The 144179-nt window shown below is 45.4% G+C and overlaps 2 protein-coding genes across 4 annotated transcripts; both read left to right on the top strand.

Moving 5' to 3' along the window:
- Nucleotides 1-48090: 48090 nt before the first annotated feature.
- Nucleotides 48091-51506, top strand: DNAJC22 (DnaJ heat shock protein family (Hsp40) member C22). Its single transcript, XM_066594057.1, has 2 exons — nucleotides 48091-48972; nucleotides 50988-51506. The coding sequence occupies exons 1-2, from the start codon at nucleotides 48133-48135 to the stop codon at nucleotides 51168-51170; spliced, it is 1023 nt and encodes a 340-aa protein (XP_066450154.1). The 5' UTR covers nucleotides 48091-48132; the 3' UTR covers nucleotides 51171-51506.
- Nucleotides 51507-64139: 12633 nt separating this feature from the next.
- SPATS2 (spermatogenesis associated serine rich 2) lies at nucleotides 64140-138809 on the top strand. 3 transcript variants are annotated; one of them, XM_066585571.1, is made up of 13 exons: nucleotides 64140-64246; nucleotides 84154-84351; nucleotides 111958-112037; nucleotides 114577-114685; nucleotides 115913-115962; nucleotides 117322-117583; nucleotides 118453-118650; nucleotides 119207-119342; nucleotides 124554-124612; nucleotides 125301-125410; nucleotides 127477-127579; nucleotides 133304-133497; nucleotides 136714-138809. In XM_066585571.1, the coding sequence occupies exons 2-13, from the start codon at nucleotides 84327-84329 to the stop codon at nucleotides 137023-137025; spliced, it is 1638 nt and encodes a 545-aa protein (XP_066441668.1). In that variant the 5' UTR covers nucleotides 64140-64246; nucleotides 84154-84326; the 3' UTR covers nucleotides 137026-138809. The 3 variants fall into 3 exon arrangements, with proteins under 3 accessions (XP_066441668.1, XP_066441677.1, XP_066441658.1); XM_066585580.1 differs by lacking the exons at nucleotides 64140-64246; nucleotides 84154-84351 and adding an exon at nucleotides 106934-107060; XM_066585561.1 differs by lacking the exons at nucleotides 64140-64246; nucleotides 84154-84351 and adding an exon at nucleotides 111662-111749.
- The last annotated feature ends 5370 nt before the right edge of the window (nucleotides 138810-144179 follow it).

The raw sequence follows: 144179 nt of genomic DNA, 5'->3' as shown, positions 1-144179 counted from the left end.
GCAAATATGCTTTCTGATTGATGGAAAGAGTGATAACATGACCATAGATTCATGTCTTTCCTCCGCTGGGACACAGAGAGTGACAGGAGAATCACAAAGCTTCTCTACTACTGATTGTCCCCTCTCCCCTTGCAGCTGTAAATTCAGTATTCCCAACCCCACCCCACTTCAAATGGCTGTAACTCCAGTTCTGTAAGAGCTACTAAAATACTTCTGATTTCAAGAATCTTGGCTTTAAAATGACACCAAGAGCATGTCAATAGCTTTGATAGAGCTGGAGCTACAGCCATTTGAAGTAGAAAGAGCGCAGTTCCTCCACAACTGTAATGTCCTTTTCAGGCAGAATAAACTGAGCTGATCGTAAACTGTTCGGGGTTTAAGTGAATGGATTATGTATGTACAATAAAATGTCAGTATGAATAGAGATTTTCTACTCAGGTAAACCAAATTTAAAGCCCTGTATTCTATCATCGCTTCACACTAGAACTGCCAGACATTCTAACATAATAGAAAATAACAAAGAATAGAGATAGCACCCTGGACTGGTGGCTCTTTTCAAATGGAAGTAGTCAAATTTAATCAATAGTGGTAAAGACCGCTGTAGTGAAGAGAGCCGCCTAGTTGACTTGAGACACTTTTTTATCAGTACCTAAAGTATCCAGATATAACAGACATCTGGAGAACTCCAAAAACTATTATATACTGTAGGTGTTCTAAAGGCTGATTTACACGCAATGATTATCACTCAATATTCATCCAAACGACGGCTTTGAGCGATAGCCGTTGCAGGTAAATGTGCGGCCATCGTGCACTTATTGTGCACTCTTCGTTCATCTTTGTCTTCAGGTCAGCATAAATTCTATGCCATGTTCTTCGCGGGCAGCGCTAATAGCATCATATGCAGCCCGCGGCAGAACAAAGCAGATTATTTAGAGAACAGACCTTCCGCTGTTCTCTAAATACATGCAAATTAAGCTAGCTAGCTACTCGTAAGCTAATTAGCCCATTAGTAGCTAATGCAAATGATCGTTCAAAACTGTTAGTTTCTGACGAATTTTGAGCGATCATCTTTGCATGTAAATGGAGCTTAAAGGGGTTGTCCCGCGGCAGCAAGTGGGTCTATACACTTCTGTATGGCCATATTAATGCACTTTGTAATATACATTGTGCATTAATTATGAGCCATACAGAAGTTATAAAAAGTTTTTTACTTACCTGCTCCGTTGCTGGCGTCCTCGTCTCCATGGTGCCGACTAATTTCCGCCCTCCGATGGCCAAATTAGCCGCGCTTGCGCAGTCCAGGTCTTCTCCTGTTCTCTATGGGGCTCCGTGTAGCTCCGTGTAGCTCCGCCCCGTCACGTGCCGATTCCAGCCAATCAGGAGGCTGGAATCGGCAATGGACCGCACAGAAGAGCTGCGGTCCACGGAGGCAGAGGATCCCGGCGGCCATCTTCACAGGTAAGTATAGAAGTCACCGGAGCGCGGGGATTAAGGTAAGCGCTCCGGTAAGCTTTCTGTACGTCCCTGCATCGGGGTTGTCTCGCGCCGAACGGGGGGGGGTTGAAAAAAAAAAAAACCCGTTTCGGCGCGGGACAACCCCTTTAACTCCTCATAAATTGGCAAGAAATGATGCAGCCTTTTCAGATTTATGTAGGCTCTGCCAAAAAGAAAGCCGTACTTTTGGTGGCATTGAAACACAGTGTTCTGATTATGGTTGGTAATCAACTCCCCTCTTCCAGGATATGCAGCTGTATGATTAATCTCCTTGCCTTTAGTCAAGCTCTACTACTCCTCCCTACATGATTGCTGCTACCTACCGTTACCGACTTCTGACTTAATCCTACAAATGTCTGGAAGGTTTTCTCAAAGAAGATGGAATAATGTTCATATTTCCTAATTCGACATTGCAGTTTGACCCAAAGATGTTCAGTAGGGTTCAAATAAGGCAAGGCAGTCCAATTGTGGGACATCCATGTCTTCAAATTAATGTAAAACAGCATTGGATTTGTGACAAGACACGTTGTCTTGTTAAAAGTATGGCTGACCATTCTAAGGGTGAAGTCACACGAACGTATATCGGCTCGGTTTTTACGCCGAGCCGATATACGTTGTTCTCGTGTGCAGGGGGGGGGGGAGGATGGAAGAGCCAGGAGCAGGAACTGAGCTCCCGCCCCCCTCTCTGCCTCCTCTCCGCCCCTCTGCACTATTTGCAATGGGGAGAGGTGGGACGGGGGTGTGGCTTATTCGCGGAACTTAGCCCCGCCCCCCGCCCCACCTCTTCCCATTGCAAATAGTGCAGAGAGGCGGAGAGGGGGACGGGAGCTCAGTTCCTTCTCCTGGCTCTTCCATCCTCCCCCCCCCTGCACACGAGGACAACGTATATCGGCTCAGCGTAAAAACCGAGCCGATATACGTTCATGTGACTTCACCCTAAGAGTATTGCCACATTGTCGGCAGCACATTATTGTCCAGTGTGAAGGTATACCTCCATGTTCATGGGTCTTGTCACTACAACCAACGGACCAAGACCATCCCATGTATATATCCACATACCATAAAAGAACCTCTGCTGTACTTAACTGTTGACACAACACACTCGGGCAAAAGGCGTTCTCCAGACATACTCAACTCCTGGGTACATCTATCTGATTTGAAGATGTAGTAACGTGATTCATCACTCCATAGAACGTTCTTCCATTGCTCAACTGTCCATTGATGACACTCCTTGCACCACTGTAAATGGGCTAATATGACTTCTTGGAGAGAACTCTCCAGACATTTGAAGAATGAATGTAGGAAAATACCAGCTGGTGTATCAGACGTCAGTAGAAAGTATGCCACAGAGAGTATCTAATGTCATTCGGGCCAAAGGAGGTCTCTCTAAATATTAACATATGTAAATAAATACTACTTTTGATTATTGCTCAGCTGTCCAGTTTTTTGGGGTAGGATGATGTATGTATGAAAGCAATGTTCCAAAAAGATGCTACTATAAAATCCCATGCTCATCAATTTGGGTTTATGATTGCTGAGTTCAAAGGGAATCTGCATATCTGCAAATTTGTGAATAATGTAAAGAGTTATGGTTTTCCTCAGATTTTTGTGTTTAGAAAATGTTTTTCTTTAAATGTTTTTATTGAATGTTTTATAGATACCAATTAGAAAGTAATGCTGTGCATGCCAGGGGAATATAATATAGCAACAATTGAGATACAAGTTGGAGCTCCAAAAGAAGCTGGAATGGGCAAAACTTAATTTGGGCAGCAGTATAGGTGGTTCTGGTGATTTTAGTTAGGCTGGCTTCACACAAGTGTAAGTAAGCATATTTGCGGAATTAACTATGTTTTTTTGCACGCACATCGGCGTATATTTTGCTGTTTTTTCCGCATGAAAGACATGTGCATTTGCATTTACCCAAAAATAAGCATCGATACTCCCAGCCATTGAAAATGGCTAATTAGTCTAATAAGTTCCAGATGGGTTCTTTATCCAGCATAATTCCCAATTGTTTCACACATCTCCTAGCGTATTTCCCGTGCATTTATGCATCCCGATAGAATATTAAAGGGGTTGTCCCGCGGCAGCAAGTGGGTCTATACACTTCTGTATGGCCATAATAATGCACTTTGTAATATACATTGTGCATTAATTATGAGCCATACAGAAGTTATAAAAAGTTTTTTACTTACCTGCTCCGTTGCTAGCGTCCTCGTTCCCATGGAGCCGACTAATTTTCGCCCTCCGATGGCCAAATTAGCCGCGCTTGCGCAGTCCTGGTCTTCTGCTCTCTTCAATGGAGCCGCTCGTGCAGAATGCCGGCTCCGTGTAGCTCCGCCCCGTCACGTGCCGATTCCAGCCAATCAGGAGGCTGGAATCGGCAATGGACCGCACAGAAGAGCTGCGGTCCACGGAGGAAGAGGATTCCGGCGGCCATCTTCACCGGTAAGTATAGAAGTCACCGGAGCGCGAGGATTAAGGTAAGCGCTCCGGTAAGCTTTCTTTAGGTCCCTGCATCGGGGTTGTCTCGCGCCGAACGGGGGGGGGGGGTTGAAAAAAAAAAACCCCGTTTCGGCGCGGGACAACCCCTTTAAGTGAAAACCTTATGATGTTTATATTCCGCCAATGAACGCAATTTGAGCACAGGATCTTATACTAATATTTTTGTCATTGTTGTGTTATTGGACCTTACTTACCACTTAAGGGCTCTTTCACAAGGGGAAATTCATGCAGCTAACTTACATGCGCAAAAAAAACGCAACTATTAGAACCAATGGTTTCCTAGACAAAAGAATTTTAGCCACGCAAAAAAAATTCACAAGATAGGACATCAGCGACTGAAATTCCCTGCTGCGTGAAAAGATAGGACCTGATCTGTCTTTGGTGCGCAAAGCGCAGAAGCCTCCATGGACTCCTATGGGAGACTATGCAAGTCGGCCAGCAAAGGGAGAATAGGGGATTTCCTCACAGAAGGGAGAGAGAGTGAGAAGGAAAGCTCGGGGGCACCCCCTTCTCCGAGGGCTTCCCTTCATCTCAGCAGGGCTGGCGGGATCGCACTGCAGTGGGGAGAGGGAGAGAGAGCTATTAAGGGAAGCCCCAGAGGAACCCCCTTCTTCTCCACGGGGCTGGAGGAATTCCCTCATAGCAGGGAGAGATAGGTTCCTCTGCAGGGAAAAATAAAGGATTCCCCAGCAGCAAGATGCCGGGGTTCCCTTCGGCAGGGGAAATATAAGGAAATCCCCAGCAGCGGAGGAATTCCTTATTCTCCCCTGCAGGGGAACCCTGGCATCATGCTGCTGTGGATTTCCTTCTTTTTCCCTGCAGGGGAACCCTGGTCTCGTCACTGCTGGGAATTTCCTTCTTCTCCCCTGCAAGGCAATCCCTGTTTCACTGATGCTGGGAATTTCCTTCTTCTTCCCTGCAGGGGAACCCTGGTCTCTCCGCAGCTGGAGGGTTCCTACTTCTCCCCTGCAGGGGGAACCCCTGTCTCTCCCCACAGTGGGGATATCCCTCCAACCCCGCTGAGATGAAGAGGAGCCCCGTGGAGAAGGGGGTTCCCTCAGGCACTTTACTTCATCTCTATCTCCACCCGGAGCAGCAGCACTTTTTTAAAGCAACACACAGCTCCCAATTGTGTGAATGAGCAACTTCACCACTAATTAAGCTCGGGACTTGATAGAGGAAAATCGTCCATTCACGCGATTTTCCTAAGAGTTAGGGCGCCCACCCACTGGCGTTTGCGATTTTCCTGCGTGAAGAACACAGCGTTTTCGCGGCGTTTTTCCTGCGTTTTCCGCGCGTTTTTCGCGGCGTTTTTTGCTGCGTTTTCGCGGCTTTTCCATTAATTTCCATTGACTTTCATGGGTGCATTAGGAGAAAAATAAGGACACATATGCAACTGACAGTTCCTATGTTAAAAAACGCAACGCAACGCAAAAAAAAATGCCAGTGGACAGGAGTACATTCAATTCTAATTGCTCTTGAGAAAAAACGCAAAACGCAAAGAAAAAAAAATCGCCAGTGGGTGGGCGCCCTTAGACATGATTTTTTTTGTAAGGCTAACTTCTGCGCAATTTTGATGCCCATGTGAAAGAACCCTAAATGGGGTTTCCAGGAGTTTTAATTGGTGACTTGTCCTCAGGATTAATCATTATTAGACCAGCTGATATCCAACACGGCTTAGCCACACTGCTCAGCTGTTTGCTGGAACCACTAGTAAAGCATTGCACACTGTGCAGTGACGCAGAATGGCACTGCAAGCGGAATCCCACTCAAGAACTTGATTATATCAATAGGCACTGAAATGTCTCTAGATATTAAAAGTATGTCAAAACAAGACTTGATAAGTTAACCAATATCTAATCATTTAATTTGCAATGAATGAGTTAATGTTGTCATTAAATACTATATTAAGTGCTTTACTGCTAGAAACACCTAAGGACAAATGCCTCATTAAACCAATTAGTTTCATTAGTTATTCTACACCAGTTCAGCCTCCTTAGAACAGCTCTCAGCCACATATAGATGGGGATATTGTAATTGAATGTTTGACTGGAAGAACTCAAGCTGTATAAATCAAATTTTGCAAGGATTAATATATTAAATTAACAGATAAGTCCATTTAAAGTGACTTTCCAAAAATCCTAGACTCTGTTCATATTAGCTTAGATACAATTCATTCGGAAAGTCTTTACACCCTTTCATTTTTTTAACATTTTGTCATGTTGTGACCTTGCGCAAATTTAATTTAAAAATTTCAGTTTTTCCCATCATTCTGCACTCATTACCCCATAATAACAAACAAAATCTTTGTAATTTAAAAATAAAAAAACTAGCATTTTACATTGAAATAAGTTTTCAGACACTTTGGTGTGACACTTAAAATTTTGCTCTGGGGGCCTCCCATTTCTCTTGAGATGTTTCTACACCTTCATTGTGTGACCTGTGAAAAATTCAGTTGATTGGACATCATTTTAAATGATACACCCAACTGTCTATACAAGGTCTCACAGCTCACAATGCATATCAGAGACAAAATTAAGCCATGAGGAAGAAAGAACTGTCTGTAGAGCCTTAGAGAAAGCATTGTGTGGAGGCACAAATCTGTAGAAGGCTACAAAAAATGTGTGCTTCACCAAAAGTTCCCAAGAGCCCAGCGGCCTCCATAATTCTTAAACAGAAGAAATCTGGAAAAACCAGGACTTGTTACGATCGTGTGGCCAAACTAAGCACAGGGCCCACACGATCATGACCAAAGAATGCACAGGGGTTTCAGAAAACTGGCCCTGAACTACAAGGAGGGAAGACATGGCCCTACCTGAGCAGGGACATCGCCCTGATAAAGGGCGGCCCAGCAGTCTTTGGATCTGGGCCTTAGTTGATCCTAGGAACTGTGCACCAGAACAGGATACATACACATGCCACATGACAGGGACGAGTGGACAGAACAAGAAAACACACAGAGCCAGAAAACACAGCATACAGCAGCCAAAATGCAAACACTAATAGCAGATAGTAAAGCTGAATATAAATGCCAGGTATTAGTTGACATTTTGATCAAAATGTGGAAGCTAGCGGGCCACTTCACGGCTCCTGGCTATACCGCTAGTCCCTACACTAACCAGGAGTCCAGCGGCACCGGACACAGTTCACGGCGCAAGCTGCAATAGCACAGACAACAGAACATAAGTCACACAGCAAGCTGTACAGGACAGACAACAGAACACAAGTCACACAGCAAGCTGCACAAGACAGACAACAGGGCACTGACTTTACAGGCACTGACTTTACAGCAGACTACAACATATAGTGCAAACCACACAGACTCCACCCAGAGCTCACATGCACACAGATGAAACTGCACAGCAAGTCTAATAGTGTCCTCATACGAGGGGGATAGACAGTAAGCCACCGTGCTGACATAGGGAACTGTGTCAGGGATCCACCAACTGAAACACAGACGAGACATAAGACGTTTAGAGGCCGCACCTGTCAGGGGAAGGGAAAAGGGGCACTGCATGTGCTGTAGACTAGGACTACAGGTGTCCAAACTGGCTTTGGGAAGCAGAGAGACACAACAGACCTACATGCAAACACAGATCTGAGTGGGAACAAAACAGAGATATCCAAACAATGCAAACACCAGCATCAACTACTGACAGGAGCTGGGTTTATATGTGCAGCAGACTAAAGGAGATTGGCTGCTGGGGAATACCACACCCAGCCAGCTTAATTATTCACCACCTGAGAAACTGTGCTGCTAGAAACCTTAGTACTACATATCCCAGCAGCACAACGTAACAGGACTCTTCTTAGAGCTGCTGACTCCCCAAACTAAATAATTGGGCGTGGAGGGTCTTGGTAAGAGAGGTGACCAAGAACCCAATGGTCACTCTGACTGAGCTCGAAAGATCTGGTATGCAGAAAGGAAAAACTTCCGGAAGGTGAACCATCCCTGTCGCACTGCACCAACCTGGGCATTATGAGTGACCAAAAAGAAGACTCTCCTTAGTAAAAGACACATAAAAGCTGCCTGGAGTTTGCCAAAAAGCACCTGAAGGAATCTCAGACTAAGGCCTCATGTCCACGGGGAAAATCAGGCCCGCTACGGATTCTACATGTAGAATCCGTAGCGGGTCCCTCCTGCCCCGCGGACACGAGGCATAAAAATAAGAATTAACTCACCTCTCGCCCGCTCCGGATCTTCCCTTCACCGCGGCTTCATCTTCTCTCCGTCGCGGCCGGATCTTCTTTCTTCGGCTCGGCGGATGCGCAGGGCACGTCGGCTGCGTGCCCCACGCATGCGCCGGCCCGAAGAAAAAAGATCCGGCCGCGACGGAGAGAAGATGAAGCCGCGGCGAAGGGAAGATCCGGAGCAGGTGAGTAAATTCCGATTTTGGTCTCCCACGGATCCGGACGGCTTCCATAGGCTTCAATAGAAGCCCGCGGGAGCCGTCCCCGCGGGAGACCTGCACGAAAATGGAGCATGGTCCAGATTTTTTCATGCTCCATTTTTAAAAAAATCACTTTTATTGACCATCCGCGGGTATTTATCTACCCGCGGGTGGTCAATGCATCCCTATGGGATGCGGATCCGCGGACAGGAGAAGAGTTAAAATCCGCTGCGGATTTTAATTCTTCTTTTGCCCATGGACATGAGGCCTAAGGGTTTATTCACACAAGCATATATTGTCTGCGTTTTCACGGCCAGTCGATACACGTGACCATATGATGCATTGGATTCTAATGCATCAGTTCAGATGACTGATTTTCCGGTGCTTAAAAACGGCCATCAAAAAAAGATAGCGCATACGGTGTGCCTTCCGGTCAGCCATTTTTACCCAGCTGGAAAACATAGGTCTGGACCTATCTTTTTTGGCTGGAATATGACAGCAGGTCCCAGAGACTCCTATTGGAGTTTATGTGAGCTGCCGGCAAAGGGAGGTGGGAGGAAGTTTAGCTCTGTTCAATTCTGCTTAACTCCCTTCCATTCTCTGCCCCTTTCCAGGTGTTGACAAAAAGAGAGGGCAGGACAGGGCGGGAAATTAGCACACTAGCTCCCACCCCATCCTGTCCCATCCCATTGCCGACAGCCAGCATGGGGCGGAGAGGGAGTTTAGCAGAGCTAAGCTCTCCCTCCCTACCCAACGGTATTCCTGGGGCGGTATTGAGCAGGCGCATAAATGACTGCCTATCGTTCAGGCAATTTTTGGCCGTGCTGCTCCGTGACGTAACCGTCTGAAAAATTGCAGCACCTGTGTGAAGGAGCCCTGAGAAACAAGATTCTCTGGTCTGATGAAACCAAGATTGAACATTTTGGCCTTAATTCTAAGCATTATGTCTGGAGAAAACCAGACACTGCTCTTCGCCTGACAAAACCATCCCTACAGTCCAGAAGAGAAGCAAAAGCTCAAGCTATACAGCATAAGTGCATGTTCAAACTCCGATGGGCTTGGTCCCTTCTGTGGCTATGAATTATCATCATTGCATGGCCCAAGGCCACCGAAAGATCCTCCTGTTCTCTGGTAGGGAGCGGCATAATTAGCACAGTCAGACATTTTGGAAAAGCTTGGGAGCTATCAGCTCCACACCCCACTGTGCATCCTCATAGGCCACACTGCACTTTAGGTCTGCAGCCTGTGAGAGGATAGATCTCCAGTCTAGGAAGGTGTGATGATGTCACTGCACCCTGTGTTGTCCCATAGACTGCTCAGACTAGAGACCTGTAACCTGTGCTACTGGGTGCAATGTTGAATGGGGTAAGTGAGGTTTTCTATTGCACAGGGTTAGGCACTTTGCATGGTTGCACTGTTACTTTCGAAGGCACTTTTTGAGAATACTATTAATGTTTTGTGGCACTAAAGGGCTTAGGTAGGCTGCTGTGCAGTACGTTGGCAGTATGACTGACACATTTGCTTTATGGTCATTATGTAGGCACTACTAATGTGTCATGCACCATTGGGAGCATTATGCTTTGCATGGTTATTTTGGGGGACACTATGAGCACTACTACTGAGGGATTCTGCTTTGCACTATGGCATTATAGTAACACTCAGAATGGCACAATTATCTTGGGAGACACTATGTGGGCACTTAGTGTTCGGGGCATGCTTCTAGCCAATATGAGGGTACTCAGGTAAAGAATGTGGACAATCAGATCTGTTATTTTATCACAATTTGTTTCTGGTGTGTTATGTGAGACGCTAATTTTTAGCAAGAGCACTGCCTGTTGACAATTATTTGGGGGTGTGAACTATGCATGTGTACTATTATTGTCGGGGAGCTATTTGTATGGTGATATTTGGGGGCACTATTATGGCACTACCTCTGTTGTACTGCATTTGGTTACACTGGACAGCCAAGGACCAGTAAGAGGTGTAGCAGCAAGATGACTCTGTTAGGGCACCTTTATGTTGAGATGGTGAGGAGGATGCTGAAAAGGATTGAAACCCAAGAGGTCTAGGCAACAAGCTCTGCAGAGACAAGTTGTGCCTGGAAGACATGTTCATGATGATCTGGGCTGAATGGAGAAGAAGAGGAAAGAAAAGACTATAATCAGAAAAGACATCACCTGTGAGTCATTGCCTTTAATTGTACTTTTTTTGCCTGCATCAGTATTGTGTTCACTTGTGTGATCATCGGTGCTGAATTTAAAGTACTATGCATCCAGGGACAGTGTGCTGCTGATACAGTGTATCTAGGCCTGTCACGTACAATTTGTCTTTGATGTGTGGAGAGGGGTTATTCGACACATACTGTAGGTCTTAGGGCAGGTGGCCCTAATTTTTTAAAACCCTAGCAATACTGGTCTGACGCTTCCCTACTGCAAGCCCTCTGAATAAGATGAGCACCGGTGGACAGATGCAGTTTGAGCTAAATCATACATACACAGCTATATGATAGATATTCAAAATGTGATGATAATATCCCAAAGATATTTTTTTCAATATAGGTGAATGGCTGTACAAGTTAACCCTTTCAAATCCAATTTGTATCCTGGTTTTCCTAGGGGGCTTACTCTTTTTCTGCCATTATACAACAGCGCTATATGCTGGCTAAAGCCAGTACTGCATGAGGTGATACATTGGATAGGCTCCGACAGTAGAGAGGCTGGCAATATACAGTAAGAGAACCCCGACGGACGTCTTCCAACATCGGAGCTGTACAGCCTTAAATCATAATGTCTTCAGAGGTCAGACAGCGGATTGGAAAGGGTTAATATCCGATTTATTTACTGTATATATTTCTACTAGCCCAGAAAGCCGATACAGACAGTGTGCAATACAAAATGTGACATTTTAAGTAAGAAAAGATGATATCAGAACGCACGCATTAAATCTGTCGTTTTTTGTTGCCATTAGCAACCAATAATAGCTCACCGTTCATTTGTTATTCTGCTGAGGTAGCGTGAAAGCTGCGCCGTCATTGGTTGCTATATATTATACTGCTGAGGTAAAATAAAAGCTGCGCTATGATTGGTTACTAGAGATGAGCGAACGTACTCGTTCGAGTATTAGCGTGTTCGAGATGCTCGTTACTCGTAACGAGTACCACGCGATGTTCGAGTTACTTTCACTTTCATCTCTGAGACATTAGCGCGCTTTTCTGGCCAATAGAAAGACAGGGAAGGCATTACAACTTCCCCCTGCGACGTTCAAGCCCTATACCACCCCCCTGCAGTGAGTGGCTGGCTAAATCAGGTGTCACCCGAGTATATAAATCGGCCCCGGATGCGGATCACCACAGATGCGTTCTGACAGAGATCAGGGACAGTGCTGCTGGTGCCGGAGCTGCTATAGGGAGAGTGTTAGGAGTATTTTTTTTAGGCTTCAAGAACCCCAATGGTCCTTCTTAGGGCCACATCTAACCGTGTGCTGTCGTGTGGAGGCTGCTTTTTGCAGTGTTGCACATTTTTTTTTTTTTGTATATCGGCCGTGCAGAGCATTGCGCCCTGCAGTAATTATACATAGTCCAGGGCCAGTAGTGGTGACGCAGAGAGAGAAGACATATACAGTGTATATAGGCAGTGGGCCCTTCCAAAGACATTTGGGAAAAAAAATCTATTTGGGCTGCCTGTGACCGTCCTCAGTGTGCTGGGGGTAGTGGTCCTAATTCATACGCAGCCAGCTAAGTGTTACAGCAGGCTTGCGCAAAATTATTTCCTGGCTCTGTGTTGGCTGTTACATCACCGCTGTATTCCAGTCCACAGTGCAACAGTTTGCAGTTATTTTACATACTCCAGGGCCAGTAGTGGTGACGCAGAGAGAGAAGACATATACAGTGTATATAGGCAGTGGGCCTTTCCAAAAACATTTGGGAAAAAAAATCTATTTGGGCTGCCTGTGACCGTCCTCAGTGTACTGGGTCTGTGCTGGGGGTAGTTGTCCTAATTCATAAGCAGCCAGCTAAGTGTTACAGCAGGCTTGCGCAAAATTATTTCCTGGCTCTGCTGTGCGTTCCGTAAGCGAAGTCAGCCTCCAACCACAGGCCAATAAGTGGCACATTTAATTACCACGTTCTGTTTCTGCACTACTGGTAATACAGCATGCTGAGGGGTAAGGGTAGGCCTAGAGGACGTGGACGCCGGCGAGGGCGCGGAGGCCCAAGTCAGGGTGTGGGCACAGGCCGAGCCAGTGCGGTGGCCAGGGGTAGAGGCAGGGCCAGACCGAATAATCCACCAACTGTTTCTCAAAGCGCCCCCTCGCGCCATGCCACCCTGCAGAGGTCAAGGTGCTCTACGGTGTGGCAGTTTTTCACAGAGACGCCTGACGACCGACGAACAGTGGTGTGCAACCTTTGTCATGCCAAGATCAGCTGGGGAGCCACCACCACCAGCATGCGCAGGCATATGTTGGCCAAGCACCCCACAAGGTGGGACGAAGGCCGTTCACCGCCTCCGGTTTGCACCACTGCCTCTCCCCCTGTGCCCCAACCTGCCATTGAGATCCAACCCCCCTCTGAGGACACAGGCACTACCGTCTCCTGGCCTGCACCCACACCCTCACCTCCGCTGTCCTCGGCCCCATTCAGCAATGTCTCTCAGCGCAGCGTCCAGACGTCGCTAGCGCCACTGTTTGAGCGCAAGCGCAAGTACGCCGCCACGCACCCGCACACTCAAGCGTTAAACGTGCACATTGCCAAGTTGATCAGCCTGGAGATGCTGCCATATAGGCTTGTGGAAATGGAGGCTTTCAAAAGCATGATGGCGGCGGCGGCTCCGTGCTACTCGGTTCCCAGTTGCCACTACTTTTCCCGATGTGCCGTCCCAGCCCTGCACGACCACGTCTCCCGTAACATTGTACACGCCCTCACCAACGCGGTTACTGCCAAGGTCCACTTAACAACGGACACGTGGACAAGCACAGGCGGGCAGGGCCACTATATCTCCATGACGGCACATTGGGTGAATTTAGTGGAGGCTGGGACCGAGTCAGAGCCTGGGACCGCTCACGTCCTACCCACCCCCAGAATTGCGGGCCCCAGCTCGGTGCTGGTATCTGCGGCGGTGTATGCTTCCTCCACTAAACCACCCTCCTCCTCCTCCTCCAACGCAACCTCTGTCTCGCAATCAAGATGTGTCAGCAGCAGCACTTCGCCAGCAGTCGCTGTCGCGCGGCGTGGCAGCACAGCGGTGGGCAAGCGTCAGCAGGCCGTGCTGAAACTACTCAGCTTAGGAGAGAAGAGACACACGGCCCACGAACTGCTGCAGGGTCTGACAGAGCAGACTGACCGGGCATGGTCGTGTGTGACAACGGCCGTAACCTGGTGGCGGCTCTGCAGCTCGGCAGCCTCACGCACGTGCCATGCCTGACCCATGTCTTTAATTTGGTGGTTCAGCGCTTTCTGAAAAGCTACCCACACTTGTCATACCTGCTCGGAAAGGTGCGCCGGGTCAGCACACATTTCCGCAAGTCCAAGACGGACGCTGCCACCCTGCGGACCCTGCAACATCGGTTTAATCTGCCAGTGCACCGACTGCTGTGCGACGTGCCCACACGGTGGAACTCTACGCTCCACATGTTGGCCAGACTCTATGAGCAGCGTAGAGCTATAGTGGAATACCAACTCCAACATGGGCGGCGTAGTGGGAGTCAGCCTCCTCAATTCTTTACAGAAGAGTGGGCCTGGTCGGCAGCCATCTGCCAGGTCCTTGGAAACTTTGAGGAGTCTACCCAGATGGTGAGCGGGGATGCTGCAATCATTAGCGTCACCATTCCTCTGCTATGCCTCTTGAGAAGTTCCCTGCAAAGCATAAAGGCAGACGCTTTGCTCTCGGAAACGGAGGCGAGGGAAGACAGTATGTCGCTGGATAGTCAGAGCACCCTCATGTCTATATCTCAGCGCGTTGAGGAGGAGGAGGAGGGGGAGGAGCATGAGGAGGAGGGGGAAGAGACAGCTTGGCCCACTGCTGAGGGTACCCATGCTGCTTGCCTGTCATCCTTTCAGCGTGTATGGCCGGAGGAGGAGGATCCTGAAAGTGATCTTCCTAGTGAGGACAGCCATGTGGTGTGTACAGGTACCCTGGCACACATGGCTGACTTCATGTTAAGATGCCTTTCTCGTGACCCTCGCGTTACACGCATTCTGGCCACTACGGATTACTGGGTGTACACACTGCTCGACCCACGGTATAAGGAGAACCTTTCCACTCTCATACCCGAAGAGGAAAGGGGTTCGAGAGTGATGCTATACCACAGGACCCTGGCGGACAAACTGATGGTAACATTCCCATCCGACAGCGCTAGTGGCAGAAGGCGCAGTTCCGAGGGCCAAGTAGCAGGGGAGGCGCAGAGATCAGGCAGCATGTACAGCGCAGGCAGGGGAACATTCTCCAAGGCCTTTGCCAGCTTTATGGCTCCCCAGCAAAACTGTGTAACCGCTCCCCAGTCAAGGCTGAGTCGGCGGGAGCACTGTATAAGGATGGTGAGGGAGTACGTAGCCGATCGCACGACCGTCCTCGGTGACGCGTCCGCCCCCTACAACTACTGGGTGTCGAAGCTGGACACGTGGCCTGAACTCGCGCTGTATGCCCTGGAGGTGCTTGCTTGTCCTGCGGCTAGCATCTTGTCAGAGAGGGTGTTTAGTGCGGCTGGGGGAATCATCACGGATAAGCGTACCCGCCTGTCAACCGACAGTGCCGACAGGCTTACACTCATCAAGATGAACAAAGCCTGGATTTCCCCAGACTTCTCTTCTTCACCAGCGGACAGCAGCGATACCTAAGCAATACGTAGGCTGCACCCGCGGATGGAAGCATCGTTCTCTATCACCATCAAAAACGGGGACATTTTTGCTTCATCAATCTGTGTATAATATTCCTCCTCCTGCTCCTCCTCCTGAAACCTCACGTAATCACGCCGAACGGGCAATTTTTCTTAGGCCCACAAGGCTCAGTCATATAATTTTTCTAAACAATTTTTATACGTTTCAATGCTCATTAAAGCGTTGAAACTTGCACCTGAACCAATTTTTATTTTAACTGGGGGCTGCCTCCAGGCCTAGTTACCAATGAAGCCACATTAACCAAAGCTATTAATGGGTTTCACCTGCCCTCTTGGTTGGGCATGGGCAATTTTTCTGAGGTACATTACTACTGTTGGTACACCAATTTTTTGGGGCCCTCGCCTACAGTGTAATCCAATTAATTTTTTGCCCACCTGCATTACAGCTGATGTTACATCAGCTGTGCTGGGCACTGCAATGGGATATATTTATGTACCGCCGGTGGGTTCCAGGGAGCCACCCATGCTGTCGGTCCACACGGAGTTGTAACTACATGCGTCCACTTCTAAAGAACCCCAGTCTGACTGGGGCATGCAGTGTGGGCCGAAGCCCACCTGCATTAAACATGACATTACCTCAGCTGTGATGGGCAATGCAATGGGATATATTTATGTACCGCCGGTGGCTTCCTGGCACCCACCCATGCTGTCGGTCCACACGGAGTTGTAACTACATGTGTCCACTTCTAAAGAACCCCAGTCTGACTGGGGCATGCAGTGTGGGCCAAAGCCCACCTGCATTAAACATGACATTACCTCAGCTGTGATGGGCAATGCAATGGGATATATTTATGTACCGCCGGTGGGTTCCAGGGAGCCCCCATGCTGTCGGTCCACACGGAGTTGTAACTACATGTGTCCACTTCTAAAGAACCCCAGTCTGACTGGGGCATGCAGTGTGGGCCGAAGCCCACCTGCATTAAACATGACATTACCTCAGCTGTGATGGGCAATGCTATGGGATATATTTATGTACCGCCGGTGGCTTCCTGGCACCCACCCATGCTGTCGGTCCACAGGGACTTCACAATAGGGAGTTGTACCTGCCTGTGTCTATGAATTAAAAAGCCCGGTCTGGTTGGGGCATGCAGTGTGGGCCGAAGCCCACCTGCATTTAATCTGACGTTAGCTCTGCTGTCCAGGGCACTGCAATGGGATACATTTATGTACAGCCGGTGGGTTCCAGGGAGCCACCCATGCTGTGGGTGCATACGGAATTCCCATTGCGGAGTTGTACCTGCCTGTGACTATTTATAAAAAAAAACGCGGTCTGACTGGGGCATGCAGACACCTTGACAGAATGAATAGTGTGTGGCACATAGGTTCCCCATTGCTATGCCCACGTGTGCAGCTCCTGATGGCAGTGGCACAGGATTATATTTCTCATTGCTTCTGTACAGCATTGTGGGCTATCGCCCCGCCCCTTTTAAAGAGGGTCGCTGCCTAGCCGTGCCAACCCTCTGCAGTGTGTGTCTGCGGTTCCTCCTCATGGCAGACGCACTTATAAATAGACATGAGTGTGGCGTGGCATGAGGGCAGCTGAAGGCTGCGCAGGGACACTTTGGTGTGCGCTGTGGACACTGGGTCGTGCAGGGGGGGTTGGGCAGCATGTAACCCAGGAGAAGTGGCAGCGGAGTGTCATGCAGGCAGTGATTGTGCTTTGTTGGAGGTAGTGTGGTGCTTAGCTAAGGTATGCATTGCTAATGAGGGCTTTTCAGAAGTAAAAGTTGTTGGGGGGAGGGGGGGGCACTCTTGCCGCTATTGTGGCTTAATAGTGGGACCTGGGAACTTGAGATGCAGCCCAACATGTAGCCCCTCGCCTGCCCTATCTGTTGCTGTGTCGTTCCCATCACTTTCTTGAATTGCCCAGATTTTCACAAATGGAAACCTTAGCGAGCATCGGTGATATACAAAAATGCTTGGGTCGCTTATTGACTTCAATGGGGTTCGTTATTCGAAACGAACCCTCGAGCATCGCGAAATTTTCGTCCCGAGTAACGAGCACCCGAGCATTTTGGTGCTCGCTCATCTCTATTGGTTACTATTGGCAACAGTATTTAAGTGCTGAGATAAAATGAAAGCTGCTCTGTGATTGGTTACTATTGGCAACAGTATTTAAATGCTGAGATAAAATGAAAGCTGCTCTGTGATTGGTTGCGATGGGCACCAAAAACTGTTTTTTACTGTTTGATGATTTCTTGTTAGACAGTTTTGATAAATGAGGGCCGGTGTTCATAAATTTGCTCCATGTACTCCTGTCTGGGAATCATTTGTGCAAATTGTTATCCGCATGGACATCCAAGGCAGAATTAGGAAGGACAAAATGGGCAAATGATTGGTGGCTCCACCAGGGTCAAACTGGGGCTGAAAAGCGGTCCTAAAACACAAATTGTCAACGCTCAGTGGGAATTACTTGTTGGAAATGACCAGTAATATTAAATCGAGGACGTAAAATCTATTGGTAAAAGCTAGAGATGAGCGAGCACCCAAATGCTCGGGTCCGTGTTATTCGAGTCGAGCTTTTCGTAAAATTCGAGAGCTCTACTCGAGTAACGAACCCCACTGACAACAATGGGAGAGTCGAGCATTTTTGTATGTGGGACACCGGCTTCCGAGCTTTTTTTTCTTGGTCTGTGTGTGTTCTCTCTCTCACTCTCTCTCTCTCCCCCTGCCTGCCAGCCAAAAAAAATTTGCCATTGATGTGTGCGCTGCGTTGCGGCGGGGAGGGGCCAAAACAGGCACGTCACAGTGGGGAGGAGCCAGAAACTGGAGCGGGGTCGAACACAACTAACACCATCGAGTACGCTAATACTTGAACGAGTATCAAGCTCGCAGAGTACGTTCGCTCAACTCTAGTAAAAGCAAATTTGGGGGTTGCTGCATTAAAATTCAAGGCAAAAAAATGCAAATAAGGTTGCCAAGACAACAAAATTTCAGAATTTTTTTTAGCCTATAACTTTCTCCGGGTCGAAATTATACTATGTGCAAAATGTCATGTGAATCGGTCGTACAGTTTGTGCGTGATGCTCCAACAAACAAACAGACAATGACAAATATATAGAAGATTGTAGCAAAATTGTGAAGCAGCTTATGGTAGACTTAGGCTGACCTAACTTCAGGATTGGAACCTCCGTTCGGAGATTTTTCTATCCCAGATTCGGCACAAAATACCGGAAGAAAAAGAGCTGCATGCAGTACTTTTTCTTTCCGTAAAATGCCGGGCAGCTGAGTAGAAACCAAATGGATCCCATTATAGTCAATGCGGTCCGTTCGGCACTGTTCGGTTCCATCATAAGACAGACGCGTTCCTCGAACTGGGCAGGAAAACGGAACCCTGAGCGGAAATGTGAAGGCAGTCTTATATGTTGAATTTAATGTCCTACATAAGTGACCTTGCTTAGTACAACCATATATAAATAGGAAACTTCACTTAGGTGGGCTCTATAAAATTAAAAACTGTATCCTGCAGTAGAGGGTTGGTAGGTGAAACAGAAGACTACTAGATGGGGAGGAACTTGAATGGTACAAAGCTATTTGGAAATATTATTGAGATACCTTCAAACTGCTAAATATATCTGTACCATCAGCATTACAAGACCGGTATGATAGCTTAGATTTCATTAGTTTTAATCAAATATTAGACAACATTTAATATATAATATCAATATAGAGTATAATATCTTACAGAGGTTGTCTCATGAGCCACAGCAGAGAGGCGCTCCGACAGACTCAACATGTCCATGCATTCATTCATTTGTTCAGAGCCAGACGTAGCGTCTCCCGCCGATAATAGCTAGTCACTTGGAAGAGTTTGGTAAGTCAACCTACCTAAAGGTTTGTCTGAGTGTTTTTTATTTCATGGTAAAACCCTGTTCTGCATGCTGTAAAATAAATAACCACCTCTCCTGGTTCCCTGCATCTCCACTGCTCGGTCATCTGCTTCGGGAAGACCCGGAGAGGCGGCGCAGGAGGGAGGGGGGAGAGTATGTGCTGTTTAGTTATTTTACTGCATGGAGAACGGGGTTTTACAAAAAATAAGTATTGGACAACCTCTTTAAGGAGTTTTGTGGTTTGAAAAACACTTTATTAATAATAATAATAATAAACTTTATTTGTATAGCGCCAACATATTCCGCAGCGCTTACATAGACAGGGGGAATACAGAAGTACAAAAATTACAGAACCACGGTTACATAGTAATCAGTTGATGGAAACAGTAGGGGTGCGAGTCCTGCTCCAATGAGCTTACATACTACAAATAGTGGGCTGATACAGAAGGTAAAGGGCTGGAGATGTGCGCGGTATGGCGAGGTGGAGAGTGAGGGATGTTATACACATAGACAATGGTCAGACATTTAGCCGTGTGACTTTACACACACTATGTGAATTAAACAGTCTTTAAAGAGACTATGTTCTCAGTGCTGTATAGGGCAAGGAGAGAGAGGTGTAAAGCTACCTCATCCAGTATTTTAGAGTCTCCCGCAGTCATCAGAATAACTTTAAATACCCAAGTGCTACAAGTGCTCAGGAAGCAGAGCGTCTCGATGAAGTGCTCTCCACTGTCTTTTGGGCCGCTTCACAGCTCTGATTGACAGCTGTTGCGGTCTCCTCGTTGGACATTGTCATTAATTCCATTGTGATGTACATGTGCAAAAGGGTTTACCTACAAAACAAGACAAAGACGAGTACAGAAAACATAAACTCATTGACTGATAGACTGGCACAAGGGGAGACATTCAGGCTGTAATTGCTGAAGTTCAAGCCTTTAATAGGGACAGCAGACTGCATGAGGTTTTATAAACCTCCCATTGAAGTTAGTGGAGCTGTATAAATATATATTCAGCCAGCCCCATATAGTGGCGGTTGTCCGAGGACATGCTGGAAAAGAGTTCAGCAAAGTCGGAGGTGTGAGAGTGGTTTTACATCCTACTCTAACAATAAAGTTGTGTTCGCACGGTGTGATTCCGGTGTGGTTTTTGGTCCCACGTTTTTTGACCATAAAGGCTTAAAATGATGGGCGCATGGGCAAATACGCTCGCCCCTATAGAGTGTATTAGCGCGGGAAGCAGGATTTCTTTTGACTATGCAAACTTTGCGCTACTGTGCATGAGTTTGCCAAAAAAAGCAGGAAGACAGGTCCTGCGTTATCTTTCTCTACGTGCGAGAAAGATAGGGCAAGTTCTATCTTTTCACCTGCGTTGCATTGATGTGCAAGAATCCCGAAAGTGAAAATGGAACCATTGAAATCAATGGTTTTGTTTTGGTCTGTTTTCCTGATTTTCATGGCTGTAAAACGGGACAAAAATCACAAAAATCTGTTTAAGCCCTGAGGCAAAAACCATGGCACAACCGCACCTTGAACATTAAGGGCTTATTCACACATCAGCTTTTTTCATTATTATCGTGTGAGCCAAAACCAAACATTCAGAGAGAAAGTATAATGGAAAGATTTGCATTTCTTCCGTATTTTAGACCTATTCCTGGTTTTAGCTCACAAAACATTGATATTTGACTAAGCTCTAAACGTTGCTGGAAGCATAGTTCTCTCACTCAGGCCTCATTTTTGCGTATTAGAGGCACGTGAAAAAAGCGCTTCTATTAGAACCAACGGTTTCCTATAGAAACATTCACATGAAGGAATTTTAGACCCGCTAAATCCTTGCACCAATCAAAGATAGGACATGTGTGGCTACAATGCCTGGATCTAAGGTCCATGCTGCGAGAAAAGATAGGACTGGACCTATCTTTGGTGAGCTGCGCAGCAGTTTCTACAGACTCCTATGGGAGCAGGAGACTATGGAAACTCCTGTGCAGAAAAAGAAGAATTCTGCGGACGGAAGGCATACCGCACTGCTTACAGCGGGACTTTTAAAACCTGCTACCCAGAAGCACATTTTAAATTTCCCGCTGTAGTCTCCTGTTAGTCCTCATGGGGATGAGGGGACTCCCCGAGGGTTCCCTTAATCCCTGCAGGGACTAACAGGAATTTACAACGGAACATTTAAAATGTGCTTCTGGGTAGCAAGTTTTAAAAGTCCCGCTGTAATCAGCTGGGAATTCCTCTAGCCTCACTGATGGGTAATTTACCAGCAGCAGGGGGCAGTAGGGGATTCCCTCCACCTCTCTCCCCAAGGGATTTCCCCATAAAGGGGAGAGAGAGGGGGCGTGGTTACAGAGCTTTCCACTAGAGCTTGGGGATGGGGGGACTAGAGGGATCCGCCTTCTAGCCTTGACCCCCTCTCTTTGCTATGGGGAATCCCTGTGAGAAAGCCCTATAGCCCTGCTCTCTAGCCCCAGCCATTCTCTCTGCGATATGGAGATATATCCCTAAGGAATACCCAGAGCAGGGAGGAACAGAAGGAAAAGAGAGAAAAGAAAAAAAAGAAAGGAGGAAGGAAAACACTTTGGTCAAATTGATAGATAAAAAAGGGAGCAGGGAAAGGGAGTGGAGCTATGGGGGATTAACACATAGCAGGGAGAGACAGAGCGAGGCTATTGGGAAATCGCGAAGCCCTGCAGGGCTCCTCCTCTCTCTCCTCCTGGAGCAGCAGCCATCTCACACAATTTTTTGAGCACCTGTACTGCGCTAAAACAGCGCTCATGTGAACGAGGCCTTAAAGTAATAGTACTTCTTACCACTTGGGTTCTCTCCCCAACATATACGTCTCTCATCTATTCCTCTTTAGTTCCTCCTGGAAGCAGTAATACACATGGACTTCCTTATATTTTAACAACATAATTTTACATCTCACTAATTACGGTATAACAGCTACATACATAATCATCATTGTGGCCATAGGCCTCGACTTCAAATGCTCCATAGGAACAGCATCATAACTTATATAATGCATCACATGTCTTAGACGTAATTTACTTCTCCAGTGGTTGTCACATCACCCTCACACTAGCAATTACATTTTACTCTTAAGTCAATTAAGCATGTGCCTTGCTGCGCCATTACACTTCACCCCAGGACTGCGGTTGGTCTTCTATCTTGTGGTCTCCAGGGACGTCAGGACCCTTTGCTAGTCACTGTTACTCTCTTTCCTGGTGGGCAGCTCCCCAGTATGGAGAAACTACTCACAGCGCGGTCCCTTAACAATGACCACGACCACGTATACCACTCCGCTGCCTCAGGGACTGGAGCTATGATGCAGCTCCAACCTTTATATATCACGTGCTTATGGCGCCAAAAATGCCTACTCTTAGCTCAGGGGTGAGGGGCTTGGCTTAAGCCCTCTCTATTCCCCTATCATGGCGCTGATCTTCATAGTGGTGATGTGCTAGCCACGTCACTGCTACTTCACCTAAGGGGCAAAACCCACTCTCTCTTCAGCGTCTATGAGGCTCAGCCATAAAGGCGCAACCAGGCAGCTTCGACATGGCACACACAGTGCCTGTTCTATGGCTCCCCTCCCTGACAGTGATCAGCAGCAGCATTCCGCTCCGTTAATAAAGGGGAAAGCAGTAGCATTACCCCTTTACACTCTATTCACCCTGCAGCTACCTCCAATACCCATTTCAATGCTTCCCCCATATTACTAGTGCCCTCCTTTATGACCCCCTCCTCAAAAATAGTGATTCCTCTGTGGTCCCACAAAGTAATAATGCACCTTCTGTAGCCCATTTGTAGCCTCAGGTATAGTGCCCCCACTTATAGTGCTCCATCAATGGCAACACTTAGTGATAGTGTCCTCTCTGTGGTCCCACATAGTTATAGTGCTCCATCTATGGCCACACTTAGTTATAGTGCCTTCTCTGTGGCTCCATTTAGTTATTGTGTCCTCTCTGTGGCTCCATTTAGTTATAGTGTCCTCTCTGTGGCTCCATTTAGTTATAGTGTCCTCTCTGTGGCATAGCCTGACTTCTTTTCCTGGTTTCTGCTAGCCAGGAAGCCGGTGAATGGAGTCAGGCTATGCCGGGTATGGGGTGTGCTGTCCTGCAGTCCTGTCTAAGTGATGAGAATTTACTCCCAGGGCCATAACTAGAAAGGCTGGGCTCTATAGCAAAATTTTGAATGGGCCTCCTTTTTTGTGAGTTCTTCAATAGAATGCTGTAGAACAAAAGGAGAATGTAGGATTTCTAACCTAATATAAACTATAATATCCATCAAGTACATTTACTTTGTAGAAAGTTTAATGTCAAATATCTATGTTAATTATGTTTCTTTGTGACTGCATTAGATTATATATATATATATATATATATATATATATATATATATATATATATATATATATATATGAGTATTTTTATATTTAACTGTTTATTTATTTTAACATAATAATAATAATAATAATAAAATAGCTTATCCATAATTGCATAAAAAGGATTAAGGCAACTGGATTTGAATCACAGATTCTGAGATCGCCGTCCTCGCATACGATACGCATAGACTTCTGCCAGTTTGCTCAGATGCAGGAATTGCGGATTCCATGAGCGTCCGAAAAATTGCAGCATTCTCTATTTTAGAGCGTATTCCGCATGTATGAACTCCACTGATCTCTATGGATGCATGCAATCCGCAATTGCGTATGGGCGCAAATTTGCTCGCAAATTGCTAGGAGACCAGATATAAAAGCTAGAATTTTTGGGGAAGGAGAAAGAGAGAGAGAAAAAGAGAGAGAAATACCGCGATCAACTGGGCGATGTTGAGCTACTTTCTAATGTCATTCCCTGCTTGCGAGCTTTATTCCGCGCAAACGATAGGCTGTCCATACGCGTACATCCACACGGAGAATCGCTTGCATATGCGACCATGCACGATTCACTTCCGCGATCAATCACAGGTCTCCCGCTGCGCATATTCACATGTGGAATCTGTCCTGTTCGTGTGAGCCCGACCTAAGGACATAAACATACGGGCGCGTTTTTGTCCCGTTATGCGGCCGTAATAATCACGGCTGCATAACAGAGCAAAGCAATACCATTGATTTCACTGCCGGTTAATTGTACGGCTGAGAAAAGATGGGACTTGCCTTGTCTTTCCCGCACGTCGTGAATACTTTTACCTTGCTCATGCGTAACGACACTCCATAGTTGCGCATACGCCTGTGTGAAGAAGCCCTCAGTGAAAGGGATACAATGTCTGCTGCAGAACCTTTTATCAACTGTCAAACAAGCAAGTAGTACAAATATTGCCTTAATAACTTTACAAGGAAACAGAAAAAGCTGGAGAAGAGATCAGCAGATCAGTAAACGGATCCGTCCCGGGAAAATAAAGTCGGGCAAATTGGACAAAATTATCTCCAATAACGAACAGTGCAGGAAAGACACAATGCAGACAAGACGGGAGGAGTTCTGCATGTACAGTAGGTCTTAAAGGGATAATTGCTAGACATATAAAATACATGACAGACTGTAGAAAGGTCTCGGGGAGGAACTTAGACTAACCAAGCAGGATGTGTTTAATAGTTATAAGCTACATTAACATTCTAAGTCTGTATTGTTGTTTTAGGAAAAATACAAATCTCATGCTGGTCTTGGTCAACCGTTTTGTTATAATAATACAATGTAGCGTGTGATATAGCTACAATGATGTTCTAATGCCCCCTGCTGGTTCACATTAGAACATCTTGCCTCAATGAAACATTCACAAATGGCAAAAAAAAAACCCTGTAAGGGTATGTTCACACGTAGAGGAAATGCTGCACAATTACTGCAGCAATTCCTCAACATTTCCATAAAAAACATGTCAAAATCCGCACAGATTTTGACCAGGAATCAGCTGCTAATGCTCAGCTGATTTCAGCACTTACAGCGCTCCCTCCTATGCTGGAATACATGGCGCTGTCAGCGCACGCCGGCACGGGCTACTCTGGCGGGGTGCGCTTATAGTGTGGTGGCCCGGAGCAAAGGGGTCCCTCCATAATGTATGAATGCAATTGTCTCATGTTGCATGAATATGAATGCAGCACTGAATGAGTTAACTATCGGTATGTGAGAATGTCTAGGAAATGTATCTTGTTGTCTGTCATGTGATCGTGCTTTATGTATAAAAATGCAAGGTGTTGGCAAGACTGGGTCTTCTGTTCTGGACTCGGCAGTAGGTGGAGTGAATGGAGCTGCTAAAGACCTACATGGACACCTTCAGTCTGTGGGGACCAGAATGGGAGAAAGAGAGAGGTAACCTCCGCTTTCTCTGGGTCCGTTACACCCAGGAGATACCAGTGGGTTTCTACCACTGAGGTTCTGGAGGAAAGAAGGAACATAGTGGCCCACCATTGCAGAGTGGAGTGTTTGCCGTGAGTACTGACCGGTAGGGAGCTGGAGAAGACAAGAGAAGTTGTAACAGGCCCGGAGCTATACAGATAACTGAGACTGTAGACTACCTGGTGATTTTCCTCCCTGTCGCACCACTTTGTGAAGTTTGCATTGAGTATCCTGCTGGCGTGGATTATTTCTTATTGGACTGTAAATAAGTTTATTCGGAGGAACAGTGGCGGTCACCCTGTCAGCAGCACCCGGCAGATGAGACAGCCCAATTACAATCTCCATAAGCGGGCAGCCACTCAGCGCAGGGATCATGTTCTGCCAGCTCATTACACTGATTGACTGGGAGTATCGCTGCGCGACTACAATGGGGGACTTGAGCATTATTGTATGTAGTCAATGGGGTTCGTTACTCGAGTAGAGCTCTCGAATTTTACAAAAAGCTCGACTCGAATAACGCGGAACCGAGCATTTGGGTGGTCGCTCATCTCTAGTACCTATTATAAAGACAAATTGCCCCTTTAGTACAGCCTGTAGGAGGTCATAGAATCCTAGAATGGTAGAGTTGGGAGGGACCTCCTGAGTCAACAGGTCCAACCCCCTGCTCAGTGCAGGATTCACTATAGGTGTCCTACTGACTGCTCTATACATAGGTAGCTGGGACCTGGCTCTTCCTGGCATGGGACTCCCAAGCTGGGTTAAAACTGCTCCACCGTATAAAGCAGTATGTTCTGGTTTATCCCCTTAGTGATGGAGCCAAATTTTGGAACTCTGACATGTGTCACTTTAACATAGAATAACTCCGTAAATGTTCTGCATATCCAAGTGATTCTGACATTGTTTTTTCACCATATGTTGTACTTTATTTATACAGTAAAAATGGACCGATAGAATTTGTGTATATTTATTAAAAGCGCCAAAATTGGGAAAATTTTGAAAAAGTCGTCATTTTTTTCACATTTTCAATTGCATTTCAATCTCAAATATGTGCAAACATAATATAGAAAGTTTTGATAAGATATATATTTCCATCTGTTTACTTTATTCTGGACGCACATTGGAAAAACTTTCGTTTTTTTAAACCATTGAAGAGACGTACAAATTTAACATTAATTATTACCATTTTGAGGAACACTTTGTTTTCCTGCATCAAGCCAAGATTGCAAAGACTCATAGGTGTCAGAATAATAGATACCCCCACAAATGACCCCTTTTTATAAACTACACCCCTTAATGTATCCACTGAGGGGGGTCAGGAGTATTTTGACCCTACAGTTTCTTTTCAGGAATTAATGCAACTTAGAGGAGAAAAAGTAAAGCATTTTTTTACTTTTACATGATTGCCGTTATCCATTGGATAACAGCGATCACGTGACCAAGAACCGCGTACTGCGGCCCCCATGAGATCTCCAGGCTCTCGGCTACATTCAGTAGCCAGGTGCGGGGAGATTTTAAAATTACCTGGGCGATCTGCGGCCTTCACGCATGCGTCCACCATTTTGGCAAGGGGCACATGCGCAAAAGCCGCGGATAAATCCAGGGGCCCTAGGTACCTAATTTCATCTACCCTCACAGATATAATCCATGAGGAGAGATAAAACAAACTTTTTTCTTTTTTTTTTTACATCATCACTGTTATTCATTGGATAGCAGCGATCATGTGACCGCGGTTCCCAGTGACAGCTTCCTGCTCTTGGCTACTCATACTAGCCGGGAGCAGGGAGCTTTAAAATTTCCAGGGCCTCCTGGCCCTCTGCGCATGCGCTTGACGTAATACCATATGGCGCGCATGCGCAGACGCCGGCGTCAGGTCTGGGGAGGATGAGTAAGTCGCCGGACATCACGGAGGACGGGGGTGAGTATTCTCAGCTGCCCTTACAGATCCGATCTGAAACTTTAACTTTTATTTACTTTCTATTGATTTTAATGCGATCGCTAGTATCCGGTGGATACCGGTGACCGCGTAACTGGGGGGAAGAGTCCTGCAGCCCGGGATGACAGCTCCAGGATGTCGGCTACCTCCAGTAACTGACAGCATGGAGCTGTCATGTTGAGAGCCTGTAGGAGAATGCATATTTTTACATCCTCAGGGATTAAAGCCCAGCAGGCCTATGGGTTGGTCACTAAGGGGTTAAAGGGGATTTGAAGGCAAAACTATTGATGACCTTACCTCAGAATCTCAGGATTCCCGGCAATGTACTGATCGCACGGCCCGCTGTCAGTGCAGTTGGCATGTAATTAATAGTTAATCACCAGGAAGCCGCCACTCGCGATCTCCACCAATCTCTAGGCCCGAAGTCTGTGCAGTTGGCAGGATGTGCGTCTTAGGCCTCTTTTACACGGGCGTTATTCTGACACAAAGTGAGCCGCATTAAAAAAAGGGTGTCTCACTCTGCCGAAAATTGCATGAACAAAGAATATTCTATTCTTCGCGATTTTATCGTCCATTCACACGGTGGCTGCGGTGAAATAATGCCGCAGCCCCGAAATTCCTCGGTCGTCAGAAGTACTTAGATTGCGGAAAAATAATGCCCATGTGAAAGAGGCCTTAACGGGAAAGGCAGTGGCCTGGCTGGCGTCAGTCCCATTGAAATCATTGGCAGCTGAAGCTGCCGGTACACTTCCGCGGCCATCCCTAGTGTCAGAGGTGGAAGTGCCAAGTATGATGACCAACTATTGATGACCTATCCTGAGGATGTTCATGTCGCCGCTGAAGCCAATCACTGGCCCCAGTAGTCATGAGTGTGAACAGCATCCATCTGCTAAGGCTAGTGATTGGCTGCAGCAGCCACTAGGATGATGAATGTGCTGGCATCGCTGTTGGAGCTTCTAGGACTACAGACCTGTCAAGTCATCCAAAGTGGTAACCAAGCAGCCCAGGAGGGGAGCCAAGAGGTAAGTATAGTAATTTTTGTTATTACATTGGGTCTAAGAGAGAATTAATTACAGTGAGGGCACTAAAATAGGACCTAATTATATTGTGGGGGCCACAACAGGTGAAAGCTAATTATACAGTGTGGGCCAAAAGCAAGGGAATTAATTGCTGTGGTGGCCACATAGGGTCATTACTATCATCTTGTGTTGGGCACACTAAGCCACTCTCACACAAGTGCTTGCTGTAAAAAAAAACACCTGTGTGAGAGAGCCTATGGGTACTGTAAGGGTGCCTCCACACGGGCGTTTGCGTTTTTGGCCGGGCAAATGTGTGTCTGCTTTGTAAAGTGCGTCATCGTGCATCTTTTCACCTAAATCGAACAAATGATGACTTTTTATGGAAACATAGGTGCATAAAAAGGCAAAAAGAACCAAAAGATAGAACATGCCGCGATTTTTTGCTCCCGCAGCATCATAACAGAGAACACATCGCAGATGTAAATGAAACCATTGAAAACATTGGCTTCATAAATCTGCTTTTTATTCACTGTCGCATAGAGCAAAAAATGCTGCGATTTAGCACCCATGTGGCGGCACCCTTAGGGTGGACACCCACTGGCGTTTTTATTTCTTGCGCTGTGAGAGCGAGTGAAAACACTCGCCTCGCAGCACAAAAAAAATGCTGCAATATCGCCAGGGTTTTCCAATGGGGCCAGCGGAAGCAGCGCTAGCCCCATTGATAACATAGGGAGTATACTGCAGACTTCTGCCCCAGCTGTCACAGCTGCCCCATTGAAAGCAGTGGTTTTTAGGGAACCCCCGCAGCATGATTTTCGAGGAAGAGCTTGAAATATATGCCGTTCCTTGAAAATAATCCCTAGCTGGTGAGCAAAACAAAAAAAAATCTTTACTCACCTCTCCACCGCACAGGTACGTCCTTCGGCTGGCTCCCCTGCACTGCTGTCCAGCACTTTCAGCAGGCAAGGATTTAAAAATCCCCATCTCTTGAAAGGGTTGTGCTGATTGGCTGAGGACTCAGCCAATTACAGGCAGCGCTGAATAGCTGTCGCATCGCAGGAAAAAAAATCGCAAGTGGGTGTCCACCCCTACTGTGGTGCACTGAGAGAGGCATTGGAGGTAGCAGCAGGATGTCAGTGTATTGAGAAACAAGTCATGGCTGGAAGAAGTCTTCATGGCAGTCTGGACCTAAAAATACTTTATTTCAGGTGGCACAGTATATTATAATTTATTTCTGGGGCACAGTGCATAGTATTATTTTCAGGTGACTCTGTGTCATGCTGGAGAATTGGCTGGAGAAGTCAAGAAGGTCTGGAACAGATGGAGAAGAGAGGGAATGAATCCAAAGGACGTCACCTGTGCTATTCTGTTTCTGATTGCGTCACATCAGTAATGTGATCAAATCTAAGGTTCGCAGCATTCCAGTTTGTGAAACTACAACTCTCAGCATATCCTTATCATTGGGAGTTGTAGTCTCACATGTTAAAAACTTCTATAGCTCACAATGCGTTGCTAATAATGCTTCTATATAGTATACCTAATTCATTATTTGCAATTTAAAATACAACACTACATGACCACACCGTTGTTTGTTCTCTCACTTTCACTCCCCCTCACTTTCATTTTCTCTACTTCTGTAGTTTAGCCACACTGGCACAAGGCCACTCACACCATCCTGCAAAAGGATGATGTCTTTGTTTTGCACTTGTGTTATACTTGAATTGTCTGTTTATTGATCTGATATTCAGTTGACACAAATCACACCTAAAGCATATGCAGCAACAGCATAGTCATGGTTATGCTCATTAGCATATTTATCTGCATTTGCCTTAATTTCTAATGTCCCTTTACTTGTATTCAAAGTTGAAAAATGGTACCTTAGGGCTTGTTCACACGGGCGTGCAAATTGTGCAGAAGTTAGGCGTGCAAAAAAAAAAATCGCATGAACAGGTGTTTTTTTTTTCTAAGCAGAAGTCCTGAGGTTAATTAGTGTGAAAATAGCGCATTCGCACAATCAGCAGCAGCGTGTTGCTTTAAAAAAGCATTCCTACTCTAGGAGGAGAGAGAGAGAGATCAAGCCTCTCTGGGCTTCGGGAATTCCCCATAATGGGGAGAGAGAGAGTGGGGTTTGAGGGGATCCTCAAGGGATTCCCCCATAGCGGGGAGAGAACGAGGCTAGGGGGGATCCCCAAGGGATTACGTCATAGCGGGGAGAGAGAGCAGGGCTAGAGGGAGTCCCCAAGAGATTCCCCCATAGCAAAGAGAGAGAGGGCAGGGCTAGAGGGGTTCTCCCAGGCATTCCCCCATAGCAAGGAGAGAGAGGGCAGGGTTAGAGGGTGGTTCCCTCTAGCCCCACCCTCTCTCCCCACTCTCAGTCAATCCCCTGGGAAAGCCCTCTAGCCCTGCCTTCCTCTCTCTCCCCACTTCGGGGATTCCCTTGTTGTCCCCTGCATGGGAATTTTCTTTTCTCCCTGCTACAGGTAATTCCTTGTTTTCCGCTGATGAACAACGCTGATAAGCGGCAGAAGAATGCGCTGCTGTTCAGAGTTTGGGGACAGCTGATCAGCAAGTTTAAAATGTCCCATTGTAAACTCTTGTTAGTCCCCAATGAGAAGAGCGGAAGCTCCGGGGAGATGAAGCGAACCCTCGGGGAGTCCCCTAATCCCCGCGGGGACTAAGAGGAGTTTACAGCAGGACATTTAAAATGTGCCTCTGTGTTTAGTGGTGCGGCAGCACTCCCGCCCCTCTTATCTCCCTTCCTCTAGCATTCTTATTGTTTAGATGTTTAAACTAAACAATCAGATTATTTACCTAATCAACCCCCCCCCCCCCTCCTCCCTTGTTGTCCAGCTCCAAAAGGAGTCTATGGAAACTCCTTTACATTGCGTGCCAAAGATAGGTCAGGTCCTATTTTTGCACGCAGCAGAGAATTTTACTCACTGATGTCCTATTTTTTTAAATGCGTGTTTTTTGCGCAGCTAAACTTCCTTCATCTGAAGGTTTCAACAGGAAACCATTGGTTCCAATAGTTGCAATTTTTTTGCGCATGTAAATTAACTGCGCGAATTCCCCTATGTGAACGAACCCTTACTTTTTCTTATTAGTACGTGCTTTCATTATGAATTCAGTTAACGGATATAAAACTGAATTGGGCGCAATAATAGAGTAAATAAGTGATCAGCAGCAGTGGTATAATTAATATGAATTAGCGCAGCACGTATTTGGCATGTGCATTTCAGAACATGCCCTATTTTTCTGCATATTTGCGCACCAAAGGTCCCCATAGAAGTCAATGGGGAGTTGCGCAAGTGCACGTCCAATATGCAAGGAGATGCATGAAACACATTGGAATTCCGGTGGAAGAAGAACACATCTAGAACGAATTAGCCATTTCAATTGGTGTGTCTGCCGCACGCAAATGAACATGCCCTGCGGGTAGAAAAAGTGCAGTAAAATACACCGATATGCTTGCAAAAAAGCCTGGCTTGTAGCACAAAACATTGCACTAAAGCCGCCCTCAAGGGTTCCAAATAACTTGGCACAATTTACTGCAGAAAGCAGAGAAAACAACGGATCAGTGATAGTGGTGCAGCATACATTGTCAGCTCTAAATACTCGTGCGCAATTCACCAAGGAAATGACTGATCAGTAGAAGCAGCGTAATAAAAAAGTTGTGGGTTGTAAATTACTTGGCACTACTGACCGCAATAAGCAGTCAGACTCCGGTCCTGTTTGCTTTTTCATACATACCAGTTCTTTCTAAATTATTATTTTTTTCTGCAAAAAACATACGTATAATAGGTATAGCCACAATTGCAGTGACCCAAACATTGAAAATATTTAGTTATTTATCCCACATGGTGAATGAGGTAAAAATAATTTTTTTTTAAATGGCAGAATTACTATTTTTCGTCCATTCGTCTTGCAAAAAATGCAATAAAAAGCCATTAATCTCAGTGCAGGATCACTAAATCATCCCAGACAGATATTTGTCCAGCCTTAGTTTGAACACTTCCATTGAAGGAGAACTCACCACCCCCCGTGGTAACCTGTTCCACTCATTGATCCCCCTCAGTCTCTAATATATAATTTGTGTCTCCTCCCTTTCAGTTTCATCCCATTGCTTCTAGTCTTTCCTTGTACAAATGAGAATAGGGCTGATCCCTCTGCAGTGTGACAGCCCTTCAGATATTTGTAGACAGCTATTAAGTCTCCTCTCAGCCTTCTTTTTTGCAAGCTAAACATTCCCAGATCCTTTAACCGTTCCTCATAGGACATGATTTGCAGGCCTCTCACCATCTTGGTAACTCTTCTCTGAACTTGCTCCAGTTTGTCTATGTCTTTTTTAAATTGGGGTGCCCAGAACTGGACATAGTAAGGGCTCGGTCAGACAAGCGTGTTCTTTTGTGCGACTATGTGCGTGGGAAAAAAACGCTGCTCATATTAGCAGAAAACGTGTGAACGGGCAAAGTTTCATATGCACAGCGCATGAAACTATGCCCGTTAACTGGAGCAGCTGTGCTTGGAGAAGCGCAGCTGCTCCACAAAGGTCCCCTCATCACTGAACACTGATTGGTCACAGCGCTCAACCAATCAGCGCCCAGTCAATCAGCCAATCCCCAGCCACCAGAATACAGAAGAAGACTGCCGGGAACAGGGAGAAGAGCTGGACAGCACTTCTAGGTGAGTTAACTTTTTTTTTACAGCTAGGAATGATTTTCAGGGTAGGGCTTATATTTCAAGCCCCCATCCCCTGAAGTTCATCTCTACAGGGGTTGCCTTCATCCCAATGGTGGGGCGGTAGCAGCGGCGGCCCCATTGAAAGCAATGGGATAGCATCGGGGTCCTCTGCCACAGCTGTGGCAGGGGATTCTTTTGTCCCCGCTGCAGTCCCCTCATCATTGAACACTGTGACTCTGGGAGTCTCCTCATCCCCGCGGGGACTAAGTGGTTAACAGCAGGACACCTTTTAAATGTAAGCAGCGGGGAAGCTATCGCCAGTGCAGGAGTTTCCCTTAACTCCTGCTCCCATAGGAGTTAATGGAAACTTCTGCAAAACTCGCACCTGTGTCCTATCTTTTTTAGGTGTGCACTGTTTTGCGCTTCAAATTCCGGGCATATGAACGCATCTATAGGAACCCGTTGGTTCTTTTGGAAGCGTGCATTATGTGCGGACAAAACACACGCTCGTCTGACCGAGCCCTAAGTCAAACCTGAAATGGTATCAATAAAAACTACAACTTATTGTGATGAGATAGTAAAAAAAAATTTAAAACTATATGCATTTGATAACACTGTAATCGTATTGACCTGCAGAACGAAGAAACAATTCTAGAGTTCCTGTTTTTTGCTACTCCTACCCCCCGATAAAGCGGAATTAAAAAGTGATCAAAAAGTCAACTGTAGACTAAAATGGTACCAATAAAAACTACATGTTGTCCTGAAAAAAATAAGCCTTTATGCATCTCTGTTGATATAAAAATTAACCTTTTTAGGGGTCTTGTAAACCAGGGGTCCCCAACCACCGGGCCGCGGAACGGGGCCGGGCCGATGGGTATTTAGCGCCGGTCCGCGGCACCGCCGGGAACTTTTGCTCTAAACACAAGGCCCGTGGGCTGAATCCGGCCCGCTGCCTTGTGCTATGTGGCCCGCGGCGTGCCGACGCTGCTCAACACTGAAGCGATTACCAGCCGTGGCGCCGCAGCTCCCCGCTGGTAATCGCGCTGATCCCGGCGCACACTGACGTGTGCAGCCCGGAACACTTCCTCCCCGAGTCCCCTGCTCATTAGTTCCGCAGGAGAGGACTCGGGGAGGAAGTGTTCCAGGCTGCACACTGACGTCAGGGCAGAGAGCGACGCTAACAGCAGGGAGGAGGTAAGTATATGGGTTGGGGGGCTGCTTACTACTGGGGGGGCTGCCTATTATGGGGGGGTGCCTATTACTGGGGGGGGCTGGTTATTACTGGGGGGGCTACTTATTACAGGGGAAGGGGCTGCCTATTACTGGGGGGGGGCTGCCTATTACGCGGGGCTGCCTATTACTGGGGGGGCTGCCTATTACTGTAGGGGCTGCCTATTACTGGGGGGTTGCTTACTGGGGGGACTGCTTATTACTGGGGGGGGATACTTATTACAGGGGAAGGGGCTACTTATTACTGGGGGGCTGGTTATTACTGGGGGGGATACTTATTACTGGGGAAGGGGCTGCCTATTACTGGGGTCAGGGGGGGCTGCCTATTACAGGGGGCGGGGCTGCCTATTACTGGGGGGGCTGCCTATTACTGGGAGGGTTGCTTACTGGGGGGACTGCTTATTACTAGGGGGGGCTACTTATTACTGGGGAAGGGGCTGGCTATTACTGGGGGGGAGGCTGCCTATTACTGGGGGGGGGCCTGCTTATTACTGGGGGGGGGACCTGCTTATTCCTGGGGGTGCTGGTTATTACTGGGGGGGCTACTTATTACTGGGGAAGGGGCTGCCTATTACTGGGGTTGGGGGGGGCTGCCTATTACTGGGGGGGGAGGCTGCCTATTACTGGGGGGGGACCTGCTTATTACTGGGGGGGGACCTGCTTATTACTGGGGGGGCTGGTTATTACTGGGGGGGGCTACTTATTACAGGGGAAGGGGCTGCCTATTACTGGGGGGGGGGCTGCCTATTACGCGGGGCTGCCTATTACTGGGGGGGCTGCCTATTACTGTAGGGGCTGCCTATCAGGGGCGTAACTATAGAGGATGCAGGGGATGCGGTTGCACCCGGGCCCAGGAGTCTTAGGGGGCCCATAAGGCCTCTCTTCTCCATATAGGGAGCCCAGTACTATGAATAAAGCATTATAGTTGGGGGCCCCTGTTACAGGTTTTTGCATTGGGGCCCAGGAGCTTCAAGTTACGCCTCTGCTGCCTATTACTGGGGGGGTTGCTTACTGGGGGGACTGCTTATTACTGGGGGGGATACTTATTACAGGGGAAGGGGCTACTTATTACTGGGGGGCTGGTTATTACTGGGGGGGATACTTATTACTGGGGAAGGGGCTGCCTATTACTGGGGTCAGGGGGGGCTGCCTATTACTGGGGGCGGGGCTGCCTATTACTGGGGGGGGGCTGCCTATTACTGGGGGGGTTGCTTACTGGGGGGACTGCTTATTACTAGGGGGAGCTACTTATTACTGGGGAAGGGGCTGCCTATTACTGGGGTTGGGGGGGGCTGCCTATTACTGGGGGGGAGGCTGCCTATTACTGGGGGGGGACCTGCTTATTACTGGGGGGGGGACCTGCTTATTACTGGGGGGGATGCTTACTGGGGGGGCTGCTTATTACTGGGGGGATGGGGGCTACTTATTACAGGGGAAGGGGCTGCCTATTACTGGGGGGGCTGCCTATTACTGGGGCGGGGGCTGCTTATTACTGGGGGGGCTGCTTATTACTGGGGGGAGGCTGCTTATTATTGGAGGGGACCTGCTTATTACTGGGGGAATTGCTTACTGGGGGGGGGCTGCTTATTATTGGGGGGGGCTACTTATTACAGGGGAAGGGGGTGCCTATTACTGGGGGGGGCTGACTATTACTGGGGGTGGGGCGCTGCCTATTACTGAGGGGCACTGTCTATTACTGGGGGGGCTACCCATTACTGGGGGGGACCTGCCTATTACGGGGGGGACCTGCCTATTATGGGGGAGGGACCTGCTTATTACGGGGGGACCTGCTTATTACTGGGGGTGGGGGCTACTTATTACAGGGGGAGGGGCTGCTAATTACTGAGAGGTGGGGGCTGTCTATTACTGAGGGGTGGGGGCTGTCTATTACTGGGGGGGGAGATAAATTATATGCTGCCCTATGTGTGTGCTGGGGAGGGGGGGATAGATTATATACTGCCCTATGTGTGTGCTGCCAGGCGGGGGGGGGATATATTATACTGCTCTATGTGTGTATTGCCAGGACATTCTACATGTCATAATTAAATAAGAATGCATTAAACTCCAACCCCCTTCATAGCCCCGCCCCATATAACCAAAGCTCCGCCCATGTCCCGCCCAACCCTGCCGGGCCTTGTAAAAATGGTCTTGCTTGAAGCCGGTCCCTGGTGCCAAAAAGGCTGGGGATCACTGTTGTAAACGATTTAAAGTGTTTTGAGTGTGCAAATGTAGTATCACATAAACTATATAAACTCGATAGTGCCATAATCATGATGATCCACAGAACAACATTGCCATGTTTCTTTTATCACATGGTGGCCACCACTGTAGCAAACCCCCAAAAACAATGATGGAATTTCGGGGGGGTGGGGGGTTTACATCCTCCCAAATAATAATACAAGTTTTATCACACAATATACATACCCCAAAGTAGTGCAATTAAAGAAAAACAACTCGTCGTACAGAAAACAAGCTCTCATACGGCTATGTTGACGAAAACAAATTAAAAAGTTATGTCTCTTTCAATACAATGATGAAAATATTAAGAAAAACGCTCAGTCTGTAAAGTGAATGTTAGGCCGGTCACTAAAGAGTTAAAAATAACCTGAGGACCCCAGTCATTTTTCAGGACAAAATTTGGAGGTAAATGGAGTAGGTACATCACATACACTTGATTTTCTCCTTCGTCCCACCATTGCCTAGTTCTAGTCCTTTTTTGGGCAGATTCGGCTGCCGGCGCGGGTGACAGGTGAGTTGTGGCGGTGAGCAGGGGTGAGCGGGGAGGAGATCTCCCCTCTGTTCCTCCCCACTCTCCCCTGCCGCTCCCCGCCCCCTGCCGGCACCCGAATCTTTAGAGACGAGCGGGGAGATACTCGACTAAGGCACTACTCGCTCGGGTAGTTTGCCTTATCGAGTATGCTCGCTCATCTCTAGTGAGCAACACTAGCCAATTACAGAGCAGAAATAGTGCAGTGGTTGTCTAATCCTACCAATGCACTATGGGTTATTAGATAATCTAAAGATTGTGGCGGTCATCTTGGCGACCCGAAAACGGGGACTGGAACTGGTGATATGGAGGGATGGACAGAAGATCAAGTGCAGGTAATATATGCCATCCACCCTCGGGCCCTGGGACAGAATTTTGTTCTGAAACCAGAGGGTAGCTTTAAATTGATTTGTGCATTGTTGGTTGCAGCAGAGAATAATCATGTCAACTGGAGGTGTCATCTGGAGCAAGATGACTGCTGGAGTATTGTGAAGGACCTGGCTCACATGACTGCAATGCTGGCATGCTAGTGTCTTGGTCATACTCATAAATCATGTTGGCCACTGACATTTCGGGGCAACAAACAATAAGATGGTTGAGGACTAGAGATGAGCGAACGTGTTCGTCCGAACTTGATATCTGTGCGGATATTAGGGTGTTCGGGATGTTCGTTATTCGTAACGAACACCATGCAGTGTTCGGGTTACTTTCACTTCCTTCCCTGAGACGTTAGCGCGCTTTTCTGGCCAATTGAAAGACAGGGAAGGCATTACAACTTCCCCCTGTGACGTTCAAGCCCTATACCACCCCTTGCAGTGAGTGGCTGGCGAGATCAGGTGTCCGCTTAATATAAAAGTCGGCCCCTCCCGCGGCTCGCCTCAGATGCCTTGTGAGTTAGATGAGGGACAGTGCTGTTTGTACCGGAGCTGCTGTAGGGAAAGAATTGGTAGTTAGTGTAGGCTTCAAGACCCCCCAAAGGTCCTTATTAGGGCCAGTAATACCTGTGTGTTGGCTGCTGTTAGCAGTGGCAATTTTTTTTTTCTCAAAATCGCCTCTGCAGAGCGTTGCACCTGGCATTAGGGACAGAAGTGCTGCATAGGCAGGGAGAGTGTTAGGAGTGAGTGTAGCCTTCAAGAACCTCAACGGTCCTTTCTAGGGCCATATTTAACCGTGTGCAGTACTGTCCAGGCTGCTGTTAGCTGTGCTGCATATTTTTTTTCTTCTCAAAATCGCCTCTGCAGAGCATTGCACCCTCCATTGATACTGCAGGGAAAGAATTGTGTAGGCAGGGCCACAACACAGTTATTATTCATTGAATATACGCAGTGCGGCCTTTTGCTTGTAAAACAAGTGAAAAAAATTCTATTTGACCTGCCTCTGTCCGTCCTAAGGGCTGTGGACACGTGTCGGCTGCGTGTGCAACGTTTAAAAATCAGACGCACCCAGCTACGTTTTACTGCTGGCTTCGCCATTTGCTTTCCTTAATTGGGAAAAAAATACCTGCTCTGCCAGAGTTATAATAACTCTGCTACCCTCACGTTCTGTGACACATTAGCAGGGCCACAGCACAGTTATTAAACTTAGATTATTCATTCACTAGAGGCAGTGTGGCCTTTCGTTTTCAAAAAAGGGAAAAAATTATATTTGGCCTGCAGTCTTGCGCCAATTTATTTCCTGCCTGTGAAATCAAATCACTGGTAATACAGCATGCTGAGGGGTAGGGGTAGGCCTAGAGGACATGGACGTGGCCGAGGACGCGGAGGGCCAAGTCAGGGTGTGGGCACAGGCCGAGCTCCTGATCCAGGTGTGTCGCAGCCGACTGCTGCGCGATTAGGAGAGAGGCACGTTTCTGGCGTCCCCACATTCATCGCCCAATTAATGGGTCCACGCGGGAGACGGTTATTAGAAAATGAGCAGTGTGAGCAGGTCCTGTCCTGGATGGCAGAAAGTGCTTCGAGCAACCTATCGTCAGCCCGCAGTTCTGCGCCGTCCACTGCTGCAAATCCGAATCCTCTGTCTGCTGCTCCTCCTTCCTCCCAGCCTCCTTACTCCACTACAATGACACCTGCTCAGGAGCGGGAACACTCCCAGGAACTGTTCTCGGGCCCCTGCTTAGATTGGGCAGCAGCGGTTCCTCTCCCACCAGAGGAGTTTATCGTCACTGATGCCCAACCATTCGAAAGTTCCCAGGGTCCGGGGGAAGAGGCTGGGGACTTCCGCCAACTGTCTCAACAACTTTCTGTGGGTGAGGAGGACGATGACGATCAGACACAGTTGTCTTGCAGTGAGGTAGTAGTAAGGGCAGTAAGTCCAAGGGAGCAGCGCACAGAGGATTCGGAGGAAGAGCAGCAGGACGATGAGGTGACTGACCCCACCTGGTGTGCAACGCTTACTCAGGAGGACAGGTCTTCAGAGGGGGAGTCAAGGGCATCAGCAGGGCAGGTTGCAAGAGGCAGTGCGGTGGCCAGGGGTAGAGGCAGGGCCAGACCGAATAATCCACCAACTGTTTCCCAAAGCGCCCCCTCGCGCCATGCCACCCTGCAGAGGCCGAGGTGCTCTAAGGTCTGGCAGTTTTTCACAGAGACGCCTGACGACCGACGAACAGTGGTGTGCAACCTTTGTCGCGCAAAGCTCAGCCGGGGAGCCACCACCAACAGCCTCACCACCACCACCATGCGCAGACATATGATGGCCAAGCACCCCACAAGGTGGGACGAAGGCCGTTCAGCGCCTCCGGTTTGCACCCCTGCCTCTCCCCCTGTGCCCCAATCTGCCACTGAGATGCAACCCCCCTCTCAGGACACAGGCACTACCGCCTCATGGCCTGCACCCACACCCTCATCTCCGCTGTCCTCGGCCCCATCCAGCAGTGTAGTTCAGCGCACCGTCCAGCCGTCGCTTGCGCAACTGTTGGAGCGCAAGCGCAAGTACGCCGCCACGCACCCGCACGCTCAAACGTTAACCGTCCGCATAGCAAAATTCATCAGCCTTGAGATGCTGCTGTATAGGGTTGTGGAAACGGAGTCCTTCAAAAGTATCATGGAGGCGGCGGCCCCGCGCTACTCAGTTCTCAGTCGCCACTACTTTTCCCGATGTGCCGTCCCAGCCCTGCACGACCACGTATCCCGCAACATTGTACGCGCCCTCACCAACGCGGTTACTGCCACGGTCCACTTAATCCTGGCCGCATTCTGAAAACCAACAAAATACAACTGTGCTACTAGGTCCGCAGTCACCACCACATTACCACCAACGCGGTTACTGTTAAGGTGCATATAACCACGGACACGTGGAGAGGACACGTAGTGCCTCAAAAACATCCCCCTCCTCCTCCAACAGGGAAAACATTCTTGGCAAATGCCTTTGCATTGGTTCGTCTGGTGGCAGTCCAAGAATTTCACCTTTACCGACACTACAAGAGAGCCCCCCCACCACCATCCCCCCGCCACGGCCCACTTAATCCTGGCCGCATTCCGAAAACCAACAAAATACAACCGCGCTACTAGGTCCGCAGTCACCACCACATTACCACCAACGCGGTTACTGTTAAGGTACATATTACCAGTCTGACTGGGGCATGCAGACACCTTGACAGAATGAATAGTGTGTGGCACATAGGTTCCCCATTGCTATGCCCACGTGTGCAGCTCCTGATGGCGGTGGCACAGGATTATATTTCTCATTGCTTCTGTACAGCATTGTGGGCTATCGCCCCGCCCCTTTTAAAGAGGGTCGCTGCCTAGCCGTGCCAACCCTCTGCAGTGTGTGCCTGCGGTTCCTCCTCATGGCAGACGCACTTCTAAATAGACATGAGCGTGGTGTGGCATGAGGGCAGCTGAAGGCTGCGCAGGGACACTTTGGTGTGCGCTGTGGGGGGGAGGGGGGGCGGTTGGGCAGCATGTAACCCAGGAGAAGTGGCAGTGGAGTGTCATCCAGGCAGTGATTGTGCTTTGTTGGAGGTAGTGTGGTGCTTAGCAAAGGTATGCCATGCTAATGAGGGCTTTTCAGAAGTAAAAGTTGTTGGGGGGGGGGGGCCCACTCTTGCCGCTATTGTGGCTTAATAGTGGGACCTGTGAACTTGAGATGCAGCCCAACATGTAGCCCCTCGCCTGCCCTATCCGTTTCTGTGTCATTCCCATCACTTTCTTGAATTGCCCAGATTTTCACACATGAAAACCTTAGCGAGCATCGGCGAAATACAAAAATGCTCTGGTCGCCCATTGACTTCAATGGGGTTCGTTATTCGAAACGAACCCTCGAACATCACGGGAAGTTCGTTTCGAATAACGAACACCCGAACATTTTGGTGACCGCTCATCTCTATTGAGGACCACTGGAATATATGATTATGGCTATGGCACTAGCTTTGTGGTCCTTGGACCACCAGTACATTACGCAACTGCCAGTATCTAGCAGCATTGCGTGATCAGTGTTTGAGTAGGCTCCTCCTACAGGCAAAAGGGAACAAATGAAATGCAGCATTATTACCTTGTAGGGTTGTTGTGGGGGGAGTATTACTTTATGGGGAAACAGAGGACATTATTTGTGGAGACATGAAAAGGGCACTATTACCTCATAAGGGCACAAAATGTACAATAAGCCATAACTACTTTGTGGGGACTCAAAGAGGGCACTGCTACATTATGTGGGGCATTATTACTTTTTAAGGGGTATAAAGGGGTATTGCTACTTTGTGGTGGCACAAAGATGTGCTATTAATTTATGGGGACACAAAGCGGTCATTATTATTTTGTAGAGAACTCAAAAGAAACACTAGTAACTTGCGAAAGGCACAAAGAAGGCAATATTACTTTAGAGGGGGAACAAAGGGCAATATTACCTTGTGGGTGCACAACAGAGGCACCTATTATCTTGAAGGGGTACAAAGGGGACGGTATAACCGTTGGGCACTAAGGGGGCATTATTATCTTGTAGTGGAAATAAAGGGGGTTTATCCTTGTGCAGAGACAGAGGGCACTAAAAATGTGGCATACTAAAGAGGCATTATTTTGTGTTGAGCACAATAAGAAAATTGGGGTACTATTACATTGTGGGCACAAATTTGGGCAATACTACTGTGTGGGGAATAATGAGAGTGGTGATAGTAGCAGCAGGATGGGGAGAGTGTATAGAGACTGGCTGCAAAATGTCGTGATGACAGTCTGGATCTTCAATCAGCAAGGCGTCATTTGGAGGTAACTGCATTGCAGTCACTATCACTAAGTAGAACTGATATCTGACTATTATTTGGTGACTGCATTACTTATATTACTTACTGCTGTATCTAAGTTTGTTGTGGCAGATTTTGGTTTTCGTTCACGGAGGTCTGGTTTATGATAGTACTGTTTTGAATTTTCCTCTCAGCTTCTCTAGCACTGGTGGGACTGTTCTGCTACCGGTTGCATCTGCTTAGCAATTAGGGAGGGCTTTTATTGCAGTCTTGGCTGTGGACCTGTGCTGATTATTCTCAGTTTTCATCTGATGGTTGTTGGAATTAGAGCTGGATCTTGGTCTTTTGTTTTTCCTGCTCATCTCAAGCTAAGAACTGTGGTTATTGGAAATAGTATTATTCATAGCTGTTTACTTCTGTCTCAGATAGGGACAGTAAATGGTGGAGGATCGTGGGTTGTATGCGTTCTTATCAAGACAGGGCATCTGCTATAGGCAGGTACTGTTTCTTCTTCTAGTCGTATAGGGAAAGTTCCCCTTTCCATCTGTTATTCCATTCGTTACCAGTGGTGGTTTTCCCCCATGTTAACAAAGCCCGGGTTCATCCTGATCAGATGTGACATAATAATCAACCAATACTTTTTCTCTGTGGGTTGTTGTTTTTTTATTTTCTATGGATCCCATAGAGACATTATCTACTCAGCTTAGAGCACTGGCTATTGAGGTCTCTGAGGTCAAGCGGCAGCGTCCGGTTCGAATGGGATCAGTAAAAGAACCTAAACTCGAGTTACCCAATCGTTTTTCTAGAAACAGGCAGGAGTTTGTATCATTTTAGAGAGTCCTGTAAATTATATTTTAAATTGCGCCCCATATCCATGGCAGATGAGTCTCAGAGGGTTAGGATGGTTATTTCTAGATTGCAGGGAGACCCTCAGGCCTGAGCCTTTTCCTTACCACCCACTTCTGTGGCTTTATCTTCTGTGGATAACTTTTTTTCTACTGTGGGATTGATCTATGACCAAGGAGTAGGATACAAAACCAGATCTGCTGGTTTTGTATCCTGCTCCTTGCAGTTTAGATGACTCCATGTCTTAGGTCATCCAAATTGTGTGGCAAGTAAGGGAATGGCATGGCCAGCTTTCCTCAAACTCATCTATGGAATTTACAGATGTGAAAGAACCCATGGAATTGGGTTCTGTTTCTAGTGGTACCAGAAAAGGGGACAGAATAGAGTTTAGGGGTCTTTGTTTCCTTTGCGGTCAAACTGGGCATTTTATTCAGGTTTGTCCTAGCTATGGATCTCGGTCTGGAAAACTAGGTCACCTAGAGGTTACAGGGAAGATTGCTTGGAAGTCATCCTTCAGGCTGCTCCTTCCAGCTGAGATCCTTTATGCTGGTGATAATTTTCTAATTTCTGTATTTCTGGATTGTGGAGCTGGAGTTAATTTAATTCACATTGAGGCGGTCAATTGCATGGGTTAGAGGTGAGATCTTTGGATTGTCCTATTCCTCTGTCTGCTATTGACGCCACTCCACTCCCAGAAGTGTTTGAAATATTTTGTTCCAGATGTGTATTTAAAGATTGGATTATTTCATACATAAACTATCGCTTTGTATGTCATGGAGACACTTCCTACACAGGTGGTGTTGGGTTTGACTTGGTTACGGATACACCACCAGGTGGTGGATTGGGGAAAAGGGGACATTACAAAATGGAATTCTTCCTGCAGTCTTAGCCGTATGTCTGTAAATGTGTCTTCGGTTCAAGTGGATGAGTTACCTGAGTTTATCAGGGACTTTGCTGACATCCTTCTCAGGAAGGGGTGGACAGGTTGCCACCTCATAGAGCAGGGGATTTTTCTATAGACCTTATCCCAGGCTGTAAGTTGCCGAAAAATCATTTGTGCAACCTAACGGCTTCTGAGAAACAGTCTCTCAAGGTTTATAGTCAGGAAAGTCTGAAAAAAGGGGCATATACATCCATCTAACTCTCCGCTAGCCGCTGTTTTTTTCTTTGTTAAAAAAGAATGGGGGTTTGCAGCCTTGTCTGGATTTCAAGGAGCTCAATTTCAGGTGAAACCCATACCCGTTGCCACTTATCTCTGACCTGTTTAGTCAATCGAATGGTGCCAACTGGTTTTCAAAGTTGGATTTACAGGGTGCGTATAATTTAATTTGGGTCAAAAAGAGTGATGAGTGGAAAACAGCCCTTAATGCTGCAGAGGGACATTTTGAGAACCTGGTGATGCCCTTTGGTCCGACAAATGCTCCTGCTTTTTTTTAGGCTCTTATCAATGAAGTACTTTATAAGGTTATCGGCTGTTTCATACTGGTTTATCTTGACAATATTCTTATCGCTTTGCCTGATTATGACTCTCGTGTTTTGCATGTTCGTCAATACTGCAGTAACTGCAGTAGAAGGATTTATTTGTTAGAATAGAAAAATGTGCCTTTGCCGTTCAAGAGATTACATTTTTGGGTTATATTGTCACCCCAAAGGGTTTCAAGATGGATCCAGAAAGGGTCCATACTGTTCTGGACTACGTAAGGCCAGAAAATGTAAACGCCCTCCAGAGGTTTCTGGGGTTTGCAAATTACTACCAAAAATTTATTCAGGGATTTTCAGAGGTAGTTAAACCTCTTAGACACACGACCAAGAAGGGTTGCTTTCCTACTAAATGGCCTTCGAAAGCACTGCATTCTTTTCAGGCTTTGAAGAAATGTTTTACGACAGCTCTGGTTCTGGTGCAGCCGGATTCATCCAGGCCTTTTATGGTGGAGGTGCATGCATCTGAGATTGGTGTTGGTGGTTTTGGTGCTCAGAGATCTGGCACACTGCAGAGTCTTCATCCTTGCGCTTTTTTCTCGTGAAAATTTACTGTGACTGAACAAAAGGATGACATAGAACTGTTAGCTATTAAGTAGGGCTATGAGGAGTGGTGCCATCTTCTCGAAGGGGCTTAACACAAGGTGACGGTCTGCACTGACCACAAAAATATGATTTACCTTGACCTAATTCAAAGCAGGCGCGGTGATTGTTTTTCTCCCGCTTAGACTTCAAGTCCACGTACCGTTCTGGCAGTAAAAATTGCAAAGCGGATGTGCTCTCCAAGAGTTTTGTTCCGGTGGTCTCGGATGGACCTCCAACGCCCATTCTGTCTGAAGGCGAAGTGGTTTCAAAGGTGTCATTAGATTTTGAGGAGCATGTTCTTAAGGCTTAAGATTTAGCTCTGCTGGGTGTACCTGATGGAAAGCTTTTCGTTTTAAGACTGCAAGTTCTTCCGGAGGTACATAGTTCGGTTTTGGTGGGCCATAGCACTTGAAAACTACTTAAAAAAACTTTTTGTGGCCGGCTTTAAGTAGGAATATATTTAGTTTTGTTTCCGCGTGTAAGGTTTGTACTAGAACTAAATCTCCTCGGAATCACTCAGCCGGGAAATTGTTACATTTACTGATTCCTATGAAATCTTGGCCTCATTTGTCCATTACGGATTTGCCACTTTCTGAGGATAACACAGTCATCTGGGTTGTGGTTAATCGTTTCAGCAATATGTGCCATTTTGTGGCTCTGTACAGTCTCCCTAATGCTAAAACTTTGGCATAATTGTTTGTGTCTCATATCGTGAAATTATGAGACAAACAATTATGCAAACATTTTTTTTTTGCCTTCTTCTGGATCAACATGAGGGGGCAGAAACAGGCTGAACGGGATGGACATTTGACTTTTTTGAGCCTAACGTACTATGCTACTGTGTATGTTACACGGGTTACCTGTTAATATCGTCTCCAATCAAGGGGTCCAGTTTGTTTCCAGGTTCTGATGGTTTGTTCTTAGGAATACAACTCTCTTTTACCTCCAGTTATCATCCTGAGACTAATAGACAGATATAGAGGTATAATCAAAGTTTATAACAGTACTTGCGATGTTATGTTTCGAATAATCTGGAGGATTGGTCAGCGTTTTTACATTAAGTGGAGTTTGCTCTAAATAATAGATCGTAAGAGTCTACACACACATCACCTTTCTTTTGCAATTATGGATTTCATCCATGTTTTGCTTCTTTTTCCAAAAACTATTTTTAGAGTTTTTGGAGGAAAATGAATTCTCCTCTAACATTGAATCGGTTTGGGATGAGATCCAGAAAATCCTTAGGAGGTCGGTACAAAATTTCAAGCAGGTGCTGGATAGCAAGCTGAGGGGGTTGATTTCTTGGTGGGAGATTTGGTCTGGTTATCAACTACAAACATCAAACTCAAGCAACAGTCTTTCAAACTGGGTCCATGGTTTATTGGTCCTTTCAAAATCACAGAAAGAATTAATTCTGTATCCTTTAGATTGAAGATTCCCAGCTCTTTGAAGATTACAGATGTGTTTCATAAATCTCTGTTAGAAAAGTATATCCAGGGAATGCATTGTCTCTTCCTGCTCCGGTGATCGTTGATGGGTTTCTTCAAATTGAGGTCAGCCACAATTTATTACTGTACTTAGTGCATTGGTGGGGTTATGGGCCCGAAGAAAGGACCTGGGTTCCGGCCGCAGATATCAATGTGGATCATCTAATTAAAAATTTTCATAGACATAATCAACCTGGTCCTAAAGGTTTTGAGTCCCCTTCGAGAAGGGATAGTACTGTTGCAGCAGGCTTTGGTTTTAATTCATGGAGGTCTGGTTTATGCTAGTGCTGTTTTGGATTTACCTCTCAGCTTCTCTAGCACTGGTGGGAGTGTCTATGGGAGTGCTCTGCTACCTGTTGCACTGACTTAGCAATTAGGGAGGGCTTTTATTCTTGTCTTGGCTGTGGACCTGGGCTGATTATTCTCATTCTTTATCTGTTGGTTGTTGGAATCAGAGCTGGATCTTGGTCTTCTGTGTTTTCATCTATTATTCTACTTGTTACCGGTGGTGGTTTATGTTCTTTGTTCCACTGTGTTAACATAGCCCAGCAACTGTTTGGGGGAACGGTTTTGGTTCATCCTGGTCAGATGTGACAGTTTTCATGTTTTAAAAGTTGTCTTATGCTGTTGCTGATATATGTGTGTATATATATTTTTCTTTCTATTAAGGGGGTAAAACATATTTTTGAGGTTTGTGACTCTGATCTTTTAAGACTCTAGCAATAACTCTGACTGCTAATGTTGCATTGATGGGTCACTTAAAAATTATGGGTACAGCATGGACAGCGGCCTAAATGGGAGTTGCCTGATATTGGGCAGGTGGGGGTGGGGGGTGGGTAGGCTGAACTTTTGCATTAGGACCCATGAGCCTTTAGCTATGCCCCTGTCTGAATCCCTACAACAGGGATCTAGAATAGGCACTTGTGTGGGGGCTTTACCAGATTAGAATATATACAGACTCTGACAATCTTTTACGGCTCATGCACTCAGCTGAAACAGAAACCTGATGTCTATAGATATCTACACATTAAAGGCTGATTATATAACCTCTCTATCTGCACTGATTATAATTGGAAATTCTTCTCAAATATGTATATTTATACTACAGTATCACTGTCTGTAAACACTTATGCATTACTAAATCATTTATTAGTTTTATTAGATGATAAAAGTTGTTTCTCAAGCCAAAAAGTGCAACGAATCGGTGATAACATGCTGAATGTATCTGGCAGAATCAATCATTTGTGCTCTGTGTAATGACTTATCTCATGTGTATACAGGTGGAGCTAGTTATACCAACTTATGTCGGTGACCTTTGGGACAAATGCTCCCTGTGATAGTCAGTGCTGAAAAGAGCAAAGTCTGTGTACACGCCTGAGTAAAGCAATTCGGCGTAAGACTCTGCAAATCGCTCCATGTGGATGATCACCTTCTCTTCTCCTCTACTATACAACATGCCCACAAGAACGGGATCCCCGCAGGTAATCTGGTGACCTGTACTTTTCTAGAATGGGAAAACGGCTTCTAGTAGCTTTTGGCCTTTGGGCCATAGGTGGTCCGCTGGGATTGCACCACATATACTTGGGCCGTGACAGCCATGCCTTGTTTTTGATGCTTACCTTGGGCGGTTTTGGAATGGGCTGGATGTGGGACTTTTGGAAGATTCCAGGACTTGTATCCCAAGTGAATAAAGAAATCAAAAAAGCAAAGAAAATGAAAGAAGGAACACCACCCGCAAGCGCTATTCGTTTCATGGCGCAGTTTGCCACTGGCATTTATTTTGGTCTAGCCGCAGCAATTGGATTATCTTCCCTTACCAGTTACTATGTGATTGCTCTGCCACTAGCCATTGGCTTGGGAGTCCATCTTGTGGCGAGTGTAGGCGAGCAAACTTCTAACCTGAAGAATACGCTGGTCGCAGCGTTCTTGACTTCGCCACTATTTTATGGTCGTGCTGTGTCCATGATCCCCATCAGTCTCGCTGCAAGCATCACCTCTCAACAACACCGGCACTATCAACGACAGCAAGGGAAAGATGAAAATCTCAGTTTACGTCTATACCGCATTGGGCTAGCTTACTTGGCTTTTACTGGCCCGCTAGCTCACAGTGCTCTTATAAATACAAGTCGCACTGTCAATTATGTGGCCGGATGCATTGGATCCTTGCTTGAATGGATAAGCATTTTTCCCAGTCTGAGTGCAAAGGTGGAAAAAATTCTCTTACTGCCATACAGAATCTGGGGACTTTTTGCTGGAGAGGGTTTTCATGATCATTACTTCAAAGAATGGGAAAAGATCTATGAGTTTGTGGCCAGTTTCCAGAATGAAAAAGTAGAGATGGCCTGCAAGGTAAGACATACTGCAGCTATATTACCATTACTTAATAAAGATTTATTATAATGTATATTTTATAGCATGAATGTCTGTAAATGCACTTATTTTATCACAAGACGTAGGAGCAAGGATTGGCAGCTATCAGCAAGTAATGGATTAGCAAAGTCCACCAAGATAAGAAAAGGCAGAAGAGTGACCAGAAAGTGACAAGAGACCAACCCGTCTGCACTGCTGTTATTTTCCATTGATAGATCTGTTTCTGTCTGCTCGGACTTTGTCCTTAATACCTTAATAATGAGCCCCCTTTTTGATTTTTGGTTTTTCCTCCCCACTCTCGAAAAAACTTTTATTTTTCGATTGAGGACTTGTTTTGGTAGGACCAGTTGAAAGGTATTATTATAAAAAAAAACTGTGATTCCGCCATCTTTTGGGGAGTGGAGGGGGGGGGGGGGGTCTTGTTTTTATGGCATACATACTGCAGTAAAAATGACATAATAACTGTATTATGTGAGTCAGTATGATAATGATACCAAATGTATAATGTTTTTTTTCCCTGCCATCTTCTGACAACTTTTTTGGAGTACATATGATTTTTTGATAGGTTTTTATTACATACTAGGCAATATACCCGTGCATTGCACTGTGATTTTTATGAATAGCAGTCCTGGAATATACAAAGTGGGCCAAAAAAATGTGCCTGGCACCGCACTCTCATGAAAGCTGTCCAATAGAAAATCTGTGTTTGCTGATAGCAACCAATCACAGCGCAGCTTTCATTTTAATTCAGCAGTATAAGAAATAGCAACCAATCACAGCGCAGCTTTAATTTTACCTCAGCAGTATAGGAAATAAAAGCTGAGCTGTGATTGGTTGTTATTGGCAACAAAAATTACAGGGAAAGTCATGAGTTTTCGATTTTTAATTGCGCCAGTAATTGCTGAAGAACGCTCATGCAAAATTTCACTCAAATCGGACCAGAACTGTAGATTTGTATAAGACACAAATAAACAGAGTTTGCATTTTATATATAGGATTTTTATTTTATTCTGTAGGGTTTTTTTAAGTAACTTATTTTTGCAACTATTTTTTTTATCATTCATGTCCCCCATAACATCATATAAGATCTCTGGGGGTCATTCACATTGTCTTTTTTTTTCAATTTCACACTTTTCCACTGTAACTGGGGCATCCATAGAAGCACTAGTTACTAAAGAAAACAGTAGTCACTCACAGAGCTGATCTGGGTCTGCTAGGGCTCTGCAGCTCTGCTGTGGCAGGGGGCATCCAGCGGTCACGTCATCACCGGGTCGAATAGCGGAAGTGACCCTTCTGCTTTCTCTATTCTCTACATAACGCTCATTGAGTGCTATGCAGCCTGCAAAAGAGAAGGCAAAAGCGGTTAAAGACCGATTCTGCCTTCTCCCCTGGGTCCTCGGCTGGGACTAACAGTCGAGAACCCAACCTGCTCCTGCTACATTGCAGGAGCTTTAATCCCATGTCATATTTTTGCCATCGTCTGGATTAATTACCAGGACCATGCACCATAAATTTACAGTCTTTATCGGGTTAACCTGCTGCCAGACAGGCCCAGCAGTCTCAATTGGGATGAGTTGCAAGAAGATCCAGCATGACAATTCTTTCTCCTCTTCTTTCCTTCTCCCCTTCGTACCCAAAATGGAAATGGAAATGTAGGTTAATCATTTTCTGATGGATTTTCTTTCATGTCATAAAATGACAGTGTGGAGTCTATGATCTTGGACCAGAACTGCCACTTCCAATCAAGGGGGAGACCACTGTACGTACTGTACTAGCGGGAGACTTCCTTAGCTGGAAATCTCCAAAGAAAATTTGAAGGACAGAGTAATTGTAGAAAACTAGAATAATATCGAACCTGCCAGACAACATAAAGAAAGTACTGTTTATACATACATATGTCAATAATTTTTACATGTCTAGACCATAACATCGTTCTAGTTCCAGTCTTCGCACCTTCATATCATTTCAAGCTTTCTTTTGTGCTTCTCCTTCAGATTCTAGGAGTGCGCTCAGATGCCACCATAGAAGATATAAATCGCCATTATCGAGACCTTGTAAAGGTTTGGCACCCTGATCACAACAGGCTCCGTCCTGTAGAGGCCGAAAAGCATTTTATCGAAATACAAGCGGCTTATGAAACTCTCCTTCATCTTCGGAAAGTGAGGAATCCCGGATAACAAAAGCTGTTCAGCTAGAGGAAACAGATTCTTCAACTTTAGTTGAACTAAGGCTGCTTTCACATCTGCGTTGGGGGTTCCTCTTTCCTGTTCTGTTGGGGGAGCAGGAAAGGGGAATCCCCTGGCCGAATAGGATCCGTCTTATGATGGAACCGAATAGCACTGAACGGACACCATTGACTATGATAGAGTTCATTTGGTTTCCGCTCAACTGCCCGGCATTTTATCAGAAGAGGAATGGCTGCATGCAGTGCCTCCGGTATTTTGTGCCGGATCTATGATGAAACCTCCGAGCGGACTTTCCAGCACAAATGTGAACCCAGCCCAAAGATATGTAGTGTGACTAGAGATGAGCGAACGTACTCGTTTAGGGCGATTTCGCAATCGAGCAGCGCTATTTTTGAGTAACTGACTACTCGGGCGAAAAGATTCGGGGGGCGCCGGAGGTGAGCGGGGGGTTGCAGAGGGGAGTGGGGGAGAGAGAGAGAGCTCCCCCCTGTTCCCCACTGCTACCCCCCGCTCCACCACGCCGTCCCCCGAATCTTTTCGCCCGAGTAGTCAGTTACTCGAAAAAAGCGGTGCTCGATTGCGAAATCGCCCTAAACGAGTACGTTCGCTCATCTCTAAGTGTGACCTATCAGTACGTGAACAACTGGTGAATATAGACAACATGCATTACATGTACATCCTGTTTTATGTAACTTTTACAAACAATCAGCAAAATAAAGTCCATGTGAATATTAAAGGAACATTTTCTCATGTCATGTTATGAGATATCTCTATAATATCCCGTAACATTGTAATCAGCAGGAGTGCAACCCCTCTGCCCCACCAATTCTATGAACAAAGGAACTTATGCCCCTCGGGACGAGTGTGTTGTAATATGTCCGTAAGGGCTCCCACCCACTGGCGATATTTTCTGTCTTGCGCTGCGAGAGCACGAGAAAAATCTCGCATCACATTGCAAGAAAGAGGCCGGTATAGAACCAGCATATCACAAGTGGTTTCAATGGGGCTAGCGACAGCAGCGCTAGCCCCATTGAAAGCATAGGGAGAATGCCGCGGACTTCTGCCACAGCTTCTTGCCACGGACTTTCCTTCATCCCCGGGAAAAAATTAAAAAATGTATTGCTCACCTCTCCTGCGCTCAGCCGCGTCCTCCTGCTGGCTCCCTGGCACTCCTATTAAGCTCTTTCAGCATTCGGGGAAGGGCTGTGCAGATTGGCTGAGGGCTCAGCCAATAGCAGCTACTGCTTAGCTATTGGCTGAGCGCTCAGCCAATCACCCATAGCCCTTAGCTATTCATTCAGTGCCGATCCCATTGAAAGCAATGGGCTAGAATGCCGGAGACTTCTGCCACAGCTGTGACAGCTGTGACAGCTGTGGCAGAAGTCCCCGGCATTCTCCATCTCTTTTCAATGGGGCTAGCGCTGCTGCCGCTGGCCCCATTGAAAAGACTGGTGATATGTCGGCGTGATGCCGATATCGCGGTGTTATGCCGATTTTTTTCTCGCACTGCGATGCGAGACTTTAACTTTAGAATCGCATCGCAGTGGAGAAAATATCGCCAGTGGGTGGGAGCCCTAATAAGGATTCATAATACAGAGGTGTTACAGATGACATTACAACTATATGCCAAAAGTATTTGATCTGTATCTGCCGTCATTGTTTTTTTCTTTTCTACTAGTCAAATACAGATCCGTATTTGCCCAATAGAAAATAATACCAACATGAAGGCAAAAATTGACAAAAATAGGTCATGCTGCGTTTAAAAAAAAGGCCATATGAAAATATACTTAGATTCACCCAAAAATAAGACCAGCCCTGAAAATAAGCCCTGTCCTGATTTTTCAGGGAGGCTCGAAATATAAGTTCTACGCCAAAAATAAGCCCTGGCTGCATTACATAAAGAAAAAAAAAATACTTACGTAGCAGGCTCAGTCCAGGTCCTCCTGCTGCTGTCCAAAGCTCTGACATGCGTCCTGCAGTCCTCGTTCACCCACAGAAGATCACTTCCTGGTTACAGGAATCCTAAATCCCACCTACAGGAAGAGATGGCTCTGATTGGTTCTTCAGCGCTGATCAGCCAATCAATGCAGAGCTCAATGAACCAATGCGATGGCTGTGATTGGTTCATCGAGTGCTGCATTCATTGGCTCAGCAGCAGTAGAAGAACCAATCACAGCCATCGTGTTGTGGAGGCAGGATTTATGAATTGGTCAATCAGCTCCAGGGAGTAGCGAGAGAGAGCTGGACCGAGCCTGCTAGGTAAGTATAATAAGGCATTCCCCAAAAATAAGACCTAGTGTCTTTGGGCGCAAAAAATAATATAAGACGGGGTCTTATTTTTTGGGAAACACGGTAGATTAACTTCATATTAGTATCAGCAAAAATGAACCAAATACACTTAAAATACACTCGTCTACAAAAAGACTTAGATATTTCTTTTGCATTGTAGCACTCTGCTGGTGAGTCCAAGACAGCAGCAATCATATGGAATGCTAGAAGTAGTGTTTCCACCTCGATATACTGCAGCCACGTTCTACAGGTCACTTGCAGGAACAGTTACTGAGGAAGGGGTGCTGCATTGTGCTTTCCGCTTTCCATGCCCCAGAATATCTTTCCTATAGAATAGTCATTTTTATAATAATGGCAACATAATAAATGAATGACACCATAGCCTACATACTACAAAAAAGAGAGAGGTGACCTCTATGTGACCATCATGTAATATCTAGATGTACTTTCTTGGTATGTCAACTCTTGTAGTTCCTGTCCGGTGTCTTGCGCTTCCTTTCTGTGGGCACAGCTAGCACAACACAAAGGATTATTTAAAGGGGTATTTCAATCCTAGATACTTATGACATATCATATACACAAATTTCTAATTAAATGGGTCCCTCCTCTGGGACCCACATCTGTCTCCAGAACACGGTCCCCTGTTGAATAGGCGCATGTTTCCTTTCAATAATTGGGTTTTATAATAAACAAAAAAATAACAGAAAGTTGACATACTTGTTTCAAGCACATCAGAGGATTGCAAGTGTTTCCCCTTGTTTTCAATGGGAAACATCCCGTCGCATTCACATAAGGGAGATGGAACAATTCCTCTGCAGCGCCACCTACTGGAAGGCAGCATTCCTGCAAGTCTTTGTCAGACTCTTTATACAAGCCTTGTAACAATGACTGGGATTTGAAAGCTACGCGATTTGAATAAGTCCATTAAAAAAAATGGAATTCATCTATCTCACGCACAAAACCCGCGCGAGATTCTTGCCTTTGTGAATAAGCCCTAAGTGTGTTAAAAACAACTCCTTTCTGGTGCAAGTGTTACTTTAAAGGACAGGTTTGTAGGGAGAATAAATGAAGATTTAGGGATCCTCTTCCAATTATTCCTGGGGTTTTTAAAGTGAACTTTGAAAAGTGTAAAATAAAGTTATTTTGAAAGACTCCTTTAGGGCTTATTTATTTGGGCAACTTTTCTGAGTGTTTTTGGCATTGCGAGACGCGCAAAACTTGCCTGAATATAGAACCCCTTATTATAAATGGGTCTATTTGCATAGCTGCAAGACAGTATGTCCTATTTTTCTGTGGTGTCGCAGGAAACTCAACCACTATTTACTATGGGCGAGTTACAAATCGCATCGCACTCGCATGTACATGCAAGTTTCACCACTGCGATTTTTAAATTCTTCCTTTTGAAATAACATGTGATTTTCATGCGCATGAAAAACGTTGAAATCGCATGCGCCGCGATGCAATGAGATTTTCTTGTAAAATGCATTGCATTGATATCGCACTCCCATGTGTAAATACGGCCTTTAGGTGGATTCACGTTTTTTTTGTGGCAGTTTTTCATGTAGCTTTTTTTTAACTAAAGCCAGAAGTTTGAAGTTAAAGTGGATTCACATGAAAAAATATTGCAATGAGAATTCCTAGGTAAGGGTGGCTTCAGACAAGCGTGTACTTTGTGCGTGCATACACGCGTCAATTATCCCCAATGCATTCCCTATGGTGTGTGCACATGTCCGTGCTTTACTGGCGTGTGCCTGCAAAGATAGGACATGCGTTCACCATTGGGAATGCACCATTGTTTTCAATGGAGCAGCGGCTGCTGCCGGCGGATCCATTGAAGACAATAGTCTGCCGGCACCCCTGCATTGTTGGGCAGCTCCATTGAAGACAATAGTCTGGCAGCACCCCTGCATTGTTGGGCGGCTCCATTGAAGACAATGCACCCCTGCATTGTTTTTCAGGGAGGAGCTAGTGTAAAAAAAAAAAACTTACCTGTCCGCCGCTGCTGTGTCCCCCGCAGGGATGAAGAACACATCTGCCGCATGAGGCAGATGTTTCCTTCATCCCGCTAGTAAAAAAGAATTCCCTGCTGCTGCACCTGCCACAGGAAATCCCTGCCTGCTGAATGGGCTGCCTCTGATTGGCTGAGCACTGTGACCAATCAGAGACAGCTCTCAGCTAATGAATGACAGCTGAGGCAGCACTAGGTGAGGCAGCACTAGGTGAGTGAATGATAGCTGAGGCAGCACTAGGTGGGTGCTGCATCAGCTATTGAATGACAGCACTCACCCATTCATGAATTTATGAATGGATGAGTGCTGTCTCTGATTGGTTATAAAACAGTTGTCTGTTCATACAATTAACTTCCTCCAGCAAGAGGGCATACAGGAACAGGTACAGGTACAAGATGGTAAAAAAGAAGTGTATGGAGCAGGCCATGTTTATATGCTTGTAAAGCTGTGCCTGTGACATGACTTAATAGAATGCCTGCAGAAATACCATATACTGCAATACTGAAGTACTGCAGTACATTGTATGAGAGATCAAATGCTTGCTAGTTCAGTTCCCCATTAGGAATGAAAAAGGGCCACTTCATATCCATATTTTAGGACTTTGTTTCTCTGTTCCCTTTCTGGAACTGTGAAAAAACTGAAACATAAAGGAATGGAAGCAAACTGACAGCATTGAGTTTTCTTGAAAACCCATTAAATGAATTGGGGAAAAAAACAGCAACATTTATTTCAGTTTTAATTCCATTTCTCTGCTCTAAAACCAGAACAGAGACAAAAAGCCCTAAGGGCTATTTCAGACGACCATATATATCGGTCACGTATTCACGCCGGCCGATATACCGCATCTCTCTCAGCAGGGGGAGGAGGCTGGAAGAGCCGGGAGCAGTGCTCCGAGCTCCCACCCCCTCTCTGCCTCCTCTCCACCTCTCTGCACTATTTGCAATGAGGGAAGGCGGGGCGGGGCTAATTCATGGAACTTAGCCCCGCCCCTGTCCCACCTCCTCTCATTGCAAATAGTGCAGAGGGGCGGAGAAGATGTGGAGAGGAGGCAGAGAGGGGGTGGGAGCTCAGAGCACTGCTCCTGGCTCTTCCAGCCTCCTCCCCCTGCAGAGAGAGAAGCCTTATATCGGCCGGCGTGAATACCCGGCCGATATACGGTCGTCTGAAATAGCCCTAAAACACAGATGTGAACTATCCCCAAAGTTAAACAAAGTTTTTTAGTTATTAGATTTTTTTTTTTAATATTAAGTTACGAAAGCCTTTTTCCAATTTTAACATAAAAAAACAAGCCTATTTGGTACTGCCAAGTCCATAAAAGTACCATCTATTAAGATGACTAATCATTTATTCCTGACAGTGAATCTGATTAGAATTACCAGAATTGGGGGTTTTTTTTGGGTCATCCCGTCTTCAAGAAAAAAATGTAGTAAAATACGAGTAAAAGGTTATACTTAACCCAAAATGCTACCTTAGAAACTACAGTTGTCCTGTAAAAGCAACAAGCCTTCGAACAACTGCATTGACAGAAAAATAAAAATGTTATAGTGTCAGAAGATGAGCAGAAAAATTTTATTTTTCAAAAAAAAAATTTTTTATTTTTTTTAATAGTCCAATGACAAAAACCATATAGATTTGGTATCACCCTAATCATACTGACCGACAGAATAAAGTTAACATGTGTTTTCACTGCACCTCGTATGCTGTAAAAAACAAGATCCTCTAAAAATTGAGCAATTGCATTTTTCCATTCCACCCTACTTAGAAATTTTTTAAAGTTTTTCAGTACATTATATGGTACTACTAAAAAAATACAACTCATCCCGCAAAAAGCACGCCCTCAGATCTCAACAGAAAGAAACAAAAGCTATGATTTTTTTGAGCTTGAGAAGGAAAAAAACAAAATGAAAAATGGCTCCTTGTGTTCAAGGATTCTATTTACCTATTGTGTTACGGCCACAGGAAAATTGGATTCCTGCCAGGAACAGACCCTTCCCATGACAGAGCTTAATTGCGTTGGATAGACCCCATTGACAATAATGATCTCCATCATTTTTCAAATGCAATAGTCCATGCTATTTTGCTCAAGTTTTTGGGACGAATCTGCACCAGGAGCCACAAACAGAGCCTCCGACACAGATGTAAGGCCTAAGCATTATATGTATCACCCAATGCTGGTTCCGTAGTAACAATGTTCAGTACTGCTGTATAATGTCCTCTCCATGTTGCTGTTACTTCTAAGGCTGTGTCACACAGAGGTAGGGGAGCAGGATCTCTTCCTGTGTGTGGTGTATGGAAGACCTCATCGCAGCTAGTCTTCACCCATGAGCTCAGGGAAAACTGGGAATTAGGGCCATTTCACTCAGGCATATGTGAATTCTACCCAAGATTCTTGGGCGGAACTCGCATCGAACAGTACATTAATACCCCATCCGTGCGCTGTCCGATCCCTGTGGACAATAGATGTTACATGTCTGATTCTGGACCATGATACTGACCAGAAAAGGATATGCTGCGATGGCCCGTGCGAAAATATACCTCTGTTAATACCCTAATTAGATATAATGGACAGTGTGCTGTCTGTAAAGTACATGAACAGCAGATGGAAGAGAAATACAATATACATTCTGACTGCTAAAAAAATGTGCAGCATGCGAAGAGTGGGCCTACAGCCGAAGAGACAACGGGGTAGAGAAAGGCCTTGTCATGGGGCTCTATCATCCCCTCCCCTGGGGGTAGCTCGGGACCCGACCATGTTACTTATGGGGGAGATCACAGAAGTAGTAACCAGAGGTTACCTTAAAGGGGTTGTCCCGCGGCCAAAACGAAAAAAATTTCACACCCCAGTCCCCCATGTTAAGCAAGCATCACAAACTACCCCTGTAAATCGGTTTTTTAGAGCGTTTCTACTCACCATGAAGCTGTTTCATGAAGTTATAAAAATCTTCTTCCAAGATGGCCGCCAGCATTTCCCAAGGTGCACCGCTGGTCTTCTCCCATGGTGCACTGCGGGTCTTCTCCCATTGTGCACCGTGGATGTTCTTCTCCAGTCTGAGCTCCACTGCCGATTACAGCCACCTCATTGGCTGATCGGCACCATGTGACGGGGCGAGCTACGCGATGACACTGAGAAGTGGGAGGAGCCAGGACGCAGCTCGTGAGCCCGGACCATCCAAAAGAGGATTTCTCTCTGCGCAAGAGCGACTGTAGCGGCGACCAGAGGAGAAGTTTGGTAGTTGCCATGGAGACGGGGACGCCAGCACCGGCTGGGGTAAGTGTATAACTTCTGTATGGCCAATATTTAATGCACGATGTATATTACAAAGTGCATTCATATGGCCATACAGAAGTGCATAACTGCACTTGCTTCTGCGGGACAACCCCTTTAAGTCTGATTGTCACTTGTGATGCCATCATTCCCTTTTCTGCTGCGGATACTTGGAGTAAATAATATAGTCCACACACAAAATAATTTTTTTTCTGGACAGAACCGGGAAGTCGGTAATGTCTGTTTACTTAACTTCTTAAAGAGGCACAAAACAGATAAACAGTTTCTTAGGAAAGTGGAGGCTAGAATCAGTGGAGGTTTTCGGGGCATTCGCACAATCCAAAGTCCCCGTTATCTGTGTGATCACGTTCTCCTGGCATAAATCTCTCAATACCGACAATTCAGTTACTTCTTCCTTCTTTCCACTCACTGTGAAGCGGTTTCATGCTCTCGGCACTCAGAAGCCATACCGAGGATGTCTGGGTTTGAGAATCCCAGGCTAAGTATCTAGCAGTCGCTCAGCCTCTTCAATTCTTCTACACACAGGCCAATAAGTGCCTATGTATGGGCAAGCTCTCACAAGACTCACAGGACCATGACTTCCTAAGCATGCTGACCAGACTAACCCAGTCTTGCCTTCTTGCAAACACATATATAAATACACATGACTCACAAAACGATACATTTTTCAGACAGGACACCACATACCAGACAGTTAACCCTTGCAGTCCTGCAGCCATCCAATCCACATAAATCAAATGCACTCTACAAATAAGACACTGACAATACAGTGACACAAGACAAACATATAATATTAAGGAGGGGCCCCTACTAACTCTGGGCCACTACAAATGTAGGATACAAGTCAATTAACGGTCAGAAATGGTGTCATTCTTCATGTCCACACACGATGACTTATTGTGAAGTTTCTTCTACCCATGAATGTTCAGAACTAAGTCATATGAAAAAAGACTGAGGCCGGTCTCACATCTGCGTTGGCCGGTTGGAGGTACCACCGCTGATCCGGCTCAAAATACCAGAAGAACAAGTGCTGCATACAAAGCTTTTTCTTCCATCTAAAAGCTGGGCAGCTGAGTGGAAACCGAACGGACCCATTAAAGTCAATGGGGTCCATCCAGTGCTGTTTGGTTCCTTCTTGAAACTGAGCCATTTGGCCGCAGTGATTTCCCTTTCCTGTTCCCCAAATGGAGACAGACCCTTAAAGACCAAAATCAGCATGTAAGGGTTAGTTGTGACTCAGTCTACAATAGACAAGTTTTAGAAATTTCAGGCGGATCCTCCATGTTTAATCTGTGGGTAAAGTCTGGTTTCCGCTCTCTACACTTGACTGAAACCGCCCTCACCAAAGTATCAAATGACCTGATGATGGCAAAGTCGAGAGGTGACTACTCCCTACTAATCCTTCTCGACCTATCTGCTGCATTTGACACTGTCGACCATGACCTCCTTCTCACTATGCTCCGCTCCATTGGCCTAAAGGACACTGTTCTGTCCTGGTTCTCCTCCTACTTCTCTGACCACTCTTTCAGTGTCTCCTTCGCTGGCTCTATCTCCTCTCCACTTCCTCTCGCCGTTGGGGTACCCCAGCGCTCGGTCCTTGGTCCCCTTCTCTTCTCTATCTATACAGCCCCAATTGGACAAACCATCCTCAAATATGGCCTCCAATACCATCTCTATGCTGACGACACCCAACTATACACCTCTTCCTGTGAGATCTCTGAACCATTCCTCCAAAATATCACCAACTGTCTATCTGCTGTCTCTAACACTATGGCCGCCTGCAGACGAGCGGGTCGGATCCGGCAGCGAGAAATCTCGCCGCGCGATCCGACCCCAGAGCCTGCAGGGGCGAGCGCGTACTCACCCGCGCCTGGCGGCCCCGGCTCTTTGATGTGCCGGCTGCCGCGCAGCCGGCGCATGCGCAGACCGGAGCCGGCGGCCAGGTGAGTGCGTGCTCCGCACAAAATTAGAACATGCCGCGGTTTGTTTGCCGCGCGAGATTTCGCGCGGCCAAACCGCGGCCGTCTGCATAGGAGTGCGTATTGTAATGCACTCCTTTGCAGACTTTCAGCGGCGGAAATCCCGCGGGAAATCCCGCGGCGGGATTTCCGCTCGTCTGCAGGCGGCCTATGTCCTCCCTTTTTCTCAAACTTAACTTCTCTAAAACGTCTTTCCACCTTCCAACCGACCCCCCCTCAATATCTCCATTCCAGTGTCTGTCACCACCATAACCCCCAGAAAGCATGCCCGCTGCCTTGGGGTCACACTGGACTGTAACCTCTCCTTTACGCCCCACATCCAAACTCTGACCCAAACATGCCACATGCACCTTAGAAATATGGCTAAAATCCAGCCATTCCTCACCACAGATACGCTAAAGACACTCATGGTCGCCCTCATTCATTCCCGACTCGACTACTGCAACTCGCTATTCATCAGCTTTCCCCGCACCAGACTCGCTCTACTCCAATCCATACTAAATACAGCAGCTAGACTCATTTTTCTATCCAGCCGTTATTCAGACGCCTCTGCATTATGCCAGTCGCTGCATTGGCTGCCCATCCACTACAGAACTAAATTTAAACTTCTCAACCTCACACACAAAGCTCTCCATGGCGCCACGCCACCATACATCGCCTCCCTACTGTCCGTACACCACCGAGCCCACTGACTCCAATCTGCTAACACACTCAGACTAAACACCCCTGTAATACGAACCTCACATGCTCGCTTACAGGACTTCACCAGAGCAGCACCCATCCTCTGGAATGCTCTACCCCAAGGCATCCGGACAATTCCCGATGCACAAAATTTCAGACGCGCCTTAAAAACTCACCTCTTCAGGGAGGCATACCAAATCTCCTGACCTAGTCCCTCGCCCCTCCCTATGCCTCCCCACAACGTCCACCCTGCCTATCACATAGGACCTCTTCCCCCTGCACCTCCTTACCGCCCCACCCTGTTTGCTTTCTAATAACTGATTTTCATATGGAATCTCTGTACTGCCCTTGTCTCTCCCCCCCTGTACCTCCTGTATCACCCCCACCCCGTTTGTTTCAAACTGATTGTATATCATATGTAATTGTTGTATTGTTTAGGTTTTTCACATGCTTGGAAGCACTGCGGAATAAGTTGGCGCTATACAAATAAAGATTATTATTAGCCCCTTAGCAACCCCAGTAGTAGTTCTGTGATCAACAATGGCGTGAAGCACGATGAATGGTGGTGTATGCTGTGGCATTATGAACTTTATGTAATTTTAACAGGAAGTCACACTTATAACATATATAACGGGAACACCTCGGTGAGAGAACGCATTTCGAACTCTTTCATCACTAAACATCTTTGTCGCAGTAATCTGCTCTATATTCTTGAAGGTCCATGGCAACATCATGGCCTCATGCACCATAAGTGCCAAGGTACATCACCAATTTAGGGGCCCGGTGTCACTGCAGACTCAACGCACTGTGGGTGCAAAAGGTACATCTCCATTACAACATTCACTGTCATTGGTGCTGAACGCCCACTGCTACACTACAAAGTGCCTCGCACCCCTCATAACATGTACCTGTAAGAAATGTCAAACTGCGTCATCACAATTCCCGCAGTACATCATATCCCCGTATCACAGTCCTTTTCGGGAAAACACCCCCAGTCCGTATCCGTCTGTCATAGTCCCTAATAGTGTGCACGCTATTGTGTCAGACTGCTTCCCACATGTCCTACAGTTTTGCTCTGTGCCTTTGGGCGCATGGAGCTGTCTGCTTCTTCATGGACTGAGCCCCCCTTACTGACCCCGTTAGTAGCCCCAGTAGTAATACTGACCCCGTTAGTAGCACCAGTAGTAATACTGACCCCCATTAGTAGCCGCAGTAGTAATACTGATCCCCTTAGTAGCCCCAGTAGTAATACTGATCCCCTTAGTAGCATCAGTAGTATTATTGATCCCCTTAGTTGCCCCAGTAGTAATACTGATCCCGTTAGTAGCCCCAGTAGTAATATTGATCCCGTTAGTAGCCCCAGTAGTAATACTGACCCCGCTAGTGGCCCCAGTAGTAATACTGATCCCGTTAGTAGCCCCAGTAGTATTACTGACCCCGTTAGTAGCCCCAGTAGTATTACTGACCCCGTTAGTAGCCCCAGTAGTAATACTGACCCCATTAGTAGCCCCAGTAGTAATACTGACCCCGTTAGTAGCCCCAGTAGTAATACTGATCCCCTTAGTAGCATCAGAAGTATTATTGATCCCCTTAGTTGCCCCAGTAGCAATACTGACCCCGTTAGTAGCCCCAGTAGTAATACTGACCCCGTTAGTAGCCCCAGTAGTAATACTGATCCCGTTAGTAGCCCCAGTAGTAATACTGATCCCCTTAGTAGCATCAGAAGTATTATTGATCCCCTTAGTTGCCCCAGTAGCAATACTGACCCCGTTAGTAGCCCCAGTAGTAATACTGACCCCGTTAGTAGCCCCAGTAGTAATACTGATCCCGTTAGTAGCCCCAGTAGTAATACTGATCCCGTTAGTAGCCCCAGTAGTAATACTGATCCCCTTAGTAGCCCCAGTAGTAATACTGATCCCGTTAGTAGCCCCAGTAGTAATACTGATCCCGTTAGTAGCCCCAGTAGTAATACTGATCCCGTTAGTAGCCCCAGTAGTAATACTGACCCCGTTAGTAGCCCCAGTAGTAATACTGACCCCGTTAGTAGCCCCAGTAGTAATACTGACCCCGTTAGTAGCCCCAGTAGTAATACTGACCCCGTTAGTAGCCCCAGTAGTAATACTGACCCCGTTAGTAGCCCCAGTAGTAATACTGATCCCCTTAGTAGCCACAGTAGTAATACTGATCCCCTTAGTAGCCACAGTAGTAATACTGATCCCCTTAGTAGCCACAGTAGTAATACTGATCCCCTTAGTAGCCACAGTAGTAATACTGATCCCCTTAGTAGCCACAGTAGTAATATTGATCCCCTTAGTAGCCCCAGGAAGCAGGTATGAACATGCCAAAAAATTGGTGTCCGGCATTTATAAGAATACATTTCCAAATCTTTGTGTCTGACAGGGGCCGTTGCCCATAGCAACAGCTGCTAATCACTAGCTGCTGCCTCTCAACATGGACGTCACGACGTTCTGCTTTTAGTCCAGTCTCCCAGTTGTTTTCCCCGAAGCTGACCTCTCCCGCTCGGTAATTTCCGTCACCCTTCGTCTCCTCTCGGAACTGTTCGTGCATTTCCGGACACCGCGTCCAATCCCAGCTTTCCTTTCAAATGCGCCCGATGATTTTTTTGTTCGCTCGCTGACCACGCCTCTCTTGCGCGCAACAGAATGCGGCCTTTTCATTGGTGGCTTGCGTGTTACCCGCCCACTCACTGCTCAGGCCCCGCCCGTGGCTCCCCCTAGTTAGAGAATCCTCCAGCTCGGCCGCTCCAGAGGACCCGGCGCCGGAGTCTCGGTTTGGTTGGTCGGTGCGTGCAGCATTGGGCAGGTAGGTGTGCACGGAGCGGGCGCTGAGGACGGGGCGGGGATTGTGCAGCTGATAACGGGGTTCTCATTGTGGCCTGTGCGGTGGGAGCAGCAGGGCCGCGGACACCGGGCCATTGTGCTGGCGGGGGGACGGGTGAGGATGCCGGAGGGAGTGGTGGCGGAGGAGATGCTGCAGGGCAGGATGGAGGTGCTCAGCGCTCTGCTCCTATGGGGGGCGCTATTGCGTCGTGGGATGCAGGGCTATGGCGGAGCAATGACTGCTGGGGCTGGCAGGAGGGGTAGTATGGACGATCTCCTCTGCACAATGCAAGCCATTCACTCATCATTAGCTGACTTATGACCCAAATAGGCTTAAAGGGATTCTCCACTTTTGACCTCGTGGATATTTTACATTATAAAAGTCCCAAAGTGCCCCAAAATAAGTGCAAAATTCGCCTTCTGGGCTGTTTTCTATGAATAGCGGCTGGTTAAAAAAAAAATCAAATTGGCACTAAAATGCATTGAGAAGTGCCTAACCTCAAAATTGCAACCCCCTGAGATAGATGCCCTAGTAGCCTGCGGCATGCTAGAGGTTGTTGTTGCGCAATCACTACTTTCCCTGCTGTGTTGTTGCGGATTGGAATATCCCCGAATCACAGAGGATTCGTCCTAGGATGAATCGCCCAATGATAATTCCCGACCCTCTCCTTTTTTTTTTTTTTTTTTTTAAAAAAAAAAAATAAAAAAATCTTTAGAACCATTGGGTCAAGAGGTCAATTTTCTGAAGGTCACCGAAAAACCATAGTTTGTGATCATTCATATCTGCGACGCAGAAAGCTCTGCAAGGTGTCTTCTCTCCGTAATATTAGGTAGACTTAGAACAGATGTTTCCTAACGCTGTAATTCCAAACAAGTAGAATTGGGACCAATTCCCCCCCCCAAAAAAATAAAAAAATTTGGGAACGGAGAAAAAGTGTATAAACGGGGTGAAATTTAACTTTTCCCCAACTCGAAGGCCTCAAAAACAAAATTTGGACAGCGGGCACCTCACTCACCATTTGAAAACAAAAATAGTAAAAAGTTGCGTGTACATGGTGACAGCGCCACCTATCGTGCTACAAATGTTCAGTTGGTTTTGGTTTTCAATAAATTTCGCAAAATTTAGGAAAAATTTCAGTTTTTGGTTACTTTTTGAAAATTGACCCCGTGGCACGATGGCTCTGACAATTGGAGTCTTTATATACATTCTAGTAATGAAGAATGGGCGGAATTTGGAGATGATCGGGTGTTAGCCTTTGGCTGATTTGTCCTGGAATGTCAGTAAAGAGTGCCGGTTCGCGGTGTACACGCTGCCGCACTATAGAATAAAAACCTCTATGCAATGGATGAGATGTTACTAGACATAGACTGAGGGCTCGTTCGGTCAATGGCTTGATTTCCGTTTTGAACTGATCCTTAAAAAAAATGGACCAGCTAGCAAGATGGAATTCAAGCAGAAACCTTTTTCCTTTTTGTTTTAACAAAAGTAAAAAAAACATAGTTGCTGCTTCCGTGTTTCCCCGAAAATAAGAGTGTCTTATATTAATTTTGGTTCAAAAAGGTTTAACTTTTTTACATGTATAGCTGCCTGGACACTATATTTAAATTGACTTTTTTAATTAACTGTTAGCAGGGCTTAATTTTGGAGTAGGGCTTATATTTCAAGCATCCTCAAAGCCTGAAAAATCATTTTGCATCCTCAAAAATTCTGGAAAATCATGCTATGTCTTATTTTCAGGGAAACAGGGTAATTTTTTGCATCTACATCTGTTTATTTTTTTTAATCGGTTTTATTTTTGTCTTTCTTACCACCTGCATATGTACGTTTTTAAAACAAATCCATTAAACAGGCATCAAAAAACAGAAGCCTTTTCATTCATTTTCGTCACCCATTGACTGTAGTGTAAAAATGGCAGCCCCAGCGCAGACCGCTGTGCCATAGTTTCTGCTAAAGAAAAAGGGAAATCAAACGGAACGGAATTTAGCTGAAGCTCAGAAAATGACACTAAAACAGTGGGACTTAAAGGGAACCGTTTTCCATTTTGCAGCTCCTTTGACATAAATGGAAATAAAAACCGGTGATGTGAATGAGCGCTGAGTTGACCTGAATTTGCAGAAATAAATACTGTTTGCGCTGATCAAGACAAGTGATTCTCTAAGGTGATTTGTAATCCTGCTTGTTGGAGTAACCCTTTAAAACTTAGATTCGGTAATAAGGCTGCCGGGATCTGAGTTCTCTCATGTATCCAAATTAATTAACAATGATCATCGAAAACATCAACTGTGTCAAGTCACCACTGTGCTCTTTCTAAAGAGCCCAGCCCAGTTTTATCTTTGTATATAGTGCGAGCAGACAAAGACAGTTTAGTGGCCTAGCGCAGTGGACCACCTTTCTGAACTTAACAAATCGTGACAAAGTTTAATGAGTAATTGACTCGTTGCCCACACCATCCTAGTAAAGGAATGCAGAAACAATTACCAAACATGGTTTTCAGGAAATGCTGCTTCAAGAGCGGCTCGGTGAGACTAAATATTAAAGGGGTTGTCCCGCGCCGAAACGGGTTTTTTTTTAAACCCCCCCCCCACCCCCCCGTTCGGCGCGAGACAACCCCGATGCAGGGACCTAAAGAAAGCTTACCGGAGCGCTTACCTTAATCCCCGCGCTCCGGTGACTTCTATACTTACCGGTGAAGATGGCCGCCCGGATCCTCTTCCTCCGTGGACCGCAGCTCTTCTGTGCGGTCCATTGCCGATTCCAGCCTCCTGATTGGCTGGAATCGGCACGTGACGGGGCGGAGCTACACGGAGTCGGCATTCTGCACGAGCGGCTCCATTGAAGAGAGCAGAAGACCCGGACTGTGCAAGCGCGGCTAATTTGGCCATCGGAGGGCGAAAATTAGTCGGCTCCATGGGAACGAGGACGCTAGCAACGGAGCAGGTAAGTATAAAACTTTTTATAACTTCTGTATGGCTCATAATTAATGCACAATGTACATTACAAAGTGCATTATTATGGCCATACAGAAGTGTATAGACCCACTTGCTGCCGCGGGACAACCCCTTTAACCTTTTAAAGAACAAGTGTATCACATGCTGCTTTTACATCTGCATAAGGATGTGACTCGAAGGGTCGTATCCACGCGTGCGGAGATATGTCATGTCATATTTTTTAGAAAGCACAATGGATTTTGGGAACCGTAAATGACATAATCTGTTGTGGCGGATGCTTTTCTTATATGCGCAGATTGATAGAGCTGCTCATTATACTTCTTGGGTAAATGGCCTGAGGTGGCTCTAAAGATGTGGCCAATTAATAAATGCTGCCCAGAAGAAGGAATGAGAAGTGGGGACTATGCTTGGTGTCACTGGAGGTTAGACCCCCTTCTTCAGTTCCCCCTTTCCCATACGCTTGGGGTTAATGGAGGTTAAACACCTTCAGTCTCCCCCTTTCCAATACGCTTGGGGTCACTGGATATTAAACCCCTTCTTCAGGTCCCCCCTTCCCCATACATTTGGGGTCGCTGGATGTTAAACCCCTTCTTCAGTCACCCCCTTCCCCATACGCTTGGGGCCACTGGATGTTAAACCCCTTCTTTAGGTCCCCCCTTCCCCATATGCTTGGGGTCACTGGAGGTTAAACCCCTTCTTCAGTCACCCCCTTCCCCATAGGCTTGGGGTCACTGGATGTTAAACCCCTTCTTCAGTCACCCCCTTCCCCATACGCTTGGGGCCACTGGATGTTAAACCCCTTCTTCAGGTCCCGCCTTCCCCATACGCTTGGAGTCACTAGAGGTTAAACCCCGTCTTCAGTCCCCCCTTCCCCAAATGTCAGTGATGCTTCTTCCATGGTGATACTTGGATAGAGTGTAACGAAGTCCTATCTGTGGTTGAGTTCTCCATATCTGGAGAATCGGCTTCTAATAGTCTTATGCATCAAAGAAGACCTCTCGTCATCACAGAGTTGTCTATTTTAGTAAAAAAAAAAATTGTCAATTCATAAATTTCTAGGAGGAATAATGGCAGAACAGCACCACAGTTCTAAGACGAGATGCTTCGGAATGGCTGTTTGTGTTGGGAAATGAAGTATTTTCTACACTAGATGTAGTATCGGCCGAACCATCTGACTGGCCACCAGAACTTGTTTCCCTCCATCTAAACTTGGTCTTCAAAAACATTAGTCAAGCAGATCTTGTCTTTCAGAGGAACCTATTAGTCAGTTCACAGATGGCTATTTAAGGAACCTCATGCAAATAGACGCTTGGTTTCAGAGGTTTTTGAAAGCAGCTGAAGAGAAGATGCCGTAGACTCCATGAAGACTTTCAGGACTTGTCAAAACCAGACCGCCAGCTGATGCTGCAGCACGTGGCTTTTTTGGGGGCGCTTTAACTCCTCCATGACCATCTGAAGGCTATGAGCCAGGAAAAATTGCACATACTGACACGTCTCACCGGCTAGAACTGCCTGACCACACGTCTGCTCCTACCTTTTTGAAGACTGGGCCAAAATGTCTTATATTGTAAGCAGCGTTAGAAAAATGTCTGTGCCGATCCCAGGAGCCGTGAAGCCAGTGCATCTAAAAATATACCGCCGACTCTTTGGTTCATTTTTCTTTTACTTTTTTCTTTTTGATGGCCAACTATGAAAGTGAGATTGGATCCTAAAGTTCATTTAGGTTCCTAAGGGCTCCTTCACACAGAGGGCATTCCACATGATCTGCATTGGCGTATTCCAATTGGCCTCCCCCCCCCCCCCCCCCCCCCCCCCCCGGTAAAATAACTACTTTTCATCCATGTCTACGTAGCAAAATTGCCCTTTAAAGTCTATGGAATTGCGCAAAAATGTAGCGACTGCGCAGTTGCATGCTTATTCCCTGGGGTTTTTTTATGCATGTTTCTAGGAGAAGGGTGGGGGAATCAGTTGGGCCGCATGGCCTTTGTTCTGCGTGCATGAAAAACACTGAATACGGATGCAGTGCAGACGTTATAAAAGTATATTCGCATCAAAAACACATACATATACACGCAGTGAAAACTGCGCTTTTCACGGAACGAAACTTTATTCGCCTGAGTGCATGAGCCCTAATGGTGTAGGGCGAGTGTGGTGTAGGTCAGTAAAAAAATGGGCAGTTCTACCTGCGATTTCAGTGCAATCAGCTCGTGTGTGTATAATGTATTTTGCCAATACAAATACAAAATCGTGTGTTTTGTTTTGTTTTTTTTTCTTTTTTTGGGCGCACCAAAAAATATTGCATGTGGTTTGAGTAGTAAAATGCTTTAAAAATGGATGGCATGCAATGGATGCAATTCGTTTCACGAAGGGCTTCATCAGAAGTTGCCACCAAGGCCGTGCAGTCAGTAAACCGAACTCCTCTATTTTTCCACACTTTGTAACCTTCATAAACGGCTCACGGATAATTAGTAACAAATTTCCTGTAATAAAATGTAACATCGGGTGTAATACATTACTATATAATATTTATGTTGGAGTGGAGTCTACTTCCTTCCTACCGACCCAAAACAGATTTTTCATCCCACAGCCCTGTTTGACAAGCCATCGCCTGCAAATTTTCAGGACCCTCCTGCGCCAATTTTGTTAGACTGTAAAACATCAAAAAGCCGAAACTGTTCTGTATAGGGTACCAGAGTAGAAGGAGGTCGGCCCAACCAGAGGGATCGGAGGTCGGCCAAATCGGAGGGATCGGAGGTCGGCCCAAGCAGAGGGATCGGAGGTCATACCCCAGATTGTATGGAGGACTTTGTCCATTTGGAAGAGGTTTTATCTTTCCTCCTCTTTGCTTATGTCTAAGCGTGAATATCTAAAGTCACACATGTTGCACATTGTTTCTTGTTCAGAGCAGAACCTCTCCAGCTGTTACAATGTAACCAAACGACAAGCCCATCCTTGCCTGGTAGATGTCAGATTAAGAGCTGGAGAGCCACAGGTGGGAGGCGAATGCCCTAATGACTATACTTTTCTGTTTGTGCTCCCCGAGGGCTTATTGACACAAGCAATATTCTCACGCCAGTTTTGTGCGATGTGCGGGAAACGTACGCATATATGAAATCCCTTCTAGTGAATATTTATATTCACATGAGCGATATTTATTTATTTTTTCCCCATTGAAGTCAATGGGAAACGCTTGCGATCCTTTCATGCGAATGAAGATCGCAATTTCACAGAAGCGATGCGTTTTTTAAAATCAGAAATGCTTCGCTGTGAAAAAACGCACGTTGGCAAGTGTGATGGCGGACAGATTTTTACAACCTTCGTTTGAAGGGGAGGACTCGTCAAGCTCTATAGTTGTTTTTTGCCTATGCTAGACTTGGAGGTGACTAGCTATGCGTGGGCATGGATATCGAGCGGCATACCACCGATCCTTAGGAGATGTCCGCAATAGTTACGTTCTGGGAAACCTTAATAGAGGGATCCTCCCTTCTCGGGAATTCTATTTCAATGTGTTTGAAATCGCCAAACAATCATTCACCCATAAGCTCCATTTTCCAGATGTTGCTTTATTGATTCCTCTGGTTGTTTACTGCTCGTCGCCAGGGAAACCGACCACCTCTTCTTCCATGGAAGGCAATAGCAGAGGTGCCCGGCACTTGTACACTTTTATCAATCTGACGGCCAGGATCTTGGGAATGCATGCGCATTAGCTTGTGACCCAGCCAAAGTTGTGCTCTTTCTTTCCATAAAAGAGGAATCAATATCTGGAGAACGGAGCATTTTGGAAAAAAACCTCTTGGGGGGGAGTGCATTGTTTTGTGATTTTTGAACACATTGAAATAGAATTCCCGAGATGGAGGATCCCTTTTAAGAATGTCTGACGGCAGATTTTCACTGTGTATATAGTTTATTCTGTATTTTATGCTTGGCAAACAAAAGAACAAATTCTAATGTAATGGCCTAAACCTAAAAATGTCCCTTGAACCTGACACATCCCTTTTTTGAGGTTTAGGAAAATCCTGCTGATGATTTTAAAAGATGTTTTTTCTTGTTTTGAAGTAGGTGTTGTTGTAGCTCTCCTTGTAGACATGTGGTGGAAAAGGTAGCTGTTTTGAGTAACTTCTTAACCCTTTCCAATCCACTGGCTGACATCTTCCTACATTCTGATTGAAGTTTGTACAGCTCCAATGTCAGAAGACGTCCGACAGGGTATTCTTACCATCTATTGCCAGCCAATCTGCTGTCAGAGCCTCTCTGGCGCAAACACACTGGCTTTAGCCAGCACATGGCACCGTTGTATAACAAAAACAGCCTTTTAGGTAACCTTGAATCCAAAATCTGATTGGAAAGGGTTAAACCTGCAGCAGTTGACAGCACATGTACTAAGAAGATTGTCCCAATTTTCTCATTTCTAAGTCATTTTTCAGACTGAGTTTCTGTGATCTGTTTGCAACAGGAAATCTCCGTCCACTTATGTCAGATGGATTCATAGGCCCCAATTCATTGGACAGGGACTAAGAGTCTTCTGTTGTCCTCTCCTGCTGGTGTATGTTGGGTTTCTCACTTTGGTGGCACAACGTACATTAGAGCTTTATACACTAAACGAGCCCTGCATTAGGAACACCTACTCAGCAATGGGTTGTTTTGCCTTTTTGGGCGACCATGGCTTTTTGGACATCAAGGTGGCAAACGTCCTTCATACTCAACTCGACCCATGCCCGCTGCAGCAGCTTCCTTAGTTGGTGCACATTTTGCGGATAAGTGGGAGCAAATCTCACAGCCCTTCTCAGCATGTACCAAATGTGTTCAGTGGGGTTGCCGTCTAGTCATTTTGGGGGCAAAAATGACATCTTTTCTGGTCCATTGCTGGCATTGATGCTGGTTCATCTGGGCCACTCTTCTGTCTTCGGCTATTGAAGCCCAGTCTATGCAAGGTACGCCACATTGTCACAGTGGAAATTTGTCTAACTTCCCCACTGTTGTACTGCTGGGTCAGTTGGTCCATGGTGGCACATCATAAATGAGATACCATATGTGCCACCCAAAGCTCACCTCTAAGATCAACCTGCCGCTGTGCGGTCTTCTGTCGAATGTCTGTCCATAGTTCACCCAGTCTTGGTACACTCTTGATAGTATGGTAGGGAAGAGCCAGCAAGTGCGACACTCTCAGAAATGCTGTCACCACACCTCCAGTCACCCAAATCGCGTAGAGGTTGGCACGTTATCCGAGAGCATATCGCGATACAGCCATCGTGTGGTACCCCGTTACTGATCACAAGATGTAACGCCAGCTGTTCTTAATGCGGTGATCATTCAGTGTAGGAGGTAGCAGTACGTCTTCGTAACACCTAAGAAAGGCGTTGTACTTGTCCAATAGATGAGATGTAATAAGAATCACCACCCTGGTTAGTGACTTTCCGAAGTGGAACTCTGTTATGGTGCTTTTACACGGGTGATCATTGGGGCTGAGTGTTCCTCGTTCACCCGACGATTGGACTGTGTAAGGGGACCAATGATCAGCCGATGAACGGGTATTATTGATAATCAATCTCCCTTTATGAACAGGGAGATGTACAACAAGCTTATAGTTATCTCGATTGGCACTCGTTGTCCGTGGAGAAGGACTCTTACTGCCCTAAACTTGGCACATTTTTCATTGAGTAGATATTTTGAGTGCTAAAATCTGGTGTTTTTGAGACAACTGGACTTTACAGAAATTCCATTTGTCTGTCGTCTGCTCGTTACTTGGATCCCTTACAAATCCTTCCAACATTAGAAAATGGAAAAGTCGTCTCCTGCGTCAGCCTCATCCTTCATGTGACCTTAGGTAAATCCTCTTCGTTTTGCCATTCTACCTGTTCTACTTTGGATTCCTAGCGCCTTCCTTACTATCCTGCGAACTGCCACGCAGACAAGAGCTGCCGGCTGCCAAGATTCTCCACTGTAAACTCCTTTTTGGAAAAGATTTCTGCCATTTAACTCCATATTTTTCTACGGAGTGCTGTCATCGTTGGCTAATCCTTTCCAGTAGTAATGCCTTCTTGGGCTGCCAACGGCAAATATTCTGCAGTCTGCTTCTAAAACGCGCTGGACATTCCAGCAGATAGCAAGCTTGGGGAAAGTTGCTTTCCTTTTGAACTTGTTTTAGCCCTTGTGACACAGCTGGGATTATTTTCAGGTAGACTCGCTAGTGGTAGACAAGCCTCCTTTGTGCGGCCGGGCAGTCTGTGCCCCCGGTTTCAGCTTTCCTGCTCAGTCAGACAGGAGCGATGTGTTCCCAGTCATGCTTATTGAATGGGAGTTTAGGGGTGGAGGGAGCACAGGGCTGAAAAACTTCTCACTCTCTCCCCCCCCCCCCCCCCCCTTCTCCCGGTAGTTGAAGGAAGAGAAGAGCTGAATAAGCCAGTGTTTATGGTTTGTATTTCCATATGCATTTAACTGCTAATATATAATCTGCTAATCTGACATCGGTTTGCTTAGTTGTGCAAGTTTTACAATTCCCGGATTATACTGCATTATGGTGGCAAGCCTTTTAATCCCGCATGGAAGTTCACTTTTGATTAGTTCAGTTGCTTGGTTGGAAATTGCATAACCAAATCCTCTAATATATACCTGCTTTTAGCAGGAGCGTCCAGTATTAGAGAAGCGGATTGAAATTCTCCAAGGCTTCCTTGTCAGCCCATCAGCACAGACTGGCTGTTTCATGCCTGCCGATGGATTTGTGTGGCAGGGATTTGGGTAATTTGAGTTTACAGCAGCCCTGTGAGCTTATTATTGGATTGGTACAGCTGCTAAAGAAAGTGATTCTGATGATGATAGCGAAATGTTAGTTTCTGCCTATGTAAGAGGCAACGTATTCAAAAGCGATGCACAGAAACTGTCCTCCCTGGCCCGTCCCTGCCGCGGGGGTTTCAGGATCTACATATTTTGGAGCCTATTATAATGACTCTCCGCTTTCGGGTCAAAATTCTGTCCTGGAATAAAGGTGGTATATTTTACTTGCACTTTTTGTTCTTTGCTGCCTCTGATCCACTGCTTCCCGGGTCCTGTTTTCGGCAATCCGAGATGGCTGCAACACGTTCCTGACTACCTTTGCACACTGCTCTTTAATTGGCCTGTGGCGATCACATGAGCAGCTTTTTGGCCAATCAGAGAACAGGATAGTGCGTTAGTTAGCCATCTTGGATGGCGAAAAACGGGACCTGGAACGAAGAGACGTCCAAGAATTAGTGCAGGTAATATACCCTCTTCATTCGGTTTTGTCCTGAAACTGTAGGGTCACGGGTCAGATTCTACATGCAGAACACCCTGCGTATGGTAAAAAGCGGTATTGCGTTTTAATGTGGAGGTTTGCAGGTGATCATACACAGTAGTTTTTTGTTGTGTTTTTTTATTTCTTTAATTGTATTTCTGTGTTTTTTGTATTTCCCGTGCCGTCGCTTAGCGATGAAGCGGTTACCTGCAGCCCATACGCAGTGTTGTGTATGGGCTGCGGGTCGAACACCTCAATTGACATCAATGGAGGCCTTCCATGCGGATTCCACGGCAAAATAGTGTGCTGAGCTTTTTTTTTTTTTCTGCTTGCAGAAAAAGCAATTCGTGTCCGTGGGTATGAAGGAAAAACAGAAAATGCATTCCTTATAATGCCCACGTTTTACAGCATTAAGTACGCGCAGACACTGAGCGCGGAATCCGCAATACTAATCCGGTCGTGTGAGCCCGGCCTAGGGATGGCTCATACTACGCTTTTTTTTTTTTGTGAATCCACAGTGGATTCCGCAGAGTGTTAAGGCAGCAGAAATGCAGTCCTAAGCTCTCGCTCATGGCCTGAAGGTTGCGAGTTCAATCTCTGCATGGTTCAGGTAGGCGGCTGAAGGTTGACTCAGCCTTCCATCCTTCTGAGGTCGGTAAAATGAGAACCCAGCTTGGTGGGGGGTAACAAATAAAATTACCTGAAAGCGCTGCGGAATAAGTTGGCGCTATACAAACAAACAAGATTTATTTATTTTATCGGAGTGGCAAAACTGAGCGATCTAAAGCCGGGTTTAGACACAACCAAATTTTTTAAGCGATAATCGTTGTGTGCTTAACAGCGCAAGGTGATCGCTCGAACATTGACTGATCATCTTGCGCTCCGAGTGGAGGATGCAGAAGACAAGCGGGGCCGCTTGCCTTCTGTATCCAGCTGTTCCCGGCTTGGAGCGCCCGGCTGTTATACAGCCGAGCGGAGGATGTAGAAGACGAGCAAGGTGTCCCTGCTTGTCTTCTGCATCCTGCTGTTCTCTGCTCGGAGCGACCGGCTGGTATAGCTCCGAGCGGGGTATGGAGAACACATCTGGACAGCTGTGTTCTTCATACCCAGCTGTGTTCAGGGAGCGGGATACATCTGAAACAATAGTATCCGTTGTATCCCGCTGTGAATCCCTGATAACTGATCTTTGATCTTTCAACATGCTGAAAGATCAGCGATCAACGACGGCTTAACGCAAAGTGCACGATGTCAGTGCAGTTACACAAAACGATTATCGCTCAAAAGACGGCTTTAAGCGATTTTCTTTTTTTCTTTTTGAGCGACAATCTTTGTGTCTAAATGGGCCTTCAGCAACTTCACATGAGGCCTGGTCATCAGTGCCAGACTAGCTGGGAGTTCGAAAACTGGCCATCTTGTGGGGTTTTCTCATGCAATGGTGTCAAATACGGAGAATGGTTTGATGGAAGAAAAATATCCTGTGAAGGGGGGATCCTATCAACCCAAGGGGTCGGAGCAGGATGTCACGCGTACTTCTGATGCTCACAGGCGATAGACAGTCGAGCAAATTGACTTGCCGGCTCTGCATGCGGTCCGCATCCGCCTGTGTGAAGGCCATTTAAACAAGCGTCAATATTGGATGACGGAGCTCAGTTTGTAGTCACTAGATTACTGAAGATGAGTTATTGATCCAGGGATTTATTCTGATTTCCAGATTTAGAGTTGGGAAGGAGTTTTATTTCCTTTTATAAAATGAGGAAAATTGGCGTCTTCCCCCGAATCAGCCTTGCAGGATAATAGACTGAACTGGAGGGACACTTTTTTTCTTCCTTTTTCTAGCTACTACTGATTTTTGACTTCCCTAATCCGGACGCTGCTGAGGCATCTCTGTTGGGCTTCCAGGATGCTTTTCTCCTTTTAACCCCTTAAGGACCAAGCTGTTTTGTACCTTAAAGACCAGACACTTTTTAGGGATTTTACCCATGTGGCGGTTTTACTGCTCCATTTTTTTTTTCCTTTAGCTACCAAAATTTATTTTTGCTGCGTTTTTTTTTTCTGTGACATATAGGACTATTTTTTTTTTTTATATATCTTTTTCACTGACTTTTGTTTCTGTTTTTTAGTTTTATTTGGGGTAAAATGCTAAAAAAAATGATTTTAGTGTAAATATAAAAATAATTTTAAAAAAAATTATAAATGTTAAAAAAATGAAGTATGGAAATTGGTTCCTCTATTTTTTCGGACGTTTTGATATATAGTATGTATGGTTTTGGTTTACAGGGCGCACACGGCGACTGTTTTTGTTGGCGTCTGCTTTGTGTTATTCTCTTTCTTTTGTATGTATTGTTTTGTCTTACTGATGTATGTAATTGTGTATTTTACTATCTGTGTCCCCCATGACGTCATATAAGACCTCTGGGGGACATTCACATTTTTTTTCTTTATTTGACACTTTCCCACTGTAGCTGAGGCGTCCATAGGAGCCCTAGTTACAGGGGAAAGCAACCCCTGTGGTGACATTAGTCACCTGCAGAGCTGCCAGGGCCTAGTCTGACCCTCCAGCTCTGCAGTAGCAGGGAATCCCGGGAGGTCACATGACACACACCCCCCCCCCCCCCCCCCGAGGCTCCCGTAGTGAAAGTACATGTTACTTTCACTTTCCCCATACAGTGCTCATTGAGCACTGTATATCAGGGAAGCAGAAGGCAGGAAGGGTTAAAAACCCCTCCTGCCTTCTGCTCCGGGTTATCAGCTGTCACTAACAGCTGATAACCCATTCCTGCCTCTGACTGATTGGTATGTGTAGACATTATATTAGGTCTACTAACCATTTGACCAGAATGCTTAATTCGTCCTGGGATAGCAGATGGGGTGGGCATTCGGATACAACCCCTCCCCCCAGCTGATTGCACCACAGGCTGTGCAGTGCAGCAAGGTTAGTTGGGGGAAGGAAGTGCAGGGCAGTGAACTACTGGCAGAACGCTAGGCTTCCTACACACCTTTTGCCTGAAAGTAGATTGCAAACAGGAGAGCAGCAGAAAAATCAGGAAGACTACCTGAAAATGGCAGGACCAGCCAACCATCTAATTTTTTATAGAGGCCTACTGACTCTCTTCCTTGATGGCAGATGTCGGGAGAGATGAGGACCGGACAATTGGATTTCAGCATGCCCATTCTTCTCAGGAAGAAAGGCAGCCACCATAGGAGTCTGGCACTAGCTTACTCCTCTCTTCCAATGCACATTCGGCTGAGCCTGTATCTGCATGGGGTTTCAGGGAGAGAGTTGTCGGCTGAACAAACGTGAAGAAAAAACATTTTTGCAGTTATCCAGAAAGTGAAATTTTCCTCTGGACAGGAATGTTCAAAACAGCACTGGCCATAAGATGGTTTAGCCGGTATTCTTGTGTATTTTTTTTTTGGGAAGGAGGGGGGGGGGGGGAATATTGATGACTGGTGGGGAAAGGCCAACGCTTGGATCCCTGCCAATCAACTGATTTCCAGGTCTGCTGTCGCGCAGGAAGCGCAGTGCATAGGTCAGCCTGGGTTGCTCTTTTTAGCGCAGCTCCCATTGAATTCAATGGGAGCTGTTCCTGCACTACTACCCTGGGCTGCTATTCTGTGGTCAGCACTTCCTGCGTAGAGTGCACTGACAGCTGCCCTGAGAGCCAGCTGATTGGCGGGCATCCACGTGGCGGGTACCTGCCGATCTATTGGTCACCAGTACCAAAGTTTAAAGCGCTGGAATCCCCATTTAAACTCTAATGCTCCCCGCGATAATGAAAACGTGAAATCGTACAGTTTCATGGGTTGAAAATATTCCTTTATTGCAACTAAAAAACGAAAATCTGCAGCTCGTCCATGGAGACCTAATAAGGCCATGTGCCAATCACTGCGTTTATAGCAAACCTAGTAATTCACACCCAAACTCCAGAGATGTTGACACCCCACATTACCTAGATGCAAGGTTTTTTGTTTTTTTTTCCCTTTTAGTGTTCGTAAGGAGCCCCTTGGGGACCAATTACGCTTATTAAATCTTCAGCTGTTCTAGTGAAACTTGACATGTGGGAACAAAGTAACTAAAGAAAGGGCCTCAAGTTCAATTTGTTGTGAAGTCTAAACACATAATGAAATATTAGATGTACTGGAGATATGTACATGTCCTTTAAATTTGGGAATAGTCTTAAAGGGGTTGTTTGAGTTGTGGTGTCTGTAAAACCCCGTTCTCCCATGCAGTAAAATAACTAACAGGCATGTACTCTCCTCTCACTGCTCTGTTCCACACCACTGCTCGGTCCTCCTCTCCGGTGTATATTTCCAGGCTGCAGTCCTGCCTGTTTATAGAATGTCGCTGACGCTACGGCCAATGTTTTTGGTTGCAGCAGGACTGCAGCCTGTAAACGTGACGTCAGAGTGGCGGCACGGGCGCAGCGGGCAGAGGTGGGTATATGCTGGTTGGTTCTTTTACAGCACGGGGAATTGAGTTTTACCAACCAAAAAAAAAAAACTGCTCCTGACGGCCCCTTTTAACAGTATCCTTTCAGTTTTGTGTATGCAGCCCCCATGCAGACCTTTGGGCTTGAAGCAGCTGCTGCTTCATGGCTACAAACTTCAGACAAATCCTGGATGTAATCTGATTTTGCATTCATTTGTTAGGCTGCCCATACACACAATATGGAACACTAGTAGAGATGAGCGAGCGTACTCGTTTAGGGCGATTTCGCAATCGAGCACCGCTTTTTTCGAGTAACTGAGTACTCGGGCGAAAAGATTCGGGGGACGCCGTGGGTGAGCGGGGGGTTGCAGAGGGGAGGGGGGGGGGAGAGAGCTCCCCCTGTTCCTCACTGCTACCCCCGGCTCCACCACGCCGCCCCCCGACGCCCCCGAATCTTTTCGCCTGAGTAGTCAGTTACTCGAAAAAAGTGGTGCTTGATTGCGAAATCGCCCTAAACGAGTACGTTCGCTCATCTCTAAACACTAGTTCATCCAAAAAGTTCACAACCTTCCCATAAACTGTAATTAATCATCTAGTCAAGTGATTCCTAAACTCTGGTCCTCAAAATCACCCGTCAAGATTTCCTCAGTATTGCGCACGTGATGTCTTAGACACTGCTACAGGTGTTCTCTATAGGATATCCTCAATTCATGACCTGCTGGGGTTTCGGGAGGACTGGGTCAAAGTCTAGTTCCTCATAATATATTTGAATAGCAATATAAAGGTTTTCTGGACTAAAATATTGATGACCCATCCTAGGGGTAGGTCGTCAATATCGGATCAGTGGGAGGTCAATTCCCAGCAACCTCGCCAAAAAACTTGTTAAAGTGGTTTCCAATTGCCTAAAACTGCTTCGGTCACTCTATACTTCCTGGTTCCTGCTGACCAGGACAAGTGACTGCCAAAGCCAATCGCGGTTTATGGAAGGTCACTTCTGTGACCTGTGATTGGCTGCAGCAGTCAAATGTCCTCGTCAGCAGCAACCAGAAAGTACCGTGTGACTGCGATGCAATTGTAGCTGGGACATCAATAGGACAGAAAGCACTCGGCGGTCACATCATCGCCAGGTTGCTTAGCGAGTACCTGCCCGCTCGGAAGAAAAGATTCGGCGGCGGGCGGGGAGCTGTGGGGGAGAGCGGCGAGGAACGGAGGGGAGAGTTCTCGCTCCCTCTGCTCACCGCTGCAACTCACCTCTCACCCGCGCCGGCAGCCGAACCTTTCCTTCCGAGCGCGGAGATACTCGCTAAGGACAATGCTCGCTCGAGTAATTGTCCTTAGCGAGTATGCTCGCTCATCTCTACTGACGGCATACTCGCCTATTTTGGCCTGTGGGGTGGTCTCACGCGAAAGCAGTTTAATTGTGCAATCCACAATCTCCGTCCGCACGGAAGATCTGCGGTAAACCGTGGGCATTGAAAGACGTGTATTCCCAATTTTTCGTTCACTTGTGGGTACGAATTGCGTATTCAGCAAGCAGAAGAAAAAAATCGCAGCATGCTCCGTTTTAGCGCAGATTCCTCTTGGACGGCCTCCATTGAAGTCAACGGCTGCGCTCGCAACGTCGGTGGAAAATGGTATAGCTGCAATGCCGGCTGCAGGGATCTTTCTTGCGTGCGGACAATACGCATACATCTGCACGGAAAAACGCTCGCGTTCCACAATCATTCACAATTACTTTTCACGAATAATCCGCTGCAGAAATCCTTATGCGGAATCTGAGCAGTTCGTGTGAGCCCGGCCTTACGGACGAGGATTAGTACATCCAAACGCAGGTCAATGTGCCGACTGTCCGTTGATGGAACCACACAGGGACGGGTGGCTGGGCAGCGTCCGACGTGAGTTGCTCCTCGGGTCTAGTCGTCGGCTAGTAGTCATTGGCTACTGTGCATGCTCCTTGAGAGCAGAGCAGTGCCAGCAAGCGCCATGTCAGGTGCCAAGGAGACCTAGAAGAAGGCTGTTCCCTGGGTGCCATGCCCCACGCTGCGGGTGAGTGTTTACAATGGCACGGACGGCGCAGCGGATATTTCTGCCAAGCTTCTTTTCCAGCACTCGATCAACAAGCTGAAAATAGCTTGTTTAGGGACAGCTTTACTCAAAAGCCAATTAGCCAGATGTTACCACGAGACGTTGACTTTGTTGTTTTAAGCCACGGAGCAAAATACAGCTCCGATAAATCTCCAGTGGCGGTTTGTGAAATCCTTTAAGTAGCAGATTTCTGCTAAGTTTTAGCAGCATTTTTGTGAAATCTGCTGTTCTCTCATCTGGTGGTAAACAGCGCTGTGATGATGTGGAGGCAGAGCTGCTGCGGCGCCTCCTGGGGCTTCCCTGCGCTTTATCTTCTAGATCTGCCTTATCACTTACTGACATGCTTCCCAGTCTTCCAAGACACGGAGACTGACTCTTTCACTACTAAAGCGACGGTCATAATTAAATGGCGCCATTTCTGGAACGGGGGATTTCATTTACCTGCTCCATTGTGGCGGAACAGGGCAGAAAAGACCCCGTTGACTATAATGGGGTCTATTCAGTGTCCGTTCGGCTGTCCAGCATTTTATGTCCTTTTAGACTTTTTCAGGCAGCATTTCGTGCTCGATCTGCGACAGGGCTTCCAAACGCAAGTGTGAACATGGCTAACACAAGCTGGGTGCACATCAGCGTTCTTTCATCTATTATTAAGGCTTCCGTTTTTTCGGAGGGGAGGGAGAAAAAAAGGTGCAAACTGTCAAAAAACGGGTAGCTTTAGTTTGCATTAGTTTATACATACACAGACTGAATACTTCCTGTTTAAGCAATGCCCATCACCATGGATTCTCTTGGCGTCTGTGTGTGCCACGATAGAACACTGCGATTGTTTGATTTTTCTTTTTTTTCTTTTTTTTTTTTTTCGTACAAACAGTTCGTGTGAGGGGTAACATGGCCGCCTATGGGAGATCGATGCAGAGTATTCCGCACGCTGATTATGCTATACTGACAAGCTCGTGTGAGCCCAGCCTTATCCTGCATGATGAATACACTCAAAAAAGATACACCAAAATTGTGCTTTTATTAAATTATATCTAAAAAAAAAAAATCCAAAAAGTTGTATGTGCTCCAAAATGGTACAAATAAAAGCAACAAGCTTCACACAACCCCATCAACGAAAAGATTTTTTTAAAATCTTAAAAAATGATGGCAGTCAGAAGACGGTGAGAAACTTGTAAAAAGTAGTATAGCAAAAAAGCAAAAAAAAACGAAATAAATTTGGTCGTAATTGTACTGACCACGGAATAAATTATACCCTGCAGAAATGGCTAAATTGAGGTTTTCTTTTTTTTTTTTTTTTCCAGAGGTCAGAGCCTGTGATGCTCTGCGGCGCACGGACCAGAGCTATGCAGCAGAGGTATCGCTTCTGCGCTGTAAGGCCCAATGCACACGGCCAGGTCGGATTCAGCATGTGGAATCCGATCGGGTGCCGGCCAGTGACCCCCCCCCCCCCCCCTCATACCTGTCCGGATATTTTCTCCTGTGTTCCATGGATGTGCCAGCCGGCGCACATGTGCAGGACAGAGAATGCTGCGCCAGCGATGACGTTGATGTGCGGTGATTTCAAAACTGACATTTGACAGCCAATGTAAGCCATCCGTACAAGTCCTGCATGAAAATGGAGCATACTGCGCTTCTTCCTCCACGAGTGGAAATCGTAAGTGATTTCCACATGTGTGCATGGAAGAATCATTTTACATGGCATGCCAGACACCCGCCGCGGATTCCGCAGCAAAAATCCACCCGTGTGCATTGGATCTAACTGATCTTTATAGAAGCAGTCAGGGAGATCTGGCAATGCCAGACCCTTGTAACATCAGACCAAAAGATACAGGCATACTTTTTAGCAAGGTGTGGGGGGGGGGGGGGGGGGGGGGGGTCTGTGTTTTTTTTTTTTTTTTGTTTGTTTGTTTTTCCGTCCCCCATGTTTTTGCTGAAAAGTGCGTCTTTTAGTCCGAAAAATACCGTATTTGTTTTAAAGGATATTTATTTCCCATGGATATTTTTACAAAAAAAGTTTGGGAGTTTAAAATGTTATTTAAGGGACCGGAGAGGGGAAGTCATGTTACCGGATACTGCTGCTGCTTTCCTGATCTAGCTGCCAGTCTGCATGATTCTAGGGCCCCTCTTCTCAATTTCAAGATGGCCATTTTTAGAAATTCCTGTTAAAAATTTAAAGGTGTTTTCTAACCTATAACAGAAAAAGTGTCCCACAGTAGGGATTGTGCAAAAAGGAAAATTGTGTAACAAGAAAATAAAAAATAGCCATTCTCTACATTATTGACCCTCCCATTCCCCTTGTGGTGGTCCCGCTCATCACTTGCATGATTGCTGAGGCAGTCGATGGTCTGCAGCAGTCATGTGAGTGAGTGTAGCGCCATCGCTTCCTGTGTCGTGGGGACCGGGTCGGCAGCGCTGGATTGGAGAGGCTGGAAAATAGCTTTTATTCTTTCCTATTTCCTTAACCCTTTGCAATCCAATTTTGGAATCAGGATTTCCTAGGGGGCTTTCTCTTTCTGCCATTATACAATGGTGCCATCTGCTGGCTAGAGCCAATACAGCTGTATGTGACATGCTGGAGAGGTCCCCGACTACAGAGTGGCCAGTAATCTACAGTAAGGAATACCCTGCCGGACGTTTTCCGACATCGGAGCTGTACAGGCTTCAATCAAAATGTCTTTAGACGTCAGACAATGGATTGGAAAGGGTTAATATGTTGGGAAATCCCTTTCTAGTAGTTAGAAGTCCCTTTCCTCATAAGGAACAAAAATGCTTGTCTTAAAAATTGCCATGTTTCTTGTTAAACCTGACAGCGTTATTGTGTTCGCTGCTGTTCTAAAGCTGTATGACAGACGCCTTCACATTGTGCCGGGGTCCGTCAGGTGAAGAATTGAGGCGGTAACTGTCTAACCCCATTTACCTATAATTGCGTCTTTGGTAAGATGTACGGTGGCAATCTAATTTCCAAGGGTAGATGGGAATATAACCTTGTGCGCTCCATTCTGGTGGGGCGAGTGTCTGCCTGTGGCACCTTGATGGGTCGCTAGTGTCATGTTCTGCTCTTCAGGTTTCTTTTCAGCTCCTTCAACTTCTTAATCTTTTGGTATTGCTGGCTGAAGTCAAAGTAGCCGTCTTGTTCAGGACTCCAATAGACTGATGTCTCCTCTTTTTTTTTTTGCAGTGTCCAGAAAGACGTGCGAGGAAGAACTTGGCCTGACGAGTGTGAAGAAGCATTTATGCACCTTTCTGGCTGCTGGCCCAGACTTTCCACCAGTCCTGACATCTCATCAGAGCGAAGTGTGAGAACAAGGAAACTTCTTTGTGCTTCTGATTTCTTCACTAGTGCAAACAAGGATGTCTCGGAAGCACAGCAATAAGGGTGAGTTTTTGGAGTATTCCATTAAAAAATTTTTCCCCCCCTTCAACAAACAAATCCTGGTCTATTCCTCATGTCTGCTATGTCTCTTGTAAAGGGCTCCTCCTCCATTTTTGAGGTATCATGATTCCGGAATATTCTAGCGGAATTCTACATGTGGTTATTGAGCAGGAGAGCTTTAGACTGCTTTCACACTTGCGTTGGGGTCAGTTCAGGCTTTGCATCTCTCGCAGGTTCATGCCATGCGATAAACAAGAAGGCTCCGTAGATGGACGATTGAAAACATCGCTTGTGTGAAGGAAACCATTGAAAATCATTGGTTTTATAGTTCTGCACTCTTAGCCGATTTTTAATCGCCCGCGTGAAGGCCTTTAGTATGCATTGGTGGCCTAAGACACTACATGAGGATCTGACTAGTTGGGCAGCGCCGGTTCATTAAAGCAGGTGTAGTATGGTGCATGCTACTACACCGCGTGCATCAGGTAGTCAGAGAAGCGATGTGGCAAGCTTTGTTTCTCCAGGCCTCCTGGTTTAAAGGGGTCATTAGAAAAAAATAACTTACTGTATTCCTCCCCAGGCAGTCTTCTTACCAGATCTTCACCTCACCGATCTTCTCCTGGCTCCTCCAGTTCCCCGGGTCACCTCACCGCAAGCCAGCTGCATCCTCTTCTTCCTGTTGTGGAGCATTCATTCTCTGCATTCTCCTTCCAGCAGGTCCGTGTAGATTACGTCATTAGTGATGTAACGTTCACTGCCTAGCAGGGAATGCCGAGCTATTTCCGAGACTGCGCATTTGTAATGTCTCACCACGAGTGTTCATATACTATTGAAGTGAGACAGTGGGCATTCGCAGTCTCGGCAACAGATCGGCACTCCCTGATAGGCTGTGAACGCTCTGTCACTAATGACGTAACGTACGCTGACCTGCTGGAAGGAGAATGCAGCTAATGGATGCTATATAACAGGAAGAAGAGGATCTGGCCGGCTGGAGGTGAAGTGACCCGAGGACTGGAGGAGACAAGAGAAGATGCAGTAAGAAGACTGACGAGGGAGGAATAGCTAAGTGTGTGTTTGTTTGTTTTTATGACAAAACCCCTTTAACTGCACTAGTTTCCAGCACTGCTCTCTTTGGAATCCCCTGGAAAACCCCAACAATTATGCCGTTTCTGCTGTAGTCCTCTAACAAGGATTCCCGAAGCACGGTCCAAGTTCACGGAGGCTCCACCTGGGAAGCACTAATCTCATGCTATGGTGTAATAAGCGCTAAATGATAGGCACAGTTTCAGAAGTTGGCACAAACTTGAACATTTAACTTCAGGGTTTCTTCTATGCAGTGCCCTCACAGAAGGCTTACATTGTTTAGGAACTTGGCTGGCAACTACTGAACTAGTTATCTAGGCAGGATAAATAACCGTTTGCATGAATGCCATTTATTATTCATTATAGTCATTCTTGTTCTTACCACAATGTAAATCGTTAAACGGACGGCGCCTCCAGAATTATGTGTAACTGGTACCAAACGAAGGGCCGGATGGATGGATAATCTACAATGAGGGACCAGGTTATTAGAGGCTCCCCTCTGGGAGCAGGTTAGCTGTCCTCTGGCCTTCAGAGGGGATTCCTCATAGTTTACACGAGGTGTTGACGCTGTTCTGCAGGGATGTTGGATGCATCTGACCAGGTGATGTTCTCCCAGTGTTCAGTGATGCAATCGTTGTGCTCTTTTACCCGTTAGTCTCTTCTTTTCTGTTTCTCTTACGGTGCGTTCACACGTTGCTGATTTGCTGTGGATTTTTCTGCAGATCTGCAGTAGATTTTTCCCATTCAATTAGAATTCAATTCATAGCATGAAATCTGCTGCAGATCTGCACCAAAATCTGCAGAAAATCGGCAACGTGTGAATGGTCCCTTAGGGCTTATTCACACGAGCGTATATCTACCGGCATTTTCACGGCTGGCCAATATACGCTACCGTCTGGTGCATTGGATACCAATGCATCAGATAACACAGGCGTATTCCCGCGACATTAAAGCGCCAGGCCGGGCAGGTCAGATAGTCCTAGAACTATCTTCCTGGCCGAACTACGACTGCTGCCATAGACTCCTATGGGAGCCAATGACAGCGGTTGGAGAAGGGAGGTGGGAGAAAGTTCAGCTAAACTCTTCCCCTCCCCCCTCTCTCCTCCCCTACAGCTGTTTGCAATGGGAGGGAGCGGAGCCCCCTCTCCCATTGCTGGGTGCGGACAAGGGGTGGGCGCTTAGCTACGCCCCCTCTAATTGCAAACAGCCAGAGGGGAGGAAAGAAGAGGTGAGCCAGTGAGTGGGAGGGAAGGGGGAGACAACTAGCAGAGGTAAGCTGTCTCCCCCTGTCCGATGGCATATACGTGGAGCCCGTGCATCACATGGTAGCGTATATCGGCCTGTGCTCCCCCTAAGACACGTTGTTATCCCTCTTGACCCATATCTACAGGCTTCTTACTAGCCAAGCGAGAAACTTGCTGCACACCGATGAGGGGCAAAACCCCGATACAGCTGTCTGTGTTTGGTTTTCTGGCGTTAGCTTACAATTCGCAATCATTATTATAAAGAGTTGTATAAAGAAAGGGTCTGACAACGACTTGCAGGAATTCTGCCATCCAGTAGGTGGCGCTGCAGAGGTATTGTTCCATCTTTCTTATTTGTGGGAAAGTAGTAACGCATGAAGAAAAAACTATAAATTTGGTATCGCCATAATTGTAGAGATTCAGAGAATAATAACCAATCATTTATACTGCAGAGTGAACGCTGTGAAATAACAAGACAATGGCAGAATTAATTTTTTTCATTAAAAAAAAAACAAAAAACTTGAGTTATCCAACACATTATATGTTTTCTAAAGTGGTGCCATTAAACAATACAATGTATCCCGCAAAGAGGAAGGCCTTTTTTTTTCAGTTGATTTAGCAAAAACAAATTGGGATTTAAAATCGAGAATCGCCCATAAGCTTAAAAAAACTTTATTTTTTTTTTTTTTTTTTCAAGGTTTTGATCATCTTGAGAGCAAGAATATTGCAACACGTTGCGCTATTCTTGCCATCAAGTGTCAGAATTCGCGGACAATAGTGAAATTTTAGCCTAAGGTCGGCTTCACTCGAGCGCAAGCATATTTGTGTGTGCATGAGTGTAGCGATTTTTTTTTTTTTTTTTTCTTTTTCTTTTTTTTCTTTGAACGAACAGCTTATTTGTGCGCAGCAAACAAAGTCACGCCAATTTGAAATGGCTAATGAGCTCCAGATGTGTGTTTTTTGTTTTTTTTCCCCCTGCGCAATTATGCCATGGATTGCACATTACCTTGCATATTGCGCACGTATTTCCCCCCCCCCCATTGACTTCTTTGGGGACTTTTAGTGTGCAAATAACTGTATGCGACCGCAATGCGTGTGTAAAAATACGGAAATGCGAATGAGCCCATTAAAATCAATGGGTTCTATTCTCTGCTCGTGTGAAGCTGGCTGAATGCAGGTTTGCTCCTGGGTTGATGTATAAATGTATAGCGGTCTCTTTCGGGTTTTGGGCGCCTGGTTCCCTTGTGAAGCAGTTGGTGTTATCCCAACTCTGTGGCGGAACTGGAGAAATGAAGCTTCCAGCTCGCGGTCACCGGCGAGCAGATCTAAAGTAACAAAGAAAAACCACAAAGTGCCATCGCTGTAAGAAGCTCAAGGGAAATCCAGCGCTAATCGCTTGTGCAGGGTTAGCGGCCGCTGGGTGACTAGCTGTGGGAAGCACCGCACTGATCCTGCACACCTTCCTCGCCACATGTCTGTGTGTGCCAAGCTGGAAAGCTGTTCTTTCACCTTATAATCAGTGTTGGAGAATATGAATCTTGTGGTCACACGTGGTAAGGCAGCATCCGCTTACGAGACCCAAATAAATGGTTAACCCCTTCCTGCTGCAGCCCTTCATTTTCTCATTTTTCTTTTTTTCCTCCACACTTAAAAAAAAAAAAAAAAAGTTGCGCTTTTTTTGGAATTCTCTTTCCAGTTACATACGGTACTTACACGAGGGCTTGAGGTTAATTTTTTTTTTTTTTTTCTTTTTCCAGACCGGTTGTAACTTTCAATAGTTGTTGTTGTTTTAAAAGTTTTCCAGCGCATAATAAAGTTTGTTAAACAAGTGAGGGGAAAAAATGGAACTGCATAACTTTTGGCGAGCGTTTACTTTCATGATGTACACGATGCAGTAAAAATTGTTTTATCCTTGTGGGTTAGTATGGTCAATCACAAGTTTTTTTGTTTTTTTTTTCAGTTGAGTGTTTAAAAAAAAAAAAAAAAAAAGTAGAAATTGATGGCCACAACACATCTGACAAAAGTTGGGGCAGGTTAAGAAAAACAGCTGGAGAGTCCATTTCCTCCTAAGGGTGACTACCCACTACAGTTTTTTTTTTTTTTTCACAGTGGAATTCGCAGTGTTTTTTTTTTCCTGCAGGGGTCTATGGGACTTGTAATGTTAAAATCGCAATTTCGCGGTACTTTGCGCGATCGTGATTTTAGCATTACAAGTCCCGTATGACCCCTGCAGGAAAAAAAAAAACGCTGCGAATTTCGCTGTGAAAAAAAACTGTAGTGGGTAGTCACCCTAATTGTATAAAAAGAGCGCGTGACGTTAACTACACATGGGCCTGATATCGCCCTCGTCAACGCATGTTTTACCCGCTGATGCAATGCAATTTTTTTTTCAGCCCAAAACTTCTCACTTCTGTGAAATTCAGATTTTGCATGAGTTCCATGTGTGATAGAGGATCGCAAGTGTTTCCCATTGATTTCAATAAAAACCCTCACGTTGCACGGCATGCGAGGGCTGTTAGGTGTATTTCACAGTCCCACTGAAATCAATGGGCGATGTGTTTTGAGGAACATAAAAATTGGGCATGGCACATTTTTATTTTTTCCTCGCAGCATCGCTGTAAGGGAGAACCATGGCTCGTGTGTATGGAATGGAGAGTTTATATTCCATGGGTTTTGAGTCTCGCAAAACATAAAGCTTGTATGAGATTAGCGCTCATGTGAAACCAGCCTTAAGAGACTGAGTCAGAGGTTCACCAATCTGTGAAAACGGTTCCACAATTTTCAGATACAATTTCAGAAAATTGTTTTTAAACGTAAAATTGCAAATACTTGGAATATCCCACCATCTACAATACATACCCTGTTTCCCCGAAAATAAGACGCGTCTTATATTAATTTTTGCTCCCAAATATGCGCTACGTCTTATTTTCAGGGGGTGTCTTTCTATTTCGCCGCAGCAAATCCGTCTGTGGCCGCTAATCCCTCTATTGGCCAGCTTTGTGGACGAAATTTCTCAGAAATCTCGTCCACATGGGACAGCAAATCTGTCACGGCAAAGCTGGGAGAAGCCGGTGTTGTGGTGCGGATTCACCGACCACAGAAACGGAAAAGCATGCAGCCAGGTCGCTTCAAAACAAGCAGCTGAGTGCCGTGTTTTTTGAAGCAGCGCTTTCCCGGCGGAAATCTCGCTGTTTATCGCTGTGGCCAAACTGCGAGATTTCTGCTGGAAATACGCTCTGTGAGAACCCAGCGTTAAGAATCACACACAGGTTGCCTGACTTACACACAGAGCCATAAAAAAATAAGGGCTGTAAAGTAACGTACCTGTCTGCAGACAGAAGTTCCTGTACCACTTGTAAGCAGGGATGGTATTGCAGCTTCCGGCCACCAGGGGGAGCTCATCCCAGCAGACATGTACAGCAGGAACAGAACGTACAGTATGGACTTTTCCAGCCAGCAAGGGGAGCTCACAGCAGCACACTCGTACAGCATAGCAGGGACAGCAGACTGTCTGCAGATCTACCTGTACATCTGGAGGTAGGAGACAGGCCTCTTGACTTGCCTGCACACTTTACTATGCCTTACTATCGGTGGGGGCCTTATATTTGGGACTTCTGCAAATTTCAGGGGGTGTCTTATTTTCGGGGAAACGCGGTAGTATCAAAAGATTAAGAGGAGCTGGAAAACTTCATGTGCACAAAGAACAAGGCCAACAGTCATTGGATGTTTGGGATCTTCGGGCCCTCAGGCTGCAGTGCATTAACAGCAAGCATGACTCTGTAATGCAAATCACTGCATGGGCTCAGGAACACTGCCAGGAATCATTGTGAACATGTAAGGTACAGCTGTATGAAAGAAGAAGCCATATAGCGACACTATCCAGAAACGTTAGCTTCTTCTCTGGGCAAAAGCGCATTTAAAATGGACTGAGGCTAAACTGCAAACTGGTTTGTGGTCAGATGACTCAAAGTTTGAACATTTTTTTTGGGGGGGGGGAATCCATTCAGACTCTGCCTCTTATCGGCACACCGTTCTCTGGTATGAGGTTTTAGAACACATGCCCCAATCCAGACAGCGTCTCTTTCAGGGAAGGCCTTGCATATTTCAGTAACACAATACTACCTCCATCACAACAGCACGGCTTCACAGAAGAGTCTGCAGTCCAGACCTTTCACCGACCTTCTTGTGCACATAGAGCCTTAGGCTACAACAAAAAAAGCACTAAAACCACAATGGAATTACACTGGACAGATCAACCACAGCTTAAACAAGATACCAAGAATACTCCATCTATATATGCATGTGGCTGTATCTATCTCTTTTCATACATGTATCAAATAATTAAAGCGTACACCAACAAAATATATCATGTATCTCCGCCATAAGTGGGAAGGAAGTACAAAAAAACCCATTGGTAATAAAGTGCAACTGTAAAAAACCCAATGAAAGCAATGGGGGAACAGCGCGCTCCTGTGCCACAGCTGTGGCAGGGGAATCCTTCATCCCCGCGGGGAGTCCCCTTGTCATTGGGCACTATGACAATGCAGTCAGTGTTCAGTAATGAGGGGACTCCCCACGGAGATGATGAAATCCTCTGCCACAGCTGTGCCAGAGGACCGCAATCTTCACTGTATGTCAACGGGGCTGCCGTTGACCCCACTGACCACAAGGTGAAACCCCTGGATATGACAACATCTAGAGGTTGCAGATCCAAAAAAAATCCTGAATGCCGCTGTTACTTGCGTTTTAAAATCCACTGCCCTATATTTACCGGTGCGCATTTTTGTGCGCAGGTAAAAAAACGGGCATGTGACCGCTGCCAGTGAAAAGCATTGGTTCTAAGGCCGGGCTCACACGAGCGGGTCAGATTCCGCATGCGGGAGGTCTGTAGCAGATATCAGCCGGTGACCCTGCGTACCTCACGGAACTGTTGCGCGTCTTACAGTGGTGTTTTTTTTTGTTGTTTTTTTTGCTTGTTTGCATCTCCCACGCCGACGCTTAGCGATGACGCAAGTACCTGTGGCGAATACGCAATGTCAACTGTGTATGGTTTGCAGATCGGACGCCTATATTGACATCTATGGAGGCCGTCCGTGCAGATTCCGCAATAAAAGTGGAACATGCCGCGATTTTTCTTCAATAGTGTGAATGAAAAATCGAAAATGCATGCCTTTTCAATGCCGGCCTTTTACCATATATCATCAGCAAAATCTGCAATTCAAGTCCGCTCGTGCGAGCCTGGCCTAACACTGCGCAAATCCATGGGGGAAAAAAAACAAAAACCACTTCAGGACCTCATTAGACTAAATGGCCATTCTTAAATCGGGTGGCGGTCGTGTCCTGTACAGTAAAATACGTCCTGTACACTTCCCCTTTAATGGAGGATGTGACGCAGCACTCCACAGAAGTGCGTCTCTCCCCGTATGACTTCACTGAGAAGTACTTTGAACGATGTAACCTGTACAAACAGCTGCGGGGCCCGCGGGGATTTACTGCCTCTAATTATATAGCAGAATGGCGGTTTCCCTGTAGATTATAAGATACTATCAGCTGTACAGGAGAATGTAGATGTGTTGAATACATGATTGCCAACTGGACTTTTATCAACACGTACGTTGTCTAAAGGCGGTATACACCACCGTAACCCTCTGTCTATTGTCCCGGGAAGTCTAAAGTAAAAATTAAAGCAGCACCTATTATAGAAAGTTCCTATCACTTTTTTGTTTCTGCAGCTCCCGGCCAGACTTGGCATCTCTATGGTAACAGATGGCAAACAAATGGCAGGTTGAGTCAAGTCTGTAGCCTCTTGCCTTGTGCCGATGTACATTTGGTAGCTTACACAGCAGTAGAGGACATAGAAGGGAGTATGATTGTAGTTTGTTACCATTGAGATATGTTGGGGGCACACGATGCACCTAATAGTCATGAGCCTCTTCATATATGTATTGGGTGCATCCTGACGCCTCCAGGTGCCTACACAGGGATGTATACCAGGTCTGACATGGTATCATTTATGCCAGTTTTGGAATAAACCTATATGAATCTGGTCTGGGGCGGCAACACCAATTACAACAAGGCCCGCCCACTTCTTAAGAAATTGCCACAGTTGGCACAGAAAGAAAAGTTGTAAACTTTTTGCACAAGTGGGCCTGTCTGACAGGAAAAGAATAGACTCCATTATGGTCCATGCCAATTGGTTGCATCCTAAAAGGGATCCGTTTAGCGATAACCGAGCAGGAAAATGGAATCCCCTAATGCGGGTGTGAATTCTTGCAGCCGGAACTGACCCGGCCGTCTGCAGGCGGCCTTAGAACTTAAAAGTGATGAAAAACAAACAAATCGCTGTCCTCGGAGCCCAACATACCTGCCTTCTAAGGGCACTTTTGCAACAATGTCCTTTTTAAAGTGTATTAAGATTAAGGACAAGCTTACAAGAGTGTAATAGAATTGCGCACACACAATACGCACTGAATGCAGTCAATGAAAGAACATTCAATGCCATTGATCCAATCACACTTGTGTATATACTTGTTATATAATACGCGCGTGTGTAAAAAAACTTTGGCCTCTTCTATCTCACTATGTGTTGTGCGCGATAGAGCCCTATTGTTCTCCATGGGCGTGTAATAAACACTGCACATACGCAATTAAACAAGTCAGACTGGGTACAACAGTGTATGTGAAATGCTGTCATGTGCAGTTAATAATCCCCATCGTACGCGGTGATACGCCGGCTCACACATCAGGAAAGGGATTTTGTCATTCGATTCATGCTACCCGAACCAGAGGCAACATGAACCCGGGACAGAGATGCCCATCGTTTAGGGCTTATTCTGAAACACTGCAGCGCTTTAGGGTAACTGCACGTTGCAGTTTGGCGCTAAGTTGAGCTCTGTCACAAGAGCGGTCCACGCCGGCCACTCCCTGCCCATTGCATGCACATTGACAGCTCTCTCCCCTTTTATGTGTCTATGAGTGGCTTCACACGAGCGTGTATGTGTGCGCAAACACGCGTGAATGCTGGTCCGTGCCCATTGCCTTCAATTGTGCCGCGGCTGCTGCCGGAGGCTCAATTGAAGGCATTGGTCTACTGGCACCCTGTAATTTTTTTTTTCAGGGAGGAGCTTTAAATATAAACTCTTCCCTGAAAAAAAACAAAAACATTTTAGTGTTAAAAATATACTTGTGTCCGCCACTGCCGTGTGCCCCGCGGAGATGAACACATCTGCCGCATGCAGATGTTTTTTTCATCCTCGCGGGAAATAAAGAATTCCCTGCTGCACCTGTCACAGATGTGACAGATGCGGCAAAGGAATTCTCAATCCCTGCAGGGAATAAAGAAGTCCCTACCACAGCGGTCACAGATGATAGCTGCGGTAGGGGATCCAGCTGCCAGCATCCTGTCATTGTTTTTCAGGGAAGGGCTTTAAATATAGCCAAAGGCAAAGTAGTGTAAAAATAATGAAAAAAAACATACTCTCCTTACTTCAGCTGCCAGGCTCAGCCGCGTCCTCTCTGTGCTGTCCCTGGCTCTCCAATGCAGTTCTTTGCTGAAAGAGCTGCTTGTGATTGGCTGAGGTGCTCAGCCAATTACAGGCAGCTCTCGCTGAATGAATGACAGGCGAGAGCTGCCTGTGATTGGCTGAGCGCCTCAGCCAATCATAAGCAGCTCTTTGAAGCTCTCAAAGAACTGCATTGGAAAGCCGGGGACAGCGCAGAGAGGACTTAACTATTTATTTATTTATTTATTTATTTACACTAAAATGGTCGTTTTTCAGGGAAGAGCTTTCTTGCCATCTTTGGCGGAATATTGCTTTTACAGTGTACTAACTAGCAAAAAATGACATACCATATATACTCGTGCATAAGCCGACTTTTTCAGCACATTTTTAATGCTAAAAAAGCCCCCCTCGGCTTATACTCGAGTGGGGGTCCCACTTACCTGTTTTCCGGTGCAGTGCTTGTGTTGTCTGGTATCTTCCGCTCATCTGTGTGCGCCTGCAACCTCTGTGGGTGGTCCGATGACTGCTGATATCACTGATTTGTGTCTGCTTATACTCGAGTATATACGGTAACTTAATTCTGTGGGTCAGTACCATTGCAATTATACCAAATTATTATCTGGGTTTTTTCTGCTCTACTACTTTCCAAAAAATATATCTTTAAAAAAATAAATTCTTCTGGTGGTCATTTTCTTCTGTCAATGAGGTTGTTTTGTTTTGAGGGCTTTTTTTTTTTGTAGGACAACCTGTGGTTTCTGATGGTGCCGTTTTGAAGTAAATACAAATTTATTTATTTATTTTTAAAATTTTAATCACTTCGTTGTCTTGGAGACGGAGAGACCAAAAGAAAATGACAATTCCAGCATTGTGCTTTTTATTTGATTTTTTTTTTTATTTTTATTTTTTACAATGTGATAAATTATGGCTTGTTAGATCAGACTGTTATGGATGCAGTGGTATCAAATATCTGTCTAAATGACTGAGATCTTTGCTTGCAATACCAAGCCTGGCCACTACAGTATTAACAGAGATGTCTGCTCGGTGCACAAGCAGGCTGGCCTGGCAAACAGCCAACAGACACCTGCCAATCTGCTATTGACTGTTTATCTAATTACACAGGTGTAATTAGCTCCCTCATTTGACTGCCTGCATGTTGAGGGGATGCAGCTATCTGCCCTCCTGTATCAGTAAGTATCTGGCCGTTTTCAGTGATTGTTTGATTTTAATTTTCCCCTTCTGTGATACATTGTTATGTTGCCAACTTTTATGACTGTTCTAAACTTCCTGCCAAGTAAGGGGGACACTGTGCGGACCTCTTGGTTTCAGAGTCTGTGCCCATTGTAGCGAAGCAACGAAACATGCAAATTTTCAGCTGCGCAGGTTTTGATCAGAATGGTCAGATGGCTTTTTTTTTTAACCAGAATGTTTACTCTTTTCTTCTTTGTGGACGGACTCTGCTGTATTGTGTGGTGGGAATACCAGAATATTTTTATTCTGGTCACCTTTGTACACAGCTCTGCAACCTAGTACTATAGGTAGGAAGCCGAGCCTGCTCTATATGCACCGTGTGTTGGCTGTCATCAACAGCTGACGCCCGGCTGCAACTGCCAGGATCGGCCACAGCCCTCCAGGTGCTGCTGTCAGTTCTGACATGTGCATTTAAATGGCCTAGCAGAGAAAAGGGGCTCCTTCGGTCACCCGAACAGCCTGAATGCAATGAGATTGTGGGCTGCTGCTTGCTTACTATGGTAACTTGGAGTTTTGTGACGGCCCCCAGGTCTGCCATGGATGCTTCCAGGTCGGGTTTATTAGGATGTGTTGTAAAAATACAATATGGGGACAGGGTGTAAATTATTTACAACTTTCTGCTGACCCTCCGATCTCCTGGTTCTGGGTCTAGTTCTTCGCCATTCAAAAATCCCACAATAGCTTTTTGGTTTTTGGTTTTTTTTCTGTCCCCCCTGTGTCTAAGAGAAATATTTAAAAGCGATCAAAAAGTTTGTATGTACCTCAATATGGTACCAATGAAAAATACAGGTCAAGCGAGCCCTCACACAGCTTCGTAGACGGAAAAATGAAAGTTGAGTAGTTTTTTTAAAAAAAATTTTGAAAAATCCTTCTGCACCCACACACACATCCTGGTCGATTCCATCTCCTCTCCTCACAAAGTAACTTTTCAGTCACCGCGGCTCTATGGAGACATTCTCTGTTACACAACAGGAACTTTGTAGAGTCACTGGGAAGGAAGAGTTCCTCTGTGTCATGGGAAGGCAGGAAGTAATGCCTTCGGGTGGGAAGTATGCCCCACAGTATGTATAGTGTAGTACATAGTGTGTGGGGGATATGTAACATGCTGGGGGCGGAGGATATGGAGATATATCCTATTCTTTTAGGTGGAAACAGATGCATACTGTGGGAAATGGAGCTATATAATATACCTTACTGTGGTGGGGGGAGAGTTTTATATTGTGAAGGGTGGTGCGAAATATACATACTTGGGGGAGTTCTACTTGAGAGGGCAATATGGTAGTCAGTGTTCATTTATGGTCTGAGCTTTGTTTGGATGCCGTATTTATGGTTTGAGCTTGGTTCGGATGCCGTATTTGTTATGAAAGACTGAGGTAAACCGTTTAGGAATGGGTTGCTATTCATGGATCAGTGTATAACACCACTCCACCCACCCCTCCTTCCCCTCATGGCTGGGAGTTGAGTAACTTCAGAAGAAAAATCTAGTTTTACAAAGTTTGCAAAATGCTAATAGGACAACCTCCTTACTTTTGTCTCATTAGCTCAGACCTTAAGGCCTCCCTCAAATAGGCGTTTTTGTACACCGTTTAGCGCAGCCTTTTCAGCGCTGTACAACGCTCCTATTCACTTCAATGGGGCTCTTCACACAAGCGTCAAAACGCTGCGCTCTGACAGCGATGCATGTTCTAATTTTGTCCGTTTTCAGCCCTTCGTCGCCCATTGAAATGACTAGGCAGCTGTTTCAGCTCTGCTGAAAACGCGGTACAACCTGGTACCGAGTTTTTGACAACGCTAAACGCAAGCCCTAGCTACACTACCTAATAAAAAAAGAAGTAATACTCCCCTAGCAGGCGCCATCCAGCTCCCTCTCGCTATTCTCCGGAGCTCCAGACAGGCTTCCGGGCACTTGTGAGTGCCGACAGAGCATCTTTTGCTAGTAACGGGGTTTGAAGACCCTGCCTCCAGCAAGAGATTGCTCTGATTGGCTAAGCCAGCGCTCGATAAACCAATCACAGCCGTTACTAGCAAAAGATGCTCTGTCGGCGCTGACAAGTGCCGGACGTCTGCCTGGAGAACCGCGGAAGGGACTCAGATGGCGCCTGCTAGGTGAGTATTGCTTTTTTAAATTTTTTTTTTTTTCAGCGCTGCTGAAACTGCAGTTTCTGTGAACGCCTGTGTGAGGGAGACCTAAGTGGACCTTTATTAACCCTTTGCAATCTAATTTTAGATTCGGGGTTTCCTAGGGGGCTTTCTCTTTCTGCCGTTATACAATAGCGCCACCTGCTGGCTAGAGCCAGTACTGCGGTATGGGACATGCTGGAAAGGCCCCCGAGAACAGAGCGACCAGTAATATACAGTAAGAATACCCCGTCTTCCAACATCAAAAGCTCTACAGCCTTCAATCAGAATGTCTTTAGACGTCAGACAGTGGATTGGAAAGGGTTAAAACTAGTTGAGTACCTTTTTGGTCTAGTGCAAAAGGTATTTTTTCCAGATCCAATCCTGTCGCTGGCTCTAAATATACAGCTTTGGAAGAAGCTGCCCGGATCTCACGGGACATAATCTGATCACGATACTATAGGAAAGTCTCATCCACGAGAATTCTCTAAGAAAATTGTAATCCTAAAAACTGAATGACGCCAAAATGTATTCTGCTCCACCCATGCTATTGCCAATTCACTCTACAGTCAGAAAATGTAAGTACATAAGAAAAATCCCATCGCTGTACTTTTGATTGTTTTCACAAGGCATTTGTAAAGACAGACTGGTGAATGCGGATAAATGGGTGCGGGTGGCCTCAGGTTTCACGGTTACATTTGCAAATGTCTGGGGATTCCTTGTGTCAGGGCCATCACAATGCTAAATAGACCTAAAACTCGGCACACAATTGTCTGTTGAGAGATCTTTGTAGCTTCCTTTTCCTTGCTAGATTTGTGTTTCACCTAAATACATCTGGAACAATGCGGCTTTGACATAAATTGGATAGCGAGCAGAAGCGCCGTGCAATTACACGAAGAGGGAGAGCGCTGGAGATGGCGATCACACTGATTAGAGTAAATATTTAGACTCTTGTGAGTGTCCCTTTTCTCAATCTGAAGGCTTAACCTCTTTTATGAGCAACTTTCTCCATAGTCTCAATGCTCGGTTGCCTGAAACTGCCATGACGACAAACTAGGGTAAATACTAGTGCAGAACACTAAATTCCAAGAAGTTAGACAGCGCATACAGATTATTAATTCTTCATAGATGTTCATTGCCATGTTAGAAATATCACAATTTGGAGACCATAAAACTTTCACATCCCTTGTCACTGGACTAATTAAGTATTTACTGTTATGCTCATCCCTCCCTGGTATTTATCTAAGTGCTATTAATCACATCATGTCTGTGCCCTCTTGTTCTGTTCTGGAATTAGTTTCAAGTGCAAATTAATCACATGTCTCTGCCTTCCCATGTGATCAAGTGTGTGTTTTTATATAAATACGTCTTTAGATCCGTTCCATTATGCCTGAGGAAGAACCCTGAGAGGTACACAAGCTCACTATAACATCATGTATTTTTGTTAACCATTAAAAGGTATCCTATCTACAAGATTACTTGGTTTCTCTTACTGAGAACAAATACATAAATATCACAGACTCCTTGTACTTCTCAGCTGTTCTACATTGAACTATGTTAGACACCCCTACAGGACTTTAGACCTCCTTTGGCCTTCAGAACTGCAGCAATTCATTATGGCGTAGATCCCACTGTGTTGCTATCAGCCGGTCTGGAATGGATTCACAAGCACCAATAAATAGCAGTTAGGACCACATTCAACACCGATTCCTAACTGTAATATTTCCTGATAAAGGGATCATTTACTGCGAAACACATTTTTATTGCTGGTCATCTCACAAGTGGATGGATTTCACAATCGCTTGTATTTTTTGAATGGTTCTGCGGTGAACCGAGTTTACCATCTCTTCACCTACAATTTTGTGTTGTGGCCCCTGTAAGGGAGTAAAACCCAACTGCATCGACATTTGGGGGTGGTGGTGGTGGGGGGGGGGGGGGGGGGGGGGTTATAGGATGAACTGAATGGTTACAAGTTGTTTTGTTATTTTCAGCATAAAATACTATGTTGGTGGCATGTGAGAAACAATAACCTCTCTCCAAGTCCCGTGGGACCGCTGCTATGACTGAAGTAAGCAAAGTGTTCTCCAAGTGTCCTCCTTCTGCTATGATGCATGCATTGGAAGCTTTCAGTAGTGCAGTCCAGGGATGACGCTATCATCGCGGGACTGGTGGTAGTAAATGTTGAAGTGCAGATGCAATGCAACTTACTAGAAGAGCATGACCCAATCAGAAGACGGTGTAAACTTCAGCATTAATGTGTGGCTTGGAATTTGGCACGATCGCCTCGTTGGACTTGTGTTCATTCCAGGGGCTCAATGCGGATTGGGACCTGAATCTCCTGCAGATGCTGGTGGATGACTTCCTGGATGATCTACTCCCATCTTACCAGATGGAGACCACTTTGAGTACACGTTCCTTACTTCAGGTCGGGAAGGGTATCCCCTCACCTAGAGGGTGTGTGGAGACACCTAGATGGTGAGTGAGGAGACTTTTATATAAGGCCATGCATGCTCCTCTGGGAAATATGTAAATGAGGAGGATGGAACAATACCTCTGCAGTGCCACCTATTGGAAGGCAGTATTTCTGCAAATGTCAGACTCTTTATAGAAGTCTTTATAACATAATTGCGAGTTGAAAGCCAAAAAAACAAAAACAGACAGCTGTTTCAGGGTTTTTGACCTCATCCGTGTGCAGTAGGTTTCTGGCTTGGCTAGTAAGAGGCCTATGACGTGGGTTGGGAAGGGTATCCTCCTCAGTAGGTGGCGCTGCAAAGGTATTGTTCCATCATCCTGACTTCAGCCATAGCAGCGGTTCCGCTGGACTCTGAAATGCAGAAAGCAGATCTCTGCTTCTCACATGCTACTCTGCAACTTTGCAATTGCGTTTTATTCTCTTTCTCACGGGCCACAACTCAAAATTGAAATCTATATTCCAGGGTCCGTATGCCATACCGTCTTGTGGCGCGTTCATTTCTTTCTTAAAGTATACTATTTCAACATGGGACACCAGTATTGCGATATAACACTGGATGGGTCTTTTGACTACACCCTGTATATGTTCAACCTCGTTAATGCCATTGTACACAGTGCGCAATTTTATTTGTTAATTTAGGTTGCAGAGGGGGGGGGGATAAGTATAAAGAGCAGCAAGAAATGGGTTACTGAGTAGGGACTAGAGATAAGCAAGTGTACTCACTAAGGCAAACTACTTGAGCGAGTAGTTCCTTATGTGAGTACCTGCCCGCTCGTCTCTAAAGATTCGGGCGCCGGCAGGGAAGAGCGGGGAGATGCCTCTCTCTCTCCCTCCCCCTTGCTCACTCCCGCAACTCACCGCTCTCCCCCGCCGGCACCCGAATCTTTAGAGACGAGCGGGCAGGTACTCGCATAAAGCACTACTCGCTCAAGTAGTTTGCCTTAGCGAATACGCTCGCTCATCTCTAGTAGGGTCCCATCTCTGCTATAATGTTGCTTTTTAGTTTTGGGCGTTTCTTATGTGTTTTTTTTTCGGAATCTCTTCTTACAAATAAGTCACCCCAATATAATCCATGTATTACCTGCACTTCTTTCTAGATCTGTATAAAGTTTGCTGACCGCGCAGCGTGTAAATTACTCTTTGATGCCAGATAGAGGGTCGGGATGACCCATGTATGATGTAACAGAGGCCGCTCTTGTGGATGGATTGCTAAACTACGCCGCTTGGACTTCTTGTCACAGAAGGGACAGGTCACATTGACACGTTTATACCAGAAGGCTCTTTATAGGCGGTACACCTAACCATTTTCCATTCTGCCAGCACTTTGCATTCGGTCTTGATTTGTTCTTTCAGTGTAAATGTCAGCAGAGATTTGTTTTACAGAAATATTTTTCTTTTTATATAAGGCTTTTCACTGGCAAATACTTTGAGATGTTCCATACCTGTTTTTTTTTTCATGTGTAATGGTAGAGAAGTACTTCAAGAAATGCCCTGAGGAGATACATATTTGCTTCCATAGAACCTAATCGGCAGGAGGAACTTGGAGTAAAGTTCTACTAAAAACAGTAAACACTTACTATTGCCTGCAGCACCATCTGTTCTGCTACAATGTTTCCCCGAAAATGGGTCCTACCTCGATAGTAAGACCCATTTGGGTTTTTGGGGGAGGCTTCAAATATAAGGCTTTCCCCAATAGTAAAACCTAGCTAAAGTGCCCCCCCCCCCCCCCCCCCCCCCCCCCCCCCAAAAACGAGAAAAATCAACTCACCTGGTTCGCGGCCTCCCGATGGTCTCTGGCACTGCGGTAAACTGCGTCCTCCTCGTCTCACAAGTGAGCATCTGCTGGTGACGGGGCTTTGAATACCCCGCCTCTAGCAAAGCGAGCGCTTTGATTGGCTAATCGAGTGCCAGCAGCCAATCACAGCCAGCGCTCAATTAGCCAATCACAGCGCTCGCTTTGTTGGAGGCAGGGTATTCAAAGCCCCATCACCAGCAGAAGCTCAGCTGTGAGACGAGGAGGACGAAGTTTACTGCAGCGCCACCATCGGAGACCATCGGGACGCCGCAGACCAGGTGAGTATAAGCCCCACCCCCCTGAAAATAAGACACTGCCCTCTTTGAGGCAAAAATTAATAAAAACCGGTGTCTTCTTTCGGGGAAACACTGTAGTCCGCACCTTTTTCCCTCATCTCACCATAGACTTCTATGGGCAGCATGTAATATGATCCATCAATGAGCAGTTGGTTGTCTTGTCTAGCAGTTTTTCAAAGTGAGTGAACAACTTTGTAGGAAGGCAGGAGAAGTGGCTGAGCCGTGGAGAAAGAATCATTCTTCTCTGTGAAGTTTCTTATAGTCACTTCTACTATTGATGCAATGTTTATTGAAAGTGCATTATTGTCTATTTAAAGGACATTCTTCAAATGCACATCCTTTTAATCACACATGCAAAAGAATGTAAGTGGACTACATCTTCCTCTCCGAATATCCTCCTATTCAAATTTCAGTGCTGTTCATCACCTTTTGGAAACCTTGATCAGGTTTGTCCAGGTCTGCATCCTGGTACAGCCCTGCGCACACACTGCAGAGAGCTGAAGCACTAAGGTCTGTCCTGTACACTTGAGTGATCCTAGCTTGTAGCATAGACCAGGCACATTATACTTCCATAGTGATTCGTTCCTTGAACACTATGACCTGCTATCGGAAGCTGGCCAACAGTAATGCTGCTGTATTTACTCATATCGGGTTTTTGACTTGAGCCCAAACTTTGCTGCAGGTTTTTTTTCAATTTCAGGTCATTGCAAATCCGTAGATCTTTAACTCCGTCCTCCTTAAAAGATTATAGTGCTCACTCTACACCTCACATGTAATCTGGTATGTTTGATAAACCTCTGCTTGAACTGTGCTTCCATAGGTGCAGTCGGTCTATAAATTGACCGTTTTCAGCTATTTACATCCATGCTGGGCAAGCCCCAAAATCCTGTTTTGGGGTATTTAATACAAGGCGATGTCCATTTTTCTTTCCCCTAATGCCAAATGTTAGGGAACCATCGAGCTGCCAAGTTTGTGAAAACTTAGGGAAGGTCCTTTGCAGTTTTACCTTTCCCATGTACAAAGGAAAGTCCTTAAAGGGGGTTTTCCAGGGAAATACCATTAATGATGATGTATTCTCAGGATACAACATTAATAGCTGATTGGCTGGGGTCCGCTGTCGGGGCCACTACACACAGGGGTACGTAGCAGAAGATGTTGCTCCAACTGGCCGGTGCTAGTGAGTGCAGGCGGAGCTCTCGTTTCAGCAGGTTTTAAGTTTTACGAATTAGCCTTTGCCCCTGATACAATTTTCCAGGTAGCAGCGTCTATATGTATTTCCATGCATTGATTAAACTTTTATAGATTTTTCACATCATACTTCTATGGCCTGTACACTCTGGCAGCTTGTGCTAATCACTTCACCTAGCATGACGTTTATATGCTGAAAAATCCCACTAAAGTGCTGTCCACTAGAGGTCTCCCTTCCTTATTTGTTGTCCACTGCCTGTTGTTAAGTGATGTCCATCTCTAGTAAGGGAGATGACAAGATAAAGAACAGGAAGCGAAGGAGGTCAATGACTCAATCTGCCCATGGAAATCTATGGGGAGAAGATGGAAGACAGAAGTAGAGACTCGCACAGAAGCTACAGCAGCTAAATGATATGTGACTTACTGCTATTTAGGTTACATATACACTGCTCAGTACGACTCGAGTCCTGCATGCTGCTGATCTTGATTTGTGTGTTAGGTCACATTAAGATGGCTGAGTGCAAGTTCTGCCCAAGGTTCTCGGCCACATTTTGTGTCAGACTGCACACGGACACCCCATCCGTGTGCCGTCCGATGCACAGGCGAGTGGACATTGTGTGTCCTACTCTTATCGATGAAACAAACCAGAATAGGACACGCTGCAATTCTTTTCCATGGGCAATTGATCTGTAAAAAAAAAACAAAAAAAACTACTGGTCTGAAAATCCCAATTGGTTTTAATTGGCCTAAATGTTGTTTGATCAGTTACAAACGTGGATCGAAGTCGCATCTAAAACTCATCCGTGTGACTATGGCCTTAGGCTACCTTCATGAGCGTTATATCCGGCCGAGAAACGTGGCCTAATATAGCATTTATAAACATGAGATTTACGCACATATGTGAAATTACGATCCTCACGCAATAGAGGATTAGAAGGGTTCCCCATTGATTTCAACAGGAAACCTCGCATCACATCGGCATTCAAGAGCCTTGTGGTACATTTAAAGGTTCCATTAAAATCAATCGGTGATGCGTTCCGAGGAATGCGAAAAGCTAGGAAATGCCACGATTTTCCACCACTCTGCGATGTGTTGCAGAAAAACATCGCTAGTGCACATGACTCCGTTCAGAAGAATGGGGTTCATAATTGCGCATCTTACAATGCACAAATCTCGTACAAGTTTCTCGGCCATGTGAAAGCGGCCTTAGAGTAGGGTCACACAGTGCCAGTGGCCAAATGATGTAGCTGTAAAATAGTTTTGTCATTGGTCACCACGGTGGTTGTAGTTTTAGCCTCATTCAGTATCGGACCGGTTGCCCTCAACCGTAGGCCAGTCTCGGACTAGCATAGCACTAATATAAAATGCTGTGGGATGATTTAGTGATCCTGCACTGAGCAGGGGGTTGGACCCGATGACCCTGGAGGTCCCTTCCAACTCTACCATTCTATGAGTCTATGTATTTATTCACATGGCTGACCTTAGAGGACTTTTACACCCGGATGACTGTGTGGCACAGAAGCCCCCGACTGCCTTTCCAGCAATGATCACTCCTTGTGCCTTTACACAGAAGTGATCATCGCTCAGTGATTGGAGGCAAAATCTGCCGGATATCATTTCGGCCCACCCGCCTCCATTCACAACAAAAAGGCACTCGTTCATAGATGAATGACTGCCCGTTGACACGCGTCAATCATCATTGGATTTGTGTGCCTGCAGGGTCTGAACGTTGAATGACTGATGGTTCATCATTCAGATCATGCACAGATTTACAGTGAACGATAATTGTTCAGTGTCAAAGGGCCCTCTGGAAGCAGAATCTCCTGTATTCTGCATGTGAAGTGCAGAGAAGACATCACGGCAGCAGTCTCCTCCCACAAGCTCAGAGAGAACTGAGAATTAGAGATGGAGCCTGCAGAAGGGAAAAAATGGTGAAAAATGCTGGATACAAGTCCTATAATGGCAGCTTATTCTGAAAACCTCACCTGAAAGTGCACGTATGCTTTAACCCCTTCGCGCAAAATGACGTACCGGTACGTCATGGCAGGGCTGGTACTTCGTGCAAAATGACGTACCGGTACGTCATTGGGATAGCGCGAGATCATGACTGACCTCGCGCTATCCCACAGCGGGAGCCGGCTGTCAGACACTGGCGTCCTGTATCGCCTATGCCTAGGATCGCTGTATAAGCGATCATAAGTGCAGGGATGTAAGTCCGTCAGAGGGACTCAAATTGTGTAAAAAGAAAAGAAAAATGTAAAAAAACCCTTTTTTATGCTTTTTCTAATATTAGCATAAAAAAGGTAAAAAAAATGTAAAACCCCACATATTGGATATTGACGCGTCCGTAACGACGTGTACAAAAAGTTGAACACTCTTTTTATTTTGTACGGCAAAAAGCGTAAAAAAAGCTAAAAAACAGAAGCAAAATGCTAATTTTTAGCATTTTGCCTCCCAAAAAATGCAATAAAAGTGATCAAAAAAGCTGTACATTCCCCAAAATGGTACCAACAAAAACTACAGCTCGTCTCATAAAAAATAAGCCCTCATAGAGCTCCGTACATCGAAAAATAAAAAAGTTACAGGACTTTGAATGCAGCTATAGAGAAAAAAAAAGATTTCCAAAAAAAAAGGGTTTTTATTGCAAAAAAGTGTAAAAACCTAAAAAAAATATAAGATTTTTGGTATCGTTGTAACGTACCGGCCCGCAGAAAAAATTTAGTGTCTCATTTATGCTGCATAATAACGCTGTAAAAAATTAAAATCTATGGCAGAATTGTTGCGTTTTCTCTCCCTGTTATCATAAAAAAAATTATAAAAGTTTTACGATATAGTCTGTGTACCCAAAAGTGGCACCGATAAAAACTACAGCTCACCACGCAAAAAACAAGCCCTTATAGGGCCGCGTCCATGGAAAAATAAAAAAGTTATGGCTTTTGAAAAATGGAGATGGAAAAATACCAAAAATCGCTTGGTCCTCAACGCCAAAATAGGCCATGTCATTAAGGGGTTAAAGTTTTCTACTCTGAAATAGCTAAAAACCCCAAATCACATTTACACAACTATTTATTTCCCTGCTATCAGTGTGATGGCACAAGCTAAAGTATTAACCTCCGTGAGCCTGTTTATATGCTACAGCGATTGTAACACTTGTTTGAAACTGTTCATACTGTATATAAAAAAAAAAAATTGCAAACCCACCTTAACTAATGCAAAGTGACAAGCCCTATAGGACCTTGCAATGCTGTGCAAAATAACATTCCCCTGTTGCTTCCACCTGTGTGTCAGTCTCCACTGTAGCGCTGGCATTCTGTTCATGACCTAGGATGTACAGCACTCTTCAGTGCTAGTCTTGCCGTTTTTTTTCGCACTTTTTCCGGGAGGACAGAAAACGAAATTGCAATCTAAGCTGTCAGAAACTGTTTTGTACCTAGTGTTGAACCTGTTTCCAAGTCCACGCTATTATCAGCCATACCACACCCCCACCCAGCTGTATTGACGTCAGCCAGCATGCTATGCCTGTATGATGAGGGATAGTTGTTCTTGCTTTGTGTGCTGAATGTCTTCTGACTGTGACCAATGTGATGGCAGGTACGTAGGACAGTGTATGGGAGGTGTGGTTTGGAAAGCATCCGCCTGTAAAATCGGGCGACACGTTCCAGGACTGCTCACAGCAGGTAACTTTAACTCTCTACCTGGTCACGGAGCAAGTCCCTGCGGCGCCTGCAGCACACTGAGCTCTTCTCACCACGCCGGCTCTACATACTGGTAAGCAATAGCCGTCCTATAGAATAGCGCCGTACGCTCAGTGTCGCTCCGTAACCAGGATGTGATCGCGTTACACAACCGTCTTGGGATGCGTGAGCGCCGCAGGTGCGAAGAGAGCTGGAACCATTGGGCAATTTCCATGTAGCAGACCCTTGGAGTTGGATGTGCGCAGGTCCCGTCACATTCCTGAGCTCTGTCGTAGGGTTCACAGAACAGCTGTTAAATGTTAGTAATCTTTAACTGTGCCTCTAAGTCATCTCCGTCCTGTTCGTTCTTAGAAATCCGAATCTACCACAGCTGCAGAAAACGTCAATTCAGTTTTGGGTTGGTTTTTTTGTACTTTCTAGAGTCTCTCTAATAACTTTAATATGTGTAATTATAGGTTTTTCATGTATTGTATGTTGACTGCTACATTCCTGTATATAGGGCTACAATGTAGCCTAGAGCTGCGCACCTGTAGCGCCCATCAGTCTGCTTAGGATTGACATCACATGTGCACAAAGTATCCAGAAGAGCCCTGTTCTGTTACATTTCGTGCAGTTGGAGCCGTCCGCAGACTGAAGCATTTCTGTTATGGCAGACTATCTTCTAGCAGCTCTTTTTATTATACTAGCAGAATGACCCCGCTTTGTGCGGGTCTATTACAACTGTAACTGTTTTTGTGCGTCTGGTTAAAAGGAAGTCGATATCTTTTATGGCAGCAAATTAGACACCTAGATGAATCAGGCGCTTCGGAAGGCTTTTGTATTCAGATTTTTTTTTTTTTCTTTTTCTTTGCAAATATGGCAAGAACGGTAGGTCCTAGAGAGCTGGGTACACAACCCTCCAAAACGCCTGGTTTAGCGATGTGGAAAATTTGTTGTAGACTGGTCTAGTCGATTGGCTGTGCACAAAGAATAGACAACCAAAATGTATATCCACTGGTCCCAACAGCTAACAGTATGGTCGGAACGGCCCAGGTAATGGCAATTCATCGATATGACCATCCAACTTCTCACATCCCAGTAATGCCCCTCTCAGACTCTGGTAACGGGGGGAAATCTCTTCTCTGCATCGTAGGGGCGTCTAGTGGTCAACAAGCTCTACACAAGCGGAAGAAGAGGTCACTACACACAAGGAGCCTCTGAGAGCTTCTTATAGGCCAAGCGGGCAACCCAATAGGGCCCCAGGTGGGAAGACCATTCATCTAATCACCACAACTCTAATCATTTGTAGATCTGCCTGAGATGGAACTGCATGCTGAATTTTGTAGTAAAACGACAACCTTTTCTGGGTGCTTGATTTTTACTTTTTTTTTTTTTTCTTCAAAAAACGAGATGGTTAAAGGGAATTCTAAATGTTGTATCCAAGCTAGAGGCAGTATGGGTGGACATGGAGGCTCTAGTAACTTGTTGTATCGCATCTTGTATCCAAGCTAGAGGTGGGACAATAGAGTACTAGAGTCTCCATGCCTGCCTGTATCACATCTTGTATCCAAGCTAGAGGCGGTACAACAGGCTACTAGAGCCTCCATGCCCGCCCGTATCGCATCTTGTATCCAAGCTAGAGGTGGTACAATAGAGTACTAGAGTCTCCATGCCCGCCTGTATCACATCTTGTACTGCCTCTAGCTTGGCTACAACAGGGTACTAGAGCCTCCATGCCCGGCAGTATCACATCTTGTAGCCAAGCTAGAGGCGGTACAACAGGGTACTAGAGCCTCCATGCCCAACCATATAAGATCTTGTATCCAAGCTAGAGGTGGTACAACAGGGCACTAGAGCCTCCATGCCCGCGCGTATCACATCTTGTATCCAAGCTAGAGGTGGTACAACAGGGCACTAGAGCCTCCATGCCCGCGCGTATCACATCTTGTATCCAAGCTAGAGGTGGTACAACAGGGCACTAGAGCCTCCATGCCCGCGCGTATCACATCTTGTATCCAAGCCAGAGGCGGTACAACAGGGTACCAGAACCTCCATGCCCGGCGGTATCACATCTTGTATCCAAGCTAGAGGCGGTACAACAGGGTACTAGAACCTCCATGCCCACCTGTATCACATCTTGTATCCAAGCTAGAAGCGGTACAACAGGGTACTAGAGCCTCCATGCCCAACCATATCAGATCTTGTATCCAAGCTAGAGGTGGTACAACAGGGCACTAGAGCCTCCATGCCTGCCATTATCACATCTTGTAGCCAAGCTAGAGGTGGTACAACAGGGTACCAGAGCCTCCATGCCCGGCGGTATCACATCTTGTATCCAAGCTAGAGGCGGTACAACAGGGTACTAGAACCTGCATGCCCACCTGTATCACATCTTGTATCCAAGCTAGTGGCGGTACAACTGGGTACTAGAGCCTCCATGCCCACCTGTATCACATTTTGTATCCAAGCTAGTGGCGGTACAACAGGATACTAGAGCCTCCATGCCCACCTGTATCACATTTTGTATCCAAGCTAGTGGCGGTACAACTGGGTACTAGAGCCTCTCTTCAAGTGTTCAGTTTTCCGTGATAAATTATTCTTCGGCTCTGATATTGTAATGTCTTACTTATATTAATGTTACAAATCGCACCTAAAGTTATGAAGTGTTTTTTCTTTTTGACAGCGAGTGTATAATAATCTAATATCTATCAAGATATATATTTTTTTATGTACAAACCTGTTTACTACTTTAGTTTGTGGGGGAGGGGAGCTTTTGGAAGTTTTCTATTGTATGAAATTGCCCTTTAGCCAACTTCTTGCTATATTGTTTTGCATCTACATTTAGTAAGTTAGAAAACGACAGCTTGTTTGCAGTATATACAGCACATTTGAGAGGATTACTAAACTCCACATGTCCTTTACAGGGATCGTGTTATCACCTTTGAGCCCCATAAACTGTTATGGGGCTCAAAGGTAAGGGGACGGGGTGTCTGGGGACCTGCTTTTATATACTCCCCCTTTCTTACGCTGTATCCTCACAAAGTTGGAATGGTCACACAGCATGACTTTTCACGGGAAGGGGAACCCGCTTAGTGTGAAACACTCCCTGGACTCCCATTCCCTCACCTTTTGAGCCCCATAACATAGTTTATGGGTCTTGAAGGTGATGCCAGGTTCCCTTATAAGATTCCCCCTAAGAGTCTACTGTGGTTGATTCTGGATACCAGATCATGGTTCTTGGTTGCTGGTAGAAACTTTCTGAAGTGAAGTGAAACTAGTGAAGCGTTGCAACAAACTTTGTGTTACTGTAATCACAGTGCCCAGTGCTCTGAACAGCCCCTAAGTTCTCATAAAGTACAGGCCTAAACCGTGGTATATAGAAGCTATACATATATTAGTATTGAACACAACATTTCGCATGTTCAGCACCTGTTAGACACCCCCAAGAGTTCCAGCTATATCCAGTTGCTAGATCACATGTTGGTGTTTAGTAGGGTTGGGTGATTAAGCTAAAAGGAGGGGTTCTTTAGGAGGTTGTTCCGGGAATATCAAGTTATCCACCATCCAGGGAATAACTTGTTGATCGGTGGGGGTCTCACCGCTAAGACCACTGTATCTCAATGGGGTTCATGTCCCATATCATCCTCACTGCGGGGTTACTGCACCGCTCCAAACCAGCGCTCCATTCACTGCAGAGTCGCACATGCTTGCCCGGCGCTCCATTCAGAGTGATGTCCCTGCAGGGGGAAGAAGCGGCTGGAATCCCGTTCTCCAGATCGGTGGGGGTCTTAGCAGTGAGGTCCGCACCGATCAGCAAGTTATCCCCCCTATCCTGTGGATAGGGAATATATTGATATTCTGGCGCCACTCTTTTTAATCTCAATTCTTAACAAAAACACACCTTTTACGTAAGGGAATCGCGGCAATTCCTGAATTTTACCGCTTCCACAATATATTCTGATACACAGGAATTCCTTGATAAGGACTGATTAGATTATGTGATCCCCTTATATAGAAGCATAGGGTATGAACTTCAGTTATAGACCCATGAAGGACCGTGTTCCCCACCGCATGAACTATACCCCCCCCCCCCCCCCCCCAGTCATCACCGGCGTCCCACTCCCACCACCCGCAGGGGTGATCTTCCACAATTCTAACAATTTGCGCCTTAGCAAGATGGCGATTTAACCGTATTAATTGCCTTCGTGTCTAGTATTCCCTCTGCTCCATCACATCCAACCTCATGATGTATCTATGTAACATACATTTGCAGCTGTTGGACAAGTTGTATCCTTGTCTCTTACAGTACTCGCATAACTTGGCAGCGGCCATACCACATTACGCACAGTGATGGGGTCCAGCTGCAGCGCTGCTCCGCGCACACAGGAGATCTTTACTGTATGAGGGCTTTAATGTGCATGTAAATCCCCATACGATACGTGACATGGGTGTCAGTGCATTCACATGAGCTCACCCTAAACGGAGTGCATATTCTCTGATGTGCAGATTATGTCCTGGATTAAGGGAATGTAGTGGTTAATGGGATGTAGAGTTTTTCCAGTTTTTCTAGGTCATACTGTAGAATGGCCACGCATGCAGAAGTTAATCTAAACTTTCATTGGATCACTTCGCTGCTGAGGCGGAGCCACAAAACTTTCTTAACACAAGTAAACTATTTTAACATCAGTCTTCTGGTTGCAAGTTGTTTGGATGGGGTACAGTACCCCCCACATCATACGTGTACCACTAGGGCTCATTCTCTGTACTTGCTGCATCTGCTTAGGTGTTAATATTTTATTTTTTGGCTGCTGATGAGTTTCCCTTAACTGTTTAACACCTACAAGCGTCAAAGTGACCTGAAGAGTTTGCTGTTAACGCCTTAGTGTCTTTCTTTCTTTGTGGAGTCTTTGCATTAAATGACCCTTTATGGTTAGACAGGCCGGTCTTTTCTGTTGTGCATGATTTAAATGATTTTTCCTTTCCTCTGACAGATCCTATAGGCTTTGTCTTTGACGTCCAGTCAAATACTGTCATGGCTCAAGGGGGCTCGTATGAGAATATGAAGGAAAAGGTAAGACAGTTGGAGTCCGCTGGTCTTCGTGGCAAATGCTTGAATTTCGGTAGCTTATCATTGTACTCCACAGACTTCTTTGCAGCCAAGCCACCGCTTCTGTTGTCCGTCAAACTCTTGCGGGCCTTGTAATGTCAATGCATGTAGCAAGCTGGCTGTGGATACTACATCAGTCACAGAGTCATTTCTCCAAATTGTCGACTCATTAAGTTTTTATATATATAATAATTTTAATTTAAATACATATTTTTTTTTCTTTTTATTTACTTTGGCTACCAAAATTATTTTTGCTGTGTTTCCCCCCCCCCCCCCCCCCTTGTCCTGAGTTTTGGGTTTTTAATGTGTTTTTTTTATATTTTATTTAATTAAAATATATATATATATATATATATATATATATATATATATATATTTATTAAATAAAATATAAAAATTCTTTTTTTTAAGTGTGTGTGTATATGTATATATATATATAATTACATTTTTTTTAAATGTGTATATGTATATATATATATTATTATTTTTCTTTGTGTGTATGTATGTGTGTATATATATATATATATATATGTATGTGTGTGTGTGTGTATATATATATATATATATATATATATATGTATATGTGTGTGTGTATATATATATATATATATATATATATATAATATATATATATAATTTTTCTTTTTTTTTCATTTTTTTTAAACCTGAGACCTCACGAATTATACGGTTGTCTTTTTTTTTTTTTATATTTGCAGTTTTCCCCTGTACCTCTGTTATCTATAAGGGCATTGGTACATGGGAAAACCTCCCCCTATAGTTACATCGCTCAGCAGTAGAGCTGGATCCCCTAATACCCAGTAGCTTACTGGCTTACTGGGAGTCACAGGCGATCACATGATCACCAGGTTCAACACCGGAAATGGCACTGCTGCTGCCCCCTATTCACTCATTGAGCGCTATATAGTGTAGGCTGGATAAGAGGAGACAGAAGCGCTGATGAACCGCTTTTATTTTCTCTTCCAGGTCGCACACAACTTGCTAGATTTACAGGAGTTTTTAAATCTGCATCATACATTTACAATGCTTTATGGAGCAAGCATCATATATTAGCAGCACTTGTTCCTTATTGGGTTCAAAAAAACCTGGGTGTTTTTAATAGATGCCCAATGAGCAATCAGTTGATCTCTAGTAATTCACTTTCTGTTGCCGCCAAGAGTTAGTGGTTATCCCTGATGGGAGCCAAAACTGCCCACACGTTTCCCTCACAGTGGTTGCTTTACACATTTTCTCTTCACAGTACTATATACCGTTTTTCCCCTGACAATGAGCTCTAGCATGATTTTTCAGGATTTTTGGGGAGGCTTGAAATATAAGCCCTACACTGAAAATAAGCCCTAGTTACAGTTCTTTAAAAAAAAAAACCTCAATAGGAATGCATTCGGTTTGTGAAAAGGGCCGTAAAAAACGCAATTGCTGCATTTTTACAGTGGCTTTCATGCAACTCAACCGAGTCATTTACCCAGCAGGCTTGGTCCTGGCCCTTCCCGCTGCTATCCAGAACCCCGACATGGTTCCCGCAGTCCTCAGCCGCCCACACCGGATCACTTCCTGATTACGGTATTCATAAATCCCACCTCCACAAAGCGATGGTTATGATTGGTTCTTTGAAGACTGCGGCTCAGCGAATCAATGCAACGCTCAAAGAACCAATCCCAGCCATCACTTTGTGAAGGCAGGATTAATAAATTAGCAGAGCCGCAGGTCATCCAATTCTTAAATCCCGCCTCTATGAAGCGATGGCTGTGATTGGCTGAGCCGAGGCATTTGAAGAACCAATCACAGCCATCGCTTCGTGTTGGCGGGATTTCCCATATGAATCCCATAACCAGGAAGTGATCCTGTGTGGGTGGCCTAGGACTGTGGGAACCACACCGGGGTTCTGGAAAGCAGTGGGAAGGACCTGGACTGAGCCTGCTGTCTAAGTAAAATAAGACATCCCTTGAAAATAAGCCCTAGCACATCTTTTGGGACACAAATTTACTATAAGACCCGGTCTTATTTTTGGTGAAACACTGTATATTATATAATATTATACACAGAATGGGCAACAAAGCACTAGAATATATTAGTGACACTTCTGAGATTTCTTCCTGAGATTATGTAATTATCTTAATTATTCAATAGCAGGAATATAGGGCTTAATTGTTGCGTAGAACCCGTACAGTTATGAAAGGATACTGAACCTTCAGCTATATCGGGTATGTTACCTTTGCCTGGGATGTCACTTCAGGCTAGGGAGAGGCTAGCAATAGTATTTCTCAATGGGATCCCGGACAGGAAGAGAACGGCCTGCACCATGACCAATGAACTATTTTGTTTTGCATATTTCCCACTCGGAGACGCTCTTGAGACATCTGTGTGTGACTAGCAGCTCAGATGTGACTAGCAGCTCGCCGTTCGATGCTGACGTCACATGGACCATTCTTAAGGAAACACAAAGCAATATTCTCACGTAACTCTGAATGATCTCCCTTGTTTCTAGATTAATGCCGTCCGTTCTGTTGTCCCCAACAAGAGTAACAATGAGATCATCCTGGTGCTCCAGCACTTTGATAACTGCGTGGACAGGACCGTACAAGCTTTCATGGAGGGTAAGTTGTATCAAACGTACATTAGGCTTTCTAGAATAGTATATACCGAGGCGTTTCAGGTCATCGATACAAATGTTTCAGTTTTGCATTTACGAGATTAGCCCAAATCCATTATTCAGTGTTTCTGTACCTCTGTCCTATGTATGGTCCTAATACTTCATTCATGTCCATATTCTTAAAGGCGTTGTCCAAGTTATTCAACTTCTATTTAAAGAAAACCTGTCTAAAGCATCAGCAACTAACTTATGGTGCTGTTAGCACAGGTGACAGAGCCAGGGGATGTATTTTGTTATACTTGCCCGCTTCCTGGTGCCCACCTCTGAAGTGGGCATTCAAGTTGATGTTACCCTTATAGGGTTTGATAACCTTGTAAAGCACAGTTTCACATTTTTTTGTTGAACTTTTTTTTCCCCCTTGCGTTAATTGCTTAAAGTTACTCTTTTTTGACTGACTCCTAGGGTGACTTCACATTGTGACATTTTCTTGGCAGAATTTTTTTTGTGGGGTGGTTTGCCATTGCCTTCCCCAGTTATCTTTTACCCCCCACCGCCACCCCAGCAAGCTGGGTACTCATTTTACCGAACTCGGCAGGATGGAAGGCTGAGTCAACCTTGAACCGGCTACCTGAACCAACGGGGGCCAGGGGACTTGACCTTACTCTCTTTTACGAGTGGGCGAGATCTGATGATAGAGCAGAGCAGTGCAGCCAAAGTCATAGGGAGGGTTCGTATTCCCCATGGCTTCCCTGACAGCCCATCAGCAAATATAGTCTGTGCCTCCTTATCTAAAGGCAGAACATATAACATTCTCTCTTCTGCTGACAGACCTGCAGGATGATGGTGTACTTGACATCCAAATATGACTTGCTAGTTAAGAGGTTAAAGGAATTGCCCCTCTCTGAGCAGTGCAGATGTAGATTACCAGTAGCTGTGCAGACAGTAAAACACTTGCTATTAGCTGCAGCAGTGATTCCGTGTGCCTCTTTGATTCTCTCTCACTTGGCTCCTGCTCCCTATAGTCCCCATGGGCTTCCATTGCCAGCATGCTCTGTGATCTGTCAGTGAGCTTTTTAGTTCATGTTAAGTGGAGAAAGCATTAATCTTTGATAGCTTTTAAGAAACTTTTAATATGTTGTGCAAAGTTTGTTAAAAGGTCAGGGACCATATAAATATAAGTGGGTCATTCTCAATCACTCGGCATATGACTTGTTTGCATTTCTTCTCCCAGGCAATGCAGTGGAAGTTTTAAAAGAGTGGACCGTTCTGGGCAAGAAGAAGGTAAAGCTCAAACGACTTTCCTGGACTGCACAAACATTCATTAAATGTCAAATTTTAGAACTTGGGCAGCAGTTTTCCCTACTTGAAAAAATTGGATCTGCTCATTGTCTGCCTTAGTGCAGACCTCCTATAAATGAAAATGCCCATTTAGGCACACCGATTATTACTCAAAAGATGTATTTTTAACAACTTTTGAGCGATAATCGTGTTATTTACAGCGCAAGGTGATCGCTCAAGCATTATACAGCCGGGCGCTCTGAGCGGAGGATGCAGAAGACAAGCGTGGTATCCCCGCTTGTCTTCTGCATCCAGCTGTTCCCCGCTCCGAGCGCCCGGCTGTTACACAGCCGAGCGGAGGATGCTGAAGACAAGCAGGGTGGCCCCGCTTGTCTTCTGCATACAGCTGTTCTCTGCACGGAGTGCCCGGCTGTTATACAGCCGGGCGCTCCGAGTAGGGTATGGAGAACAGAGCTGGATTACTTAGTTCGTCATACGCAGCCTGTCATCAGGGACGGTATACAGCTGAAACAATAGTATCAGCTGTATCCCGCTGTGAATCCCTGATAAGGCTCATCGTTGTCTTTCAGGAGAACGATGAGCGACGGCTAAACGAAAACAGCACGATGTCAGTGCGGTTACACACAACGATTATCACTCAAAAGACTGCTTTTGAATGAATTTTGAGCAATAATTGTTGTCTAGATGGGCCTTAAGGCTGTGCTGGTCATCTTCCTTCTGTTCATACACTGGAGCTTTCATCACCTGGACACCAAACTCTTACGGGCTGAATATCCTAAATGCCTCAGATTTTGGTCGCCCATCTAAATTAAACATTTCGCTGTGATTGTCTGACATGAACTTTCCAAGTGTTTGCTTTAAGCTAGACCGTGGAATATTAAATGAAACCTCATGAAAGCAATTACCTTGAGGCTACGTCATGTATAAAGAATATTTATCCAGGACTTTCTTCGACTGTGCAATGACTTGGCTGTTTCTTGTTGCGAGTAATGTAAATTGTACTCTCCCGTTCATATAGACAATTCACAACTAGCATTCTCCAAAAACATCCTCACGCATACTGTTCAGTACTTGCAATGTGTAATCTGCTCCCTCTACTGTCTAACTTCCAGGCTGATGTATAACTTTAGTGTCTTGACATGGTAGGTAACTTCATAGGCCCAACTTATCCAAAATAATGTTCTTTCACTTTGCCAACTCCTTTATACCTCCCTTATTCTTTTCTGGAACCCTAAGTGGTTTCCTCCAACCCCATCTTAATGTTTGACAGATCTATCTCTGTAGCAGTTCTGATTAGAACCTCAGCTTCTGTCTGTTTTTAACTTGCACTTTATTCACTAGAACAAGAAGAAGAAGACTAAGCCCAAAGCTGAACCCACACCCGCCGCCAATACAGTGGACCCTGGGAAGGTAGCGCCTGCGGAAGGGGAGCAGAGCGCAGCATCTGCTGACAAAAGTGGACTCAATGGCTACCACATTAATGGTTCCACCAATGACACCGAGTCGGTGGATTCATTCAGTGAAGGCATAGACGCACTTTCTTTAGATGCCAGAGAGCTAGAAGACTCTGAGCCAACTACTCCTGATGTGTCCGATCACTCGGGTAAGAGAGAAATAGAATTGGGGAAGGGAAGGGGGGCGGGGGAGAAGTAGACATACCTTTCTCTCAGGTTCATGCTGGCCATGGTTCAGGATGCAAGAACCTGATGACCGATTCCCTTTAAATTGTGTTTGACAGGTATCCTTTCGGATTTACGTTTTTAGCTGAACCTAGTGAGCAAAAAGCTGCTTTTGTGTACGCTGCAAGCCTTTAAGCAGTGAATATAGCAATAGGAGCCATGTCTGTATCCGTATCATGCCGAGTTAATATAGGAAGATTATCATTCAAACAAGCAAAACTGATGTAGAATCGTGCAGTTTAAACGCGCGCCAACGACTAAATGGTTAACGGCAATCGTGCGCTTCTCATTTTTTGTCCGGTTTCAGCTGGTATACAAATCGAAGCCGGTTCATACAGATTATGAACTGATGTTGAATTGGTGAAGGAGAACTGCACGATTCTCAACACTCTGCCCGAGCGGGCGATGACCCTACCACCGGCTCCTTCACTCGGGCGAACGAGAATCATGACAAAACGGTCATAAAAGTTCAGATGGCGACTACTACCAATGTATGTTAGTGATTGACTGGTGGGCCTAGGATTTGGATTCTTGCCATCGTACGGAAATAATCAGAAAATGTAGAAAGCGTTGGATATGTTGACTATTTCCCAGTGCAGGTGAAGAGAACTTCTATAGCTGAAGGTCTAGGGAAATTGTTACATTGTTCTGAAAAAAACGGGTTTATATGATTTTGTGGCTTTTTTTGTTTCTCTATAGGAACAGATAAAATATTTAAGCTTTATCTTTATAAAAATGCCACGGATCATGCATTAGTAGTCTCTTTACGTAAACTGCGGTCTTCTCTTCACAGCCTCCACGTTTCATAATGGCCGTCCCGAACTAGAGCTCAAACTGAACGCATCTCACCTTCCTCCGAATCTGCAACAGAAACATGGCTCTTCGGACTATAGGCACAACAAGACTCGCTCCGGAAGTGTGTCTAGCTCTCAGTCATTATCTTCATCTGTAGCAGAGGATGTCCACTTATCCCAAGGATCGAGGAAGCTTGGTAAGAAAAGGAAGCTCATATGTTGAACTTCCTCCTTAGACTAGTAAAGAGAGAATGAAGTCTACCGGTAAATGATAGCTGGGCAGGCGTCTACCAAGAAGTGTCTTTTTTTTTTTTTTTTTTTCCCCACGTACTTACATTGTGAGGGTATGTGTTAGTCGCTGCCCCGTATCCTAGTTGGCGGAAACAAAAGTGTAGACTCTCTAGATTTTATAGCTGTGCTTCTCAGACAGAACTTTTTTTTGTCTTGACAGAACTTTCTTTTTGCTGCAAAGGCCTTTTCTGGTTACACCAATCTCTGGTTTAGCAGCATAATCTTGTGCTTTATGTGCTTCTGGGTTCAGAAAATACATTTTAAGATAAATTGAGGACATTTTTTGACATTTTGGTACAATCCATGGTGAGGCCCATGCATCGCCATGTTCTGGCTGGGGATTCCCAGTAGAGACAATGGAGAAGCAATGCTTCTAAAATATTCACGCCGCTTGAAACTTTGCAGGTGTGGCAGCGATAAATCGTGGATGCATATGAGATTAGCATGTACGGTATTCCACAGGTGCTAATATTGAGAAGTCTGTGAAGGACCTGCAGCGCTGCTCTGTGTCCCTGGCACGGTATCGTATCGTTGTAAAGGAAGAAATGGATTCCTCCATCAAGAAGATGAAGCAAACCTTTTCAGAGCTGCAAACCTGGTAAGCTGGCAAAACGAAGTGTGTAACAACAATTCTAGATAACCTTGTGTGATACAAGTTGAGCTTTGAGGAGGACAATTCGTTTTGAGGCTTTCATTATTAGTGATTTGCATGTGTTTCTATGTCAAACTTCTTAAAGGGATTGTCGAGTTGTAAACTATTAATGGCCTACCCTTTGGATGGGCTATCAACAGTAGATCGGCAAACTTGAAAATTGAAGAAGATCCGCAGCAGGCAAAGAGATGATGTAAAAAAGTATTCTTTTATTCCAATTCCATAAAAATAGATGGTACAGGCATCTCTTTGCCTGCTGCGGATCTTCTTCAATTTTCAAGTTTGCAATATATAAAGGTTGGTCCACCTTTACTGATCGGCTGTGCAGAGAATTCTTCCCCATGTTTGGGTATTGGGAGCGGTGCTGCGGGATCTTTCTTTACAAACAGTAGATCGGCAGAGATCCACCACCTGGGATCCCCACCGATCAGCTGTTCACCAGACCGGGGTGCTCATGCACTTAGCTGTCTGCTTCCTCTAGAGATCAGCTATGTTCTCACTGCAGATTTCATATTACAGGCAAAGTTCTAACTGAAGTGAATGGGAACTTTGTGTAATACCAAGCCTGGCCACAGCAGTGGGAACGGAGCTGTCTGCCTCCTGCAGCAATTGGCTCAATGCGTGAGCGTGTCGACTCGGTGAACAGCTTATCGGCAGGGATTCCTGGTGGCAGACCCCTGCCGATTTACTGTTGATAGGCCATCAGTAGTTTACAACTGGACAACCCCTTTTAAGTCCGGTTTCTTCACACACATTGGGAGAGACTTTGTACCAAAGCTGCTAAAATGGATTCACAATCACTTCTGCTTCCCAGCTGGACAGATGTGATATTCCTGAAGTGACTTGGGGTTATGCGTACAGTAAGGGTTCCCTTTAATTTTTGGAGTAGTGTATTTAGCCCAAGTCCTAGATGTAAAGAAGTATTAAGCACCATGAATATTAGGTTCAGGCATCGGCCACATCCATGTATGAAATGCATAAGGAAACCGATTTATTTTCACTTAGAAGACATTTAAAAGTCTCGAATATGAAAAACCTTGCCCCACTCTCAATAGTTAACTCCTGCGGTTTGGTTTCATGATTGAGCTTTGATCCTGTGCTCATAACTTTCCCATTAATCCTCGGTTAGCGGTTTCCTTCTGTCACTCGCAGTCACATTCCTTTTCCCTATCGCACTCCTGGGTTTCGTTTCTCCGTTTACGTGTCGGCTGTCAGGAAACATGGCCTTGGGCTGTCCCATCCCCGCAGCACCCTTGTGGCATGAACCTGCCACACCAGTACTGCATTGTGCAAGGCATGCTTTGTGTGACCTGTGATAACACTTCTCGGCAGGCTCCGGGAATATCTAGGTTTATGCACAGATCGCTCTTGGTTTATAGAGAATTAGTTTTTATGATGCTGTAACGAGTCTGCATTACACGCTTCATTAAGGATCCGGCTGAAGCATCAGCAGTCGTTTGATCGTTTAACCATTTCCCAGACTTTGATGATTACAGTGATTTTTGTTTCTGTGCATTCTGTCACATCGCATTTTATAGACTTCCTCGGGAATTGCAGTCCAGTTCGTTCTTTTATTTGTCTGCTCTCTATACGATTCTCACTTGTATTTGGAATCTCTAGGTGCAATGGAGTTGATTCTGAGCTCAACTAGTTATTATCGCACGTGCCATTTTTTTTTTAACCCTTTTAAATCAAGCAAACCGAGTTAAAAAAAAAAAGAGGAAAAACGGATTGCATTCGTTTGATGTGATTTGCGATCTGTTATCGCGTGTAACAGTGGCAACTTTTTTTTTAAATTTTTTTAGAAACTATGCAGAACCCATCATGAGTTATTTCCGCACGCAAAAATAGGATGCAAAACGCATGAAAGTCATGTGACAATGGCATGAAAGATCTGTCCAAAGTTTCAGGACTGAAAAAAAAGCCTGTGACCCTATAGCCTAAAGGCTCCTGTGCACTGCTGACAAAAGAGCCCATTGATTGTAATGGGGTTACTGTACAATTCAGTTTTTGCATGCACTTTTTCTTGTCCTGCGAAAAATGTGTGAAAAACACTGTTTTTATGCACATTCAAGACCACAACTGACAGTTGGGTCTGCAGTTACAAGCATCGGTCAGAGCAGCAGCTTCCACTTTGTACCCCAGTATGTTGCAGCACCCAATCAGTTGATCGACCAGGGTCACGAGCGGCGGACCCCAGCCAATTAACTATTGATGAGTTACCCTGCGGATGGATCATCAGTATTTCCCTGGAGAACTCCTTCAAACCAAACCTACTTTCTGCTGACTCCCTGTACAGCTGCTCAGTTTACACACTGGAATTCACTAAATCCAAAACATTCCCTAAAAAGTGCAACTCCAGGGACTTATTAGGCTGCTCAGCCAGTTCAATAACTGTGCTGGATACACCTGTGCCGTTATTGAACAGACCCAAACATTACAGTAAGCGGCGTGGATACACTTCTGAGAACTCGTGATCGTGCTCCATTCAGAGCGCAATCACATCATGCTCTTGCGAGCGTATCTTCACCTAGGCTCATGTCCAGGAGCCCTAATACTGCTATTACATGAGCGCTAGCGGTTCCTTTTAGAGTTTTCCTGACAATTGCTGGGCTGCACCTGCAAGCACTGGGGCAGCTCAGCAATTAACACTATTGCACACTCTTAATACTCATGTAATAGCACTAATTGCAGGGCTGCACTTGGAGTTATACGCCTGCAAAAACGGAACGCCGAACAATAAGGAAACAAATTATTTGATCAGTTGCTAGCGGCATTTACACCGAACGATTATCGTTCAGACTCCAGTGAGACTCTGAACTGTTATAGTTCCGTGTAAAAGGGCCCTAAGACTGAACATTGGTCATTGTTTCTTAAACCTTTCCCAAGATCTGTATATTCTCAGAACGATCTGTCCCTGTGCGCCGCCGGATACTTCAGAGACCAACCTGTTTATATCCCGGTCTTACGTACACAGCAAGTATCCACCAGGAAGCTTAGATCCGTATGGTGGAGAGATCTACAGTCCACTCGGCTGCTTTGGCTCTCCGCCATCTGAAACCTCCTTCAATAAATATTAAGGGAAGAACTTTCTCCAACTTCAGGCCGGATTTTGTAGCATTACTGTTCCAGTTAGGGTGGTGGCCTGTCCTGTCCCGCACCGTGGATACAATAGCACTATGTGTTTGTGCAAATAATTAGGAATTCTTTTTTTAGAATAAGCCAATAAATTTAATTGCTGTCACATATTTGTACCGGAGCATGACAAAGCCAACTTAAAGTTCACAGTTTGATCTTTTTATACATGGTACAAGATCTGACGGTGATGTATAGTGCAGACGGGTGACGTCCGGTAACTGTTGATGCGTCCCTCTGAATTTGCTGCTCACGAGGCAACAGTTGGTTTTTACTGCAGCATGTAGCTTATACCCCATGATCACGCTATGGATCACCTTCAAGGGGTTGTACCAGGATTACAAGTTATACCCTATGCAGAGGATCGCTTGCTGATGGGTAGGGATTTCATAGCTGGGATCCTGAGAACTGGGATCTCGTGTTCTCCCATCGTCGTCACTGTAGGCTTACTGCACAATCTAGAGTGGAGTCTGTATGGAGTGCTAGTCACGCAGGCGCGCGGATGATCCATTGACTTTCAATGGGGCTGCAGGAATAGTGTCAAGCACTCGGGTATTTCTATCATCCCCATTGAAATGAATGGAGCACCTACCACATGTGCGCTTCATTCATTATGACGTCCCTGTCGGGGGAAGAAGCGACCCTACAGTGGATATGATATCAGAGGCCAGAGAAGAAGCCGGGGGGGGGGGGGGGGGGGGCGGTTCACCATACCAGGAGCAGCAGCCCCTTGAAATAGCTGATTGCCAGGACTTGGTCCCTCACCGATTTGATATGAATGACCCATCATGTGTTTTTATTTTGTTTTTTTGTGTGTGTGTGTGTGTTTAAAAGAAAACTGCATTTTAAAAAATAAAAACATTTTGTAATCTACACAAAGGGGTTTTCCAGGCACAGTTGAGGAGGGAACCTAATATGCAACAATGAAATGCTTACCTTTATGATTCAGCCCTGTCTCCCCCCCCCCCCCCCCCCCCCAGTAAACTTTGTTGCCAGCACGTAACTTTTGCTCAGCTTTATTGCTACATTAATAGGTAGGTTTTAGAGGGTGTAATCAGGAACGCTAAAGGAACGACAATGGGGTCTTGTATTTTTGGCTCACACTATATACAATATTGTAATTAATGTGCAGTTCTTAAAGCAAATCTCGCAGGGTATCAATACCTATATAATCCCTGTAGATATTGCTATATACTGCTATCTTCATCTATGAATCCAGACTACTGAAAATATTCCTGCCGGTTGGGAACGGATTGCAAGCAGCTATGGCGCAGCTCTGACGCCACCTACTGGCTGGCTAAAGACCATTCAAATGTATATGCAGGTCAATTTCTAGATACAACAAGGCTTTTCTGTCCCTTCTGTTGGATGGAATTTGAGACATTAGCACTTTTTAGGTGCTTGTAACGTTTTGGATTAGGTAAATTGCAGAGTGTAAACTGAGCCCAAGAACAGCTGTCCACAGCCAGCGGAAAGCAGGTTTGGTTTAAATGGGTTTTCCAGGGACATACTATTGATGACCCATCCGCGCAGGGTAACTCATCAATAGTTGATCGGCTGAGTTCCGCTGCTCGTGACCCTGGTCGATCAATGATTGGGTACGTACTGTCAGCGCTGAAACATACTGGGGTACAAAGTGGAAGTTGCCGCTCTGACCTTGTTTAGTGGCCGGTTCTTGTAATTGCAGGCCCAACTCTCATTCAAAATCAGTGGGAGCTGTGCCCGCAGTTACAAGCATCGGCCACTACATGGGTCGGAGGAGCAGCGGCCTCTGCTTCGTACCTCCTGTGTGTTGCAACGCTGACTGCAGGTGTCATCAGCAAGGGCCTGGAGTGGTGGACCCCAGCCAATCAGCTACTGATGTCCTATCCTGAAGATGGGTCATCAGAAGTATTCCCCTGGAAACCCCCTTTAAGTATTAATACCCTATTGCTCATCTCCACCTAGCTTTTTATATGGTATGGTAGACTTCAAGCCTGAATTGCCTTTTCTAATAATGACAACTTTTTGCTTATTTCTCAGCCTCATGGATAGAGAAGTGGCATTACTAGCTGAAATGGATAAGGTGAAAGCGGAAGCAAGTAAGTACTGGGTCACACATCAGGAGTATGAAATTATATATAGCCATACTAGTTTATGGAGTTCTGTAGCATTCTCGCAGACCTGAACTGCATCTGCTTGCGTTCAGTCATATAATACCTTGATTTGTGTTTTTGGTTTTTTTTTGTTTTTTTTCCCAAAATCAGTTTTATTGATTCATTTTTAATTATTGAAAGTTGACAAGACAAAAATCTTGCAGCATAGAAAAGCATATTTGAAATTCATTGATGATCCTCCCAATTAGTGTTATCTGGCTGTAAATTGATTGCCTATCTGTAGGATACGCCATAAGTAGTAGTTATGTGGGGGTTCTGTCCTTTTGTGAACCTGAAAATTCAACTATTCCTGTGGAGGTGCACTTAGCTTGTTTCTGCAGGAAACAGACAGCTCCGTTCCCAGTGCAGTGGCCAGGTTTGGTATTAGAGGCAAAGTTTCCATTGGACTGAATGGTCTGCAATACCAAACCTGGCCATTGCAGCTGTCTGCTTCCTGTAGAAATCCGCTCAGTGTACAAGAATGCTGGAGCAGCGGACAGCTGATCAGTAGGGGTCCTGGATGGCAGACCCATCCGATTTTACTATTGATGGCCAATCCTGTGGGTGGCCCATCACTGGATAACCCCTTTTTAGGTAATGGTTTCATTAGTGCTCTTTCTCCATCTTTCCTTAGTGGCGATCTTGGCCAGCCGTCAGAAGAAGGCAGAAGAGCTGAAGAAGCTGACCGATGTTGCTGTGCGGATGTCTGAAGAGCAGTTGGCAGAGCTTCGTGCAGACATCAAGGTTGGGCACTCTCATTCTGAAAATTAGCTTGTAATGTGTATGCAAATAACAGTAAATCCCAGCAGAAATGTGGAACGTTACAAGGTTTAGGACCTTTACTGAAGACGTTTGCTCTTAATGCTTGAGATTTAGGTGTTAATATTCTCAGGCACACAATTAAGTGCATGGCCTGAAAAACTTCCAAGAGCCATTTGCTCTGCTTCTTACCTTGTAGTAAATGAGATCTCCTATGATATTAAAATATAGGAGAAGTGTACCTTTTTTTTTCCCCATTGAGATTGAAGATTCTGGAATGTGTTTTGATGGCTAGGTACACCTTTTTATGATTTTATTTATTTTTAATCCGTGTGTTTTGGAAAATAAGGCTTTTTGTAATTTTTGGTTTTCATTGAAATTTTTGATTCTTTGATTTCTATCAAAACGGACAGCTCCTCCCCCAGCCTGCTCACCTGTTGTGAATGTGCATTCGCTGCCTTTCCACTGAGCTATTATAGAGGGTTGTATGACAGTGCTGGGGGTGGTGGAAGAAATCAGCAGGACAGAGCAGATAAAGCTACTATTACAGAAGGCTGTAATTCACTGCTCTTATCAGCAGTGGGGGTAAACCAGATCAGAGGATGAGATAGCTGTGTAGTACTGAGTGGGTGTGGTTATGCTACACAGCCTCTAAATGAGGGTAGGAAGAGCTGAGTTTGTGCATGCTGATGAAAGAGACCAGCTAATCAGTGCTGGGAATGCGCTTGAACCTTAAATTGAATGTAGAAAAGCCTGCAAACAAAGTATGACGCTTACTAAATCCATGAGAAGGGAAAACTCCATGCAAAAAAATAAAAGCAGATAACCGTATCATTTTTTTCTGCCGTGACTTTGTAAGTTATGTGTGTATTAATTTTTCGTACACAAAAGATTTTAAAGGGGGAAAAAAATACTGTAAATTCATCAATAGGACTGTTTTGGGGATAAAAAAAAACTTTTCAGGGACACAGTAGTGAAAAGCCATAGCTGTATTATGTGAGAGCCGTTAGTCACATGACATTGAACAACTTGTTGTAGCAGCGGTATTACTTGGTTATAACCATACATTTTTATTTGCGGCGGTCTGGAACAGAATTCGTACAATTCCTTATTAGTACATTTTTAAAATGTATTTATTTTTTTGTAGCTACAGCCATACGCCTCCTCAGTCCCATGTGCCACATCACATATTGTACAATGCAGATAATAATCTTTATTTGTATAAGGCCAACTTATTTGCAGCACTTTCAAAACACAGAGGATACAACCGTTACATGTAGTATTAAATTAGTTGGAAACAATAGTGGTGGAGGACTGCATTAACAAGCTTACACACAACAAGGAGGAGGTGATGCAGGAGGTACAGGGGCAGGAGATGTACACAGTAGGCAAAGTGGAGAATACAAGTTGCCCCAGATAGACAATAGTCCAGGCGTGTAGTGGGAGGCGCAGAGGGGGAATTTGTTCGGGAGATTTGGTATGCCTCTTTGAAGAGGTGTGTTTTTAATGCGCGCCTGAAGTTCTATGCGTCGGGGATTGTCCAGATGTCTTGGGGTAGTGCGTTCCAGGGGATCGGTGCTGCTCTGGTGAAGTCCTAGAGGCAGGCCTGAGATGTACATATTAAAGGGGTGTTTAGTCTGAGTGTGGTAGCAGAGTGGAGTGTGCAGGATGGGTGATGTACGGACAGCAGGGTAGCGATGTACGGTTGCGCGGCTCCATGGAGGGCTTTGAGGGTGAGCGTGATGAGTTTCAATTGAGTTCTGCAGTGGATGGGTATCTGAGAAGCAGCTGGATAGGAGGACGAGTCTAGTTACTGCGTTTAGTATGGATTGGAGAGGGGAGAGTCTGGTGCGGGGAAGGCCAATAAGCAACAAGTTGCAGTAGTCGAGTCGAGAATGGATGATGGCGATGACGAGTGTCTTTAGTGTGTCCTTTTAAGCATTTCTACTGTAGAAAATAACTATTGGGAATGACTTTCTCTTGACGACTTTAGTTATTCAGTAGATGATGTGTTCAAGCACGTCAAACTAGAAGCTACGTTTGTCTTGCAGCATTTCGTCAGCGAGAGGAAGTATGATGAGGAAATGGGCCGTGCTGCAAGGTTCACAGCTGATCTTGAGACTCTGAAGAAAAGCGTGGAGTCCTTTGGACAAGGTTCGCCACTACTGCCTGATATTAACATGAATTTGTGTAATATTTTTTAGACATTTTTGCACAGTAGTTTAACCCCTTCATGAACAAGGACATAAGAGAACGTCTTGGAGCGTCGGGGTATGTATGAAGAGAGGGTTGATCTCTCTTCATACAGCACGGGCGTCAGCTGTTTGTTACAGCTGACACCCGCGGGCAATACCTGCAAACGGCCTTTCGGCTGATCGTGGCTATTAACCCTTTAAATGCCGCTGTCAATTCTGGTATTTAAATCCCCCGAACGGGGGAAGCCAGTGGGGTGGCTTGATAGACTGCCTGTCAAATGGCAGTATGACATAATGCTATAGCATTACGTCATACTGCAGGAGAGATCAAAGCAGCGCATGTTGTAGTCCTCCAGGGGGGCTTAAAAGTAAAAATAAGATCAATAAAGTTTTATTAATTGTAAAAAAAAAAAAAGTAATGCAAGTTTAAATCGCCCCCCTTTTGCCATATCTTTCATTTAAAAATCATAAAATAAAAATACATATCTGATATCGCCGCGTCCATAAAAGTCCAATCTATCAAAGTATCGCATTATTTTCCCCGCACGGTGAACGTCGTCCAGAAAAAAAAAAGTAGAGAACGCCAGAAATGCACTTTTTCAGTCACCCTGTCTCCCAGAAAAAAATGCAATAAAAAGCGATCAAAAAGTCGTATGTACGGAAACTACAGGACATCCTGCAAAAAATAAGTTATCGTGTGCAGAAGATGACGGCAGAAAATAATTGAAAAAAATTTAATGTCTTTGAATAAAAAGTAGTACAGTAAAAAAAAAAAAAAAACTATATAAGTTTGGTATCATAGCAATCGTACTGACCCATAGAATAAAGATATCATGTCGTTTTTGTTGCAGTTTGTGCGCCGTAAAAACAAGATGCACCGAAAGATGGGGGAATGTCTTTTTTTTTGTTTGTTTGGTTTTTTTTTCATTTTACTCCAATTAGAATTTTTTAAAAAGGTTTTTCACTACATTATATGGTATAGTAAATGGCGCCATTTAAAAATACAACTCCTCACGCAAAAAACAAGCCCTCATACAGCGACGTCGATGGGTTAAAGAGAACCTGTCACCAGCAAAATCCTTTTCAGTCGCTTTCATAGTGTTAACCAGTGTGAATCCAGAAGGGCACACAAAAAAGACAATGCTTTTTTTATTTTATTTATTTATTTATTTTTTTTAAAGAAATTCTTTTATCATTGTGCGCCCAATATGCTAATGATCTGCCTCAAGTCAGAGAGGCATTGCCAAGAGGTCTCTAAGTCAGCGCATCATTCTTCCAACCCAGCCCTTCTATAGCCAGCTGCCGCCCCCTGGTCTGTACATCAGTGCTGATCGCACTGAGATCCCGCCCATGCATGGTGCGTCACTCTTGCCGTGTCTTCCGACCCACGCATAATGCGCCAGTGAAGTCGGTGTGACTGCACCTTGCTTCACGGCAGCAGTGATGAAACACGCATGTGCGGGATCTCAGTGCTGATGTACAGCCAGCTGTAGAAGGCCTTGGGTTTGAAGGATGACACGCTGACTCGAAGACCTCTTAGTCAAGGCAAATCAATCGCCTACTGATAAAAATAAGGATTTGTAAAAACGCATTAGGCCTTTATTTTTGGTAAAAGCATGTGTGTCCTGCTTGGGTCATACTCGTTACCGTTATGGAGGCAGCTTAAAAAACATTTAGCGGGTGACTGGATCCCTTTAAGGCCGATAGGCGTGTGCCCATTGATGGTGCAGTACAAAAGTTAAATACAGCTGAACTTACAGTAATGCCCGCCCGTCCGCCATGCAGACATAATATGGGTATTTGTTTTTACCGTTTGTGTTAAACTGACAGCTTTATGGGTTCTTAATTGCTCTATTATTGGAGTGATAAAAATCTCGCATTCCGCTACTATAAACGTGATGAACGCCTCGAGGCAGTGAGATTGTGTTTTATATACAGCGCTCATTGCCCATTAACTGCCACTACAAGAATACATCTCCGATACGGCTCTAGCTCCTCTCCGCCGATGCTATGGTAGTCTCCATCTGCAATCTGTCCTGCATCACATCTCTATATATTGTAAATTTGAGGGTTTTTTTGCCGCATTGATTTCACATATGTCTCATTTATGATCTCCTCCTATTGTAAAAGTGTTAGACATGTCCACAATATTCTCCAGTTACTTTATGGGATTGGTGTTACAGTCCCTCCAGAATCATCACATTTTCCAAATGGCTAATAAAAGCTGCTGTATATCAGCCTGCTAATAGTAAATGGCTCCTAGTTGTATGATATACCAGACGCATATTGTAAACCTCGTCAGATTGGAAAAAAAAGGCACACCGCTAGAGTTGCACTTTTTTGGTCACCCCGTCACGAAGAAATCCTTTAAAGGGATTCTGTCACTGGGTTCATGAAGCTTAACTCTGAGCGGAGTCATGGAGGCGGGCAGTGCCTGCCTCTTCCTGCCCACAGCATGCAGAGTGACAGCTCTCTCCCCTTTTCTGTACAGGAAGAGTGCTGTCAGTCTGCATGATGCAGGCAGGGAGAAGCTGGCGTGGCCCGCCTCTGTGACTCTGAGCTCAGCGCAGTCATGAACACAACGTTTTAATAAAAAGGGATCAAATAGTCATTTATACTTTAAAATGGCATAAATGGAAACCCCAGGTTGTCCCACAAAAAATAAGCCCTTACACACCCCTATCCATGGAAAGATTATGGTAAATTAAAATATAAAATCATTCTATATTTTATGATAAAATATAGAATATAATAAAATCTATAATATACCTTCTATTGTCTATAATTTTTATTTAGTACAACAATCTTACAAATGATTTTGGCATCGCCGTGATCATTCTGACCCACAGAATAAATGTCATTTTTATGCACATTATATGGTGCATTAAATGGTACCATTAAAAAAATATATGATTTTTCCTGCAAAAAACAGGCCTTAGACAGCTACAGACAGAAAAATAAGTTGTTTTTTTTTTTTTGAAAGTGGGGGTGAAACCAAAAATGGTAAGGAGTGAAAAGGAGCAGGAGGGTGTACATCCTTAACCCCTTAATGACGCGGCCATTTTTCTTTTTCCCTTTTCGTTTTTTCCTCCCCCCTTTAAAAAAATCGTAACTCCTTTTATTTATTCATCGACATCGCTGTATGAGGGCTTGTTTTTTTGCTGCCCGAGTTGTATTTTTCAATGGTGCCATTTACTGTACCATATAATGCACTGAAAAACTTTTAAAAAATTCTAAGTGAAGTAAAATGGAAAAAAAACAACCATCTTTAGTGTGTCTTGCTTCTACGGCGCACAAACGGCAACAAAAACGACATGATAACTTTAATCTATGCGTCAGTACGATTACTACGATACCAAACTTGTATAGTATTTTTTTTACTATACTCCTCTTTTTTTTTTTTTTTTTCAAAGACATTAAATTTTTTTCAATTATTTTCTGCAGTCATTTTGTGCGCGCGATTAACTTTTTTATTTTTCCGTCGACGTAGTTGAGCAAGGTCTCATTTTTTGCGGGATGTCCTGTAGTTTCTGATAGTACCATTTTGGAATACATACGACTTTTTGATCGCTTTTTATTACGTTTTTTCTGGGAGACAGGGTAACTAAAAAAAGTGCATTTCTGGCGTTCTTTATTTTTTTTTTTCGGACGAAGTTCACTGTGCGGGAAAAATAATGCGCTACTTTGATAGTTTGGACTTTTACGGCCGCGGCGATACCAAATACATATTTTGAATTTATTATTTAGATTTTTTTAATAATAGATATGGCAAAAGGGGGTTATTTAAACTTTTACAACTTTTTTTTTTTTTTTTCAATTAAAAAAAACTTTATTGATTTTTTTTATTTTTATTTTTTTTTTTACATTACTTTGAAGTCCCCCTGGGGGACTTTAAGATGCGATGCTATGATCGCTCCTGCAGTATGACGTAATGCTATAGCATTACGTCATACTGCTTTTTGACAGGCAGTCTATCAAGCCACCCTGTGTGGATGGCTTGATAGGCAGTCTGTTAAGGCAGCCCAGGGGCCTTTCATTAGGCCCCCGGCTGCCATGACACCTGCATGGCTCCCCCGATCTCACCGCAGGGGGGCCATGCGGGACCCCTGAACATCGTTCGGTGGATTTAAATGCCGCTGTCAGAATTGACAGCGGCATTTAAATGGTTAATAGCCTGCCCACGGGTGTCAGCTTTTATAAACAGCTGACGCCCGCACTGTATGAAGAGAGGTTGCACCGCAACCTCTTTTCATACATACCCCGCGGCCACAGGACGTACCGGTACGTCCTTGGTCGTGAAGGGGTTAAGGCATATTACTTTAGTGGCAGAAGGGAATATAAAAATTCCCAGTGACTGACTGATTCCTATGGGTCTGGCCTTCCATAACCACCTTTTACATTCATTAGAAGGTATCAAATTAAATTGTCCTAAGCCTGAGTGGCTCTACATTGGCCCTGAGGGTGCCCGTATGTCCTATAGGCTAATCCTGGCCCTGCGGGTGCCCGTATGTCCTATAGGCTAATCCTGGCCCTGCGGGTGCCCGAATGTCCTATAGGCTAGTGCTGGCCCTGCGGGTGTCCGTATGTCCTATAGGCTAGTGCTGGCCCTGCGGGTGCCTGTATGTCCTATAGGCTAGTGCTGGCCCTGCGGGTGCCTGTATGTCCTATAGGCTAGTGCTGGCCCTGCGGGTGCCCGTATGTCCTATAGGCTAGTGCTGGCCCTGCGGGTGCCCGTATGTCCTATAGGCTAGTGCTGGCCCTGCGGGTGCCCGTATGTCCTATAGGCTAGTGCTGGCCCTGCGGGTGCCCGTATGTCCTATAGGCTAGTGCTGGCCCTGCGGGTGCCCGTATGTCCTATAGGCTAGTGCTGGCCCTGCGGGTGCCCGTATGTCCTATAGGCTAGTGCTGGCCCTGCGGGTGCCCGTATGTCCTATAGGCTAGTGCTGGCCCTGCGGGTGCCCGTATGTCCTATAGGCTAGTGCTGGCCCTGCGGGTGCCCGTATGTCCTGTAGGCTAGTGCTGGCCCTGCGGGTGCCCGTATGTCCTGTAGGCTAGTGCTGGCCCGGAGGGTGCCCGTATGTCCTGTAGGCTCGTGCTGGCCCGGAGGGTGCCCGTATGTCCTGTAGGCTCGTGCTGGCCCGGAGGGTGCCCGTATGTCCTGTAGGCTCGTGCTGGCCCGGAGGGTGCCCGTATGTCCTGTAGGCTCGTGCTGGCCCGGAGGGTGCCCGTATGTCCTGTAGGCTCGTGCTGGCCCGGAGGGTGCCCGTATGTCCTGTAGGCTCGTGCTGGCCTGGAGGGTGCCCGTATGTCCTAGAGGCTAACCTTGATATAAGTTAGAAAATTGCCCCATGACTGATCCAGTTGCTGTCTTCATTTCCCTATGACTGTGTGATGTGAGGTCTGTGCAGCTGATTCTTCAGATGTCATCAGATACATTGCCGTGTGACTGATGTAAGCTACACTCTTTATTCTTCTGCAGGCATGTCAGCCTTTGTCTCCACTCCCCACAGCTTCTGCTGCCACAGGCTCTTTGGAGCGAGCAGCATGGGGTTTATATATTCTCGCTGGCGGGCTAGCAGTACAGTTAGCACAGCGTGTGTGACGTCTTTTGGCTGTAATCTGTTTAGTAATGACATGTCCTCGCCCGCTTTCATCTCAGTGTGACTTCTGTTTTACCTTCCAGTGTCCCATCCAAAGAACAATTATTCTGCCCGCTCTCGGTGTTGCTCCTTAACTAGTCCCAGTGATGCCTCCGCTCCGTCCACCCCAGTCTTGTCTTCTGCTCCCAGCCTTACATCTACCAATCGAAAGCCTACAGCCACAGGAGACTCTGCTCCCAGTCATAATGTTACAAGGCAGAACCAACCACCCAGACAGGTATGGGGTTTTTTGTTTTAGATTTTTGTGTCCACTTTCTTTTGCACGATAACCAATTATTTCACTGCGTAATGTGAATGAAGAAGCAGCAGCACACATCTGACGACTCCTCCATGCGGTTGTGCACTGAGGAGGTATGATGAGCTTTAGGACCCCTGTTCTGAGGACTGGTACGGGGACCCAGCAGTGGGGGGGATGCTTAGCAATCAATTGCCAGATTTATACTGTTCTCATACAATATTAATAGCTGTTATGCTGTTCACTGGTCACCCAATTTTCTACCAACCTTGATTACCTCATTGGGGTTTTGTGTTTTTTGGGTTTTTTTTCGTTTCTTGGCCTTCCACTGGATCAAAAGGTGGGGTGGAAACGGGCTGAACTTGATTTTTGGCACTATCGTTGTGCCTATCGGTCATCCTGGTGTCTGCCATCTTGGATTCAACCTAAAAAAAAACTTCATTTTTTGAAGGGGGGTCATCGGGAACATGAGTTGACCATTTCCAATCCACTGTCTGACGTCTGAGGACCTTCTGATTGAAGCCTGTACAGCTCCGATGTCGGCAGATGGCCGGCAGGGTATTCTTACTGTGTATTACTGCCCACTTTGTTGTCGGGGACCTCTCCAGCATGTCTCATACCGCAGTACTCGCTCTAGCCAGCAGATGGTGCCATTGTATAATGGCAGAAAGAGGAAGCCCCCTAGGAAACCCTGAATCCAAAATTGGATTGCAAAGGGTTAAAGGTAGAATTTCATCACAAAATTGATAGGTGCAGTGATTCTTCAATACCTGCAAACATTTAGGAGTTATAGATCTCATGTTGAGTATTACTGAAGTTATGTTGAATTATGTGGTATGGAAAAACCCTAATCGTATATCTTCAGGTACCAGAAAATGCAGTTAACAATCCAGGACAGAACTGAGATCATCCTGATGATTGGTAACAGAAATTCACGTGAGCTGGGCAAGGCTTCAGTCAAAAACAACTATTGAGTGCGCAAACTGTCAAACTGATTCAAAAGTTTTGGGGAACTGGTGATGTCCAAAACAAGAACTGGTTTACGATCCCGAAGCATTGACTGCTCTACTAGCTGTTTTTCAAGAAGAGTCCACAGAAAAGCACCAGGAGACATTGGAGCATGGTGTGAGTCAACCAACTGTCATAAGGATCCTTAAGACACAGAAGTGGCACCCATACAAAATGCAGCTGTAACAGAAGTTGCATGGAGATGACTGGATGAAAGATTCTTCTGACAATTGATTCGGCCCACACCAATTTTCAGTTTTCTTGACCAGTTCTCCAATCTGAATCGGTTTCTTGGCAGTCTTCCTGGGTGGTGTTGATTTGAAAGCCTTGACTACTTCACGTGAACTTCTCTTACTGGCCATCAGAATGATCTGGATTGTTAACTGCATCTTCTGGTACCTGAAGACACATGTGATTAGAATCTTCCATACCACATAATTGAATATATCTTTAAAGGGGTTCTGACATGAAAAAAAAAATAATTGTACTCACCTTGCCTGGCCTGGCCCGATCGCCAGGCATGTCCCCTCCAGCCGGCATCTTCTTCTGTGCCTTTAAAGCAGAGCAGGAGCGGTCAAAAAGACCGCTTCCTGCTCTGGTCCGTCCGTCAGGCACTTCCGAGGTCAACGGACGGACCGCCACAGCAAGCACGTCACAAGCAGTGCTTGCTGTGGGCGGCCCGTCCGTCCTGGCTGAAATCCGGAGTGCTGAGCATGCGCAGTGGAGACGCGGCCCGTCCTGACTCCTGTCAGAGGGCACCTCTCCACTGCGCATGCGCGCGATCCCGGAGCGGGGCGGCTGCTGGAGGAAGAAGACTGCCTGCCGGGAGGCATACTAGCACTTTCTGCTTAGGTTAAGCAGCGCTGCTGATTAGAGCCACCTGATTGGCTCTTCGGCACCACGTGACTGCACAGCGTGCACCAATCAGGTGGCTCTAGTCAGGCTGCTTAACCTAAGCAGAAAGTGCTAATATGCTGCCGGGAGATGACCCCCCCGATGTCAACAACAACAGGAGAACAGGTAAGCATAAGATTTTTATGCTTTAGCAGCCATTAACCCATGGGTTCCCTGGGTCCATTAGGCAGACCAGGGAACAATGGCTGCTAAAGCATAAAAACATTATTCATGTCAGAACCCCTTTAATAATAATGCTGAACATGACATCATCTATAACTCAAACTGTTGCAGATACTAGAATATCTGACGAAATTCTACCTTTACTTCATTTATCCCATGACCACCTATCCATTTAAGTTTCTTGAGCTGAATCCAAGATGGCCACCACCAAGAAGTCTGATGACACTACGATGGTGCCAAAAAGTTTTCTCCCACCTATCCGTATTCTACTAAGTTGTTAGTTACTAAGTTGTTAGAGACTTGTTACTAGGAATGTTTGGAAAGGTGGATATCCAGGTCTTTAGGTCTTGTTATGGATTTTGGAAACGGAATTACCATTTAGTGGAAGCCAGCGTAGAAGATCATGCAGAAAGGGCTGACAAGTATTAAGACTTCACAGGCCTTCTAGTTCTAGAAGCTTAAGGCCTCATGTCGAGAGGCAAAATAAGAATTAAAATCCGCAGCAGATCACCCGCATGCGGATCCGCATCCCATAGGGATGCATTGACCACCCGCGGGTAGATAAATACCCGCGGATGGTCAATAAAAGGGAATTTAAAAAAAATGGAGCATGAAGAAATCCGGACACGCTCCATTTTCGTGTGGGTCTCCCGCGGGGACGGCTCCCGCAGGCTTCTATTGAAGCCTATGGAAGCTGTCCGGATCCACGGGAGACCAAAATCAGAATATACTCACCTGCTCCAGATCTTCCCTTCTTCGCGACTTCATCTTCTCTCCGTCGCGGCCGGATCTTTTTTTTCTTCGGGCCAGCGCATGCGCATGGCACGCAACCGACGTGCCGTGCACATCCTCCGGGCCGAAGAAAGAGGATCCGGCCGCGACGGAGAGAAGATGAAGCTGCGACGAAGGGAAGATCTGGAGCGTGCGAGAGGTGAGTTAATTCTTATTTTCAGCGCTTATGTCCGCGGGGCAGGAGGGACCCGGTACGGATTCTCCATGGAGAATCCGTAGCGGGCCTGATTTTCCCCGTGGACATGAGGCCTAAATGTTTTACTGTTGTAGCACTTGAAGCTTTACTAATGAGCTAATATTCGCTATTTTTTACTTTACTAGGGGTATCAAATGAATAAAAGGCAAGGGCAGGGCTACCGACCTCAGGGCCCACGGCAAAACTACAACACTAACAATGCAAGATATGATAATGCTAATCGCAACCGGAACAGCTCCTGGTACCATTCTAACCCTCGAAACCAAGGCTATCCACAGACGCAACGTCCACCCAGTGACCGGATATCTACTACCCATCCCTCTGGAACCAATGGACCTGCTGCCACTCCCGAGTCCGTCCAAATAGGGGTCTTGGATCCTGAAAACAAAGCTCTACCGCAGCGTAAACCGCGAGCGAACCCTGCATCAGCTTCCTGAGACCGGAGATAACCTACGCCTTTAGTCCGCACTTTCAACATTCAACTCTGTAACTTGACTTTTAGAAAACTGTTAGATTTATTAACAAAAAAGAAACGTTTACAGCCAGCTGTTTCGTGCCACTTTTCTTGTTTTTTTGTTTTTTTTCTTCGTCTTAATGGACACTTTTTTTGCTCCTTCACTTTCGGTCATTGCTTCTAAAGTAACCAATAGGCTTTCCCATGAGTTGCTACATTGTATCTGCATCCCCCCCTAGCTTTACTCCCTTTCTTAGACCTCCTTTAAGAGCACAGACAGGTACTGGCTAGAACATATGTCCTATTGGTGCCAGCTCTTGCCACTGCCATGGTGCCAGCTTCGCAAACTTCAAACTCATGGGCTCCCAGCAATCTGCAGCTTCTTGAAATTTTAATCTGCTCTATTTTATAGAATGGAAATCTATGCAATGTCACATAAGACCTGCAGTTCTGTATTATGCTCCTTCTCGGAGTGAATTGGCATTGCTAGGTTTCTGCATTAATAGATCTTTCGGTTCAAACCGTTTTGACCTTCTACTCTACCAGTACTTTATTTACTTCCTAGATACCATTTCCTACGTCTGTCTTCAAAGTGCCTTGTTTTTTGTACTGGTGTCAGCGACTTTTACACATTCCTTCCATTTCTTACAATCCCGCCCTTCCCCTTCCCCCAAATGTTGACTTCCTTATAACTTTTGGTCAGTCATTTGTGGGGCTTTCTCACTGAACCTTGTTCCGTTAATGGCACACATTCAGCACTACTTCACGCCATGTTCGAACTTACCACAACTTTATTCTTTTTGGTTCTTTAGGTTCTAATCAAAACTTTGATTACCCGCCCAAACTGGAAGTCTTTTAGAGTGCTTCGAGGTTCTGCACAGAGAGGCTTCGAGTACAGTCGTCTTACTTCCTTCCTTCCTTCCTTGGTCCTTTCATCCAACTTTTTTCTTTTCTTTCGTGGACCAAAGAGTGAAATTGCACTGTCCTACTGCTGTGGCCCCGTCATGGGCCACAGTTTGCAAGTTTTTCCAAGTTCCTGTGAATTAGGGCAGTGCCCCTTTTCCTTATTTTTCCTCTTGTCCAAAGATGCACCTTCTCACCAATATTCACGTGTCTCGTTTTTTTTGTTTTTGTTCTTCTTTTGGTCATGGGGAAACAGATGGGGGAGGAATAATGTTAATAGATATAGGTTTCCATTTTATAATAGACTTTAGTTCAAGGGCTTTTGGTGTTGTCACATTTCCTAGAGCAACACTTAAAAGGATATTTAAATGTTAAATACAGTTCATTATGAGGAGCTAGTGCAGGTGTATTGACCATCAACATTGAAATCAGTATCTGACATTGATTAAAGTGTATAATGTAGCAGCTATTGATCAGAAGCTATTGATCCGCCTGCCTTGGAATCTTTTATCGGCTTTCGTCTATGTGGCTGTTTTTGAGGTTTTTTTTTTTTAGTACAGTCGCTAAGGACATCCCATGGACGAGCCTCGAAGTCTCTTTTAATGATGACAATCCCGCAGCGCTAGTTTTAATGTACTCCTGTACCGTGAATCATATCTTGCTAGTTACATAAAATGCTATGCAGAACTTAATCTCACAATTCAATTATATTGGAATAGTACTTAAATATAGAAGGAATATTGGAGTGAGTAGGCTGTTGCACACAAAAAAAAAAAAATGTAAAGATATGCATGGGACGATCACTTTTGGAATAAAAAATCCTTTCTTTGAAACCTGGAGGTCAATAAAAGGGATGGTTTTAAACCTGCCTATTGATTCTAGAGCTGGTCACAGTATAGGGTGGTCAGCGGAGGATGAGCTCTATTCTGTTTGCATGCAGTGACCTCCTTGGGATCATCAGCCCGGCATGAGATGTCAGGGGTAACGCTTCAATTTTACAAGTCGTGTCCTTATATCGGAAATGTATGAAAATGTGACACGTTATTTGACATTGCCCATGGGGTCATTGTATCCAGCACCCCAATGGCTTCTAAAACCTCTTAATACACTGCATGACCTCTTAATACACGGCATGACAACTGCTTGTAGTTACGGCAAATACAGAACTTGCAATATATATTTTTATACAGGTTAGATTCTAGAGTGCCAATACCTGAAAGTTGGGCAAAGTGCGTTGAGATTGGACAATATAACTGTATGGGTGCATTAAGGTGGCTTTACACAAGACTACTATTGGCTGAATAACTTCAAAGGAGCAAACTCAAATCACTATTTGTACAGCGTTACCAGAGGCACCGATGGGGTGATCACTCGCTAGTCCTATCGGCTTCCCAAGAAGTAGTCGCTGGTTGATCAAATCATGTAGTATAAAGTTGCTGTTTTGTAGTTTCAACAACTTGCAAATGAAGTTTCAAGGAGATCCCCTCTACGACCGATATCTCGAGGAACTATTAATGATCAATCCTCATTATGTGTAAAGGCAACCCAACACTGGCATTCATACACTGCAGGGACTATCTGAGCAAGAGGTGCTCTGTGTAAAGGTGCCTTTACTTAGAAAGTGATTTTCTAGGACTCTTATATGCTTAGGACACACTATCCATATCTGATCTGGCTGATCGGTTGAACAAGGGGATTACGTTGCTTGCGGTGCCTGGTACAACTCGGTCCCATTCAGTTAAATAGGTCTGAGCTGAAGCTCCTGCACTGTGCCTGTAAACCATTGTAAAAGGGACCCTGTCACCTGCCTGAAGCACTATAAATTAACTTGGGCGAGGGGACAGGGAGCCGTGGGTTGTACTTTTCTTCTCTATACTCGCCCGCTTCCTGGTTCTCGCAGTGCCCGCTGCTGAAGTTCGCACTGCTGTTGAAAATTGGACTCTCTTCAAAGTCTTTTGTGCACTTTCTCCTATGCAAGTCTATGATTTTCAGCAGGCAGCAGAGGAGTATGAAAAATATAGAAACCAGCTCCTTGTCAACTCTCCTAACGGTACTATCAGTTACTTTATGGTGCTTTAGGCAGGTGACCGGTTCACTTTTAAGGGTTTGCTCACAAATCACTGAATTTTAGGGCAGATTTCACCCTTTCAATTGAACTCTGAAGTGGTGAAATCTTCTGCAGATTCGAGATCTGCAGCAAATCTGAGACCTCTAAACGTACCGAGGTCAATCAGCAGTAAGACATCAGACCTCCACTGATCAGGTATTGATGGCAGCACCCCAGCCATGTGGTGGTGCTTGGCGGTGGGAACACTTACTTATTCTAAGAACTATTTTTATTTTTCCCTTTTAAACAAACATACTAGACCCATACAGAGCAATTCATTTTTCATTCAGTTTGCCTCCATTCTGTTTGCTTTCAGTTTTTCTGAGCGTAAAAATGAAGTCCAGTTTTACGGTTTCCATCCCCAAAAAAACAGAAAGTGCCTTTCTGTTTGTTTCCCTCTGTCATTGACTTAAAAATTTAAAAATACTGCCTTCAGTGTTGAATCGAACCTTTTTTTTTTAATCAGTGCAAAGCGCAACGAGAGGGAGAGCTCCCACAGTAAAGGTTGATTAATTGACACGCACCGTTTATCGCTTAAAATTCGTTGAACCGATGGCTTTTTAGCGATATCGTGCAGTGTTAATGCTTCCATCGTTTGCTTTTCTGCCGAATGATGATTTTCTTGTGAGCATGAAATCCATTGGTCGTGATAGCAGGGACCGCACGTTGAATTCTTCTCAGGAGTGCTGATAACATTGTTCTGCGGCAGAACAAAGAGGCTATCCTATCTTTTGAGCGATCATCTTTGCGTGTACATGGGCCTTTGCACACCCCACAAGTGTAACGACCTACGTTTTCAATAATCAGCTACTCTACCCCAAAAAAGGTCTGCTTCAGTTTGTTATCAGTCCACATTCAGTTAAAACCTTATAGTTTTAAAAAGGACTCCACATGCAGGTGTGAAACCACTGTAAGTGGCAGCAATGGATTCTGGGAGGGTTGGGTTGTAATTAGTAGATTGCAAAATATGTTGGGTCATAGAAATAATCAATATTATGTTGCAATGCTTAGTGTAAAGGCTACAGTTTCTAGAATGCAGTGTAAGCGCTACATTGTTTCCATACAGCAAAGCGGAGAGGCAGTCCTGTAAACGGGGCTCCTGAACACTGCACAAGCAATATCACCCTCACAATCCTTCTGAAATATCCCCTGGATGCGAGGCGGTTTCACGTGGAAACCGACTCGCGCTGTGCTCCTACTCTTTTCAATAGAGCTGCCGTTGCGGGCCCCGTTGAGGACATGTGGTAACCCCTGGATGTGACAGGCTTGCATCACTGCGGGGCTGAAGGAATCCCCTGCTGCAGCTGTCACAGCCGCAACAGGCGGTCATAATCTTCTCCCATTGAGTTTTAATGGGGCCGGTGCTGCCGCCGGCCCAATTGGAAACTGGACGATATTAAGCTCTTGAATGATGGAAGCAACAAAATGGGTAAGTGTAAAGATCTGAGCAACTTTGACCAGACAAATTGTGATGACTTAACAACTGGGTCAGACCATGTCCACAACAGCAGCGTGTTCACAGTATGAAGCGGTTAGTAGCTACCAAAAGTGGTCCAAGACAAAAAAAAAGTAACTTGTGAACTGGCAACAGGTCATGGGCTCTCCAGGGTCATTAATGTACATGGGAGAATGAAGGCTAGCCCCTCTGATCCAATCCAACAGAACACATACTGTAGCACAAATTCCTTAAAGTGTAACTAAACTTTTTACAACCTTCCGACACATCACAGGGACCTTTTTAGAAGTTTTGATCCGTGGGGGTCTGGGTGCTCAAACCCCCACTGATCGCTATAACAAATGGGCAGAAGCAGCCATCTGAACAGTGTGCCTATTTTGCTGTTTTAGTTACAACTCAAAAGAGTTTTACAGGCGCCACAGAAAGCCTATGGAGTCAGTACACCAATCCCAGTGACAGCCACACCGGCTCAGCACTCCGCTCCGTGCTTCTGCCCATTCGTTTAGGCTATCGTGGAGTTCTTAGCACCCGGATGACCACCAATCAAAACTTTACCAAAAACTTTACTCTTCAAAATGTAACCGAGTTCACTACGGCTTGATGCAGATGGCGGTGCTTAGCTGTAGACTGGTCAGCTGGCCAATGCAGACTCCTGTCCACCAGAGAAAGTGTCTGCAATGGGCCCATCGGACCTGGATTATAGTGCAATCAATGGAAGAAGGTGATTTGGTCTAATGAATCACTTTTTCTTTTACATTATATCAGGTTGCCAACCTCAGTTTATGTTTTTTTACTGACAAGAAGCAAAAATCATGAACAAACATATATTTTTTAACAATTCATAATAACTAGAATCTTTTTTTTTTTTGCCTATACCATATTCTACCACTGTCATAGGATTATAAATGCTCTAAACACTTAGTACAATACTACTATGTCTAGCAGAATAGTATTGTCGATGGTAATGAATAAATGGTGCCCCAGTAATAAGCATGCGCTATTTATTACAGACACCATAACTGATGGCATTAAAGGGGTTGTCTCGCGCCGAAACGGGTTTTTTTTTTTCCATAGGCCCCCCGTTCGGCGCAGGACAACCCCAAAGGATGTGTTAAAAAAAAAAAATTATTACTTACCCGAATCCCCGCTCTGCGACTTCTTCCTTCTTCTTCCTTCACCAAGATGGCCGCCGGGATCTTCACCCACGATGCACCGCGGGTCTTCTCCCATGGTGCACCGTGGGCTCTGTGCGGTCCATTGCCGATTCCAGCCTCCTGATTGGCTGGAATCGGCACACGTGACGGGGCGGAGCTACGAGGACCAGCTCTCCGGCACGAGCGGCCCCATTCACCAGGGAGAAGACCGGACTGCGCAAGCGCGTCTAAAAAAGCAAGAAGACATCAGAATTAGACGGATCCATGGCAACGGGGACGCTAGCAACGGAGCAGGTAAGTGAATAACTTCTGTATGGCTCATAATTAATGCACAATGTATATTACAAAGTGCATTAATATGGCCATACAGAAGTGTATACCCCCACTTGCTGCCGCGAGACAACCCCTTTAATGCTCCCTACTAATAAGTGATAGCAATGGTGCCTGCAAATAAACAGTGACAGCTACAATGCTCACAATATACAGTGACAGGTCCAGTGCCCTCCATAAACAGGAACAGCCAATAAGCAGTGACAACCACCTTGCAATTGTCAGATAGGTTGGCCAGCAGTTGGTGGCGGGTCACGCCGAAGAGAGGACCCATTCAGAGGGAGGTCTTCTCTGGTCATGCATAGCAGTACCAAACTCCGTTGGATATCAACTGCGAATATTAAACCCCTCTTTTCACTTTCCTGGCGGCATTTCTGCTACAACCACTAAGGTAGGTTCATACATAGAAATACTGTGGATTACCTGCAGCGAAATTGGCTGTGGAAAATCAGCAACGTTTTACAGTATCAGTAATGTGGATGAGATATCAAGAAGTCCCATCCACTCACTGCGGAGGAGATCTACAGCGCAAATTGACTTGCGGTGCAAATTTTAAAGGGGTTTTCCGGGACTTTAAAAAAGGCTTAAAAATCAATAAAAATTGAATACTTGCCTATCCTAACTGCTCCCCATCCAGCGCTGCAAATAGCAGACATCATATTACAGAGCAGGAGGAGCTGAGAAGATGGATATGTTGTTGTATGGGGAAAGATTCAGCGTAACTTGTATTTTATTTATTTACATCTCTGCACATTCTGAGCTGAACTGTCCAAGGGGCGGAGCTATCAGTGATTAGCACTTACCCTGTTTCCCTGAAAATAAGGCATAGCATGATTTTCCAGAATTTTTGAGGATGCAAAATGATTTTTAAGGCTTTTTGAGGATGCTTAAAATATAAGCCCTACTCCAAAATTAAGACCTGCTAACAGTTAATTTAAAAAGTCAATTTAAATAGTGTCCAGGCAGCTATACATGTAAAAAAGTTAAACCTTTTTGAACAAAAATTAATATAAGACACGGTCTTATTTTCGGTGAAACATGGTATGTACAGTTATACACAGATAGCTGACAATCACTGATAGGACCGCCCATTGGACTGTTCAATCTCTCACCAAAAAAGTAATAAAAGTTCTACAACACATTGTGTATACATACCGCAGGTTGGTGTCATTAAAATATACAACTTG

Source organism: Eleutherodactylus coqui, chromosome 1 (genome assembly GCF_035609145.1).
Source record: "Eleutherodactylus coqui strain aEleCoq1 chromosome 1, aEleCoq1.hap1, whole genome shotgun sequence".
NCBI lineage: Eukaryota > Metazoa > Chordata > Amphibia > Anura > Eleutherodactylidae > Eleutherodactylus > Eleutherodactylus coqui.
Note: the sequence above shows the minus strand (reverse complement) of the source record. Positions and strands in the feature narration are given on the sequence as shown.

Coding starts and splice junctions, on each gene's coding strand:
- DNAJC22 (XM_066594057.1), top strand. CDS start 48,133: ATGGGAAAACGGCTTCTAGTAGCTTTTGGCCTTTGGGCCATAGGTGGT. Junction 48,973..50,987: donor AAGTAGAGATGGCCTGCAAG/GTAAGACATACT, acceptor CTTCTCCTTCAG/ATTCTAGGAGTGCGCTCAGA.
- SPATS2 (XM_066585561.1), top strand. CDS start 111,677: ATGGGGTACAGTACCCCCCACATCATACGTGTACCACTAGGGCTCATT. Junction 125,411..127,476: donor AGCTTCGTGCAGACATCAAG/GTTGGGCACTCT, acceptor TTTGTCTTGCAG/CATTTCGTCAGCGAGAGGAA. Junction 127,580..133,303: donor CGTGGAGTCCTTTGGACAAG/GTTCGCCACTAC, acceptor TTTACCTTCCAG/TGTCCCATCCAAAGAACAAT.